Source organism: Rhea pennata, chromosome 3, assembly GCF_028389875.1.
Source record: "Rhea pennata isolate bPtePen1 chromosome 3, bPtePen1.pri, whole genome shotgun sequence".
Lineage (NCBI taxonomy): Eukaryota > Metazoa > Chordata > Aves > Rheiformes > Rheidae > Rhea > Rhea pennata.
Window position 1 is genome coordinate 3,930,822 of NC_084665.1, and position 144,179 is coordinate 4,075,000.

At 41.2% G+C, this 144,179-nt stretch overlaps 1 protein-coding gene and 1 long non-coding RNA gene across 2 annotated transcripts; one reads left to right on the forward strand and one right to left on the reverse strand.

Moving 5' to 3' along the window:
- Positions 1-37,170: 37,170 nt before the first annotated feature.
- LOC134138152 (uncharacterized) lies at positions 37,171-107,253 on the forward strand. The gene is made up of 3 exons (XR_009957809.1): positions 37,171-37,260; positions 104,387-104,601; positions 106,636-107,253. It is a non-coding gene; the product is annotated as an uncharacterized LOC134138152 (long non-coding RNA).
- Positions 99,957-108,395, reverse strand: ETAA1 (ETAA1 activator of ATR kinase). Its single transcript, XM_062571413.1, has 6 exons — positions 108,201-108,395; positions 107,593-107,730; positions 107,217-107,293; positions 105,476-105,594; positions 103,001-105,126; positions 99,957-101,251 (listed from the first exon to the last, which is right to left on the reverse strand). The coding sequence occupies exons 1-6, from the start codon at positions 108,340-108,342 to the stop codon at positions 101,136-101,138; spliced, it is 2,718 nt and encodes a 905-aa protein (XP_062427397.1). The 5' UTR covers positions 108,343-108,395; the 3' UTR covers positions 99,957-101,135.
- Positions 108,396-144,179: the final 35,784 nt, after the last annotated feature.

Genomic DNA, 144,179 nt, shown 5'->3' on the forward strand with positions numbered 1-144,179 from the left:
ACGTATGAAGGCATAAGACAGACCAAAAAATTGAACAAGATACTGTAATAATTATGTTTCTTAGTGTCACTACCTTTTGCAACATCTGGTTTGTTTCTGTTCTTTCCACATCCTGCAGATGTTGCTGAACACATGAAAAACACTGACAGGAGAATATTTTAGCCAAGAAGCAATTCCAGTGAATAATATAAAAGGGTATCCTCTTAACTCTGCAGAAGTCTGGTAAGCAAAGACTTCTAGTTTCATTGCTAGTAAAGATCAGACCAATAAGCAAATGGGCCAGGGGCCCTTTAAAAGTGTCAGAAATAATCTGTTGTGGATGAAATAGAAAAGGATCTGGAGGTATGAAATAATAAATTCAGACTGAGTCTTACTCTGATACCTTTCCTGGGCCTTACTCCTTAAATACTCCCACCGATATCAGACATTCAGATTCAAGTTGTACCTCTGGGATTTCCGTTCTTGTCCATCTCTGATTCATACAGCAGAGGGAAAGGAAGATTAGTGAAATGCAAGAAGCCCATATACATACCATTTTTATACAATGTTTCAATGTGTAGCACGCTGATAGTTTACAGTTTGAATTCTGTCTGTCCATCTATGTCACCAAAGTATGTGCGAATCTGACTAACAGTGGCTCGTCCTGAGAGCACCGTGCTGCGCAGTGCGGGTGCCGGCCGTGTGACATCCTGACTCCTGCTGCAGCAGGAGTAGGGAAGGGAGCTGGGTAGCAGCCGGCAGGTACTTTGCCTTCACCGCAGCAAAGCTGTTGGCAGAAGCTAGCGCTCCGGCTGAAGCCCCATGCGGCGCTTCCCTCCCTGCGTGAGGGGGGGCTGCCTGGGCAGAGGAGCGCAGAGGGAAGTGCTCCCTAGACCAGCGGCCCTCGGACCGGCACCAGCCTGGCAGTGCCTGCAGGACCCTTTGGGAGCCTGCTCCTGGATTTGCAGCTGTGTGACACTGCCGTGCTGCAGAGCATCCGAGTCCGGAGGCTTCCTGTTGTGGAACTAGGACTCCTGTGGCAACTCTTTGCTCAACCCTGAGAAGCTGCAGAAATAAACCTCACAGAGGAAGAAACTGTAATGTAGAGGGAGAAAAAGAGTCATGTAGAAATACCAGAGAGAGACAAAACACTTGTCTCCTTCTGCCTTTTCTTTGCTGCCTGCTTTTGTGCTAGCATTTCTGTTTTCCTGATTCCAGTGCCGCTTTCCACGTCATGGCTTTGTAGAACCAATTGTATATAAAAGTGTCCCACTTTGACATTTCCAGGACAATGTACGATAAACTCTGAAACATACCAGAATTGCATGGAAATGACTATCAAAAACAACAGAGCGTGGATGTAGCTTTAATATGAATGTTTATTGCATCTGGATTTTTTTTTCTCTTTATTTGGTAAAATACTAGTATAAATAATAATAACAATAAAAAGCCAGATAACTTTCATATTCTTTCCTAGAGAAAATCCAAACATCTCTTTTGTGATTGGGTTGCCTTTGAGCTACCATAGGCCTGCTGCCGTCAGTCACAGAAATGGAGGGCCGAATAGTGGCACACCTTGCTCTGCCAACACAGGCAGCTTCTTCAGAAACCACCACTGCTTAGCTAGTGGGTACCCCACTTTGCAGTCTGAGGCTCTGTTTCTGTATACCCAGAGATGAAACTGATGTTATTTCAGACACTTTGTGTGATACCATGGGGAAACAGTGACTTTCACTGAACTTTTCAGAGGAGACTTATTACTGGGAGATGGAGGAGGGATGATGCAGTGCAGAGAGGGACTGGAAGGCTGTGACTGGTGTGGAATGTGAGTGTGTGGGTGGCCAGTCCGTCTCTGGCGCCTTGGATGCTTTTTGTTTTCAGGGTGCCCCACTTCACCATTATGTGAGGAAATGGAGTTGACTGGTTTGGGAACTTGAATACCTAGAGCTCAGGAGAATCAGATTTTGTTTACATGGGCTTTTACTGAACAGGGAGGGTAGCAGGAGGGTGGATTTACATCAGTTGGCCTCCAGTTTGCCACCTTCTCAGTTACATCCGTCAGAAGCAATGGTATCTGAAAGGGTCCCCCGGCTTTGTGCCATGCGCTTTTCCAAGGGGAAGAGTTTGTTCTGTATATTGGGTCTGCTGGGCCCCTGCAGTCCATCTGAGCTGCACAAAAGGAACTTGCAGACTTGTGCAGGGTCCAACAGAAATGCAATAAACTGTGGTCACTGAAAGTGTGACCTTGTGCGCTTTCTGAAAGAAGAGCTAAAAAGGCTGAGCATCAGTGGCCTAGAGAGATACAGCTGGTGGAAAGGCATCTAAAAAGGCAGAGTGCAGTGTCATCGTACATCACAGAGTCCTGGCGTGTGGTAGGCAAGATGCCTGTACAATAAAATGGAGCAATAGAACAACAGAGCAGAGTCTGCTTGGACAGCATCTCCAAAGGCATGTATTGACGTGGCTTTATGTGGCCTCGTCGTGACAGCAGCTGACCTCGCACAGGCCAGGCTTACCAACGTGCTGCAAAACACGTCTGAGAAAGACTGAGGAAGAAAAGGAATACTGTATGTGATAGCAGCTTTTGGGAGAAAACAGGATATTATGAATGAGATACCAGAGAAGTTGTGCTGTGGCTTAGCAGTTGACAGGACAGGACTGAACAGCCTGCCGAAGGTGCATCCAGCATGCCCCCACCGGCGGCGTTACTCTGACCGCCTGCAGGATTACTCAAATGTGAATTTCAAAGGCACCTGGAGGATGGTTAGTGACTGCCCTTGCTACCGTGGAAAAATCTTCTTCAAAGTCTTCTTTTCCTTTTATGCAGATGAGCATAAATCAGTGGTTGTTTTTCATCAAAGGAACAGTGGTAGATGGGAAAATGCACAAACAGGTGCATCATTTCACCCCTCCCTGCTCGAGCACCACATTTTAATATACACCAGTTATTGCTGTGCATAATAATGCACATCTGTCAAACGCTTTCCAGGGTGCGTGAAAATACACCTACAGAGCTACAAACCAGATGAGTCACTTAGTAGCTGTATTGCACACCGTATCTCCGGTGAAACTTCTCCAAGTTGAAATCTCTCATTTCACTCTACTTCAGACCCAAGTTTCCTAGTGAAATATGTTATTCATCTGCACTAAATGTAAGGAGACTCCAGTGGCCAAAATTGTCCCTGATGTCATTCCACAGAAATCCCTGACTCCCCACAAGTCTGAGGCCCTGAACTCCCCAGAGAGCCCAAGTTCCTGAGGTAGACAGATTTCTGCCAGGAAAGAATGAGATCCACTGGGTCAAATTCTGTTTCCAGATAGAGCCATTGCAACTCTAATAAAGGAAATGAGGTTGCCAGGGTGTGGCTGGAGACAGAGTCTGGCCATATTTGAAGCGTATGGAGTGACTCCAGGATGAGATCAAGAATTGGCCTCTTCCCCCTCCCCCAAAACCTTTAATACTACTCCTTTATAAAGTGGCATACATTGCTTCACACTTGCATTCCTGTAGCAGAGGCTGGATCCAAAGCCCCCCGAAGAGGTTAAGAGTTTTTCTTGTGGAAGCTAGATCAAGTTACTAAAGAAGACACATTATCCAACTGCAATAAACCAGTTCCTTAGATGTATTTTGCTTCAGACAAATCTTAGTCATAACACTCACAGCTGAATTTGAAAACTCGTTTTTGCTTTTACTTTGCTCCATTGAGAAGTAAAGAGGAGATGCAGAGAGTATCCCTAAAAGAAAGACCAACCGTCAGCTCTAACAGCCTGCATTTGGTTGATGATACTTTGCAGAGGTCACGGGGATTAATGCAAAACACAATTAGAACAACATCAAGCTGGGGGCCCCAGTTTGGCAGTGAAGGATCCATTTGGGTATATCGCGTTGCATTATGTGATGTAAGAATGTGGGCTAGTGTAATCAAAATGTAACTGCAATCCTTACCAAAAACACCTGTCTAACCTCAGCTAACCCGGGAAGAAAACTCTGTGCTTTTCTACTTCTGAATCTGAGGCATACAGGGAAGTGCAGCGATAATGCAGCTTCTGTTTGTATTCAGCATTCAGAGCTTGCATTCAGTCTTACCCCAAAAGCTATATTATATTTTTTCACTTGTGTACTTAGTTAGCTGTATGCTTATGAAAACTGTCAAAGTAAGGAAAATGGAGACTGAAGATCAAAATATTTTATCTATGTTTTGATAAATTTTGCCTAGGGGTGATGCAAGTGTTTTGTGGCCCACAGAGGATGGTGAGGTACCAAATGCCCTGACTTTTGGAGGCAGGGAAACTTTCGGCATTTTTTGAGGCAAAGCTTATCAGAAAGTGGAAAGCAGGTGATTACTGATGACCAGAGCTTCGAATCTAGATCTGGGTTCAGATTGCCAGTTTTATCACTGTGTACTGAGCCCCTGGAAATCTTCCCTTGATGGTTCAAGTGTCAGTGTGAAAAGTGTGAAAATGGGAAAAAGAGATTTTTTTGTTTCCATTCTGCTGCATGCATTTGTGTGTGTTGTGTGTGTGAGAGAGAGAGATTAGGCAAATTGTTTAGGGTGTGATTATTCCACCTGATTGTAACTGTCTAGAATTTAGTGTCTAGTTCAAGCTGGTCATTGAAACTCCTTCTTTAGTGAGGGATTCTTCCCACTTACTCAGTGGTATTTGAGAAGGGGATCATTTACCTTGTGAAGGCACCTCTGTGCAGCAGTTACGAGAGAGCACAGATGACTACCTGAGATTGATGCTGCGCTTTAAGTAGGCCAGGATGAGGTGAGATGAATCGCATCTTTACTCTTTGCACCCCAGTTGCTTGCTTCTGTAGAGCAGGGATACTAATTCTTCCCTGTTCCATCAGTGTAAGTGTTTGTAAGAATAAATATGCTAAATTTTGAAAGGAGTGCCTTTCAAGAGCACTGACAAAGCGTGATGTTACCTTAGCCAGTAACAGGCAAAGTGTCTTGGGGGTCGTGGGAAACATTCTCTTTACTTTTCCTGTTTCCCAAAGGGGACTGAAAACTCTGCACAAACTCTCCAGAGATTGTTCACCCCCATGTGGACTAGCGTTTTGCTTGCAGTAAGAGCTTGGTGTTGAATTGCTGGTTGTACCTTGAGCATCTTTACCTGCTGTGGTCATACTATTGTGACAAATTTAGGGTACTCACTGACTTATGTAAGATCAGGAGTCCCAAAGGAGATTTCAGATGTCAGACTGTTGACCTAAATGCCCCACTACAGGATTCAGCTATGCAGACCTGCAGTGGAGACTACATCCTTAGCTAGTGATTAGTCAGCAAGCCTTATTGATTCCAGCAGAGTTATTGCCTTTATTCCAGCCTCAAACATCTAGTCTGATGTGCTACTTGGATCCTTCCAAAAGAATCCTGAAAGAAGTGTAATAGCTTTTGCAGGGTAAAAGTTTAGTTTCGGAAAAATGGTCAGTGATGGCAAACGAAAAAGGGTTTTCTGGGACAGTGTCGCACAAGTGGCAGACTTGGGTTATGTGCTTTAAAAATTCAGGGAAGCTTTGCCACATGTGAAATGGTTCATAGAATCATAGAATCGGTAAGATTGGAAGGGATCTCTGGAGATAATCTAGTCCAACCCCGCTGCTCAAGCAGGGTCACCTAGAGCACGTTAGACAGGGTTGCATCCAGGCGGGCTTTGAATATATGCAGAGAAGGAGACTCCACAACCTCTCTGTGCAACCTGTGCCAGTGCTCTGTCACTCTCATAGTGAAGAAATTCCCCCTTATGTTCAGGCAGAACTTCCTGTGCTTCAATTTCTGTCCATTGCCTCTTGTCCTGTCACATGGGACAACTGAAAAGAGTTTGTCCCTGTCCCAATTCCCTTGACACCCTCCCTTCAGGTACTTATAGGCAACGATAAGATCCCCCCTCAGTCTTCTCCTGGCTAAACAGGCCCAGCTCTTGCAGCCGTTCCCCATAGGGCAGGTGCTCCAGCCCTCTGGTCATCTTTGTAGCCCTATACTGGACTCTCTGCAGTAGCTCCATGTCTCTCTTGTACTGGGGAGCCCACAACTGGACGCAGGACTCGAGGTGAGGCCTCCCCAGGGCTGAGTAGAGGGGCAGGATCACCTCCCTCAACCTGCTGGCCAACACTCTTCCTAATGCAGCCCAGGAGACCATTGGCCTTCCTGGCCACAAGGGCACACTGCTGGCTCATGGTCAACTTGTTATCCACCAGCACTCCCAGGTCCTTCTCTGCAGAGCTGCTCTCCAGCAGGTCAGCCCCCAGCTTGTACTGGTGCCCAGGGTTATTTTTCCCTAGGTGCAGGACCCTGCACTTGCCCTTGTTGAACCTCCTGAGGTTCCTCTCTGCCCAACCCTCCAGCCTGTCCAGGTCTCTCTGAATGGAGCACAGCCCTGATGAGCTGAAGGCTACAGAAATCAGTGCAGGGCAGTGAACTCCATAGTGCCAAAACCCCAGTAAGTCATACCCTGATTCTGACTCGTGACCTGCAGAGCTATTTTCTGCTTAAATATATACATGACACCATGAGTCTTTGTACAGAGTAGGATGGGAATGAAAAAGAGTGTTAGGATAAAATGAACAAGCAAAACAATGATCCCTTCACTCCTTGATAGCTCCTCTCCATCACCAGACCATACAGTGGGGGTAGTTCACAGATGCATGTTCTGGCTTTAGTATAGTGGCAAGTTATATGGCCTATAACTATTGTATGGAACAAGACTATCCAGTCCCTATCAGTGCTGAGATGATTTAACCAGCGCTATATAAATCACTTATTCTGATTGGTATTAAATTGCTAATATTCTTTTAAACAGCTTACTTTCATCTTTTTTCTTTCTTTTTTCCTTTTTTTTTTTTTTTTTTTTTTTTGGTCCAAAAAAGGTTAAATAACTTCCCATACTCTGCTGATGTCTTGTTTCTGAGACTGGTTTCTCTGAGACAGACAAGAGCATATCATGTTCTTCATGGGCTTGTCAAGACAAATATTGTCAATGCTCTAAATGCTTTTGTGAATATTGGGGAGTAATCTTGCAACGGGGATAAGAGCACAAGTTCCACCTGACCCCTTCCACTCCTTCCCCAGCCCACAAAAGGTGGAGGGATTAGTTACATTTTGAAACAGATGCCCTTATAATTATGTAGGAAGAAACATGACTGGCTGTTTTGAAAAGATGCCTTTGGGTAACATAATTGGATCTGCAGATACATTACAAAAGTAGATTCTGAGAAAACAGCTTAAAGTCTCAACTCGCTGCTCTTCTTTCATGACGGCAATTCATGTCAGTGAAGATACCTTATAGTCCTTCAGCCGGGGAAGGTTCAGACATGGGAGGGCCCGTGAAAAAATTTACAACAGCCAAAAAGCCCAGTACTGAAACTTCCTTAATCTGATCAGACTTGTTCTTAACCCTGAGACATAAATATCCAGCACATTACATCTTTGATTTACTATTATTCATGTATCAGAGCAACAGTGGTCCTTTTGAATTATGCATTCTCTTAACAGAACATTAAACCTTATGAGGAGATGGAATGGTCCAACACATAACTATTATCCTGACAGAAGGGAGGGTGCGATCAAGAGTAATGCTCGCAAGCTATAGAAACTCTTGAGTTTTTGTTGGATTGCTTGAATGAGCATTACAAATAACAGTTTGTTCCTTCTTGTTAATAAATAGTGTTTAGATTACTCATGGGAGACCTGATAGATAGTTCATCAAGAGAAAGAGAAGGAATTATTGTTTGGCACAAAGAAATAAAAACATCCCTAAGTTCTGAAAGTTGCCCTGAAACTGTTACACAATGTAGCAGAATTGTTCCTGGGCATCTAAGGAGAAAACATACCTTTTAATAACTTGATAATCCATTTGCTATTGGTTCTTCATACCAAGTTATGACCAGAAGTTACTACAGTACTACAGGAAATCAGGTTTGATTTTGTAATACAGTCAAACAAGTACTTTGGAGTGCCATGTCTAAGATCAATAAGGAAGCAGTAACTACATTTGCTGTCATACAATGATATTGATGTAAAAACATAATGGTCAAAATTATAAAATCAATTTCATAATTTAATCAGAATGTTTATTGATACTATTAAAGTTGAATTCAATAGCTTCTGGTATGCAGTTAATTTCTTAGTTGTCAGAAAAATGTATTGAAATGCTCTTTCTTTTAAATGCTTGGAGTTAATTCAGTGATAAAACAGCAGAGATCTGTGGCTGTAATGGGTACAGGACAGTTGCTAGTTTGGGAGACTAGTGGAACTTTTTTAGCATTTTATAGCAAAATGTTTTGTGCTTTGCATGGAGCTCCTGCTTTATCTGCCTATACACATACGTATAATGTGATTTTGGTAATAACAAAGTGGTAGTATCTGTGGTATCATAGTATGAAGTCATGACCCCAATGAAGGCAGTGGAAGCTTTGCCCCTAAGTTCAGCAGAACCAGGAGTGGTCTTTGGATAAAGGTTCAGAGGTTTCCCTCCTATTCCATGACTGCATGCGTGCAGGAAAATAGAAATGAAGTGGTAGGTCCAAGCTGTGTAATCCTCATGTACTGTGAATCCCCTGCACTATGTAGCTGCTTCTCTGTAGTAGGAACTGAGGAGTGAAGCAGAATGAAGATTTAAGAACAAGAAAGAACACTTGCTTTCCATGGCCTTGGCTCCTCTGATCCAGTACAGCTTATGTTCAGGCTAATTTCTGGTGGAGACCTGAACTGTGTTCCTGAGTGTCTTTCCGAAGTTGTATTAAAAAAGTGGCACGGGTTAGGAAGGTCATTGCTGTGCTATAGAATGCAAGGTCTCCATGGAGGCAGTTCTTTGAGAAGAAGAAGAGGCAAAGACTGGCTTCCAGGAAATTAAAAAATAAGAGAAAGAAACAAAAGTTGGGGTTGCTGTGTGGTAACAGTTGACTGACCTAAAGAAGATTTCATTCACCACAGGTGTCTAAGAGCTGGAGAAAACATAGTTAAGACTACCTATTTCTCCATATATTATATGCATAATAAAATAAATTCATTAGTCTCAGGGAATGATGCTAAATACTTACTTCGTTACTGAATAGAAACTGAGCTGACTCCTGGATGGGTTATTTTTATGTATTTTTCCATATGTTGCTTTTGGTGTTCAAATACTTCATTTTAAAGGAGGCTATATGATGTAAAACATTCTCCATTATCAGAAGTTTTTGTCACTGTAAAGCAGTGACTGTTTCTTAAAACAGAGTATTTGTTTACAAGAGGGTCTGGTACATGGGTTTATAGTTGAAATTGCTCATTATAAGTTATTGATACTGATATTGATATTGATAAGTTACAATTTTTTACAGAGCTAGTGAAAGATTAGTACTTCTTCTAGGGCAGGGGAAAGATTTTTATTTTAAGATTTTCTTATTGTGATAAAGGTGTATTTCTCTTCCTTAAAGTGAATGTGAGCAACGTGTGCGTTTGTCGTGTACAGGATCAGATCTACATATGTACAGATTCATCTGTTTTGAGATTTGTACTTCTAGTGACTTTAAGTAGCAATATCAGAATACTTTTAAAAGGCCAATAGTCAACTCATTCCATGTTTCTGGGTTGTATTTATTGGAAAAGATTGGATTGGAAAAGAAATGTGACTGTTAATAATGCCTTGGTGTTCCTTCTGTTCATTTAAAGGCACTCTGCAAAGATGCAGACCTGATTTTACAGCTGGTACAACCAAGCTCTGAGAACTAAAACTATTTGTAGGTGCTGTTTTTTTGTGGATAAAATACAGATCTAGCTAATTGTAAGTCCAGGATGCACACTGAGCTCTGCTATGAGCTTTCTGCAATATATAACCTGCAGAGGGTCCCTTTGAAAACTAGTTGAGACCATCTTGGAAGTCAACAGTGAAGTTGCTATCTGCCATCATGTTTTTTCCCTTATCAGAGCAGAATTCTCCTTCCTAACCTAGACAATTACATGAGGAGGCATAAGAAATCAACACATTTCAAGGTTTGTGGAGTATGTTGCCTTTAATAAGACAGGTGAGAAGACAGATGAACTTTTTAAAGTTGAACCAAAAGTTTCTAAATTACATACACAGAGGAAGAGCCACCTTCTGCAAACATCTCCAGAAATTCCTCAGTGTCCTTGAAATCCTTGAAATGCAACCCCAAAATCTGAGATCGTAAAAAAAAAGGATGTGTGAGAAATCATGTCTCCTAAACCAGAATTACTTGTCTGCAGCTAGTATTTTCCATTCTTGTTCACCGTAGCAAGGGATAACATTTCTTGAGAATGTAGGCTCATTCACTTTGGACTGTGTATGCTGATTGAAGTACTCTGTTGAAGTAACTGTTCTCTACCAAAGCTAACGAAGAAGAACTGTCAGAAGGTGCATTTTACCTCTGACATCCATCGAAGGATGGGATGGACCATCCTATGAAAACTCTTCCTCTTTCCATTATGGAGGGAGTGTTGAGGACTAGATCAGACCCAACTCTGACGTTCAGCTGGTTATGGGAATCCCATGCGACCGTAGATTCTGAAGGTACACAAATTGAAGCATGTCTTAAGTCGGCAATAAATGAACTATGAAGTTCAGAAGATTTTGATATCAGAATGGAACTGTCTCAATGTTTAATGAGATTTAGTTGAGGAGGTACAACGGATTAGTTAAAGATTAAACTGTGGACTAAATAGGGCTAAGGTCTTTTCCCCACTGGACATTGGTTTTTAGAGTGCTAATCACCTGCCTATGTTTTAATTTCCTTTCAGCATAAATAATAATAATATGTACCTCATACTGCTATTCTGTAAGTGAATTCAGATATGATTATTAACTATTCTACTGTCTTGGGTTGGACTGTAGTTGAGAAATAGGAATGAGAGGATTTCTTTTCATAAAACACACAGCTGAGAAATTCCATGTCATCTGATTTGGAAAGTTTATCTATGATATGTATAATTATATATCAATAAAGCAATTTGTACCCAGTTTGTATCTGAGAAACTGGCATATTTTATGGCCAGCATAATTGATTAAGAAATGACTTAACAGGTTGTCCTGTATACAGCACCGAAGAATGAAGCTGCTATGCTTTGCGGGGCATGGGAACAATGGAGACTTTCTCTTGGCAATGTTCAGACATTTTGGAGGAGAATTTGGAGAAGCCACAGGAATGCCACATTTAAGAGACTGACTGCATAATGTAAGCTTAAGGAGATGGTGATGGATTGCTCAGTTCTTTTATTATGACCCCATTCGAAATACTGTGCTATATTTGGGGCAGGTCGCCGTGGTTTCAAAAAGATGCAGTCATAACTGAGGAAGGACAAAAAAGGGCAGTGAGATGAAATTAGGACTAAAATAATAAGCTGCAGAGATTTACTAAAAATCTATTTTCTGTGTGGCTCAACTAAGCTACATAAAATTTTAAACCATATAGTTAAATCTACACATATATCATGAAGTCATAAAGCCTGTAATAAACACTTGGTTCTTTGTCTACCATGAAAATACAGTGCTGATGCGTTTTCCTGTGAAATATGGTAGACTGAAGTCATGGAGATATCAGATATTGTATCACCGTGTGCCCAGGCAAATAAAATGTGAAAATCAGTTCTTAAAACTTCTAAAATGCCACAATGGTTTCAGAGTTTTAAAACTTGACATTGCAGCCCATACTCACTGAAATGTCTTGTACTGCACTGTTAACATCTGTTAGATGGCAGCAAAAGGCCTATTCAGCCCAATCAGAGTGACTTCCTTTGCGTTTGTTTTCACTTTTCAGTAGTCTATGGCAAACTGTGAAATCTGCCATTTTTACCATAGCTGCTCCATTAGATGTCCAGTTTATGTGGAATTCTGAGTGTAGAGCAGTGCCCAGCTGGATGGTGACTCTTGACCTAAGCCAAATGATAGAAACACACCAAAGGAAAGTGCATACGTGACCAGAAAGTACAAACACATTCAGACTAGATAATGAGAAATTTGATCATGTTGAAACATCATACTGAATGGACTGTACGACCAGACAACACAGAGTGGTTGATACGAAACTATTATTTCTGAGAACTGTTCTTACTATGTTAAAAACAATCAAACAAACAAGAACAAGGAATTAAATGGTAAATTGGTTAAAAAAAAAAAAAAAAAAAAAAAAAAAAGATGTCACTTCAGCAGAAGTGAAAGCCAGGATAGGTAAATAGACAAAAGAATGTTTAATGTCACAGTATCACTTGGGAGTGGTAGTAAAGCTTAATTAGCCATATAGTCTGCAAACTTTCCTATAGCTAAACTGATGGTCAAGCCTGAAACAACTGAGGAGGTGAGCTGAGATACATTTGTGAATGCTTATGTGGATATTCTCTCTCCTCCTGAAGAGAGAAAACCATCAAGATGAAAATTTCTCAGGAAAGTCCTGAAACTTTTTTGAAAGTGTTGAAAAACATTGCAAAAATGTTTTGGTGGGCTGTTCAGTTTCTGGACCTGTGACTTGAGTAGGTCTAGCACAAAAATGTTAATGCAAGATTAGTCTGGCAGCTTTGATTCCAGAAGAAAAAAAGGAAAATCTGTCTCAAAAGAGTGGTTCCAATTTGACACTGACTTTGGAATTAGTGGGGAGATTTGTCTCACCTATCATATTAAGCACCTAAAAATTAATTGTCTTTAACTACTTTAATTGTACAGACTCTGTCTATAGTCAGTGAGAGAGAAATAATCACTTTCATAGGACTATCCATCTGTATTGCCTTTGACGGTTATCTTTGGATGGGCTGAAACATGCACGCAGAATACCTGCACCTCTGTTGGCTATCGGTGGAGCCTTGATCACTAGACAAGGCTTGGATACATGCATTTTTGATGGCTACGGTGGATGAGGTGACTCCTCCCTCAGTGATTTTTTAAGTCCCTCTCTGATCCAACACGTCTGCTTTTAATAATCTAAAGTAAAATCTCCCCTTTTTAAATGTTCGTATTTATTAGGTGTGAAAAATTACTTTTTAGATCAATTTACTAGCACTTCAAAATTGTTTAACCTCCTCTAAATGACCTAAGGCATACTGAGAAATACCAAGTACAAAGAGAGAAACAGAAGTACCACTTTTTGAAGAAAGTAAGAATATAACAAAATAGTTCCCTTTTTCTTTTGATTTTAATATTTACTTTTGTTCATCTCCTGAACTTAATCTCATCAAACAATCTGTCAGCACCTTAGCAGAAACAGTGAAAGGAAGCTATCAGTATTTGGTCTTGCTTGTAATTTTAAGTGTATCGTTCAGTCCTCCTATGCCAGTAGGACTTCCTGATAGTTGTTGAACGTGTGCATATGTGCGCAGAGGACTCTTTCCTCCTTAATTATAGCAGTCTGAGGAACCTAGTAGAAAGCAGCCATATCCAGGTGACCTAAATTCCAACTGGATACTCTTTACTTAGACTGTGAAGAGAGCTAGCTAGCTCTGAAGAACAGCTCAGGAAGTCTAAGTCAGGTTTGAGCTTGGAGCTACCTAGACCTAGTCTGTAGGAAACGTTATGTAAAGTATTCAGTCAGCTGGAAGAGCTTTCAAGCAGTAAGGAACAATTCTGACCATGAGCCATTGAGAATAGTGTTTCCAAATAAATTAGAAGAAATAAATTGGTACTGAAGTTGCTAGGATAAACTCTGTCGTTCTAGTCTCTCAGTACAGATCCTGCTGAAGTTAGTCCTGACACTTGATTCAAAGGAGTGAGACCAGGGTGTCTCTGTAGACAGCCAGACTAGTAACACACATGTTCTTCAGTATTTTAAATACAGAAAATCTGTTTTACATTTTGTAAACCTGTGATATTGGAGGGGTTTGGTGAAGTGCTTCCAGGAGATCATTGCAGTAAATCACTGTAGTTTACAAACCAATTCACTGACTGGCAGGAAAAAAACAAAAAAAAAAAAAAAAAGTGGTGTATACTGCCTCTTTCTATGATGCCTGAATATCACAAATCATAACATATTTTAGCAAGATGGCCAATTTTTTTCATTTAACTCTGATTTGCTGAGCCTTTCTAATTTGTGGGGGAGGTCCTTATGATGACATTGTTCCTCTTGCCTGGCAATTTTTGTGGTGTTTTGTTGCTTAATGTGTAGTGCAATCTTCTGGTAGTGCTGAACTGCTCATGCTGTCAATCTGAAAGATATTGATTACACAGGAGAGCAATGTAATGCCAGTTTTGCTTTAAAGGTTAGCTCGGAACTGGTTCCCAGGAGGTGCAGGCAAAGCAAGTGCTTTGATTTGAGGTGGAATTTAGGATCTTGTGGAGGAAAATGACAAAAGACTAGAACATCCAATCCATTCCTCTGCCACAGAACAGAACTGACTGTATCATTCTCCATAAATGCTTGTCAGAATTGTCCAGAGTTAGATACTCAGTTTCATGTGCCTTCATGTGCCTCAAACTTTGTTCATCCTTGGCTCTCACAAATACAAGACTACCCTGTCTGCTTACTTGTTTGTGCAGATTTAGTATTCTCCAGGCACAAAGCAATATCAAGAGCTGATTCTGCTTTTTGCTGGTAAAAAAAAAGAAGTGCAATTATAGAGGTGCAAAGACAGATCTGGGTTTTTCTTGGATTTTTTTTCCTGCTGAAAGACTGCCTGTGCTAGTTTCTGACTGTGGGTGAACCTTTGCCCAGCAGATTGAAGTGCGAGGCTTCTACTCATGCAAATGTGATCCTTTACGAAAAAGAGAAAAATGTGATCTAGTGTTCTGGCTTTGTGCTTTTTCAGTTCTTTTTGATTGGCAAGAAATGGTTACGCACTTAATTACATCTGGCCTTTTTACAACATGACTAAGCTGTCCCGCAGATGTCTGCTACAGGTCCAAATGGCATGAACACATGACAGGGAGGCAAACAATAATCTTAGAGAGTTTCATCCCTCTTGTTTTTCACACAGTTTTGGTGACACTGTATCAAGTGCCTTCGAAAGTCCTTCAGTCTTTTGGAAAGTAACATTGCCAACAAGTAGCTTCTGAATCTGGCCTCCCCTTACGACTTCCTAACTATAAAGCCCTCCGTGTGAAGATATCCTCAGATCGCATCTAATAGCCACTCATAACCTGATGATGTGCGTGGGGATCGGAGCTTTATAGGCCACGCTCCAGCAGAAATCCTTAAGGAGGACTAGGAAATGGATACCATCAGGCCAGATTTGGAGGACTGGAAATAATTTACGCATAACTCTTGATTTAATCTATCTGTCTGTTCAAATTCATCTCTCATCTAATCAATCTGAACAAGAGGATTGAAATTCTGGAAATAGTGTGTTTATTAGTTTAAAAAATAAATAATAAAAACAGTTCTGGAAATATGTGTTTTAACAAGTTGTTGAGTTAGCAATTCTTTCGTACTCTACAGCCCTTCTCTGCCACACATACTGTAACTTTCATCTGCAGCCAGAAAACTTCAAAGTCCTTCTGAGGTCAAGGGCAGTGTGGCAACATGTATTAAATCAAGAGTTCCCAGATCAGTGTACATTCTTGGATGTGGACATGGACTGCAATGTATTGTAGAAACTAGTCTAAGCTAGCCACTTGGAGAGATTAATGATTCAGTGCTGTACCAGCCTGGAGAGCTGAGAGTTTTTTTTTTTTTTTTTTTTTTTTGGTTTTAACTACTGTGATTTAAGGGGCAGAAGGCACGTACGTGACTTCAGTATATTGTACTGCAGCTTTCTTCTTTATTAGATCTACTGATGGGTGGAATTCACATAGTACTGCTGCACAATCCAACCAGTAAGCAATATCTTCTGGAAGCAGGGAAAGAGAACATCCCTTTTTCCAAAGGTAGTGCTATCAGAAGCACACTGAAAGCATCATTTGTGGTGCAAAATAGTCACCCATAATAATACTAAGCTTGCAGTGATGGTCTGAACAGGTTGGTTTTGCTCCCACTTGCAGTTTGTGTTCTACTCGGTGTAATCTCATTTTCTGTTCAGAGCCATCGTGCATTGTCTGTCCTGAAATGAAGTGCAAGCTGCTCCTTGCCTGATGCATTTGTGCTTAGACGAATGTAGTGCGTGGCACTAACCTGTGTGAGGCAGTAATAATGGATGTCACTTCTCCTCCTAACAGGACAGAAAGGAACATAGTAAAAAAATTACCTATCTTGCTCCAACAAACAAAAGCAAAGCCTTGTAGTAGCCGGCAAGAGTTTACATGTTATCAGATGAACGAATATTCTGAAACTAGTTCCTTTCTTGGAATTATCAAAAGTTACTGCAATGCAAAAGAATTTTAGAAAAATGGTGCTGACTTTGCATCCGCATATAGTGCGCGTCTGTCCCTTCAAAATACATGCAGTTAAAGAAGAGTTTAGTTACTGTAGGCACCCTCTACCTTCACTGCAGATAAATCATCAGGGGGCAGTTCGGCTTTTGGGTGCATTGGCTTATTCTTTGGAACTGCCCATCAAAATTAAGCACTCAAGTGTATAAAATACAGAGGGGTGTGTTTTAGCTAAAAAAACACACAACTCCATGTGTACAGAGGATGTGAATACACCTGACTATCTGCTTTGTGTGTGGAACTGCAAATTTTTAATGATTTCACATAAAATTGTAGAAGGGTTAAGGAAAAAGTCTTCACAGTATTTATGTGAATTTGCATGAATTATGCTCACAGTCTTTCTGCAAATACTGTAAGGTGATATTTCCATATAATATGCATATTTAATACTCACTTTGGAAGGCTCTCTTTAAATTCCACTTCGAAATTCACTTAGAAAACGTGATTATCAGGGTATTTTTAGCTAACTAAAGAGAGAATAATAAAATTAACTCATGTGACAGATAACTCAGCTTCAAATTCAAATATGTGATATAATTGCAACGCACTGTCAGGTAACTAAGCTGAAATGTTGATTTCTTAGAAAATATTTTTCCAAATGAATCACCATCTTCACTTTAGGCAGAACTTCAGGTTCTTCAAGTTTCTGTTCAATTCTTGGCTAGTCCTAATTTGATATGGGTACCACTCTGCCATAATTATAGTGGGAATATGAAAACACAATTATAATGAATTTTACTAATATTTAGGAACTTAATCGTTTAGATTTTCAGCCAAGATTCAGGTAGTTTCTATTTTTGCCAAACAAATTACCTCATTGCTGAATAAAATGGCTATCTTGCTTCATCAGCATTGCTCTGTGAAAAAAAGAAATTAATCAGATTTCCTGTCATTCCATTAGCTATTTTTTTGTTTCATTTAATATTTCAGCTGCCTCCAGAATGATTTTTCTAATACCAAAAGGGCTTAGTCAATTTTCAGGACTAACTACTTGCAAAATGTCAGTTTAATAAAGCAGGTTTATTGCTGGAACTTAGCACAAAAAGAAAAGCTGAAGCAATGTAAAAATGTATTTTGATGAACTTAAAAAAAACGAAAAAAACCCACGGGTGTCAATCCTGGTTGTTTTTGAACGTCCTTGATTTCTGTTCAAAAAAAGAGTGAACTGTGGCTACTCAGCATTTTTGGTGTACGCACTCTTCACGTTCAGAAATCGGAAGGAAATGATGGACTGTGTACCACGTCCTCATCCAGCACCTCAGAATATTCAGGTCTCCAAAGTGGATTTTAATCACAGAACGCTAAAAAGCCCATACCACTGCTGTCAGTAGAAACATTTTTGGTTGGCATCTTTGCAGTATTTTACAGCTCCACTTTAAACTTACAAAGTTCAGATTCTATTTGTTGATCAAAGGTTTGGATATAAGGTTTGACATGGAGTTTTCGCATATGTTGCATGTTGATAGATAGAGGACAACGTTTATTGTTCAATCAGTTTATTCACAGGGATGAAAAAGTGCAGTTTCAAAACAACTAATGTTACTTATACAGAAAATTATTGAAAAAAATGTAATGTTTTAAACTTCTCATTTTGAAATAATATTTTGAGTCCCATTTCATCTAAGTTGTGTGTTACAAATATTAAAAAAGCAAAACTGCAATGGAATCAAAGCAAGAAAATACCGCTGATAATGAGACGTGGAAAGAAATGTTAACATTTTAATTATCCCTTTCCCTGATCTTTTTTTTTTTTTTTTTTTTTTTTTTTTTTAATTTATTTTATGGAGAAAGCCCATTTCACTCTGGGTCAGCTCCAAATTATTTTTCTTTGGTTTGTGGACTAAGACCCTGATATACCTATGATGTGGCCTGTATTGGCCACTGGTGCCCTGCTCAAGCACCCGTTATGGCAGGAGCATGGAGATGCCAAACCACAAGGCAGGCAGCAGCCCTTTGGAGCTTTCTCTCTCTTCAGATTTGCACCTCTGCAGCCAATCTGCATGTGTAAGAGTGAATGTTTTAACTTTCCAAAACAGCCTAAGGAGTCCAAACCCCCTTGTCTTGGGCTGCTCTAAAAGCACTCAACGAAGGAAACGGGGATGGAGAACTCAGTTTTGCATGCATGTTGGTTTGGCATGAAAGACTCTCTCACCTGCCATTCATCAGAAATAGTCACCAGCTGCTCCCAGGCTAATGTTACAGTGTCAATGGGAGGTCTTTAGCATGAGAAGGCAAAAAAAGTCTTTGCCAAGATGTTATAAAATGGAGTACAGTGAAACTGGAAACTTCCCATGATAGTGAGCACATTATCTAAGCATCTTATTACAAATTACTGAGAGCACTTTTAGCATATTTTTTAATGTCTCAGGAGGATTTGACTAATTAGGCACGAAGTCTTATGCTCAGGTTTTACTCAGTCGTATTTTTTCACTTAAGATATAGCAAGTCATCTGATTTTTTCATGTTCTGGTGGTCGTTTGTGGACCAGGTCCTGTTACAATTAACGATGTTCGTGGTGCTGAGTGTCCATACTCGCTGTGCGCAAGTGTCTTTTGGAGTCAACTGAAGACCTGTGGTCCTGCAAGTGCGTGGTTTTGGCCTTGCTGCTTGGATTGATGCTGTCACATGGCATCAGTAGGGCTAGAGGATAGATTTAAGCCCGTACCGAGGGCTTTTGAAAATGCTGCGCTTCTTTGAGTGTAGAAGGGTAGCAAGGTTGGGCTGTAAATGCTGATTTTGTTTCCCGCATTTGGAGCAGAGAAACCCCCCAGCTGCCTGATAGCACAGGTTGATAGTCCTAAAAAGCTCTGACACAGAGTGAAATGGAGAAAAAGCAACAACTTGAGGCCTTTGACACTTTAATCTGACTACTCCTGCTGTTCCTGTTGAAACTTATGTGATCTCACAAGCATTTCCACAGCAGCCCATAGTAAAGTCACTGAGATCTGTGTATTCAAGTAGGGTCATACATGATAGGGTAAAGGATATACTACAAAATGCTGTGTGCTTGTAGTCTCTCAAACTTGGGGCAGGATGCAAGAAAGAGCTTCGCAGAATCATATCCAAAGTCACAAAGACTAAATCTTCCTTACTCATGTGTCTGTAGAAATCAGCATGGTGATTTGGGTTGCAGACATGCAGAAATATATTTGATAAATGGAACTGTTCCCCATTAAATTCTTTGCCGTCAAATGTTACTTAGTTTATAAAGATTTCTTAAGTAGCATTTGTTCTTAAAAAGTCAAAAACATTTTGCTGAACTTCCATTTCAGGGGCAGTTAATTCAGTAGTTTTAAAACATTCTAAAAACTGTTATTAGTCAAATCCTTGAGTTATTCTAAATTCATGGCAATTGGTTTCCAATGAAACATGGACTCCTGCATTACGTATGGTCTTTTGAAAATCTTCTCTTGGTTTCCCACTTAGTGATTAACTGAGAACTCCACCATGTTCATCCAAACATTGTGTTATGCAGGTGCAGCAGTGCTTTATCCTGTCACCTGTCAAACTCTGCAGCCTTGGGGGCAACAAGCAGATTTCAGCAGAGCTTCCCATAGGGTGAGGCAAGGGGAGACATTGCTGGTGCACTCATTTAACCCAGTTTTGGTTAATTTAATTCAGAAAAGCAGACTGCAAAAGTGCTAAAATCTCACTACTCTGGACTTCTGCTGAACATGTTACATGATACCTCAAACAACCAGAATTATCAGGCACCAACTACATTTGACTTACTGTCGTACTAAAAGGTGTATAGGAAAAATCAATATCTGTTTTGTTTCACGGTAGAATATCTCAGCATTTTGCAGCCTAACATATATTTTAGTGGTTTCATTGCACCACTAAAGGTCAAGTACCATATCTGCGCCTGTGATTTCCTGTACTGCTTTAAAGCACATCCAGGGCCTGTAACTCTTTAAGCTCTTTAAGGGCACAGTCCTGTTACACTTCTTGATGGCCAAAACAAAATGTAAGAAGTTAGTTAGTATTTGCTTGATGTATTGTAGCTTTTCTTCAATTTTTTTCTCAGTTTCACACTTAATATATAGCTTGATTAGAAAAAGTAAGTGCTTAATATTAAACTCACAGGTAATCACATAGTATAGTTTACTGGACCAGGACTCTGCTACTAGGGATGAGATCTGAAAGTTTCTTCATTATAAATGTTAGTGTCTTTTATGGAATTTCAGATTTTGAGGGTTTTTTTTTACTGTTGTTCCCTGACTCAATTATATTCCATTGTGCAAGTTGCATTATATCTCTAGTTTGTATTATTTGTGTCCTCTACCTCTTTTATTTGTCTTTTTCTCTTGTATTTTCTTACCAGGAACTTACCTGGTAAAATATTTGACACCACAATATCCCTACAGCTAATTCTATTCCTTTAAAAATCAGGTGAAAACCACGTTCGTTTTCAAATCACTTTTGCATTTTATTGACATTTTTGGTTCTGCCTACTTTCATTCTTTATTTGCTGTGACTTAGGTTTTACAATCCCTGATTTATTTGGTGCAGTCCCCTTATACATACAAAAGGTACAATATAAATCAATAAATAATAATAATAAATAAAGTGAAGTTTACATTTCACTTTATGATTTTCTGAGCATCAAAACATGAACTCTCCGTTGGCTGTCAGACATTAAATAAAGCACTATGCAAGCGCACCATCACACACCTCGTGTTACTTACTTGATGCAATTAAACTCCAGGCTTAAGGGTGGCCTCACAGGATTTTATGATATGTCTTTTGTTGGCCCATCTTTTACTTCTAAACTCTATCTTGTAAATCAATTCCTATTATAATTCGCATAAAACAGTGCTTCGTTCAATAACGTTTATGCTATGGAGACATCAGGTAACAGTACTGGCTCCCCTTAGCTTGGCTGTCTGAGCTGTGTAGGACGTGTGTAACTCATAAATTGCTCTCTCTGTTTGATGCTGCATCTATTGTTGTTTGTAGAAAAGTTTGTATTTTTGTTAAGTCAAGAAGCCTGTAATTCTTAGTGTGATCCCTGAACCTTATTTAATGCTGTAAAACACTACAGGAAAGGGGGTTGAACTTTAATGTCTGCAAGGGGGAAAGTAATAACTTTCTCCATCTCTTCCATAAGTGACTTGGGCTATGTGATGAATGCAGAACCTTCACTCACAAGGTTTTCCTGATATTATACACTTGTAGCAAATAAGGTTAGAACCTTTAAAGTATAGCATTTAGTAATGTGCTGGAAATAGCTTCTTCTCGATTCCTTTAAAGGTCACTGCATTTGCTTTTGAGTCGTAATTTCAGTTCAGGCCTCTATAGAGTAGAACAGAGAACCGCTTGCCAGTGTTCTCTCAATTTCCCCAAGAATGAAAATGAAATGGCATGAGACATTCATAGGCAGTGAACAAGTATGTGTGCGTGTGTATGTGTTCATATGTGTGCATACTTTATCAAGTTTGGGAGTAGTTTACTGGACCGAATAATCAAGCATGGACACAAAAAACAAGGAAATAACCACTTTAGTACCCACCGAGTGTTTCACTCATGTCCTCCTCTGCATGACCTCCCTCCCTCCTGTCACCTAGAGCTCACATTTCTCCACCCTCCACAACCAAAACCAGGCTTATTACTGACCTTATAATCACATCTTGCTTAATAATGTTGCCTTGATATTAAAAATGACACATTCATTTCTTTAATTGTTTGGTTAGTGCATCTACCATGAGGAATGACATTGAATTGTAATGAGTGGCTGCAAGATATGTTTTCTGCTCACACCTTGGAGAATACATGGATTAGATGTGGGTTATATAATCAGCCAAAATTTGCCAGTAATGCTTCATTTAAAATCGAAGTTTACTTGTTAAGGACAGAAGTGTGGAGTATCTAGTTAATGCGTTGTGTGTTAGAATAGGATTAGAAGTTGCATTTTAGTTCTCCTGTAGGAACACCTACAAAGTATGGGGTGGAGGAGGCAGCATTTCATCTGGAGTGACACGAAAGAGAAGGAGCAAAGAAAAGGTCAAGCTGAAGGCTTTGGATTCTTTTCACTGGCTATGGAGAAGTCATCTAGGCCCAGATCCAAGTGAATATTTAGGCTCCAGAATCTTAATTTTGGTGCAAAGTCAGGATTTTAAGTGTAGGAGCCATAGTAGCTGGCTGGAAATGGGCCCTGATGCTAGAGATGCTATAGATCCATGTTGCAATACCCAAATTTAAAAGATTCCTCCTAGCAGATGCCATGACCCTGAGTTCATGTGCTTTTGCTCACTGCATGGGGAATGGTTGGCAGCTGAGAAGAGGATATGTGGCCTTTGCTGAAACAGGTCCTGAGCCATATTTTTCACACATGAACTTATATTTTAAGGCTCACTCTAGGCTTATAAAACAAATGCTCTTTTTTTTTTTTTTTTTTTTTTAAACACATAAATCAAAGTTGATGTGAGTTGGATTTTCCCAAGAGAATATTCATATTCAATGACTGGAATGATTTATTTTCTGTTTACATTTATGAGATTTGGCAACTGTTAGTGGGAAGTAGAAAAGTCAGCTATCATCATTTATAGCAGGTAAGCATATCTCTCTGGATGATCAAGATTTACAAACATCTTCCCTGTTGATTTATTCATGTTAACATTACTACTGTTCTATTTTAAAACCCAGAAAAATTATGCCAATTTTTGTTTTTGTAAATGAAGGGGAAGAACTGTTTTTGTCAACTACCAGCTCATAACTTTCCAGATAGCATGTTTGGAGGGTTTCATTGGACCATTTGGAAGATATTTGGCCTGTTTTGTATTAACCAAGGGACTTAGAGCTGTATTTTCTGAAGTGACTACTGAGAATACCTGATAGCTTAGATGTCCAGCTGAGACATCTGGTTCTCAGCACACAGGTGCTCGGTATGTGGAAATCTACCCTCATTCAAGTGTCTCTGCTTAAGCTCATGATTGAAATATTTTGATCAGTAGTTATTCTTCCTACCATGTCCACTCTCTCTTCAGATGTTCTCCCTGCTCTGAGAGAGCACCTGCTGGACCACCTGAAACAAAACATTTACTATAGGTGCGATTTCTAATGCAGTTGTTAGGCCCTTGTGGCTGGTACTAAGCTGGGTCAGGTTGCCTGTTTCAAAACCACTTGATGCCAGCAGCAGGACAAATTGCTGTCTGAACTGACAGACAAGCCATGCCGGAGAGTAGTTCAGAAGAAGCTATATTCTGAAAGCTGTGACACCCCATGAAAAGCTTTTATTTTTCTTGTGCTTGTGGCAGTGCAGGAAGGTGGTGGTTTCTAACTATTTTGGATCACTGTCAGCTCTTGCTCTTTCTTGTGGAATGACATGACATGACATCCCCATCTGCATGAAAACACTGGGCATTTCACTGTCTAATGTGTTTCTGTGGACCAGCTGCGGAGTATTTTAGGAGGCCTTGTAGACCACAAGTGGTCCAAGACCGCACTGAAGGGGAGACCACTGATTAAGCCTCATTAGGCTTTCCTGACTGAGCTACTCTTCTAAGCTCTGCCTTGGCTTATGCGCTGTGCATTCAAACCTGGCTACAAATTTACCTGAATATGCCTCAGTGTATGTGTTGAGCGAGACGCCTCACAAGTGTGCCGAAGATACAATTTCCGCTTTAGGAAAGCCCTAAACAATTGGTCCTGTCCTTCTTAAAAACACCCTGCGTCACAACTAGAGCACAAGCCACTCTGGGGATTGAAATACTGTCATATATTCTCCTTTGCATCTCTAAAGGACTTACAAGCACAAGACAAACGTCTTGGCTGCCTTGTAGACTTGCCGAGCTAACCTTGCTTACCATCCCTCATAGTGCATAGAGCTGCCTGCCTCCTAGCACAGAGGGGCCCTAGAATATATTATTCCATTAACACTTGTCTGCGTTCTGTACTCTGCATATTAAAGCAACTGAGGAGATCAGTTATCTTCACCTGGGGATACTAAGCCTTATTACGTCTTTTTTTTAATGTTTATCCAGAGCACTATGAACTTTCATTCTCCAAAGGTAGCAATCAACAAAGATCAATCGAGTGGCAGAAAGCAGCTACGTAAATAACCGCTTTCTCTGCTTGGAGTGGGAGTCTGAATTCAGCCGAGGTGAAGCTCTAAAGTGAAGGCAAAAGGATGGGATGGGAAGCAAAAACCAGCCAATTGAGATCACAGAGAGAGAGATGTTAATGACAAAGATCACACGCAAGAAAACCAAACAAAATGAAGCAGCTAAAGACAGTGATTATATAGATCTGAACAGACTGTTGACTATGTGGAATTGCAATTATCTCGCAGGCTCTTGGGACTTTGCTCAGGGAATCATTACTACAAAACTAGGAAGATTGTTCTCAGGTGCAGAACATATTGATTTTGCCGTTCACCAGCATCCTGCAAAGCAACTGACCATGTCATTTAAGTGTTTGTTAACCAAACACATCAATAAACATAAAACTTTCAAAAAAATAAAAATCACCTCATAAATAATTATAAAGGAGTGAATTATTACCTAGGAGCAAGTGTAATTGATGTCATTATAAATAAACCACAAAATATATCCTGTCCCAAACTTAAAAATGTATGAAGGCATCCGTCTACCTTGTTAAAAAATGATAGTTTATCTTGCCAAGAGGACAGCTTTCATAGCTGCCTCATTGGAAGAGGTGTGTGCAGAGAAGAGATTACATTGTAAATATTTTTTATTTGCTTTATTTTTCTCTCTCTTTTTTTTTAATGTGAATTCAAGGCTTATGAAAGTGAGAGGGACATTTGTTACAGCCAAGCAGCAGCGAGGGCAAGAAGAGTTTCCGGGCGCAGTTCACAGCGGCCCTGACCTGCGGAGCTCCAACTATTGTAATCCCTGGCCTTTGAAGAGCAGCTGTCAGCAACAACAGGCTTTTTTCCCCCTACTTTTTATTTATTTATTTAATCTGACCCAAGGACTACGGGGACAAGGGAATTTGTTCTCAGCATCTGATGTGAGGCAATCAGTAATGGCAGGGCACTGGCGTCCGCTCTGCTCCGGGATTGCCTATTCAGTCCTAGCTGCAATTAACCCTAGCGAGATGCTCGCGCGGGAGGAAATGAGACCCTTCGCTCTGCTGACCAACGTCCCCACGTAGCTCCTAATCAGGGGCCGCTTCTTCTCCAGCCCGTGAGACAGAGACGAACCCACAGGGTGGGTCAAAGGGGTGAAGACGAAGGCTTTAGACTGGCACTGACTAATGAGCGAAAGGGACAGATGAACCCGTTTGGTAACGGTGGTCTCCGAGGTCTTTCGTACATGAAAGAAAACAGTTGAATACTTCCTTTGTGTGCACGCTCATTTAAACGAGAGCCGGTCCGGGGCTGACCGACTCCTGGATGACTCTGCGGCTGGGAGATAGGGCCCGCGTAGGAGGACTTTTAACAAACTCAGAAACGTGCCCGGTTTCATCCCACGTGGCCGGGAGAACCCAGCATGTGCTTGCGCAGCCGCACGGCGTCCTGGGCCTGAGCTGTGTGTAAAACGGAGGCGTGACTCCCCGTTGTGCCGTAGGTGAACTAGAAGTGTAGGCGCTGAGGGATTGGGGGAGAAGTGCCTGCGGCTGATACTTATTTTTTGTCCGAGCGGGCTGATGTGTTGGAAAACAAAACAGTCGTCTTCTCCATTTTAGAGGTCTCAGGGAAAAACCAGAAAAGGAACATTTTTTGTTTTAATCTTTTGATAAATCTGGTGCCATCTTTCTTTTCAGGTCAGATTTATATGAGCCTATGTGCTTGAACCAGTGCACATCCTTACAGACTTCAGAGTCAAAAAGGGCTGTTGCTTGCTCTGACTTCCTGGCACTTGTGGCTTTGCGTTACTCACGTTTCCCCTCTCTGCTGCGTTGTCTCCCCCAGCCTCCTGGGAGGGGGGCTCTCTTTGCAGCTGTATTTTCCCAGAGAATCTCAAGCCTCCTGTTAATAACAGAATGTGATTTTTTTTCTGAAAAGCTATGCTGATTTTTTTTCTCCCTAATTCAAGAATAAGGCCAGTATCAATATATCAGATGTACACATGGGGATTTAGGCATATATGGAATCCCATTTTGCCAGTTCTGGGCAAGCTCTGGAGCACACAGGCACTGCCGTGGGGAGAAGCAGCGTGGGAAGGCTCACCTGGTAGCTCCATGGGCTTCTTGTTTCCTTTTCTTACTCATACTCTTTTTTATTTATTCATTTACTTTATTCATATAAGAATAAATATTTTTCAGAGTGTCTAGGTTTGAAGAAACATTTTGGTTTTGGCAAATAAGTTCTGAGATACTGTTTGTTCAAGAGAATTATTGGCGAAGGAGGAGAGGATACTATGAGCACAGGAAGAAGGAGATGGAGAGAGGCAGAAAAGGAATGAGGAAAGGGGAAATAAATACAGACTAGGTGGGGAGCAAGGCTGGGGAAAGCTGACAAGTTGCTTCTTTAAAATGAGACTCACTTTTCTGTTATGAAAAGAGGAAAATTACAGGTTGCTATCCCAAAGTTTATCCTCTCGATGTGCTTGAGCCTTAGTTGCTTATGTATCTGGCAGTGCATTCCCAGCTAATGCTGAGCAATCAGTCTAGCAGCGCTACCAGAGGAGCTCCTAACTCAAAAAGAAGGAGCAGGAGAAGTCTCCTTGGAGATACATCTGACCTGGTGGTTCACCCACTCACCTTACGTATTTATGTTTTCCTCTGGAAGTGCCTTTCCATTTTCATAGACTGTTCTGGGAGTCTAGATTACCGGTGCAGCTTGCCTTATTTTTAGACTGCTAATTTTTAAGTGGCTAACGTCAAATCTATTCTAAAAGCCATATTCTTTTCATAGAGGTCACAACCATGACAAGCTTTAAGTTTTCCCTTCATGGCCCCGTATAGCTTAATTAATAGAGCTGGCTGATGCAAGGTCTCAGGGGTCTCACTCCTACTGGATTTGCGTTATTGTAACTAATAATTTAAGTGCATTTGAAATCTGCAAAAGAGGAGGAGGGTACAGAACACAGCTGTCAAAAAGTGTATTCAGTTCATTAAAAAAACTGTGATCCGATCAGCCAACTGATTTATCCGTTAACTTGAAAAGAGAGACAGTGTTAGATTGCAGCTAATTTCTTTGAGCAGAAAAAGGCTGAGCTCTGAAAAAAGCATTGCTGGTGTTAACTGATGGAACTTAATACTTTCATATTGCAAGTCTGAAGTTAAACATCGGATTATGCCATTGAAAAAACAGGGAGTTGACTTGGATCTGTAAAGCTTCAGTTTTGAATTTGAAGCTTTTTTCTTTGCTTTTCTAGACCGTCCAGCACTCCCTCCAGCTCCCACAACATTTCCTGGCACCATTTCCATAACCCTGGTTGGAGCAGCTTATCTAAAGCTCTCCATTGGGGCCTGGAAATAGAACATATAGTGCAAGTTCTTTGGCTCATCGTTGACTCTGACAACAACCACAGCAACAACAAGAAGCTGGACTTATTTTTACAACTTGGCAGTGGAACAGCTTTGCGAAGAAAACATTTCTGAAATTACATTTTCATTAAAATTTGAAAAAACATTCAAGGGGGAACATGAAGAGGTATATTTTATGGTAAATTAAGAGACCTAATTTCAGTTAAGCAGAGGCATGCTTGGGAATAAAACATGCCCTTGGACAAATCCACAGTGCAACAAACTCAAATTGAACCTGCAACTGAACTCCATATCCATAACGGCTGTTAGCAAATCATGCCAACAAAGAGGGGAGGGTAGCCCTTGAAAAATGAACCAGAAGAAGTCTCCATTTTTGTTACAACATCTCTGTAAATAAGTCATCATCTTTTAGCTTCTAGTTGTCCAGAAATCTTTAATACTTTTTGTATCTTTTATATGATAATGGGAAGTTCTGTATTAAGGAGTGCTACCATTCTCACTCACAGGTTAGATATTTTTGACTGACTAATTTTCTAGATGATAGGAATAGTCCCCACACTTGGACGAAGAAGAAGAAAAAGGAGCAAATTAACATTTAAGTGCATTTCAAAAATAATTGTCATTCAGCACTTTTTGTGGTTAGGACTGTATTAATTAGATCTCCGTAGTTCATTTGCTCGGTCACACCTAATGAAGACAGCTGCTTCTTGAAACAAAATCTATGTCTGTTCAGAGCTATTGGAGGAATTCTAAAATTCATTCATTTAATTCTACCTGAACTTGTTCTGAAAAGTTTGTTAGGCTATAGGATGAAATTCCTTTTTATTCCAGATTTACAGTGCTTTTAAATGAGAGCAGATTCTGATGCATAAGTTTTGGGGATTTCTTTTATGTGGTGGAACATTTTGGTTCTGCACAAAACAAAAGTTGGCTGGTTCCCACATTCCTAATGTTGACGTGTACGAAGAAGTTTAGCATGTTGGCTGTTGATTTGTCAATAGCTTAATTCTCCATGACAACCTCCCCAGAGGAGTGAGAAAGTCAATAGCACGAAGTTCACATCACCTTCGATAGCTGATGGGAGGCAAAACACAATAAAGAAGATAGAGGCCATAAACCGTGATAGGCAATGATTAACCCATTAGGCAGGAGAAATACAAAGCATTATTAAAATGACAAAATACGATGAGTAATACAGTGCTGATCTAATTAAATAATACTCTAGTGTAAATCAGTGAGTTATAATCTGAGAGCCAGGGAAAAAAGGCATTTGGGCTAACTAATGATTTCTGAAAAGTCCCTATATTAAGTAAGTTCCTCTGCTTGGCATGGTTGTCATCTACCTGTAGCTCATTTCTTTGAATTTGGTTTTGGTCAGGAAGAGCTTGATCCAAAGCCCATCAAAGGCAAGGGGAAGCCTCAGACTGATTTCAGTACACATTCTGGTGCGATATGACACATATAGGCTCAACTTGACAGAACGAATGTCTATTCCAGTTGGGGAGGAAGCTTAGATCTACCTGGAGCATGTGGTTGAGTTTCATTCTCATTTAGCAGTGGACATGCTCTTTCTTTTAACAGTAGTGATGGAGGCTATTGTAAAACGTGGATGTTTTTAGATTTTGAAAGAAATTGAGATCAGGCAAGTGATACGGTTCTCAGAGCTATTTGACCCCAGCCCTGGGATTCTGGATTTCCTTTCTTTAGTAGGAAAAACAGGAAAGTTTTATTTTTGCCATTTTGCCATACTTTGGCTTTGTAACAGCAAAACTGATTGGGATGGATCAGGGTTAGGTTCCATTTTATCAGACTTTTTCCAAGTCTGAGGGTGAAAATTCTTAAGCCTTTTCTAATTCTTTTCTTGACTTTAATAAAAACTTGTGTTTGTGAGCTTATTTCTTTGGATGAAGCTGGAAGACCACCAGTGATGTAGACATTTTATTTCCAGCTTCTTCCTTGAGCGCTGTTACTCTTGCAGTTCTGTTTTTCCATCCCTGTTACTCCCATATGTAGCTTGTAGCAAATCTGCCGCACGGGGCTGCCTTATTAGCTCTCTGTGAGTTTATAATTTGACTAGTACAGTATGAAAATAGATTCTCCTAGTTTGATTTCATGCAGCAAGCCAACACTTCTGATTTTACTGGTTTCATGGTTTGCATCCAGGCCAGATATTGTTAGGTAGCCGTGAAACAGGATCAAGAAGACTGATGACCAGCTCTTAAGGGTGTTTTTAAAAATGTCCGGTTTTAATGCAGTTGGCCATATTGTTCACAGCCTGTGGTATAGTTTCACATGAGTTCATGTCACTATGTTGTTCTCACCAATTTATTATTCATCTGCCATGGCTAAAATATTTATAGCCTGTAAGGTCTGTTTCTTCCCAAGCACCTGTAGTGCTTATGCACAACAGTAACTTGGGCATCTGTCACAGCAGGCGTATTTGGTGGGTTGGGCTGCTGTGCCACCGTCAGTGACCCAAATGGCTCCCCTGATGACCTACTTAGGAAATGATGCTGACCTAGTGGCATGTTTACATCACTCTGTTCCTGGCATTATTTTTTAGTGTAACTCTTTCGCTTACAACCCTTCTGATCAATTAACCATGCCGGTGTCTGCTGTAATAAACGTAAGGTCCCCATCAAATAAACCTCTCTTACCCATTAGTAATTATTGGCCATGGCCTTCATCAAAAGAGTGAGCTGAAAGTAAATGTTCAAATGGTGTTATTTGACTAATGTGCCACTTGAATCTGACCTCTCCTTCATTGTGCAGTATAGGCTGATAAGGAGTCTTTGAGAGACTTTGCTCCTTTCTACTGAAACATAATCTCCTTCATTAAAGTCTGAGTTATTTAATCACATCTTTTCAATGAGGCTGGCTTTTGCTGAAGTCTAGGAAAAGATAGCCATTGTCAGATGCTTGTTCAGTCGCACTGAACCCTCTTTTTCCTTCTTGTTGCTTTGTTTGCCATACACACTCCTCGCAGTTTTGGTTTTGCTATTTTCAGGCAACTTTTTAGTTCAATGAGGCTTTTCCTCGTTTCACCTTCCTTGCACCTTTCAGCTATTGTCAGTCTTCAGTAAGGCAGAAGGCCTTCCTGATGGTGCTGAATTTCAGTGTTGATAAGATGGGAAATGTTTCACAGGCAGCTGTGGGAAATCACAAAAGTTATGTTGCTCCAAAGACGAGTATGGCTTAAGGTCATCCAACTTCACAAACAGATAATCTCTCCACACTTCTCTCTTTGTGTAATAGTTTTTACTTCGGAGAGAGAAGTGTATTTGCTAAGAGAATAATTGTTTGCTTTTACATTGCATGTAATAGAACAAGTTTTCAATTAAAAAATAAAGTTCAAAAAGCTGCAAGTGGCCCTAAGCATTGCTAACTATTACACCTATTTTTAATGTGTAAATTACTCTTTTTCTTCAAAAGAGTTCATTTCCTCTGAAAACATCTCACTTTCAGCTGTGGGTCTTTTGAATTGTTTCCCCACATTTTCCAGGGATCTTCCTCTATATGGCTGTTTTTTACTTTTCAGTGATATTGGAAAACACATACTGAATTTTTTCCATATTGTGGCCATTTTACCATACCTTCTTGTCTTTTTATCCCTGGTGCTGTTGCCTGGTAGATAACTTTTCTGAATATCCAGTTCTGTGTTAGAAATCAAAGCCTGTCTGATCTGACACAAGGAAGTTAATTATGTTATGATTTAGAAGGCTTTCTTATTTTAAAATGCGTTATCTGAGAATGACTAGCTGTTTGCAACAAACCCAAGACTGACATGGCCAGTTCCCATTCAGAGCAGACATGATCTTGGTCTGTTCAAGGGTAGTGTTTAGTAATCAGGTATTTTAGAGGCTATACTTAACTATCTTCTAAAGCATACTTCCCAGAGCAGACGACCTTGATTGGCTGGAAATTAGCTGAGCTTACAGCTGGTGAGTTAGTCTGTTTTATCTTGGGAGGCAGGACTTAACTGTTCATGAGTTAATCTCCACAAGCTTTTACTCCTATTGAGAATTTGGCTCCTGTTTTGAACCCTTCAATCCCTGTCACTACTTTTTACCCTGTAGAATAGGCACGTAGAAGGAGTTCAACTTCTTCTTTGAGTCTCCCCTCCTTGATAATACTGCTGATGGCTGCTTCTTTGGAGACATGTCCAGCTTAGCCTCCAACACACTGGGAAAGGAGAAACTGGAATGCAGTTATGAACTCAAGCTTGCACAGCGTTTAAGCCTTGATTCAACACTCTCAAGGACTAGCTGAACTTTAAAATGACTACCAGTAGGACAGTTTCACGTGCATCACATTAGACATGTGCATTAAGGCTTTGCTAAATGAATACGTAAAAACTTACATCTTTGCTTACTTAGAGGTAAGTCTTTTTCTGAGCAGTGTACCTCTTCCTCTGGAGCCAATCGAGTCATACTGGAAAGCAGCTCAGCAGAAGACGGCCTTATTATAAGCCCAGAATTTATTCCTAATGTGAAAATTGCAATGAATGACTGGCATTGAAACTCTCAGTATTTTTCCTTTTTCACCAGTGACCAGTCAATATTAAGACCAAAGGCTTTTTAGAGACCTAAAACTTGTAAACATTTGTAGCAGTCGTTTTGTGCAGCAGGGCTGCCTGTATTGTTGTGGTATCTAATTCCAACCTAGACAATTTTTCCCTCTGTAATGGAAAGGAGTTGAGAATCAGAGAGTGATTTAGGGCTAGTGGGAGGGACAGATGCAGGAGAGTAGCAGTTCTGGCTCTAACACTGCACAGCCTGTTGTGTAAGATTAATGACTGTGGACTACTCTCTATTTTTCTCTCTCTACAACTGTGAGCAATCGCCTCCAAAATCAGCCTGCTGCTGGCTAGCCAGCAAATAGATAATAAGATCCCTGTGTGTTAAATATGCACAGCTGCATGTCTGACATTGCTGATCCATCTGCATGCCGAGATACCACGTGCCAGCTGCCTAGCTTGGGGTGAACAAGGAAGGGATCCATTAAAGAAAGTCCGCAATGTAATTACGGTGCTCATCACTTTCCATCACTGCGCTCGGCTGCTCTGAATTCCTGGAGTTTCTCTCCCCTCCCCATCTCTCTCTTGGCTACGGAGTTTGAAAGCACCAGACACTTGTACTTTACCATTTAAAAAGTGAGCTGGGTTTCCAGGTGGGTTTTCCCTGAGCTCCTGCAGTGCTAATTTTCACCTCACCAAGGTGGTGATTCAGGAGGAGCTTGGCCAGTCAAGTGAGTCACGGAGCTTTCCTACATCCCTGCTTTACTGGCTGATACTTTCCCTCAGTAACGAACTGAACAGCCTTTTCCATGACTTCTTTCTGTCTCTCCCCCTCTCCGTCCTCTACCACTTTAAGCAGTTTCTGGCATTCTTCTTCTGTGGCTGGGAGAGCAGAAACCCAGCATATTCCTGACACGCTGTTTGCTGATGCCTGCACCAGCCATAAGGGCCTAATAGCAACTGGATGAAGCAACAGGCATCATAGCCAAGAGTTTCAAAACTAGGAGCCTTCAGCACTGCTCTTGGGTCCATGTTCAGGGACTGGGGTCAGCATGGGCTGTTCTTGCTCTAGTCTTTTCTGAAAATCAAGATGCCTCGACTTAGGTGGCAAGGTGGAGATAGTTGCCCCTTCCCACAGCTCCTTTGCCCTCCTCTTGCTCCTGGTGCTGCAAATCTCAGCCACTGAGGGAGGGAAGAGGAATGCCGAAACCTGGGTGGAAGCCGCTGGCTTCAATAAGGAGTGTCTAGAGGTGCTTATGGGCCTAGTGCTGTGCTAAACACCACTCCCTGGTTTCTGTTGCTGCATGAACTAGCTCACATCTGGTCATTCTGGATGGCAAGAGGAGCACGTAAGTTATGTCTGCATCCAGAAGGCTGTGTCGTCTCGCCCTAAAACACATCAGCAGCAAAGCGCCCTTCTGGATCCTTGCTGGAAGAGGGAATGGGGTAAAACACACAAGTTATTTATAGGGGCTCTTATTCGGCCTTATCTTTAATCTTTGACTTGCAGCTGAAGCTGTGTGCCATGCTTACAAATGAGGAATGTCATCACTGTTCTACTGACAGATGTATAAATCCTTTAAACTATGATTTTATTATGTAAACTTTCTTGCCACTGGCATCCTGTCAGGACTCTAGTGGGAGGGCTTTCCTCCCCAGGTGTAACTGTGCAAACATCATGGTTATGGCACAAAGTCCAACTGGGTTAGATTCTGTCACATAAATATACATTGAGTTAAATCAAACACAGCTTGCGTGCAGTTGGAAAAGCCCATTTATAAGCAGTTGTTTGAGATCCGTGAGATAACCCACTGTGTCAAGATAGCTAGTTCCTCTATAGTGTTGTTCTTGGGAAAATGTACAAGTGAAGAGCAGGAATTAAGCTAAAGCTAATAGGTGAACAATGTCCTTGGATTTTATATGCCTGGATTTGCATGACCCCTCTTCCCCGTTTCTTTATCTCTGTTTTTGTGGTGAGAACCAGCTCTGTAACTGAAGGAATACCCAGAATCTAGGAGGGAGCCCTTCCAAAATAGCATGTTACAGACGGTCACTGTCTGGGAAAAAAGGAAATGGTAATACTTTGGAACATAATGACATTTTGTATATAAAATAACGGAATTGGCAAAAGTATCATAAAAGTGCACATGCTTCAACTTACTGCTGAGTGAATGTGGGAGTGAGTCCCCTCCCCCTAGTCACGCCTGTGCTTTAAAGTGCAATAGCATTAGCAATGTCTCAGCTCCAACTGTACGAAAAGGCTTAGCAGAATAAGCTACAATGGATATAAATAATTGCTGGGGAAACTGAGTTTCTCACAGTCTTTTGGAGAACTCGATTTGCTATGACTACAATATGTACAATACTGCCCCAAAATACAAACAAACAAACAAACAAACAAACAAAAAAGCCCCCCACACCCCCCATTCGTGCTTGAAATATTTTGGAATCTGTGGTGAGTAAGACATTTGTGTTCCCCTGATAATAAAGAAGGCCAAATAATGTATCAACTATACTTACAAGGATGTGTTATCATATTTAAATATTTTCTTCGTGCTTTTCAGTGTACTCTGTTAGTTGTACGTACTGGGTGTCTTCCCGATCTCAAACAGTTTTTAAATGGGTATAAGTACACTGCCTCCTGATTATCGTTGTTGTAAGTGAGAATGGAGTCAAGGTGATACCTAGAAGTGACTTGGAACCAAACTTTGGAATCCGCTTGGTTTTTAAGGCCCCTTGGAAAAGCAGCACCCTCTTCAAGGAGCAGACCAAGAGTCTGGGTGCAACAGATTTGAAAACATTTAAGACTACCTTTTCAACGGATATCTCATGAAGTGAAAGGCACCTTGATCCAAATCCTTAGATATGTTTAAGCATCAGTATCCCACTAAATTACATCTGAGATTCTCTTAGGCATAGATTCATGCTGACTGACTGAGCACTTCCAAGGTGTGCTTAAATCCCAGTCGCCCCAGGCGCAGGAATAGAGAGGGCATCTCAAGGAGACTAAATCACCCTCTGGCACAGACTGCCACTCTTCACTGATCCTAGAGACAGTTTAAGATGATTTGGGCTTCTGATGTGGGTGCTGCAATTAAGTGACAAATGTTAGTTACATCTATGGCCTTTTCCGAGGCATTTTGAACCCCTGGTCTCTGCGGTTCCTAGCGTATCTACACGGTGCTTACCAACTCAAACAGATGAAAAAGCCTGCCTTGGACAAGCATGTTTGGCCCCTGTTTGCACACAACAGAGGGAGACACTGCTTAGAATGAAGGACATCATGATGATTATTTTATGTATCAAGTTTTGTCATCTGTATCTATACACAAGATACTGAAAAGTGTGTGCATAAATTAGATTGTTGAATGCGAACGTGGCTAAGTAGATAACTAAATGGTTATCTGACAGGCATAACTCCAGACTGATTTATGCCTGCAGTCATTATAATGGAATGTACAGTTGCTTGGAGGCCAGGAAAGTCAGAGAGTTTCCTTTTGACTTCAGTCAAATTTAGGCTAAGCCCTCTGTAAGTAGTTGTGCATTCACAATATAAAAAGTCTGGCTTCTCTGTTCTTTACAGAATTCCCATTAAGATATAGATGAAGAGGATATAAGCCATCTCAGCGTTCAGTGCTAAGGAAAATGGGAGCACTGGAAGTAGGAAAATACCTTTCAAAGATAGGAAACCATCAAATGTTTGCAAAAAGCCAGAGAACATATGAAAAGAGCCTGGTCTGGAGGGTTAACATCCATTGATAAAAATAATTGAGACTCAGCCAAGGTTCATTTGCTCAGTGAATAAGGCAACTTGCAGAAGCAGAAGTCCATTTATCTTCCAGGAATTTTTGCTTGTCTATGGGACTTGTGCTCCTAAATCTTTCAGCTATGCCCTAAAATCCAAATAGTAAATGTGTCTGGGTCTTGCACAAACCCAGAAGCTAGATCACAATCCAGATTTCAGTGCAGCTCTAAATATGACTTGTTTTCGCAGATCTGCTCTTCTTTTCTGGGTTCCATTACTAGCTGAAATCAAGGACCAGATCTTGTTCTTGTTTCAGTCTGTGTAAATCTAAAGTAGTATCTTTTGACACAGTGAAATTATACTGGGATAAATGAAATTTGAATCTGTCCTTAGAAGCAGTGCGTTTTAAAAAGCCAAGAGAAAGGTTAAATCTAGATGTTGATGTGCCAGTATACCATAGGAAAATTATTTTTCTGGATGTATTTCTGTACAGTCTGAATTTCTCATCAGAGTTCTTGTCCAGTTTTGTAGGTTTATGAAGGCAGAACATAAAAGTTTCAAATTAGCGGGACACCTCAGAGGTAGCTGGCTGGATATTTGAAACATACTTTAAGAGGTGTGTCCCCTCACTGGTAATGACAAAATCAGCTCTGTGTATCTTAGTACATAAAGAAAAATACGCACCCTAGTGAATACTGCTTTAGGCTTTTGTTTCATCTTTGTGTTATGCATTTATAAAAAAATCTTTCACATGTAGAAGGAACAATCCTGGTACATGTTTACCAGATTAAAAAAAAAAATCACCGGCCATTAAAATTAGCAAGTTGATGAAATAGTGTAAATCCTACCTGATGTCTGCTTTTAGGAGAAAGACTACTTTCAAGTCATCTCTAATGAATGATGACATTCCATATTCAAGGAACAAATGTGATCGTTTTCCTGCTAGCCAGCACTCTCTTGCTTTCTCTTTCTGTGTCTTCTCTTTGGGTATGTATAAAGGAAGCTTGCTGGAGAGGAAACCAACCTTAAACGAATTGCAAAGCCTAGGTGTTTCTTTTAGAAATGTTGTGAGTGCATAACATTGTGGTAGTGAATTAGAAGGTGAAAAAATTGTAAGGATGTGAATGGTGTAGTCAGCTCCCTCTGTACAATGAGGAGCAACAGTAAGCATTCCCTGGAGCCACAGCTGCAGGGAGGAATACCGCAAAAACAGTATTAACAGCAAAAGGTTTCTTTTTTGTATCTTCCAGATTATTCCTGGTAATCTTTCTGAAATAAAGAGCAGCAGGTGGAATGATGTGCACGAAACAGTGAAGGCATGGCTGAATCAGCCTGTAAGGTAGGCTTTGGGGACAGCTACTGAACCTTGCAAATTCTTGCTGCTGAATTGATCCCCAAGCAGGTGATCCGCTCGTGTCCCTTGCAGACGCCTTTGGCTCTGGTCACAGGCAGGGCTAGGAGAAGAGGGCTCTGCTTGGTTTGCCAAGTCGGGACAGAGAATGAAAGCGGTGTCTTCCTGCCTTTCCCTCCTCCAGTCTTGTTCTCCCCTAGGAGTGTGTGCAGACTTGACACAGTGTCCTCACGTACTGATGGGAAATGCCTTTGCGTGTTTGTTTTTAATGGGAGAGGCCCATGGATTCCACACCTTTTCTAAAATGCCAGCCTTCTCACTAATTTTAAAGTGGGAACACAAACATGAAAAGTGCTGTATTTTAATTATGAAGTGGGGTAGGAATGGGAAGGAAGGAAGAAAGTGCAATCCAACAAAGCTAAGATTTAGGGTGACATCACTTTCTGTATAATTGCAATGCCAGCAGACACTCAATAAACATATCAGCATTGTTAAAATGATTTATGACCTGAATAGTTGAATATAAAATATTATCAATAGATGTGTCATCATTGATCTTTCCTGGGGCTAGCAGCTGAAGGATGAACAGGGAGATGATTTTAACAAACAAACCTTGACAGGAATCCAAAGGAAACAATGTGCAGGGACAGACAGCTGACAAATTCAGTATGGGGCCATTAAAACATGTGATGAATTTGCTGGGAAAGTATATATTTGTGGAAGAGGTGAGCTCATATCTACCATAAATTTGTCAGCCGGTGACACAGTGTTCTCAGGCCTGGCATGAATAATGCCTAGCTATTTACGGGCTTTGTCTGGCAAAAGCTCTATCAGTCACTCCAGGGTTATTTACAAAGAAAAGTGTCTATCAGTTACAAGGACATGACTTTGCCACTAAAAAATAACAGAAGAGGAAATCAGCCAGTGGCCTCTTCGTGCAAGATGCATCTTCTCCAGAGAAGCTTTGGCCTGGAATGAATCAGATGGACTGCAGTAGGACCTCCTGGCAGAGTGCCTGGCATAGGCTGCAATCGTACATTTATCCGCACTGATTAGATTAGAATTATTAATAGGGGTCTATGGAGTGGAGCAAAGGGTCATTTAGAGTTTAATTCTGTTCTCAGATAACTTCGTTTCAGCTGATGGGATTGTTATTGTAGGGGTTTTATATGTTTATAGGAAACAATATACTCAATAATGAAGTCATGCATCCTTCTGCAAGATTAGGAGAGCTATTGTGTTGCTAGAGTGAAGTCTTCACGATTGTGTTAATTAAGTAATAGTGATTTGACTTTGTGTCCTCATAAAATGCATTTAAGAAGTGACTAAAAGCTGCTGAGAAAGTGTTCCCTCAATATAAATATATAGCAAAACAAGCAAGAAATGAAAGCAGCCTTAGATTAAGTAAACAGAATTGCTGACACAATGTTTTTACTTAAGAAAGATGACAACTTGCCCCGGAGTTTCAGCTTCCTGCTATGTTCATATAAATGCCTTATCGATTTAATATTCAGTGTAACAGGTTCTTTTTTCCGTGTTCTCAGTTCTGATGAAAGTGGAAAGCAGGATTATGCAATGTGGTATTTAGGGCGTGTTTACATTCATTCATCATTTGGTTTAGGCTTTAGACCAGAAGTAGTAAATTGGTTTACAGTTTGAGATCTCTGATCAGCTTTTTCAAAGCTGGCACCTGAAGTTAGACATTGAAATCTGCGTTTAAGACAACAGGTTGAAATGGCCTGATATTCGAATAAAACGAATAGGGCTGGTGGAAATTTTCATGATACTGTCTTAGGGAAAGTAATCCTTTCTCCGATCTTCTTAACATTCACAGCCCTTGAAAATTTTGGGGTTTTCATTTAAAAACCTACTGAAAATGTGAACCATCCTTCTCTTTTACTCGTCCCCTAAGTTTTGACAGTTGACTTAAGAAAACTTGTACTTTAAAATCAGATTTGTTTGTTTTATGCTTGGCTACCTAAATAAGAAGTACTTTTTGTTTCAGTTTGTTTTGAAGATGATTATGTATAAAATTGCCAACAACTTGGCAATAAATAGACTTTTAATGCCGGAATTCCAATTTATGACAGAACAGCTCCAGTTCCTGCTTTATTTGTTGCTTATTGCCAGTAGGATTTGCACATGTTCATGAATACTGAAAATTAAGCTACCTTCTGAAGGAAGTCAAGAAGTCAGTCTAGTATCACACATTATGCTCTGAAGCCTAAAATGTTGACCCAGGTTCTTTGAAATGTTGTTGTCCTAATTTCACACAGTGTGTCATGCTGTTACTAATAACACTCTTACGGTTTTGTCACTAGGTACGTTATCTTCAAGGGCTTCCAGTGTGGTGATAAAATTTTTCTGAGAAGTTTAATTTTGTCTGTTTTTCAGTGGCAGGGAGCCAGCTTCTTATATGGTGTAAATTGGACTCTTTCCATTCATTTCAGTGGAACTGTAGTAACATACACCATTTGAAATCAAATTAAGCAGTAAGCTTGGAATGTGAAAATGCAGCATGTCAATGCTTCAGGATAGGATTTCAGTTGCAAGTGAAGGAAGCCTCTCGTTCATGACCCCAAGATGTGACCACAGAATAAATAATAAAAACTGACAACAGACAACACTTTTTTTTATCCTTTAAAAGACAGTATTTTGTGTCTTTAAAAGACAAAAAGAAAGGCAACTTTATCTTATTTTTGCAGAGAGAACAGTGCAGTTAGTTTGTTAGGCAGATGCTTAACATGGTAATTGTGGCAGTGAAGAGAATGAACAACTACAGCATTTCCAGGGTGGCCACTGAGCTCGTACAGTAAAGGATTTCTACAACCTGAGTGTTTATCTTACGGGCTTTGCAAGCATGTAAGACAACCCAATTGATGTGATAAACTGCAAATGCTCCAAAGGAGCTATCATGGCCAGTTGTGCCATTGATACATTGGCTCGGTATGATTTACTGTACATGATACAAAGCATAACTCAAAGGAGTTGCTATTGCCTGTTGATCAAATCTGTACTAAAAGAACTCCAGAAAAGTAGCTAGATAAATTGATCTAGAGCCAATCTAGATATGACAGTTTTTGTAGACAGTTACCCACATGGTTAAAACTTTGATGTGAAGCAATGTATTTCCATATTTTGAAGTGGCCATGAAATTTATTTGGGGTCACTCTAGTGCATCAATTCATTTTTCATCATATTTCTTCTATCATTGAGAAAATGAAAATAAAATCTTAAAGGCATTTAATTAATTCTTTTCTGCTTTGTGCTTAATCCGCAGAGAAGCATGCTGGTTCGGAACTGGAAGATGCAGATATTAAAGAATAATTGTATTTAAAGGGTAGCTTGTTTTGCACAGGCCAGGTGTTCATTTTCCCTAGGAGATGAGTGCTCTGAGAGTTCGAGAACTTTTGTTGTGAGAACTTGCACCATCTACTCTCGGAGTGAAGAGATGGGAGATGTAGTTCTGGCTCTGTCATGCGTCTGGTGGGAGTATTCCGACAACTCTGGTATTCATTTGGATTTCATCCACTCTATCTGTGTGTCCAAGGATTTATACCTTTTTTTCCTGGCTGCGTCCCCCATGACTTCAAGAATTTGCCAGCCGGTGCTGAGATTGCTTTAATGAAAGTCTTGTTCAAAATGCAGTTTCCATTACAGGGGCTCAACCTCAAACCTTTTCAGTTCCCACTGATGCTAGTAGAAGTCAAAGGAAAACAGTACTTTGAAGGGACAGCTTTAGCAGCCAGTTCAAAGCCTTGTAAAAATGACAATTATCTTCCTTCAGTAAACTTTACATCACATTTTCAGAAAGGTGTAATCCTGGATATTGTTTCAGTAGGAAAATCTGTGTGTTGGTCTGGAAACTTCGCATACGCTTCATTTTTATTAGAGTTATATCCAGCCAGCTGTTCCATTGAGTTTCTTATTTTCTTCTAAGAACCTAGTTGAACGTGTTTCATCTGATTTTATCTAAGCTTTGCATTTATGAAGGTAATGTTAAGGCAATGGCAGACTTGCACACCTTTAGGTGGAATTTTAGGACACTTCATCTCCTTTGGAAACATCAGTGGCAGGTCATAGAACTTGGGGTACTTACGTGCAGCCCGATGTCTTTGTTCCTGCATCACAGGCGGCAAATGAAACTGCGTGGGGCAAAATTGTTCCTTTAGGTGGCAGGACTCAGGCACCCAGCCTGGTGCTCTGGTCACAGGGCTCTGTTGGCCCTGGGAAGGTACACCAGCACCCAATACACACTAAGAGAGAGAGCAGCCAGGGAGAAGTGAATTTGGGCTGGCCAGCTTTGCCTCTAGCGCTTGCCAGCTGTGGACTTGGGAGCTCATCAGCCTGTTCATGCAGCTCAGCTGGCAGGAGAGGGAGACAGAGCACCACACTGGGTGCTGTGGGTGGAACAGGTCTGCGGACCCAGTAGTCCCATGCTATGAAGGTGTTTGCTCTGGCTGCTTGTGCTGGTGGGTTACAGGGCTGGCTTGCATTTTGAAACCTGCTCAAAGTTGTGGTTTTCTGTTTTCTTGACTAAATATAATTTGAGTATAAAAAATCAAAACTTTAAAAGCTCCTAAGTGGCCAAAAGGATTCATTCCCCTGACAAGTAACTTTAAAAACATGTCTGCAATTGAGTCCATGTGTCTGCTTTAGACATTTCTACTGGAAATGCATTCACAAGTAGAGGCATTGCTGTAAATAATCAGATTTCAAACACTACAACTCCTAGTCATTTTGAGTATAGTCCTGGAGTAGGAATAACAAACACAAAACTGGCTGCCCTAATACAGAAGAAAGAACTGTAAAGCCATCAGCAAAATCCAAACCAGGAAATGCTGCCAACTTAAGGCAAAGTAAACTGAGAGTAATAAATCAAACGGAAACACATATTTTACTGTGGACTGAACAATACAGGGCCTGATGTTTCCACAGGCAAGGCACAAATATCCTTTTACTATCAAAAACAAAAGCTTTTAAGGCTTCAAAAGGAGCTGCAGGCAAAGGAGCAAATCATAAATGACAGGCAGAGCTAGTCTGACAGGGCTTTGGGTTGTGTTATGTAGGTCTTAGAAGATTCACAGATGTCAACTTACCCTCCAAGCGTCACTGCTGACCGTGTCATCCCCTGCTGCTAACACTTGCAGCAATTTTGGGCAGGTGAATTAAAACAGCTTAACAAGTTACATCCCTGCAGCTGAGCTGCTGTGAGTGTCTGTGTATGTGCTCATAGCCTGCTTCCACTGCAAGGCGAAATGCAGTAGATTGTATTTCTTTTGCTGAAGATGCTAAAGATCAACCTTCTAATAAAGATTTAAGCTGACACATTTTGAACTTGCAGTGGGGACTGCTGGCAGGGACAGCTCAGCTGAGAGGAGGTACCTCCTCAAGCTGTTCTGGCTTGGTTGCATTTAGTTGTGAGCTGGTGCCCAGGCTGTAGCTACGATCTCTAATTCTGTAGCTACCATACACGTAGGGGTGCAGTGGAGCCCAGTTAACAATGTTAGATTTTGCTTTTCATTGAATTTTGCTTTGTAGTTTACTGTTTTAATTTTCCTGAAACCATATGCACTGAGCAAATAATCCTTCAACTGCTGCAGAACCAAGCTTTCCCATCCAAAGGCAGGCAAGCTGCTTTTAAGAATTTGGAAAGAAGATCCTAGATGCTATCATCTTCTGAACAGAGAAACAGTGGAGAAAGCAGTAGAGTTTCTAGCATGTTATGGACACATCTGAGCAGCCTAAGCACTTTATCATCCTTTGGAAACTTTATTATGGTAGTTGAGTATTACTAGTTCCCTCTGCAGCTAACTTGGGGAAGCAAATGAAAGCTGGAGCGAGGAAGGCAGTCCCAGCCGGCAGAGTCCTCTGCTAGCCTTTTCAGTGCCTCCTCTCCGTAGGACACATACACCGACCGCTGTGAGGGGCTTTTGGCCCACACAGGAAGATAAGAATTAAGACTGAAAGGAACTTCCTAAGTCATCAAGTCCTGTCCCCTGCTGCTGAAGGCGACCACATCATATGATGTCGTTCAAATACTTATCTAGTTCCATCTTGAAACCATTTAGGTTTCGTGCCCTCACTGCTCCTATTGAGAGGCTGTCTTTCTTCTGGTGGCTGTAAGCATTCTTCTAATTTCCAGCCTAAATGTGTCCAGAGCAGTTTATGTTGTGTTTAATAGATACTGAGAAAATAAATGAGTCACAACCTGCTTTTGATACACATGTATAAGCACCCTCTGCTGCCTAGTGCTAGGTGTTGTACCTAAGGGAATGAATAAATGAGGGGGGAAAGGGAGATCATGCCTACAGGGTGCAGGCTTCACATCTGTGATTTGGAGAGGAGAGTAAAGGCTCGAGGAGTGAAAAGGGCAGCTGAGAGCAAGGGGGCAGAGAAGTGAAGTGAGGAATGGGGAGGGAGGAGACAGTTGAGCTGGACCAAGGGGCAGGACCTAGGTGTTAGAGGAAGGGCGCCCATAGTGAGCACAGGAGAAATTCTGAGGTTGAATGTGGGGGGAAAATCACTTCTAAGAAAAATAGATACTGATACAAGTTAAAAATTATATTTAGGTAGGAGGCAAGCAGATGGGAAAGGAAATAAAGTGAAAAGGAGAGGTTAGAGCAGGGAAAAGAGCAATTTCGAGACTGATAACAAAACTGTTTGAAGTGTGGAGATGGCCTGTTGGTTGGGCAAACTCAGACTTTCATGCACAAGCTGGCTGGAAGCTAAGCTCTCATACCTGCTGCAGATCCCCAGAAAGAAGAGAACAACCAATACAAACAAACAAGCAAATCTTTAGAGAGACAAAACTGTGTTTCCTGAGAAAATTTTAATGTTATTTCCGTAGCTGAAGGGAACACAAAGAAGGAATGAAGAGTGTAGCATTGGTAGTTCATGGTTGCTGGTACTCAGAGCCAAGACCTCGCTCCACTGGTCTCTGAGAAATTGTCATCATTAACATGGCAAATGTGACTATTAAAGAAGAAGTCATCCCTCTTCATCAAAGTATGCTTTAAATGGAGACAATTTTTAACAAAGTAGATAATTTTAAAGCAGGTTGAGATTTGAGATTTCTACCCTACCTGCCTCTCCCCCTCCCCCCCGCCCCAAATCTAACATCCTTTGCCACCATTATATGCAAAAGATGCACAGGGTCGGAAAGATGAAGGAAGAAACGTGTGGGTAGCCAGGCATATACACAGATGATAACATAGACCTCTGTCCTGAGATAGCTTTAAAAATTCTGCAAGCAGCAGGATTTACTCACAGTTCATGCCAAGCAGTATATTACAAGTTAGGAGAAAGCTCCGTCTGGCAGACGGGCAGTAGCTGTAAGGTAACATGGTGCCGCTTTGTAAGACTGAGTTAACAGCTACGGAAAATCTCATCATGCTACACTTCCCTTCTGCAGAGCAAGTGTGTACACAGCAGCCTGCACAGCCCGACAGCATGCGCTGGGCAGGGACTGAGGCAGCTCAGCAGGGCAGGCATCAGCCCCGTCTGAACCTCTGAAGGCGTAAGCGTGTGTGCCTGTCTTCGAGATGGCCTGGGGGCAAGAGAGCTGCTTATGTGAGGTGCATGCGTGGAGGACTTTGCAGAGTTGAGAGCTTTATGTGTTTTCTGCATGCGGTGCTGATAGGACATTAAATAGTGGGAATATAGCCAGTGATCAGGGTGAGAATGGCTCTGGCTTTGGACTTGCTGGTATTTATTATAAACAGTAAATGTAAATGGAATTTCAGTCTTCAGCTGGATATTGGGGTGGTGATAATCTTGGCTCTCCTGTGAGTTCTCCTTCTTTCCTTAAGAGAGAATTTGGAAGCTTTATTTTCTTTACCTTATGCTGGAATTAAGTGAGCAAAGATTTCTGGTACCAATTCCTGTATATCAAAATCAGAACTTGAGACATGTTCCTCTCTAGTTAAAGAGAAGCAAAGCCACAAAGTGTTTACGTCTTTTAGATGAGAATGGTGTTTGTGAATCCAATCCTGATCTGCAAATTCGCCAGAATTCATTCAGAAGCATTAATCTTGCAGTACTGTGCATTTTTTAGAAGGCTGTAAGTTGTTCTTTTCCCTTTCTTTCCTCAAATGCAAACATATGAAATAAATAGATGTCTTCTGTCCTTATGGCAACAGAGCTAGCTTCCATCAAGCCAATTAATGAGCGGGAGGCAATGTTCAGTGTGTATACCAGGGACTGCCGTCTGATCGGTGAGCTGGGGGCCTTGCCTGGATCTTAGTACAAGTCATCAGGTGGCAAATTCACCAAGGAGTCTGCCAGCTGTTTAACTTCATTACAGTTTATCATTATGTCTGCCTCCTTTTTTATTTCTACGTTTAATCACCTAATATCATTTTTATCGGCTTGTCAGGGCGTGGGAGAGAGCAGTGGGGAATTCGTTTCACTTCTTCATAGCGTGTCTATTTTGGTAAAATATTATGGCAAGTTTATATCTGTCCTACTCTGAAAAATAAGATACAAATGAACTAATAAAGCCTGTAAGTGAGTACCAGAACATCTAATTAGTATTAACTCTTTCACGTAAAGCCATGATAGGAGCCTTCAGTACCAAATAGATTTTTGTATTGTTTAAAATGCAAAATGAAACAGTAACTGGTAGAAAAAAGGTTGCCTATAGCCAAGCAATTGCTTTAAAAAAGCGCCTTTGCAGCTCAAAGCATTCACTTTATTTTGACTGAAGCATGTTTTTGTCAGTGTGACAGGATCTGTCACATACTATCAGGGAGCTGATCACCAATTCCAACAGTGTCTTCATCCCCCGTTAGATCACACATCAAGTCAAACTGCTCTTCAGGCTTCCTACCTGGCCACCAGAAAGGGAGAAATCTTTCCTGTGCACCGCACTTGTATTCTGGATATGGAAATCCGCTGTGATTTTGTTGGAGGGCTAACGATAAACTTTTAGAAGATTTTAAGTGAGCGATTAGTAGCAAGCTTTTTAACGTTTTCTATATATACCATACAGTCCTAACTAAACACACTGTACTTGCAGTGGAAGTACAGTCATGCTCATACATCACTCTAGAAATAGGCGTTGTTAAAAAAAAACCAACCAAAAAAACCAGTCAGCTTCAAAAATATCCGTGCATCAAAGTACACTCTACAGTTCTGAATTTATGGTGATGCCATGCACACTGTTTTGCTCATCTTTGGATTCAGGAAGGGGAGTTTGGCGCATACCAGCGTGATACTAAGCAGTCATCACAGTGCCTTGTTCAAAAAGTTATTTCAGAGCAGTGATCTGAGTTCCACTGAAGATTACAGTTTGTGAATAGACCACATTAATTACACTTTCCCCACCTTTCCTCTGCCGGCTCTTCCTTCTAGTGGCTGCATTCAGAAAATTACCTCTATCCAAGAAGGTCAGCAAGCGTACTCCCAGCAGTGAGAACCTTTCCATGGCATCTCCGGGACAGGTCCCTGAGGGGCTGGAGCCCTGTGGGGGGATCTCCAAATCACTGCATCTCTCCAAAAGGCTTTAGTGTCTCAAAATTTCGCTCTGTGCCTGACCTTCTCCGATCACTCAGCTGGCCGTATTCCGCTGCGCCATCAAACTGGATGCTGTAACCTTTAAAAAAATGTTGTTAACGTAGGTTAAAATCACAGGTGCATTTTAGGTTTGATTTCTCTTTCAGAAATTCCAAATTACGCCGCATATTGGAAAGGCCTGGTTTGGCTCGGAGCCATTCTGATAGATGTCATATTGCTAAACAAGATGGGCTTAGAAATATGCCTAGATGTTTCCTTTTATATTTCAAACAAATACAAGCAGTAGATTAACATTTGGCTGACCCTGGCGGCAATTGCTGAATGTAATGTTTAGAGCAATCTAATGCTCTGATACTCTGCGGTCCTCCACAATGGAACATTGTTTTCAAACAGCTTTCCAACTTGTACAAATAGTGGGCATTTCTACAACAGGAGCCTGACCTACTGACCAGTAGATTAATGGTATCCAAACCACGCAGCCAGCTGGCATTGGGGATTTTTCTTTCAACCAAGCTGTGTGGGCGATGGCAAGGTGTTCCTATAGCTGGCCATTTGCTTGCAAGTAGTTGATTAAAAATAATACTTTTGTATCATTTATAAAGTTTGTGTGATACACTGCCCAAAAAAACTTCCAGTGAGCAAGAGAAGTCAATGCCAAAAAACGTGTAAGCAGGCAGTAGAGTCAAATCATGTGAGAGAAAATTAAATTTTCATGTATCATAAATGAAATATACATTAGGGACTCTCTCCAGCGACCTCCAGATTCTGTAATTTTTGGATTGGAGCTAAAGACCTAAATCATGTAGCCACAATGGCCTATAACACATATATAGAGGGTATTGCCTTGCTATGGCTTGCAACAGTAAACAAATGGAACTAGTTTTGGAGAAGTGCTATTGACAGTAAAATTCTAATTTTGCTCCAGCTCCCAGAACAGATGTACCTCAGAGTCCATAGACTGCAATACTTAACTGCAGCTACTCAGCTGTGACCTTCAGCCTCAGGCTCACTGCAATAAAATTTTCATGCAACCATATGGAAGAATATTTTAATAGAGATTTACTGTCAGTAACTGTCCCAAAGGAGCAAATAAGGAAGCTGTAACATATTGCGTACAGTAAATCAAGGGGACTTCAATGGAAAAACGAAACCTCCCTGAGGCAAGCATCTTTAAAATTACAGGCAACACTTTGTACAAATATGTGTACAAAGGACTAGATATGCACTCAGTTAAGCAACTCAAAATGGTTTTGATTTGAAGATATATTTATTAGAATTTATTTATTGTATTTTGTAACCAGTAATGGAGGAGGGGGATCATCTTGCCCGGCTCACCAGCAAATGCTGTGTAAGTTTGGATTCATTCTATATGATGCAAAACAGGCAAAAGTGGAGGCTGGGGGGAGAGACAGAGAGAGACTGAGAGCACTGAATAGGTCTGTTCACATGGCAAATTGCATCTCCCAACAAACAGAACTGCAACCATGCTATCGTAGCCTCTCTGACCATGTTGAAATATTTTTGCTGAGAGCAATTACCTTTGCAATTGCCTGGCCACTTCCTGTAGCCTAGTGGAACTGGCAGGGAGTGAAGGGGAAAATTCCTGCTGGAGTACTCAGTAGGAAGCTGGAAACCAAAATATAATAGCTTTGGAAGCATGTCAGAGCTGTTCCCTGTTGGCAGTCCTCTGGGGATGTTCGTGTGGGTAGACCCGAATCTGAGAAACAGCACACAAGTGGGCAGAGGTCTGTCCATTTGGAGGTATTTAGAGACTTGAGAGTTCACACATTAGAGCTTCGTTCTCTTACCTTTCTCTTTGATGGTGTTTTTCCAGCATTTTCGGCAACTGCGTAAAGGCAAACAGGAATCTGAATTCACCCTGTACTCACACACTGCACACACACATACTCATTTCATTCCTCTAGTAAAGCTAATAACATGACAAGGCAATAAATCAGGAACAAATTGATTAAATGCTCATAAAGGTAAGACTTGAGTTATCCTTTATAGTATTCAATATTAAGTGTAATGTAAGGAACAGCCTATCTGAAAACATACAGGTGTATGTTGAGCACACTGGATCATGAAATATATGATGGAAGAAAGATATAGCAAAAAACAGAGAAGACAAAGCAGCCAAGTAGTGGGATACATGTCTGCCTTTCTGAAAGGAAGGTGGACTCTTGCGTATGAGGGACACCGGCAAACCACAGCGATGACACAATTGTCAGATACGATTAATGCATTGCGGGGATTTCATTTGGTAGGTGAAGCAGTGGTGGTTGCCATGATAACCAGGTAGCACACATATGCACATGCAAATTCACATGGGGTTGTGTTACAAGCAATCAAAATGCATCCTTTATATGGTTCCTTGGCTCACAGTCTGTGGTAAACTCCGGTTACAGGGAGGAGATCACAGCTGTTAAAGGCAAGAGTAGTGCAGGGTCCCACTTGGCTTCTTACTGCCATTTCCTACAGCTCCTAGTTCACCCTTTGAGATTTCTGAATCTGGATGGATGGAAGGAGGAGACTGTAGTCAGCCTAAATTCTCACCTACTGATGGCTCCAGAACCAGATACACAAACCTCTCCTCTTCCCATACCTTTATTTTGGAGAGACGTGGACCCAAACACCAGTTTGCACTGGCCCTTCTCTATTCTAAAATAGAACACTAAGATACATTGTTTTGTGGTTGAGTGTAATAGTCTCATCTAGGACAGGGGACTAAAGGACTGTCCTTTGCTCAGGACTGCTCTGGGGACCTGAAGGTCTTGACATAATGGTGCTCTTCAAACTCTGAGCGTGCGGTGCAGAGGAACGATAATGCTTCAGGAGAGTGAGCAGGAGAATAGTGGGAGCACATCTAAATGTAAAACCATGAAGATTGTCTTAGACATGCCTATATCTAGGCAAACATTAGGAAACAGAATGAGGAAAAGCAAAGCAAAATAAGACTTTCTCTATTTTTTCAAATAAACAAATGGCATAGAAGAAACTAGACTCCCTCTATTCTCTTAACTCAAGTACTCTGCCAGACCCTGAATTTTGACCTTGCTGGGTCCTGGAGTGTAAAAGCACTTTGAAAGATAGTAGAATCTCCGTGTTGGAAGAAAATGATCTTTTAAGTCCCGACTCTGGAAACTTTGCCTCTCCAAGCCTTGCGTCTTGGAGGCTGCTATGATATCAACAACCTAATTCCAGAAGAAATTTATCATTTCCTACAGCTATTTTGAATGAAGGACAGGTCTCAGCTTTAAAATATCTCATGCCTACTCTGGATAGTGATTAGAGATGGTAAAAAAATCATTTTCACAATAAACCTTTTTAAGTAGCGGGTCTTAACCATATCTTTCTTTGTATTTTGAACATCATTCATTTTCCTTTTCTAGAATTGGATAGGAAGTAATAGGAAACAGTCTATGACCTTTCCTTTGCTCCTTGCACGTTTTGTCTCCTCATCTGCAAGAAGGCCTTCCTTCCCCTGCGTGCAAGCACTGTCATTTCACGTAGCTCTTGCCCTGCTGGGCTCTGAAACAGCCACTCGCCCAGCTGTGGGCATGTTTGGAAGGGCAGGCAGGAGGTAGCTGTTAACAAACGAAAGCTCTCTCTATCGTTTTTGTTTTGAGTCTGTTGACGGTGCGGTTTTTTGTTCTGTTTTGTTAGCTCTAGGCTCAGATTTGGATTAACCTACAGAATCTCTTCAGGGTTTTTTACCCTCTGTTTCTGTGTTTGTGTATCCATCTTGAAATGATCTGTTGAAGCAGTGCCCAGATGAGGGGTTTGTAAAAGTTTTGTTTTGCTGATGCGCTGTTGACAGAGGCTTTTGAGGAGAGACAAATCACTGACAGTCTCTGAGCTTCACAAAGATTTTCTCTTCTTAATTCAGTACCATTTAATCACCTGCAGGCATCCCAATTACCATAAGCAGAATTACTACCCCAATTAAGCAGCAGTCCTTGCTACTTGGTGTCATTAGGCTTAATTTGGTTCCTTGGGAAGTGTCCTGATTAAGTTGATTACCTGATTAAGTGGGTGTACTCTATATGATGGGCCTGATGCATCAGTGCTTTATGCCAATTCTGCTTGTTGATTAAAGTGCTATTATGGCAGTGTGGAAATAGAGCAATGCCAAGGTGAATCTGGCCCATTGCTTTTAGCAATCACTGTCCAAGCTTGCAAAACATGTTGCACTTTTTTAGCAGCTGGTCACTGGACAAAAATCGCCCCAGGGATTATTCAGCAGTCTTAGAGGAGCTGAAATTGGGGTGAAATTGGACAGCTGTTTTTTGCTAGGAACAAAAAAGTGAAATAGGCTGTTTGCAGGAGGGGTTGCAGACACAGTGAAAAGGGACTTTAGAAATACAGGTTATAAATATTTAGAGTTTAAGGGGAAAAAGGTATCTAGCAGCCTGAGTGGCTATTGGTTTGTCCTGGCTTTTCATGCCTAGAAAATGTTGGTGTAACACATCAACCCATTTCAATCCTGAGCCAGAAAAATGCCTTCTGAGAATATAGTCACTATTATGTTTTAAATATCTTCTATATCATTTTGTATTTCTTGGCTACCTCTGGGTATAATATGAAATGTGAAAATATTAGGGACCATATTCATTCTCTGGCTGACATCATCAAAAGCAGTGATGTCATGGTAGATTAATTAGGCACCATGAGAAAAAACTATTTTTAATATTCTTTCTAGCCAGCCAGAAGGAAGAGGGAACAGAAGTGTAACTAGTAAAGAAAAGTGTGGAAAGATTTTCTTGTTGATTTCTATTCTATAAATAAAAATTTGGGATACTTTTTCGGGTGCTAATTCTTTTGAGTCAGTTGTGACAAATTGCAGTATTCAAAATTAGCAAGTGAATCTTTGAGCATTAACTCCATACCTAAGCAGCATCTGCAGTAGGGTCCATTTTGCCTACCTTTAGACATGTTTGCTGTAGAAGTCTACGTAGACTATGAAAGACTTCTTCCATAGCCAAGGAAGAGAAACAGGAACTTCTAAGGTTGATCCAACCTTATGTAGATGTCATGGATTAGGGTTAGATGTCCTGTCATTATAAAATGAGTCTGTCCAACTAGCTCAGAGGTTCGTATCTGCATTGCAGACTGCCAGATTTTAAAGCAGGATGAATCAGACCCCTGCTCTTCACTGAGGTTGTGCTACTGGGCTGCAGACATGCCTGTTCCTTTCAACAGAACATGTTGAGGGAAGGATCTATTCATCTGGCCTGAGATGGAGAGGTAATATCTCTGCTCACTTTTATCTCTTGTCCCTTTCATCCAGAACATATTGCTGCAACTGAAGTTAATTCAGCTATTGGCAATGATATGAACATACTCTATTTTTTTCCTCCCATTAGATTTTCTTGGAGGACAGGAAGCAATTTTCCCTTCTGTCATGCCATTTATCTAAGGATAAAGGAGGACGGATGCAAACCTGCATTAAACTATCTTTGCTAACAGAAATCAGTTGTCCTGTGATATCTGTTTGATCTGTCCAGCTGATGGAAGAGATACAGAGCTAACTGAGCTGATGCCATATTTTCCAGGCTGTTAGCCAGCTTTTATCCATTTTTTGGTGCAGTAGGGAGTCTATACAGTAAAAGGAGAGAGAGAAAAAGGCTTGTCCAAAGGACTGATCTGAGTGAGAACCTAGTTCAGGTGCTTTGAAAGCCTAAATCTGATGGCTATGGAAGTGGTGGATGCTCTCCACTGTAAATGTTTTTTAAAATACTGCACAACCATCATAATACCTCCTCTGCCTTCCCTTCTTGCCCATCTCTCTCTAAATTTGTCCCTCCCTAAGTAGTACTCCACAAAGATTCAAGAGTCCTTGTGGAGGGCTATATAGGGAATGAAGAGGTACCTGTCTTTATTTCTGAGATGATTCCAGGGCATCTCCTTGTGGCCACCATAGTCTAGCTGAGTTCTCAGACTGAGCTAATATGCACTGGGAGGCTGGCTGGATGCCACCAAACAAACCTTTTCCTAGATATTTTCGTCTATGTTTACTGTGCTTGTTCAAAGAAGATATTCTAGCCCAGACCACAAGAAGTAAAAATGCTTCAATGGACAGCAGTCTCCAGAAATGCTTTTTGATGTATATGAACCTCAGGGGTAGAGGTATATATAATGAGCTGAAGAATATTTAATTTTTCTTTTTGTCTTGTTAAATCAACACTCCCTACCCCCCACCAACAGGAAGGTAAATAGTCTGAGCTGAGGAATTTATGCTGAGCCTTTCTTGTAAATGCTAGTGGGCTAAATACAAAACTAGGGAACCCCGTTATGGAGTTAGGCTGATACACAACAGCTGGATATTCTGGCCCTTTATACTGAAATCCCGTAAGCATGTACATTCAGCTGTTGTGACTGGAGCATGTGCAGTACATTGTTTCCTCTAACTTCACAATCTGGCAAGAGACTAGTGTCCTGAAAGTTTACAGATGTGGCGATAAAGTTTTCATGGATACTTGCTTAGATGCATGTGTCACAGCTACATGAATTTGACTCCTCCTTGGAGTCATGTAAAGGAGGGCTGGGACTTTTTATCAGTGAATGCACCTTTAAATCGGAAGTATAAAGACCCATCTCTGGCTAGAAATCCCCCTAGGCTGGAATCTGGGCTAATATGCCACAAAGATGCATATGGGAGGGTTAGCTGCTAGCATATCCAGCTGTCTAGGGCTGCTCAGCCTGAACGAGGAGGCGCTTGGTTCAGTGGCCTCAGCATTCAGTGCAAACCCACAATGTGGCTCTAACTATGATGGCTTTGCTGCCCATGCCACAGCTTGGCTTTGCTAAGTATTTGGCATAAGCCATCTCTTCATTTTGCCTCTTTGTGTCCTGCTCCTGAAGGTATGAGCCTTCTTCCACTAATGTAAGTCAGCATTGATACTCCCATTTTCATTAGTATGGCAGGGTCAGGCAAAAGTTGTCCACAAGGCTCTTCTGGAGTAATGCCCAATCCATGCATAGCTCCTTGCACGTGCTGCATATTCAAGGTCTGTTGTTTTATTTTGAATGGCCAGACAGGGTGCGAAGCATCACTTCTCTTCTCTGACTGGGTAAACATAGCATTTAGGAGCAGGCTTCTAGTTTGAATATTCATATCAAATATTCATATTTTAGCACTTCCTAAGACTGTTCTTCAGTATTTCCTCAGGGGTCACTCATTCTGAAAACAGTTCTGCCAGCAGATTTGTTCACTGTAACATTGACAGAAAGAAAACACAAAAAAGGTGAAAACATAATTGAATCCAATTCCTTTAAAACTGGAATGAATGAATATTGCTGTAAAGTATGTGCAGTAACCTCCCAGATGTCTCTCTTATACTTTGGATGAACTTGGCTTGAAAGTGCATGGGTTTTTTTTAGATTTTGCTTTTTATTAAGTTTTTGAACAACATTTTACAACCAATAATAAAAAAGAATATTAAATCTGATACAATCTTTCATGGCCAATAAAGAAGAAAGTATGCCATATCCTACTAATATATCATGATCTCCAAGAAAGTTTTGGTACCTTAGAGCTGGAAATGGGCCTGACCCCCAAAATCCAGTACTTCCCTGAATTTTATAGGGTAGGCCTTTCAGGTTTGTAGATGTGTATTCATAGAGCCTTCAGTGAGAGAACCAGAATCATCAGTGCTCTATCACACGTTTATAACATGGCATAAAATGTCAGGCTGTGTCTTGGGAGATTTCCAGCATTCCAGACCTTGGAAACCTGCCTCACGAGAGGAACTCATCTCCCAGAGTTCTGTTCTTGCTGAGGTTAAAATCTTGCAAGAATGGCTGTTCAGAAAAATTCAGTGTGAACTCTGTGTTGGCACTGATTTAATCTTACTCATAAACTTCAAGCTGTAGCCCAAACCTCTCTGCATGCAGATAGCAGGAATGACAGCTTGAGGGATCTGAAACTTTAACCACTGTGTACAACTGGGATTGCTAAGCAGTACAAGAGGTATGTAGAACTGCAGATGATCCTTTAAGGATATATAAGCCCTTCATAGGCTTCTCAAGTGAAGAGCAACTATGGATTTATGTATTAGGATGAAGGAAACAGGAATATTCCTACCACAGAAGCGAAGAAGGTGAGGAAACCTCTTACATTTTCTGCAATGAATTCCATACCAGTTAAGTCAAAGGGGTTAAAATCAGTGATGTTCTGCATGCCAGAAGACATAGTCTTCAGTGTGTGAATGTAGTTCTGGAAGATCTCCGGAAAGAAGAATTGAAACCTTCAGGTAACAAAATGTATTATTAGAGGTTTTTTCCTGTTTGGCTAGGACTGGGGATTTTTACATTTAAAGGGAATTGAACCAAAGCCCTAGCTAGATGTATTATCGCGGATTAGTCTGTGCTAATTATCGCTATTAATAGAACTGTGAGCATTCAGGGTCCCAAGCATGCAAAGGCTTGTACAGGTATTTAAAATGCCTATCGAATCCAAACTGTCAAATGGCTGCCTATAAAGTTAAAGGTACGTGTCTTTACAGGATTTGGGCATGAGAAGGGATTTGGAAATACTGTTATTTTTAAGAGACCAAGCAAAACAATGACTGTTGGAAAAGATAAAAGTAATCCTCTTCATTCAGACACAATTCCTAATCAACTGCTATCACAGAGAATCTCTAGCTAAGACTTGTAAAGGAGAAAGTATTAAGAAATCACGACTGAATGGCAAGATCAATCAGACAGGAAGAAAAAAGAACCACCTTGTTTATGATAAGTATCAGTTCTGTTTCCTCTGTACTTGTGCTATCCAAAGCCCACTGCAATCAATAATATCTTTCCTCTTGACTTCAAAGCACTCTGGGGAAAGCCTGTTGCAGCACGTGGCTGTTTTCGGCTGTGTGTCCCCGGGCACATCTGTGCCATGCAACGAACCGCTGTACAGCGATCCTAGATCACCTGCTGGACACCGTGCTTGCGATAATCTTAACTCAGGTTTGCAGCCGGCATAGCCACATGATCCCAGTGTGCTGCCGAAGCTGGTGAGTGCTGCTCTTCAGCCTTCGGGTTTCAGGAACAGCCGTATGCTCCCTTCTGCAGAAACACCTTCTAAGGCCATTCCTCTTGGCCCTGCTTCTAGCTCGAAGAGAAAATGGACAGTGAAAGGTATCTCAGGAAACATCAATACCAGCCTCTTAATAAGCTACAGTTTAAGGTTGTTATGAAAAAGTGAGCTTATCTACGTTACAGTTTGATTTTGTCTAAACAGTCCTAGCCAAGGTGATTGAGAAATTATTTACCTTCCCCCCTTTCTTTTTTAAAAGTTCATTCCAGTCCTGCGCCCCTAACATGCACAAGAACACGCAATTTGTCATGAAAGCCTTGTGAGCTTATGATAGAAAAAGCAAGAAAACGTGTTTGTTTTTGGTAGATACTTTTTTCCTGTTTCAGAAGGAAACATGGCAGTTTTAAGTTACTGCAAACAAAAAGAGTCTTTTTAAAGGGAACGGAGCAGTTAAAATGTTAATAAAAATACAAACATTTTGGAAAGAAAATGGAAGCATTTTAGGGGAAAAAATCCTACTGCATTTCCTTGCAGTATTTTGCTGTATCTCTAACTGCTGGAAGGAGAGACAGGCCACTCTAGACAGTGGTTCATCCTGGCTATTTTACATACATACACATGGAATGAATCTCTCGTAAGTCACTATTTAGTCTTAAATAAGGTGCATCAAAACTTCTAGATAGCGGACACCAGAGGGACAAACGTGATAGTTAGGCAACTGTCAGGTTTTTGAAGAGTCAGAATTTTGAACTTTCTCCTAAATGTTTAGGTCAAATATGAAACTGGACTTAGGTTCTTACACTCTACACAGTCACCTTGGGCGCTTTGAAACAGATTCTAGGCTGGCCTTTCAGATCGAGTCCATGTTTGCTAGATGCCCAACCTCACTTAAAATTCCCTTTGAAAACTCACGGCTAGTGGATGATGATACGGGTCAAAGCACGACGGTGTCTGTGGTTTTAATGATACTATGGAAAGGTAGGCGGGAAGCACACAGTGTTATTCCAAACGGAAACTTGAGCTGCCGGTGACTTTGACTGAAGATTACAATATGAGCTCTTCTCGAAGGAGCTCGTATCCTGAAAGAGCTCCTGCTCTAAAACTGAACCCATGAAGCAGGGGTTCACCAGGTGCAGCGTGCTTCGTGCATCTTGGAGCCCAATATTTTAGTGATCGGCTTCAAATATAGGTGTGGTCTAGTTAAATTCAAGGCTAATCTCGGTCTAGTCTCATCCTGTTTGTTGTCTGCTGGAACCGGATGGAAAGCAGGCAGGGGGATTTTCAAAAGGAGTATAGGACCTAACTCAGAGTTTTAAAATCCTTTCTCTAGAATTGAAAGCAGTTCTAACAAAACTTTTAAGAATATTTCGTAGTAAATTCAAATACCGTTCAGGCATGGTTAGTCCTCAGATACAGCTCTCATGCCACATCATTGTTATTTATGTGAGACCAGGCTATCCTGATTAAGAGAATTATAGTATTATTACAAAAGAAGAACAGAGACTTGAAAAGAATATTGAGGCTGTATCACAGAGCTGTTCTTCTGAAACATAAATTTGCATTAAAAATACAATGCTTTCTTTGCAAGGAATCTTAGAGCGCTTTAAAAGGCTAATGACATTATTGGTAGGTGATACATTTTGCAAATTGAAGACAAGGTAGAGAAAACTTGATTTCCTCTAAATTTAGCATAAATTCTATTACCTCTGTTATTGTCCCATAGGCCACTGGTACAGATTTCCTAAAGCATCTGTTTCCTAGATTATATCATACAGTTCATTCTTTTGAAACTCTGTATTGTTTCTATGGAGATCAGAGCAAATGCTTAGCTTTTACTGGGTATGTAGGGACTTTGATTTAAAAATAGGGGCAGGGAGTGGAAATCTGAAGTTAGGCATCTAAATATGTACTTAGGTACCACTAACTTGGAATCCACTGGTGGAACCGCAACTGTTGGTAGGAAAATCATGCTGCATATTTAGATTCAGGGAGATAAGTACAAGGCTGCTATGTTTTGAAAATCTCAGACAGAGTCTATAATTTGTCTACTACTAAGGCATCTTTGATCACAGTTACTGCTCTGTATTCCCTTTTAGTTAAGAGAACTATTGCTATTTAGACATTAACTAAGATGAGGAGTCCACTGTGCTGTGCCCTTACTGTAAAAAACTTTTCCTTTGTTATTACACAGATATTGTAAAAAAAGCATGTTAGTAGTAGGAAGTGGTTGTATCCTCAAACTGCAGAAAGCAAACAAAGGTACGAAGAAGTTAGGTGGCATTTCATCACCAGTCTGTCACAACTGGAAAGCAAATTCAGACCCTGCTTTGTTCTGTTTGAGTGTAACCCCAGAACAGCTTTTGCACCTTTGTCTTCCTCACTGATTTTACTAGAATGAGACTGGACCTTGGGGACCAGCTCACCGTTGGTAGTTATTCAGCGACATCTCAGAGGTTTTGGGTGCTAGAAATATTAGATCCATTCTGCATAATTCATTTAATTTACTCTTGAAAGTCAGTAGGGAAAAGGAACCCCTAAGTTTGGATTAGACACTAAATTAATTATTTCACATTAGAATTGCCTTCACCGGAGGACCAAGGATACTTATTTGATTCAGTAATGAGAGCTCCAAAGGGTTCTAATTTAGGAAGACTATTGACTGTTCATTACTCTGATGTTGCTCAAATAGCTGAGAGCATGTGTGGTGTTTAATGTGATCTTAAACATTACTATCTACGGTAAATCAGAAACAGGGCACAAGTGCTATAGCTGCTGTTTAATGATGTATGAAAAAGCTGCCTGGTAAAGTGCACCATTAAGAAAAGCTAAAACCAGTGCTGAACAAAGACCTGATGAAATATTGATACCTTTGCAGCCAATACCATTTCTTCTTACTTGGAAAGTGACTGAAGTCTGAGTCTCTGAAAAATCACACTTAATTTAAGCAAAGCAGTGCAATCAGATGGATGGGAGCAAGTTTTTCATTGAAAAAAAAACAATGAAAAATAATACAGTTAAATTCTGTGAATAAACAAGTCTTGCTGTTATTACTTTTCCATTGAAATAATGGCCTTCCCCTTGATCCCCAACTCTGTTTTCTTTCTGGGAGGAAGAATCTAATTAAAAAAGAAATTAGTAAGATAATCCTTCTGAAAAGCTATTGGAAGGCTTTCAAAAGGTAAATGATGTAAACTTCATCCAACCTGTCAAAAGTGTAAAAGCAGTGACGTTTAGGGAAGCCCTCCTGAGCCAGATGCCACCCCTGCTGGATCTTCCCACAGAGAGAAGTGCTCTTGGGAAGAGTATTGCTTGCTCTGCAGAAGACTTGAGTGTGCTGAGTAGGGAGGATGCTCTTTTTCTCTGTGTGTGTATATGTGAGAGAATGACCTTGTTTAGCCCTTCATTAACACCGGTGTTGCTTGACTCCAGACCAGTAACTTACATCCACATTTTATAGTATTTCAACATGAAACTTAAGTCTTAAGTTCATACTTGTGGCTCTGACCCCAGAAACAGCAGCTTCAGTTTTTTTCAAGCAGAGGAAGTACCTTTTCAGATCACTGTTATTTGGGGTGCAAATGTCTATGCAAATTAGTCTAATTTTATTTTAACGATTGCTGTCGTAATTTCCCCTTGTTTGTATCATTGTTTGTCTTTGATACGAAGCTCAGGCATTTTCTTGTGTGGTTGGGCTATACCTCACCTGCTGCATTGCTCTATTAAGCTGCTGTGAGGTTCTTGTACAGGGACATGATGTCTAGGGCAGTTCTCAGACGTCAGGGTCCTGTCTTAATTGCTGAAGATGGCAGGGAGCGCTGTACCTGTGCATAATAGCTAGGACATCTCACTCACACCAGCATCTTCCTTAGCTTTTGTTGGGGAAGTTCTGAGTTTTTTTCTGTATGACCACTGCATGTGGGCTTTGCCATTCCCGTAGACCCTGTGTCTCATGCTGCCTTGAAACAAACAAATACAAAACTCTCCCAAATCATCAAAACAGCCAAGTTTAAAAAAAAAAAAAAAAAAAAGAAGAAGCACTTTTTCACATGGTGCCTGATTGCATTGTGGAACTCATTGATATAGGATGTTGGAAGAGGCCAGAAGAATAAATTGATTCAAAATAAATAAAATAATGGCATTAGGCAACATTATTAGGAGAGGTCCGTTGGAGATTATTGATGAGCTGAGTGGGACCTCCAGTTCGGGAAGCCCTGGAGCTGTTGCTTGCAGGAAGCAGGCCTGTGTGGCAGGAGAAGATCATTCTTTCTTCACCCTGTTTATAACTGTTTCTCCAGGTTTCCATGCCTGGTGCCTGCCAGAGGCAGCTACGACTTTTTAGGGACCTCAGTCTGAAGCAGACTGGCCCTTCGTGTGTAAAAGGCCTGAAACAGTGAGGCGGATTCAGGCCAGCTGAAAGCTACAGGTCAGGGCTCTGAGAGGGAGGTTATCCACATAAAGGACAAGAAATGAGGTCATTGCTCAGTATTTCACATTTATCTACAGGCTTCCTTGCAGGGTGAGTAGTTCTTGCACTGCTTATGCTCCAAGAAGACTGGAAACCAGTATAGCCCAGGTCTATGTCTGAGCAGTGTTTGCATCCTTGTGCTTTGTATCATAACTAGCATGGCCAGCTGCTCCTACTCTGGAAAACAGCAAAGTTCACCTACTCCTCCCTGCAAGAGACCATGCAGGGTGTCTGGGGTTCCTTACTTCCCCCAGCACCCACCCTGGGTGTTTGTTGTAACATCCAAAAATCTGCTGCAGTCCAGTTGGAAACGCCCGCTCCCCCAGGCACAGCTCTGCAGTGGAGGCTGCGCAGTTGCAGTCGTAGCCCCGAACTCGTGCTGGAGCACTAAGGGACAGCTGTATCGTTAGGAACACGCAGCGTGGGCTCCCTCTGCTTTGTCAATGCAGAGGATGCTCCATGCGTTTTTTTGAAGACATTTCTGCTGTAGGAGAATCCTGTCACGCTTTGCCTGTGTGATACAACTGGCAAGGAAGATTTCTTGTGTGATTTTCTATGATGTGCCTGCTTAGGGTTAGCTACAGGCTTCTGCTATCACACAGGTCTTACCAAGGCTTTGCCACAGAGTCTGGATGAAGTCCAAGGCCATGTATAGATCTGCCCACTCCAATATAAACCATAAATGTAAATTCATATGTGTTTACATTTATAAACATAAACACATGCAAATGCATATGGTGACACTGAGAGGTGAGTAAAAAAAAAAAACACAATTATGTGCTAGTTCTGTACTTCCAAGGCATTTCAAGTTATTTGGGGCTGCAGTGTAACTTTCATCCAGGTGGGTATTTTAAAGCTAAGTAATAAACGGGATTACTGAGATAATTGATGCAGATCAGTGGCATTGTGCAAGAAACTGCCCTGAAGAAAGACCCTGGGACAGCTGGCTCATTCCGACCATAATTAACTCACAAAGAGCAGGTGAGGGGAGGGACAAGCCTCTAGCCTTTCCACTCCTCTCCTTAAACAAAGAAGACCTATACAAATACATGTGTATTAGAGCCTCTGGTCTGCAAATTTCTCTTTCACTCACACCATCATTAAAGATTCAGAGGGCTGTATCTTTTTTTGATTACTAATTTATGCTGTTTACAGACTAAGGGGGAAAGCAAAAGAAAAAAAAAAAAGAAAGAAAAAAGAAAACTCTGAAAACTCGTCGTGCTTTACTGTTAGGAGAAACTGGCATTTGTCAAACGTTACTCAGCCTGATCTGGGATTTTGTTTTGCTGAAGAGGAAGGGCCTGCGAACAGGATGTTCTCTGTCGAGGGCCCAGCTCAACAAAGCCGTTTCTCATGGGATGAGTAAGGTGGGAACAGGAGCAGGAAAGACCCCGTGTTTGGGGAACATGCACTGAACAAGCCCCTTCACAGCGAAGAGCCTGTGGCCAAGGCTTGCAGAGATGCTGATACTGCCCCGTGCTGTGAGCAAAGCTTGTATTCTTAGCTTCATCCATCTTCTTCCCATCTGCTGCCTTAGACCAGCCTGAGGTTGACGAGGCACAAAATACCCGTCTATCCCCAAATATGTGGCAGCCATGATGTCCTGCTTGCATTTCCCATCTCGAGAAATGTTTTCTCTACTTGTGTCTTCCAGTGCATTGAAGCATGGCAGCATTTTGCTATTGCCCTGTTGTGAGGCTGTAGGTATGATACAGCTCTTGTCATCTGCTCTGGGCTGCTTCTCCCGACTTCCCACTTTCAAGCCCTGATTTTCTTTCGTGGAAGTCATCAGTGGGCAAGGAAAGTAGTGATGGACCTACCCCATCCGTGAGACCTTTCTAGGATCTCTGCAACTTCATTGTCGTCCTTATTGCTGCTTTTTTTTCCCCTTCCGTTAGCCAATTTACTTCATCCACAGAATTGAGATCGGTACAGTGAATGTCTGCACATCATTATAATCCTTTCTATTCATATCTTTTTGCTGTATTTCTTAAGCTCATTGCTTTATCTACATATAACAAAGCTTTCTGCCCCCTTAACTCAACTCCAGAATGGACTCAGACACCCTTAGATTAAAATAAAAATTGGCATTGGAGTTCTGTCACTACCTGAGAAAAGCCAGAGGAATCGAATTAAGGCAGTCACCATCCCTAATTCACACATTTGTGGAAAGGAAAATTGAAAGTTCAGCACCATGACTGAAAGATGGAGTCCCAGTTTGTCATGTTCTCTTCTTAAAAAACACATCTGGGTGGTTTGATAGATCACAGGCGTCTGTTCCTATGAAACAAAGAAATGGGAGGTGGTCTTTTACTGGTCATGTGAAATAAGAGGCGCAGGCAGCCGCTTGAGCTTGCATTTTTCTTTAAGCACAGAAATAGCTGCACTGAGATCACTTGCTTAAGGTTAAGCATGAGTTTAAGAATCTGGCTAAACTGGGGCCTAGGGAAAGTATTGTGGGGAAGATGTTTCCCTGAGAACAAGAAAGGTTGAATAATATCAGGTCATATAGTTTAAAATATTGGTGCCTAGATGACAAACAGAATTTAGCGTGCAAAACATAGATCTGTGTTAGCATGTAAACGGACACAGCTGCTCTTTCCTTCTGTAGTTTTGTTCAGTAATAGAAGCATAGTCTGCAGATGCTTTTCTTTTAAAATATATCTGAGGAGCTGTTTTCTCTAACCTGTAAGGACTTTCATTTGCTTTTAAAATGTTTAACGTGGACATGCCTGAAAACTTGCACAAGTGTTTTTAAAACATACTAGGCACAGACACACGCACACACAAAAATGCACCCATAACGCCAACACATGCTTCTCTAGTTCAGAATAACCTTCTTCTGTGACGGGCCACGTGCATAAAGTGCCAGTACGTAATGGCTCATGTAACTGAATTTTAAACTTCTGAAAATAGCAGCTTAGATTGGAAGTGCTGACATAGGCTTAGTGACAGCGATGCCAGTTTAACAGTTGTATGCACGGTGGAGTGTTCTTGCAACATTCCTCATTTGAAAGACAATCTGTGCATGGGTATAGACTAGTATGGTTAAAAAAAAAAGACAGAAAAAAGAAAAAAAATCCTGTGGTCTTGGCTGACAAACTCCGCCAACCAATGCAATCTGTGCTCCTGATGTTTACTGCTTGAAGCTAAATGGGATATTTAGCCAAATTTCAATTCCTGCTACAAATAAAGCTCAATTTGTGTGTGTGCGCACGCACGTGTGTGTATCTGAGAGAGAGAGATGATTGCTCATTTAAATGACAACTTTATATATGATAATTACAGTCATTAATGAAGACACACTTACTTTACCATAGATTATGAGGATAAAGGAAGATCGCCCAAGAGTCACGTTCTGGTATAGACTAGAGTCAATAAGAAAATTAGTCCAAATACTATGCGGAAAATTGTTCTTAAATAATGCCCTAAGGTTAAAGGAACAATGGGTGTAAAAGCGACGGAAGAAATTTAGAAGACACACTAGAGGTCACTGTTGCTACTTGAGCAAAAGCTTTTTCTGCTTCCTTTTAGTTTTAAGACACTAAAGATCAAACATTTCAGCAGAAGAAGTACTTCTGTTTCTGTATATTTCAGAGCATGTACAGTTTGATATCCAGAAAAAATAAACAATGTATTGATACGGAATGGACGGTCAAGTTTCAGCTGTAGAAATGGAAGGTACTGTACACAGGAAGAACTCGGAGTCATAGTACAATGCAGTTTTCTTTTGTGCAGCATCTTTCATACAAATGGCATCCCAAAACACTTTATAGCTTGTAGCATTAAATAATATAGCTCTAAATTACAGAGATAAATAATCAGTGGGAGAGGAATTAAATGTTAGAAGCAAGGGACAAAAGAGATGTTAGATATCTGAAAGCTGTGCAAAGGCATAAATTACAAATCAGAGCCAAAGATAAATGAGGAAGCCAAACAATTAAGTCTTGCTATGCAGGAGAAAATACCTCAGTCTTCACAAATTATTCATGAGCTGGGTATAAAAAAGGAAGCAATAGTTTTATATCATAAATGCAGTCCTATGCCTGAATATATTTATAAATGTATACGTGTGTGTGTGATGTGTGTGTCTGTGTATATATATTTATGTCTGAAGAAGATATCCCTCGGAATGCCCAAGGGCATAGACACTCAGTATATATGCAGGACTAGATCATGGCATGTTGCATTTGTTACAGCTTTCAGAAATTAAGGAGGGTTGGATTTAGAGGAATGTTTTTGCTCATTGATATGGTGAGCAAAAAGATACAATTACAAAATCATAAAATAGGAATATTACCACTGAGTTCAAAAGCAGAGTGTGAAACGTTCCTGCATAATACAGTTCATCTTCTCTGAGGTCTTGGTTACCTCTCAAGTGCTGTTAATTGCAGCAGACAGCAGGTTTTTCTAATAGCTCAAGGAACTGAGCCACCAGTGTCAATACTTATAATAAAAAGCACTATAAATGAGTGAGAGGACAGATAGATATACTGAATATTTTTGAAGGACGTTGTTTTCTGCTCTGTCTTCAAGCTCAGATTAATCACTGCAACTTTCACAGACGTCAGTGGTGATGGATACGTGTTTAGGAGGTGCCCAAAGAGAGGTGGTTTATCTGTCTAGTCTCTTACCTGCTAAAGTCATTGGGATCGGAATCCAGCTCATGTGAGAGTTTCTGAGATACTTTTTCAGCTTTCAATCAGGTTTCAGCCTTCTGAAACCATGTGGATTTTACTTCCATAGCTCAGTTGCCCCTTCAGGCAAGGAACTCGAGGAATATCTCATACCTGCTGGTTCTTTTGCAGCTTATCTGCCATCTTATTGTCTATTTTGGACATAGGTCTGGGATTTTCTGATACCTGACAGTGCAGACAACAACTGTATTGACTGGGTACAGGACATCTGGAGCTTCGGCCACTGCGGATGCACAGACTCACTCAGTATCTTCTCTGCACTGGTGCCCTGGAATCCTCCTTTTCTGGGATCTTCAAGTGTTAGCAGCTCAGGATTATCCCCACAGTGAATCACAGGACTCAGAAAACAGCAGGAAGAATGTATATGCCTGGGTGTGCATATGTATACATTATCAATTTATAGTAGATATACTGCAAGTCTGTGCCACGTTAAAGCCTAACAGGCTGTTCTTTTTTTTCCCCAGGGCTGTAATATTTTTTTTTCCCCCTCAAGACAATTTATTCTTAAAGCAGTAGGCATGGCCGTATCTTTTCATGTGACTCCACCTAGACCTGCACTATGTACTGTTTAAACATCTAAAGCCTTCTGTGGTAAAAGTCAGCTTTATGATTATAAAACAGAAGTTCCTTGGGGTGAGGAGAGAACTGCAGCTGCTGAGAGACATTAGACCAAGATGGTCGGTTTTCGCCAGTGGTGTTTGCAAGGCTGTAGTTTCCCCTTTGGCCATCTTTGGACTGAGGCTGCACACAAAGCAATGCTAATGAGCATGGCTGGGTGGAAGCTCTTTGGGAAGTTGAGGAAGTCATCCAAAAGAGTACGTGTGGGCGCAGACGTTCAAAACTAAGCTTGGACGAGGCACCTTAGAGAGGTGTCACTTCTAGAGAACTGCCTAACCGCTTTGTGAAGCCCAGCGCCAGTAGCTTTCTGAGGTTGTGAGCTTAAACTCGGCATGGCCTGAGAGCAAGGTCTGAGGGGAGGAGAGAAGAGCATGACCTACAAATGCTGGCAGAGAAGTTCAGTTCTCTGCTCCTGATCTGCCTGTTCATATTGTTTTTCACTGACCTTTTTGCATTGCTCTTTAACTGGCCTGGAATCCTTTTATTTGCTCGTTACTTGAACAAATCTCTTCTCACCAAAGCCAGGGAGGAATAAAGAAGTCAAAGGCATATATTACTGCAGAAGAAAATACAGCGCAAATGGAGTGCTTCGTCGTTTTGAGTAAGAATGAGGGATTCTGCAGAGTGCGAGGGGCTCGGTGAACATCCTGCCATTTCTCTCTGAGAGAAAATACAGGCCTAAGGATAAGACGCTTTGCCATTAGCTCCCACACATACTTTATCTTCTCCAAGTTTAGCAGCAAAGCCCTGGCCCTCCTTCCTTTCAAGTCTCCTTTCAAATTCCATTCGTACCATGCAGTCTTCAGTGAATCTTACAGCTTGAGATAGGAAATCCTACATGCTCTTTCCCTTCTGTCATTTGTCTTCTTAGATCTCTGTATAAGGACTGTGGAAATGTTCTGTGCAGACACCATCTCCCCTTATGTATCTAAAAGGAGACCAAGATACTGGGGTTGCCAGTGAATTACTCTGTACAGCCTGCAGCTTGGCTTATGAATCTGCCCGTGTAAGAGCTGGTGAATTGTTGGCTCTGCCGCCAAGCTGGGCAAGTCTTTTCCTCTTTCTGTTTTCTCTCCTATCTTATTTTTCTACTATAAATTCTTTAGAACAGGGATTATCTGTTACTCTGTGAATATTCAGCACCTGACGTAATAGCTGCCAGACATTACTGCAATTGTATTTTAAATAGTTGGAAGGTAATTTAGCATTTTTAGGGAGTACAGTATTTATTTCCATGTCAGCCTTTTCTTACGCTGTTTTTTCCCTTTGTCTATTCAGTGATCGCTTCCTCTGAATAAGAGCAGAATTTTACTTTATGAAGCACCCAGTGAAAATGTGAAAAATTTAGGTTCTGCCTCAATATTACTGAGGAGCAATAAAAACATATCCTAGAGTCTAGCAATGCCTTCGTGTGCGAGAGAGAGGCAGGAAATAAGGGAATCATGTTGCAAGCCCTTATTGAACAGATATTAGCTCTTCGGGGTACTGTATGATCACAAAGCACTTCTTAAGGAATCCAAATTATTAGAACAGTCTGAACAAAATTCACTCAGTCACTTCCCTGTCGCACAGGCTCGGCTACTAATGCTATTTTAATTAAAGATTTGATCAACAGTATTAGGCAGATAGTAGAGGAAAATTAACACATGAACTTCTTGCTAGGGAAGAGATGATTATTTTTAAATCTGCATTTAGTTTCTTCTGTAGCCAGAGTGATTTCTTTAGAAATAAGCATGTCAGCCCAAATATAACGTGCTCTAGCAGGGAGTTGGTAGGAAGAAGAGTCCCCGCACGGAGGAGCTTGCTGCAGAGCAGAGATCTGCCTGCGGTCTGTGGCACTGGCAGGCAGCGATACGGGGAGCGAGCGGCGTCGAAAGCCAGCAATCTGTATTGCTTTTAGTTTGAAGAGCCGGAGAAGTTTTGCACTTCCCAGCTTCAGGTCTCGCTGGACTAAGCCTGTTTCTCTTGCAGTTGAGTTCAGTATGGAAATTGTATTGAATGCAGCCTAGGCAAAGAAAAATGAAAGCAGTCATTTGGGGGCTAGGAAACCACAGGCTCGGCTAGACCCGCTTTCCTCTCCTCACAGGGTAACTCAGCAGGGCAGCGGTGTTTGCCAGCAGCGAAAGGGCGACTGCAGGTCTGCGGAGGCCCGTGGCCTGCCCAGGCGAAGCCAGGCCAGGAGGCGAGGAGCTGCTTCGCTTTCCCAGCCTCCGTTTCTCCAGCCCCGGTGCCTGGGGCAGCCCCCGTAGCAGAGCGGGCGACAGCCGCTGCCCACGCTCTGGAGAGCTGTTTCCACCCCCAGTGCCGCTGCGGCGGCGGTGGCCGAGCCCAGTGGTGCTGGAGCTGGGTCTGAAATCTCAGTTCCTTCCAACGGCTCGGGGCAGGCGCCTTTAATCACAGCGGTGCATTCACGTGTGAGCAGAGCAGGTTGTGGGGTCCAGAATCCACTAACGGAGCTGAAACGTGATGGCACGAGACGTTTACCCCATGTCAAATTTAAGTCCTTATTAAAAAGAAGTGTTCTGCAGTCTGCACCAGGCCATCCATCCTGGTAATCCCCTTCCATATTTCTTTTATTATTGAAAGAAGTGGGAGATTAATGACAGAATGACTCCCAGTAGAAAGAAGGCGCTCCTTTTAAGGCATGCTTGGGGGAGAGACGGTGAAAATCGTAACATAGGATGACTTTGTTGCCAGAGAAAGTTGCATTTGTACCATTTATATTTGAAAATCCGTAACACAGGCCAGCACAGTTCAGCCAAATTAACTCCATCTGGAGAACCGAAGCTGAGGATTACCTGCGAGAAAAAGACCTCGAGTGGCGAACTGCGACTCAGTGCCAACGTTTGAAAAGCCTCTCGGCGATCGCGGTGGATCCCCACAGACCGGGGGGGGGGGGGTGGCGTGGGAGGCGTCCGGCGCGCCCCGGCCCCAAGAAGTCGGAACAAAGCCTGTTTGTTTAAACCTCCCGGCCGGGCCGGGCCAGGCCGGGCCGGGCCGGCAGCCCCGAGTCCTTGCAGCTTTCAGAGGCACACGGCCATGACTCTGCACCGTCTTGAGTTAATACACAGCCTTGCTGGGCGACTGCATGTTTGCTATTTGCACTGCTGTCAACATGTGATGTTTGGGGAGATTCCTGCAATAATTCCTGAAGCCTCCAGCTCCGGAGTCATATGAATATAGACTCATCTCTAGCTTCTCGTACCAAAAAATAAAAGATAAAAAAGAAAAAGAAAGAGAAGCGAGTAAGAAAAATGCTTTGCTGTAAGAAAAGCATGGAAGTGCAGTGCCAGCTCACCTGATAGATTAAACCAATAGATGGCAAATGAAAATAAGCAAAGACGTATTTTTATAAAGCTCACAATTTTAAAACTAATGTCATGTTGGGGAAAGAGGGCTGACCCGGGCCGGTCTCCAGAGCACAGCAAAGCCACGTCTCGCCGCAGGGAGGGCCCTGATGGGAGTTTCTGGTGGTGCAGTCGCTTGCAGGGATTTAGGCTGTGGCGCTGCACATGGCACTGCAGTCCGCACAGCACAGCAGCGCTCACAAAACAGCCCCCCCCCGGCAAAAACCTGGGCTCCCTTGCGGCCCCCCAAAACACGAGTGAATATTTGAAACCGGGATTTTACAGCTGGTGGATTCCTCATGGCCAGTGAAGAAGACTGTGTGGCCGGACAGTGGGCTGAGCCCTCCCGCCGCCCGCGGAACCTCGTGGCCTGGTGTTCAAAGCATTCCCGAGGGAATAGGAGGCTGCCGAGGAGGAGCACGTACAGGGAGTGTGGCGGAGGTGCTGACAGTCGGGAAGGGGAAGGACGTGATCACCTCCTTGTCCTGTTTTGAGCGGGGTGTTTAATCTGGCTGTATTTTTTCTTTTATCTTTTCTGCCTTTTTTTCTTTCTTCTTCTTTTTTTTTTTTTTTTTTTTTTTTTTTGACTCGAGAGTGGAGATGTTACATTACGTTTCGGGTCAGGCGGAGCCTTCTATTACCTTTACAAGAAAATGTTTTGGATTTTGATGGAGGAAGAGGAGGAAGGAAGAATATTTTGGATCAACCTGAACAGATTTTATTTTTCTATTTCAGCTTCTGAACTTAAAGAAAGAAAGAAAGAAAGAAAAAGATTAGTACAGCCCTAACTAGAGATGTATATTTTAGGGATTACATTATGCTGAATATGTGCATTACGTAGGCAGAGTAAAAATCCATGCCACTATTATGCCTGTTCAGTAGCCACTTTTCAAATTGAAATATCTCAGCCATTTTAAATGACGTTTTTATTTTTGCAAAGACACTAAAAGCAATTAGAGGGCAATATTGACTGTTCACTTGCCAAATTCCACTGTTCCAATGAAAGCTGCTTTACAATTACTGTATACAAGTGCAAAAAGCATCCCAAATCATTTTACATACATTACAAGCAAAACCAAAAAGAAATCACCATTTAAAAAGAAAAGAAAAAGCCATTTATAAAAGCAGTGCTTACTCCCAAGTTGAAACCATGTGTCAGCCTAGAGCAATCTGTTAAACTTGAATTATGAACCTCTGGAAAAAAAATAGTTGTTTGCAGTGCAGATGCTGAGACTCATAACTAGAGCAGAAGCACTGAGGCAGGGTCTGCATCACTGCATAGGGAAAGTTCTCAAAATACCTTAGGTGGGAGAAGTGATATATTTGGTGTCTTCTCTGTCAGTAATCTTTGTTAGTTATTTGTTTCAGTTGTCTCTTTCTTAAGAAAAAGTAAAAAAAAAAAATGAAACTCTTCTTCATGGGACTGTACACAGATGACGAGAATGGGTTGTGTGAAATTTATAAAAAATCCTGGTAAACTCATCTTTCCAAAATTCAAGGCTATCATCAGTTCACCTGAAGGGATATTAATTTCTGCACAGCATAAGTTTATGCAGAAGGATCATTCTTAAAAAGTCGAGTGCAGGCACAGATATGCAAAAAAATCAGAGATGGGAAACCAAAAAAATTGCGGTCAAATTCTCTGGGTATATCGCCGTATTAAAATAAGTAGAGCTACGCTGATAGGTTCTACTCCGTTATCTGCCATTGATTTATCTTTGGGCCACAAGCCAACATCTGTCTTCTCTGCCTTATGGCTTGATTCTCATTAATGTTGAGGCCTCCTTACACCTTCTTGGTGGGGAAAAATGGCCTTGCAGCAGAGTTTTATTCACACCCGTTTGGTGGCGCCTTTTCTCTTCTGACGCTCTCTCTTGCCTTTTCAAGAACTTGCTGGTGTTTTGCTCTTGTACCTGTGGTTTTGTTACGGTGTTGTCTGCCCTTACGCATGGAAAACAGAGACTGCCAGAAATGAATGTTTTTTTATCATAATGATCCAAGCAAATGTCATGATTCAGAGTCTAAGAGGATCAACTGCACGGATGATTGCACAATAAGTCTGTGTAAGCAGAAGTCAGGATGGGAGGAGAGGAGAATGGCTTGCTTTCTTTTCAAGAAAAGTGTTATCCTGGAATCAAACCAGGATCTCCAATCACGATTACCACAGATTTTCCTTAGTTTAAGGGGCTGAGTCATATATCTACAAATGTCATCTCTTCTTCTCTTCTCTTCTCTTCTCTTCTCTTCTCTTCTCTTCTCTTCTCTTCTCTTCTCTTCTCTTCTCTTCTCTTCTCTTCTCTTCTCTTCTCTTCTCTTCTCTTCTCTTTTTTTTTCCTCCCCTCAGGGGAGTTGGGGGTTTTACTGGGATATCCCAACTGGAGTTGAGATTTCCCTGCTATTTTCCAGTATCTGAGAAAACAATTTTCTCCTTCGTTTCAAAATAACAATTAAGTGCTACACTACGTGTCTTTGAGATAGGACAGAGGGTTACCCTGTTAAGAATTCAACTACAGCAATTCAGAAAAGGGAAGGGGGTTGTTTTGTTGGAGTGACACAATGATGATGGTTAGTAGGCTGCACCGAGACATTGTTTGTGGGAACATAGTCCTTATTTATAAATTACAAATAAAGATCTGCTAACTGCCCAACTGAGGACACTTACTGGTCTGTGCACTTCAGTCCAAGTGCAGTAAATATAGATCAAATGTGCACTATCCATATAATAACAAGGATCTGATCCAAAGCACATGTTTATTTCTGCAGGGTTACCTTGGATCATATTGTGTTTTATTGTGCTACATATTGATGCATCATTATTTAAAGGAAGATAAGGGACAGAGCTGAAAACGATTGAAATTGCCAGTTGGAATTTTTGTTTCAACTGGAGACACTGTCTGAAAAGTAGCCCCTTAGCCAATACCTATTAATATGTTTTTTGCACAATTTACAGTGCCATTTATTTTATGTGATTTTATACTGTTTTCAGTTAGTTATTGAAGTTCTGAAACAATTAAAATGGAAAAATATAAAAAAAACCCTATTGTCTAGGACTTAAAATAAATACCCAAAGCTTCTACTGACTTAAGTGGAAATTATAGGTGCTCTTTGGCTCTGGAAATGTAGCATTTATATATTTTGCTAGGTAATCATAAAGAAACATATTGTGTAGGACTTCATGCCAGATTCCCCATTATGCTAAAGCTATGTTTTGGTTGCAAAATGAAGAGCTCAGAAATCAGGAGGCAGCGCAGTGAATGCGGCAGCGCGGCCGTTACCCTTCTCCCTTCCACAACACACATTTTGGTTTGATCTTCTATTGAGTAATCATATTCTGTTTTTGTGCAGAATCCATGCCTTAACTGAGAGCAGCAGATGCGTGATGTATAGCCAAAAAGCAGTTTGTTGAACTCTCTTTTTACATGTTTGCTGTTGAATACAACTTCAGTTTCTTACACATCATTCGTATCTGTGGAAAATAAGGCTTTCTTTTTTAAAAAAATAAACTTCACCGTGATGCCCATTTTTGCAGATTCTGAGTGTATCAAAAATGCTGAAGATTTTATCTTCAGAGGTAGCCCTGGGGAGTGTGTTTGTCCCAAATTCACATGCGTAGATTTAGGGGCTTAATTTTAAGCACAAAAAATTCCTCTGGCTAGCATATATTCTGTGTAGGAAAGTTGATGCCTCTGGAGGGAAATTCAAAGTAGGTAATAATTAGCAGTATAACTTGAGTCCTTGGTATCTGCTGGTGGATGCATCTGTCTCTCTGCCCAATATCCTAGGGGCATAAGGGACATTTGGGGACAGGAATACAGTGGAGTCACAAAACCAAAATACCTAATGCTATGGTAAGACATTCTCTCAAGGAGCTAGTTACAGTCATAGCAAATATTACTATTACAGGCTATTCTTCATCCATCATGTCCCAGAGATTATTGCTCTCGGGAGCTCCATGAGCAGTCCAGGAGTGCGTGCTCCCCAGTCTGCTTCGGTGCAAGGCCAGCACGATGTTAGCTCTTGCTGCCTTCAGGGCTGGCGCATGTCAAAGCTGTGTGTCAAAGCACAGTGAAGGCAACGTGTCCTATTCAATGGCAGGACTTGGGCAGTACTTCTTCCACCCGCAAGTTCATCTTTTTCTGGCTGGACATGCCTTTCTCAGTCATTACAGACCACACTGCAACATCCCCAGGCTTCATTCGCCATGTAACTATAAGGCAGAAGCAGAAATCCTCCCAATACATTTTAATGCATATATTCTCCTGTTTGATCTCTCTCCTACCTGAAGACTGATGAAGTAGGATCATACAGGAAAAAAAAAAAAAACAATCTATAGACATGTAAAGCCTCCCCTCATGGAACATGAGAAGGTTCCTCCTTTACAGATTTTATTTGTTTTATTATGGATGGGATGCATCTCATGTCATTTTAGCTGGCACTGAATTAGATGTCTATGTCTAAGCCGGTCAGTTGAACATTATATCCAGTCGATGGTAGAAAACAGGCACTTCCAGAACACAACTGGTCTGACCTGTTTTCAACATCTACCATAAGAGATGAATCATACCCTGAGAGTGCTTATTTCTGTCCACTTATTATTGAGAAAGCCCAGATGACTAGCTCAGGGTTGGATGCTTGCATCTGAACATCCAAATCTGGAGTGGAATGCCATTCTTGATGACTTTTGGGTGCAACTGTGACATTTTTGGGCCCCTGCTTAACAAAGCACCAGGGCTTATGTTTTACTATAAGGTGAGGCTACCAGAGCTTGCTGCAGGAAGGTGGCACTGAACATCCACCTCAGTGCTATGCTGAGTAACTCCTTTTAGTATGCCTTTTGGGGGATATTTTACCAGACTACAAAAACTTTTTGCAATTTCAGGGCAATTTCCTACAAAACTTCTGTACTGCTATCTATCACCATCAATGATTACACACAAGAGCAGGTACACAAAAAACACGGGTGTTTTCTTTACAGAGAGCTTCACTGTTTCTAAAATGAGGTAGAAATGGAAGCTTTTCACAATTTCAGTTTTTGAAAATGGCTTTGAGTTAAACTGGACTTTTATTTTTCTGGAGTAGATCTTCCAAATTTCACATAGAAAGGAAAAAAGACAGCTGTAAATTCTGTTTTAGTACTTGCACAGCATTAATTCTAGAGTATCTATATGATCATCTTTAATTTCTTTAAACAATCAGAATAAAGAAATCACTGAATTTTTACAACAAGGACTGCATTAAATTATATATGACATTTGAAGCAGTGGCTTAAATATACGAAGCTAGTTGAAAAATGGAAGGAATGGATTTGGCTCAGCAAGTTTGAGATGAAACAGAGCTGGTTTTGGAAAGACATTACAATATTAGTTTGGAAAATGGTTATCTCTGCACCTGCTGAAGAACTGCGCTGACACCGGTTTCTGCTGTGCTGTATTGTGGTTGTAAGGATGTGAACAAGAGTAACAAAATTAGGTTTCAGAAGCCCCTATTGATGTTAAGGTGGGAGAGGGTGAAGCTACACTGACTTCAGAGAAGTGAAAGGAGGTTATAGCAGCTGAGGAATGGGCTCATCACATGTTTAGGGAGTCCTGAAAGCTTGCGCAGGACTTACATACAGTCACAGGCTGATAAAAAAATTAAGAACGTCTCTTTGAAACTCTTAAGACTTCTGAGAGCCACCGTAAGACTACTGGTCACCTGTCTGCTTTCAGACCTTGCTACAGCATCTGTCCAAAACAAGTGCATCCACGGGAAATGCTCTGTGAGAAGGCACTGTAAACATCGCCAAGTCAGCTTGGAAAGCAAAGGCTGATGTTTATTGCAAGATCTAATAATAGGGGAAAAAGTAAGTGAGCACAGTGCACTTCTTCGTTAGCTGAGCTGCACAATTCAGCTGCATCAATCCCTTACTCACTTGGATGAGTTGTTGTACCTGTTTTTCACACAGCTTCTTTCTTTCTTTCCTCCTTTAAGGCTAGGTTATGACTGTTTGCTTACATGGAATAGGTGGTTATGACTGTTTACTAGGCCGCAGCTGTTTACTCATACCGGAAGGGGTTTTACTTGAGGAGTGGCCCTTCAGGTTTCTTGGCACTCCTCAAAGAGTCAATAGCTGTGTAGGGTGAATAACACCGCTTTGCACTGTTCCTGTGCTGATGTCCACACAACTGCAAACGAAAGAGGCTCCAAGCCTTAGCCCTAGACCTGAAAGTAGATCTGAATTTTAGCTGCGGCTCTTCCTTTAACAGTGAACCAATTGCAAAGCCTGCATCTGAGCATCTCCAGACTTTCTGGGGTTTCAAAACAAAATTCGGATCTGATATTTGGCCCAGCTTCTTAATGAAAATGGAAAATTGCATTTTGGGCCTGAGCCTTCCTGAAGAACAGCCTGTGCCAAACCTGATGAGCTAGAGATAAAAACAAGGATTTGCAGGACGCCGTGTCCCATCTCAGGCAGAGGTCGTGGGGAGTTTTGAGCAAAACGAGACTGGCCCCTTAACTGGAAAATTTTTTATTTACTTGAGCTCTACAGCCACTGTGGTTTGAGACATATGCAGGTGTGTGGCGGGGAGTGAACCATTTGTTTTGCTCAGAAGAGGATATCTGTGATTAGGGAAATCATGGATTTTATGTCCTCACATTTTTTGTTTCCTTATTAAGCAAAAAGGGAACCTTTAGAATGCCAAAATCTTGTCTTAATATTTCACGAAAGTTAGTATTTTATAAACGTACATTGCAAATGGCATTATAAATTCTCCACTATGGAAAATTGCTATCTGGTTTGAAACTAGGCAGGATAAATACAACTATAAAAGGTTACCTGGAGTAAACAGATAGGGTTTCCAAAATGTACCACATGAGATGGATCGGAGCTCATAGTAATCTATTTTCCATGTTTAACATACGCTCAGCATCAGCTGAACTCAGTAACTGAGCTGCCATCTGTATCAATCCTGTTCCTAGATGTCATGGCCCTGTTAATGAAATCTGGAAGTGAAATTGTAAATGGATTCGGTGAATGGTAGATGTCAGCCATTGCGTGATGGGCAATCATCAATCATCCACTGTCAGTTATTTCTGTCTCAGTGAGTAAGCCTTTATTTAAAGCATAAAGTAAGAATGTTGCCAGACCACAGGAACAAGCCCTGAGCTGTTTGCAGGTGCTGCTATTCACAGCTGCCAATTAAACCCCTGACATTTCCATAATGGCCAAGAGGCAAAGCGTATGCACTTGATATAAACATTTTTGTAAAAATTAATCTCAGTTTATCAATACTTCACTTTCTTTCCGAGGCTACATACAACATCCTACTTGGCCTATTGTTTGTTTGCTGCAGAAAGAGAGAAATACGAGTTGGAAAGAAGCCAGGGCGTTCGTTTCCCCAGGATATACAGTAGATTCCAGTGGTTCAACCCTTAATTGGGGAGGGACAACACAGTAGTGAGGAATCTCACCTTCGGAAAATGTTGTGTGTGCTCCTTGGTCCCCAGCCCTGCACGCACGCTCGTCACCATCGTTTCAAATCGTAAGTCGGTCCTCACTTGGGCAGCGGTGTAACACTTAATTTGGTAAATGCTGTCCCTGAGGTTACCCTGCCTGTTGTGGTTCTTTGCTGCTATGCCAAAGGCTGGTGGCATCCGAATCTGTGGAATTTGGCCCGTTACTGCTGTCTACTCCTTTTTATTACTTCTCCATCATCTGGGGGGGAAAAAGGCCTAAAAATGCGAGCACTTTTTAATATACACATTATTTTCTTTTGGGCAGGACAAAAAATGGTCACCTCAACCTATTAAAGACATTCATCAGTACCTGCTGCAAATTTATATGTTTATTTCATAAAATTGCTAATGACGAGCTGGCTTTTTTTTCAGAGAAAATATTTTCATGGAAAAAAAATTATATATTCCTACAGAAAAATAAACTGCCTAGTATTGCCACCTGACATTTATAGTTTGAAGGACATAAAAATTTTCTGAGGTCCCTTTATTTTTTGCTCTCAGCTGTTTATAGTTCTTCAGGGGTACATGGATCTGTAAGTAAATACATAAAAAGAAAGGGCTGCATTCACATTTTCAGGGAGATTTCATCACACATTGATCGCTCTACTCAGTTTTGCTGCAAAGTCCAGACAAGGCAGAACACAAAAAGAGAAACTAGATAGATAGGACTCAGACATTTTAAGGTTGTCTTCTCCACTCTTCTTGATTCTGATGAAGATCACATAAGTCAAACTGAGTGATCTGAAGTGTATTTATTGTATTGCACTACCTGGTTGTAAAATCATGCACTATTGGGTGAAATAAATCTTGAAGCCTATAGAATTCTGTTAATATGATATATTTGGAGTTGGTGTTAGGAGTCTTGCTGGCATATGTGTATTAAAGTTAGCGCAATTGTCAGATGCAGATATCCTGGTGCACCTTTTATTAGCATAGCTTATTTTATTTCACCTAACTGAAATAAACCATCCTGCCTTAAGCAGTAGCAGAAGTGTGTCTATATTGAGGAATTTGATACTCAACAGTGTAGTTAAAAGTTTTAAGTATAGGTAAGGCACTGATCTTAGCTCAGTTTTCCATTTCTTTTGCCTGTATAGCTGCCTAGTGATGTTCTACATCCCTCCAGATTTTAAGTATAGCAGTTGCTTCACATACCCAGGACCCCTTTTGAGTTGAGCTGATTCAGGTAAATCTAACATATTTCTTTTTTTTTTCTTTTTTTTTTTTTTTCATTCAAAACCATTCAGTGTTTGAGACTGATGAAAAATAAGTTGTTAGGTATTAAAAAAGAATGTTTTAATCTAAGTAATGTTACTGTAGATGAGGTCTTTTAGAACATGAAGGACCAAACTAATGTGAGTTATCCAGGACAAACCAGAAAATCCTACATATCTCACTCACCTGTTTCTTTTATCTTAATCAGTAAGTGTTACAAAAGGCTGACTTAAAAAAATGAAACAGCAAAAAAACCATCCCAGAAGTCTCAGCGTCAAATGTGTCTTTTGTGGACAAAAAATAATTTCTTGGGTTCAGGATGCCTCAGTTTTTGTAATCATCAAAGATGACTATCTCATCTTACGTATCTTCTTGTAAGGAGAAATAACTGCACTGAATTCAATGAAGTCATGCAGTGCTGCTGTCACACCAGAATCAGCCCATCTCTACTGAACTAAAAGGCAAAGGTAAAAAGTAACTAAATTGCGTTAGGCTCAGTTCTTGTGTTCTCGTTGATGCTACTGCAACAATAACGATACTACTACTCTGGGTATGTCCACATGACAATGCAGAAATACCCAAGCTAGCTGTAAACGAACCATCGTGCATACTGGTCGCAGTCTAGATGAGACAGCAGAGGACACTGTGAGGGCTTATTTACCCTGTTTTTTGGCAGTGTTAGCGCCATATGGGCTAATTTATTGTGCCAGAAAGCAGGCTCATTTATGGCTACCTCATTTATTGCTAGTCTGAGTGCTTCTTTGCTACACTGCAATATGCAATGTAGACATACCTTCTAATAAGGTGACAAGTGTGTGACTGTATTAAGTAAAAATATGGAGGTTGGGATTTTGAAAGCAGCTAAGGGCTTCTTACCGAGACAGTTTAAGAGGTTACCACCTCCAGCAATCTGCTTCATGGCTTGTGCCGAAAATAACTTTCCCCATCTCTGAATCAGCAGGTGAGAGCACATGCCCACCCTAGAGCCTCTGGAGTTTACAGTACAATACTTTAGCTTAAATCACTGAAGAAGATGTGCTTGGATTGAGACACTAAACTATGAACTGAAGCAGAGCAGATTTGTTTATAGGTATTGCAGAAGCAGCGTATACTATGGGTAATAACATTCAATATTGCTCATTCTTCGCAGCCCGAAGAGAACTGGGAGCTATATCGCGTGGAAATGTCTTTCAACTTTTAGAGTGCAGTAGGTGCTTTTTTCCTTCAAATCCTTGGACAAGCTGTCAGCGTGATCTCTCTTTTTAGGCTTTCATATTTCCAAGTGTTGCTATCCAGTCACTCACTTTAAAGTCTGATTAGCTACCTGGTCCGACAGAGACCCTAAAGCACGGACCTAACTTTCTTGCCTGCTGGTCCTCTTTCTGACATCAGTGAGATTTCTCAGGTGCTTAAAGCTAAATGTATTTTTAAATGGAGTTTTGTTTGTTCAAGCTCTACCTCCATTTATTTCAAGGTAGTTAATACATGTTAACACTTCTGGTGCAAAGGGAGACAGACTAGCATTTAGAAAAGAATTTGGCATTCAAGGAGGAAAACGGATACCAGCAGTCATTTTTGCTTCTACTGATGCAGTCACGTATGGTGAACTCCAGGCTTGTCTTGCTTCCCTGCTTTTTGGGCTACCCAGTTATGATCTAGTGTGCTGACCTTACAAGCCAAGTAATGACTTTCATGCTGCTGAGTCCCATCAGGAACTTCATGTCTCTTGTGGTTGTCTTCATCCATGGCTAACTTATATTATCATTGGCACGCTTAAAATTGTGATGTTATGTTTCAAATGTTTTTAAAGCTGAAACACACAAGCTCTTTCATTTCTCTTCTGCCTAGGAGGATTATTTCAGCTCCACACATGCAAAACCTCATATTATGCAAGGAATTAATCATATCAGGGTAAAGTAGCTACTGAAAAATTGCCAAACACCATAAACATTGGTCAAAATGCAGGCCAACCATTTGCACAGCAAGTAATTGAAGCTAGAGGTTCATTGGAGCGATGCGTAACTTTTCATTATGAATTAGAAAGCTTTTCAAACATAAAATGATATCTGAGAAGGCTGCACTACCTAAAAGGTTTCAGTAAACACTGAAAAAAGTGTTAAAATATGCTGGAGAGCTCAATCATGCTTTATGGTTACTTGCTCCACGTAGTTTCACACACATTCTCTGATAAACAATGTCTCCCATGCTCTGCCCAGACCCATTATTTTCTTCAGCACCAAAGCGTCGAGGGCCAGATCCTCATTTGGTTTAAGTCAGCAGAGCTCTGCTGAGGTTGACTGCTTGCCATTGATCTATGCCAGCTGAAGATCTGGCCTGAAGAGTGACAAAAATGTAATTTTATGTTTTATTTATGGGTATAAAACAATAGTCCTAAAGGGAGCAGATGTTCCATGTCAAGGGAGGAGGCTTATGAAATGCAATTCCAGACACAAAAGCTAATCTCTGTGGTCAGGGAAGGCATGAGGCCTGTTTTACATGATGAACTTTAATTGAAATTTTGCTCTTTTGTGTTCATTTATATTTTTTCTATTTGGGAGCTGACAAGCATCGTTTAAATTACTTACCAGCTGCCGGGTACCTTAAAAAAAGGAATAAATAGTTGTCTTGGACCACTGGAGAAGGTTGGACAGCTTTCAGTTGTCCTCCCAATACCTGCTGAAATGGTATTAATTTAGTATCACATACTTTTAATGAAGTGGTCACTTCACTGAAGAAATTTCCATCTGTTTCAAATGGAGCTGTGGAGAGAAAGATCTTCAGTTTTATGGAGGATTTTGCAATTGTAAAATGTGTGTTCCTTCCAATTTGGACTGAAAAACTAAAGCATGTTGAAATTCTCTACCAAAGAGAAGGGAGCGTCTGTCTCAAAGTCTCAGGCTGCAGACTTCTTATTGTGCCCAGCACTGCAACTGTTCTCTCTGCGGACTGTCTTGCCTCTGTAGATCCTAAAGCGGGAGTTCCTTGGCTACTCTAAATCAGTTGCCAAGAATTGAGTGAAGGGAGCTGAAAAGAAATCAGTGGTAACCCAGTCTGCTTGCAGGAGTGCCACTGATTTTGAAGTAGCTCTTCACAACGTTTTGCTTTCAGTGAGTTGGTATTTTTGAAACCCTCTAACCGCACTCACCCCAGAAAAGGGAAAGCATTCAGTGGTGTTGACCTTGACTATATGCAGCACGTCACATGGTGAGATCTGAGCTCTTCAAAAACACAAAGCAGTAGAAATTATCAAAGCAGCCAGCAGCACAATACTGACTTACATTAGATGAATTTTGGACCAACAAATCTAAGGATCAGATTCTTTCCCTTACCTTCCATGTTCCTCCCCACACCCATGGGGCCAAGTACAGTAGAGAGAGAGCTGGAGAACAAACTGAGCTTATCAGAGGCTGCTAGAGCCATCTAAATGGCAGCTTCAGAGAAAGAGGACAACTGAAGCAAAACTGAAAGAGCGTATTACCATATTCTATTTAGAATAAAAGAGAGAAACAAGAATACAGACTAAGGATGGCTGTGCGCAAAGAACAGAGTGGAACAACAGCTAACTGTTTTATCTCAATTTAACTGGAAATCCCAAATGTAAAGTGTGATTTTGTTCTGAAGCAGGCTGAACATAATAAGTTTGAAATTCCCTATGAGCCAAAATTAGAAAAAGAAACCTAAGGCTAAACATAAAATTGGATTGCAGGAAACACTGAAACATTTCACTCATGTTTCAGCATAATTTTTTTGTTAATTCATTTTGGAAATCTGGTACTTTTTAATTGGACCACTTTTCAACACACAGCGGCAACAACCACAACTTCTCATTTTGAAACTTTCAAAACAGGAGCTTCTAGGGTTATAAAAATGCTTAATTTTTGTTCACTTCCCTCAACCAATTTTTCAGAACAGTTTAATTATTAGACATGGTGCTTAGAATCATAGAATCAGTAAGGTTGGAATGGACCTCTGGAGATCATCTAGTCCCAACCTCCCTGCTCAAGCAGAGTCACCTAGAGCGTGTTAGACAGGGTTGCATCCAGGCAGGTTCTGAATGTCTGCAGAGAAGGAGACTCCACAACCTCTCTGGGCAACCTGTGCCAGTGCTCCGTCACTCTCGCAGGGAAGAAATTCCCCCTCATGGTCAGGCAGAACTTCCTGTGCTTTAATTTCTGCCCATTACCTCTTGTGCTGTCACATGAGACAACTGAAAAGAGTTTAGCCCTCCCTGCAGGTACTTGTACACATTGATCAGATCCCCCCTCAGTCTCCTCTCCCCCAGGCTGAACAGGCCCAGCTCTCACAGCCGTTCCTCATAGGACAGATGCTCCAGCCCTCTGATCATCTTCGTAGCCCTACGCTGGACTCTCTGCAGTAGCTCCATGTCTCTCTTGTACTGGGGAGCCCACAACTGGACGCAGGACTCGAGATGAGGCCTCCCCAGGGCTGAGTAGAGGGGCAGGCTCACCTCCCTCAACCTGCTGGCAACACTCTTCCTGATTCCCCCCAGGAGACCATTGGCCTTCCTGGCCACACTTCCCCTGCAAAGCCACTTTAACCAATGTTTCCAGTTACACATTTCCAAGGATGTGATTCACATCATGTAACCTGAAATGTCCATGGGATAGTCTTCACAGTCACACAGGTCATTACAGAGTCCCTTTAAAGTCTCCCAGTAGAGAAATAGGTACTCCTAGGATAGAGTCTGACCTGTTTTGAACCTCTACTTCAGGATTATACAAATTATGCCCTACAACTGCCTTTTTCTTCCCATCAGCTAAAGGTAGACTAGGATGACTAGCTCCAAGGATCAAATGAAGCCCATGCAAAATGTTCTTGTCTAATAGGTGCTGTGTTACATAGTGATAAAACAGTTCACATCTCTGTACATTGTATGAAGGCAACTGAGAGAAAGAAGGTTTATGTAATGAGTGAAGACACAGAAGAGCAGTAAAATATTCAAAAAATTGGAAGAACATAGTAAGAAGGAGGTAGGAAAAGAGCTACATATGTACAACTGAATGAAATTCAAAGTGCAGGGAGAGTATGTTAGATCCCTAATTATCACTTGAAATGTGAAAACACAACTGAAGGAGAATAAAAATGAAGGCTTTCCAAGGAAACGTAGTAAAGAGGGTGGGTTGTGATAGGGAGGCATTTTTTTTTCTTTTTTTTTTTTTAATCAGATGATCTGTTTAGACTGGGAGACAGTTTTCAAGAGAAGCAGTAGCCTCAGACATTGAGTCACTCCATAGCAGAGCCTGAAAATGCACAATAGAGATCACTGCTGTCTAGGCAGGGAATGAAAAAATAGGGTCTACTGATCCTATCCAGCCCTCACTTCATTCAGCAGGAATCTTTTCCACTGACTCAAGTGGGATTTGGATCAGACCCTTTTTTACCTCCTCTGTTGATGACTGTCTGAAAAGACGTAGGAAAAGACACAAACTAGAGCCCAAGTATGACACCAGGAATGGCATTTTTGGGCTTCTATAAGGAAAAATGAAAGTCTCAAAAATATGAAAAAAAAGAAGCCTGGCAAATTAGAGGGACTTTTATAGCTGGGAGCTGAGTCAAGCTCTAAAATGTATTTACAGAATTAGACGACATTAAACTTGTGTGTTGCTAATTCCCTTAAAACCATAAGGAAAGACTTCTCGAACAGCAGCTATAAGGGCAGCACCACTACTTGGCAAGTTTTACTTTTGCCACAGCAGGGGACAGCTCTGCATATCCAGCTTATTTTATTTATGTGCCCAGCATTTGAGAGTTGTTATGTTGTGGGTAATAAAACGTAGCTACGTTTTGTATCTGATTCAAAAGGAAATAATAACACTAGAAGTGGGGTAACATTTTTGTATATGCCTGAGCGATTCCCTTTGCATGTTTTCAGCCTACCTAACGGCAAACCTCTCTTCATTCTGCACTGGTCTAATTAATTTGACAGGACTGGAAACTTGCTCTTCCTGTTCACACTTATTATTCATCTCTTCAGAATGCCCTGTGGGGAGTATGAAGCACAATAAAGCAGTATTTACCAAATCCCTCAATGCTAAATACACCTTTTAAGCTGACTCTGCACAATGCCAGCAGTGAGAAGATCTGACTAAAGGGCAGCCCAAGAAAAACAACATTTTCCAGAGCATCGTCTCTTCAAACAGGACTAGCAAGTCTTAAGCAAGGAAACTATGTCTTTTCTCTCCCCTTCAAATTCTCTAGTAGGCTCTGGGGATCCCAATTTATTCCTACTGTATCTGAAATCTTTGCTGCAGCCAAAGCAAATGACAGAGTGATCATACTCAATAAGATATGATGTTAGTTCACAAGAGCCACTGGGTAATTTCATACAGGCGTATCTTTTAACCTTTCATCACCCAAATTAGAAACATCATAACACAACATAAAACACATCTGAAAAATCCATCGGAGACAGGAACTCAGAAACATGCACTGTAGAAGTAAGCGTTTTGAGAATTAGAAAGTATTTTGAGAAAACACTGAAATTGAATGTTAGATTTCCTTTTTTAAAATTCTCAATGCAGGAAGGGACCTTTTACAAACATATGAGGTGATTAAGGAATTTAAAAAGTGAAACACGCTTCTTGGCGCACGTTTGGAAGTAACTTAGTCATTTCATATTTTTAAAGCAAAGGATCTATATAAGAAATTTCCAGCAGCCTAGTTACCAGTTGGATCCTCGATTCTAATCACCAGCTCCCTTTACACCTTTATGCCTCTGTAAATATCACCTTATGCAATGTTAAAGGGTAGGTTTTCAAAGTATCTGGGAAAAATTCTGCACAGCATAGGGCAGCGCTGTGCAAATATACCCAAATCAATCCTAAATGAACTGACTCAAATACTGAAATGCATAGAATGCCATTAGTGGGGCACTTTTTCCAGCTCTTTGCACTAACTTACAGATGTTGCTTTGCATGGCATCCAGCCAGAGTTAGATGCCTCGGTATGCAAGTCATTTTTGAAAATGAGACTTAGAGCCAATTTTCAAAGTCATGTAACAAAAAGGATAGACATTCAGATGGATTTTTAAAGGCACCTGCGAAAATGGAAACTTAGTAACTGGATAGGTGTTTCTGGTAAGTGCTTAAAACTTTTGAAAAATCTGAGAATTAGATTCCTAACATGCTTCTGAAAATTTCATGTTACGTCATTTTTCCTAGATTCTCAGCCTCCTTATTCAAGTTGGATCGTACCAAATCCCAACATGTTTTATGAAAAAGGATGTACGCATAGACACACAAAGAGTCTTCCCCATTCTCCTTCTGTCTCTTAGTCTTTATTTATCCACTTGTTGACCTATAGAAAATCTTGATTCTCATCTCAGTCACAGAGATCCCACACTGATGTAAAATTGTGTGTTTCCATCGAGGTCTTTGGGATTTTCAGTGGTGCACATTTGTGGCCTGGATGCAAAGCCTAATGAAGACAAACAGGAGACTCGCACCAATTCAGTTTGGGTTTATATCAGCCCCAAATAAAGAAGAGAATTCGGCTCGTTAAATTTTAGATAGAATAACAGCTCGATGCCTTTAGGCATAGTTCCTCTCTTGAGTTGCTGTAGAATGAAACCCGCTCTCAGCAGACTGAATATGGAATAAAACCTTGGATAATTGGGAGTAGAATGGGTCCATTGACTTCAAGGGGAACTACAGCATGAAAAAAAAGGTGTTCTGGCATTGGCCTTTGCTGTGTTACATAAGAAAGATGGTTCTTGAAACTAATTAATCCTTGAAAAGATCAGCTGACCCATCTCATTGTTAGCAATACATTTTTAATTATTCATTTTAGTCAAGCATCATTTGAACACAAGTCAATTTGCAATTTCATTAGAGTACAGAAAAGGCCTGGGGTCTATTCCTGGTAAAAAGGAAAAAATCTCTGGCAAAATTTCATAAAGGATGTTAATCCTCTAATTAATTTTATGTATCAAGCAAGAATTAATGTGTCCTGCTATTTAAGCAGAAGTCATCTTGCCAAGAAGTGCATTTTGTCATACCTTCCCCTCCAGGAAAACCTCTTTACAAGCTTTGTGGCAAAATACCCTGGCAACTAATGACTAGCTTTGAAGCAACATTCACAGACCATTTGCTTTGATGACATTTGGAGCTTCTCTCCCTCCCTCCCCCCCCCCCACTCTTTCCAAAGTCTATTGTAAGTGGAGTGCTCTCACTGCACTGTCTTTGAAAACTAATCAATAAAGTAAGATTTGTCAGGTTGCATCTGAGGAATATCACATCTTTTAACTCCTTTCTTGGTTGACTTGCTGTACACATTTTTAAGCTAAACCTTATGAACAGATTTGAGTATGTTAGAGTATTCACAGGCACACAAGTGTGACGCCTTTCTCTTCCCATATTAATTTCAAAAGCTCTAAACCTATGTTAACCTTCCATAAAACTAATGTTACATGGTCATCGTGCATAATCAAATGATGGATTGCATGTCAAAAAGTCACAAATAATGAATGTTTACCCCTGTTGCAACTATGAGAATTATGGTATTGCAAAAATGAAAAAAAGTGACTTCACCCCACCCCAAAGAACTTCAAAGAGAAGACATCCATGTTAACAAATACTGAAAAAAATCACCTAACTGACTAGAATCTGTAAAAATCCTGGAGTGAAACAACCTGTACTTACAGCGATGGATAGGAGATCAGAATACGAGCCACAGAGTTTCATCTTTATTGTAACTTTTGATTTTCTTTAATCAATGCTAAAATCTTTAGGTCTGATTTCCCATTTCAATGGCTTTGTGTAATGTGTCTCAACCATACCTCATCTAATTTAATAAGATGCAAGCTAAGGAAGTACTTAAGTTACTTATCAAGGGTTTTAGATGACACATTATTATTGTACTCAAAAGTCAATATTTGCTAATCACGTTAGTACAGGAACTGATCCAGGACTACAGTTCTTGAATGGCAAAGGCATTTAAGATTAATTAAACCTATCGCCTCCTTACTTGACACATACACACATAGTACCCCCACAATGCCGCGTCTGCAACGGTCAAATCAGTGTCTTCATAAGAAAGGCCTGACGAGTCCACAGCTCTATGAGGAGAAGATGTTAAAACTCTCTGCCTTCTCCCCCTGCCATTTCTCTGGTCATTCAGAGCCTGATTTCAAGCAGTGGGAGCAGCTAGTGTTCAGGATCTCGGGATTATACCCATTGCCTTTACACTGGTGCAGTATCAAACCAGTCAGTTTTATTCTGCCTTTGATCTTTGCACGAGACTGCAGTAGAAACTGGGAGAGCTGCATGCTGAGCAGAAGCAGAACAGATCTGTGCACTGTATGATGCAGGATGAGCAAGCCTGATTAGTCATTTCGTTTCGGCTGGGATTGCTCCTGTAACAGGTTCAGACTTCAGAAGGTACAGAGGTGTTGAGCAAGCCTTGCTCCACACAGTGGCAGAAGAGCAGTGAGTTCTGATAGTGTATTATGCATTCTAATTTTTCTTTTATTATACATAATAGGAACAGTTAAAAGTATGATCTAGGTCTCTCTCTGTTCTAAAGCTGTTGATGAATTTGGCACATGTAATAAGAAAGATAAACTGCTTTTCCTAGGGCTAAGTACATTGTGAGCAGGTGATGTGCAGACTTCCACTTGCTGCATTGCCAGGGCACTTTCGGGCTGGATTTGCAGCCCTTCTGCTGTGCCGGTCTCAGTCTCCTCTGAGCACACTGTGAGCTGCTCCGAAGGGGATGTGAGTGTGTGTGCACGCACGTATGATACTAGAGCGGAGCGAAGATTTGAGCTCAGTAATATTTGGAGAGATTCTGATCTACGTGACTAGTGAAACACAACAGTGAGGTTATCTGCAGTGAATTAGTGCAGATTTGCACACGTAACTGGAAGAATGGAAGAATTGGAAACCATAAGTCTGATTCACCGTAGTTATCTGTAAAGTTGGTGTAACGCAATGGCTTATAAAATGGGAGGGGCAATGTGAGGAGATTGAATTGATACTGTGTGTTGGATCATACAGTCATTGCATCAGGTTTGATGTAGGCATGTAGAACATCAACATGCAAATTAAAAAAAAATATTACTATTTTGTGTACTGCAGTATCCAGTCTACTTACATATCTCTTAGATCAACCCAGATATTAAGAAAAATACTCAGATGCGTATTTTACAAAATGAAAATGACAGATACTGTTTAATATTCCAATTACAGTTGAACTATTCATCTGAATGTGCTAATAGTGGCTGTCACATAAGTCTAGCATCTGAAAGCCTCTAAGCAGTAATCTGTTATCCTCAGGTCATTTTGTTTGTATTCATTCAATTTAATATACGAGACAATTTACCCTTTAAAGTTTTTTTTAATTAAATATTATTTTATGCATGGCTTTTAACATACTAATTGATTCATTTAGACCTGCCACACAGATGGAATTACTAATTCCTTTTATTTATTTATTTATTTATTTATTACTTATTTTATTTATTTATTTATTTATTTTTCTTTGTATCAGTGATCATGCCATTTGTAGCATGCTTTGGAAATATTAAAGAACCCAACTATTTCCATGTGCATTTATCTGTTTGCTTTAGTTGATTGTTAGGACAAGGAATGTCACACTTACCTTTCCTGGCCTATGCAAACTGCATTTGATAACCTTAGCTCATCTCTCAGTGGGAGTGAGTTTCTGTGTCACGAATGTCACCTTTGAAACTGGCACTAATTGGCATTCAAGTTGGAAGTCTCAGTGGAATGTCCGTAGAGACAAGGTGAAATTTTGGCTCTGCTGAAGGCAACAGGAGTTTTGTCATTGACTTTAATAGGGTCAGGACTTCTTCCAGAGACTGAACTGCCTCTCATACAGATGTTCATACGGGGTTGGGAGCTTCAAACCTTCTGTGTTTGCTCGTGGCTAGTTAAAATAGGTTTTGCTACCAAACTTCAACCCCCTGCCAGGATCTAATCCTGTTGTTTAAGAACAGAATGAGTCAGCTCGGACAAGACCTCCAGCTTCGTCTTGTACTACTTGCACTGCTGTTCCTCCCCAAAATCCCAGCTCCTGTCCTTCACTTTCTACTTGATCATGATGTCAAGTTGTCTGTCTTCTGTTATTTCTCAAGTCCTTTCTTGTCTATCCTTGACTGCTCTCTGTTTTCAAGGTTGCACTCTCCGCCTTCAAGCATGCTCTTGCTCTTCCATCTTGAAAAGGTGAAACAAAAAATCGTTTAATTTAATCTGCTTTTTTAACAACCTACTGATTTCCCCATGCCCTTTGTCTCCAGAAGCTTGTCTGAAGCTGCGGTTTGTTCCTACAGCCCTATCTACCTTCTCTTTTCTTTGATATTTCCATTATAGAATAAACAGGCTTCTTGGGCTTCTGTGCTTGGCTGCATCAGAAGACAATCTTTGCCCTTATCTTTCCTGATCTCTCTCCCCCCAACACCTGGCTTCTGTAATTCTGTTTTTGCTTTGGAAATACCCCCTTGATTTTTTCTTCCTCCCTTTTCTGTCTAGTTCCTCACTGCCTCTCAGAATCTGTGCTTCAGTCCCCGATATGCCTGTCTCTGGGTCTGTTACTACTGTTTTTGTACAGCCTTTCATAACCAGCTACTGATACACATCCAGCTGCTACTTCAAAATTGACTTGAATTCCTGAGGTCGATTATTTACCCCTGCTTCCTGATTTTTCATCCCCCTGCCTCCTTTATCATTGCTGCTCCCTGTCTCCTAGGCTGTCTCCTAGACCATCTTTTCTCCCATGTTTCTGCTTCTCATCCTGCCACTGAGTCTATCTTCCCTACTATCCTGACCATCATGATTTTTTCATTATTAACAAAGGCTAAAAACCTTCCATTCCTCTCTGTTCTTGACTGACAATGTCTGTGAGCTCTCCCCGCTTCCTCCCTCCCACTAAAATGCTGCTTGCAGTACCATCTTGTCTCCTCTGGTCAGCCCCTGCCTTGTTTTTCTCTTTCCTGCTATAACAAATTCAAGCCATTAAAAAACCCTGTGAAATCTATTGCTTCAAGTTCTGTTTCCATTTATCTTCCACTCCATTTAGCTGCCGACTTCTCCCGTCTTTCTCTTTCACCAGTTTTCTCCATGTCCTTTTTCCTCTCTTTGCGTGTTCTGCCATACCACTCCGTAGACAAGGAAGCATTTTTTGATGTCATCCATGAGAAATTTTTTCTTCTCCTTCCTGAAATCTTTCAGTAAAACTCATCTCCAACCTTTCAACAGTTCCTTTCTCTCAGTCAAGCAGAGGCTTTGACAGCCCAGAAGACAAAGTATGATACTGGTCAGAGCCCTCCCTGTTAGTGCAATCTCTTCTCTCATGCCCAACTAAGTCCATCGATGTTCACCCTGTGGCATGGCAGGGAGCATGGATTGGGACCTCTATTTGTAACGCGTGGAGGGTGTTCGCAGTGCTACGATATGTTGTTCCTAAGTGTGTGGAATAATCATGGTACTGAGAAATGAAATGATTGCATTTAGAAGAAAGTTACAATTTTGAAGAAACAAGTGAGTACCGTGAACACTTAGGTGTGTGAACCATTAAGTAAGATTATTAGCAATAATCCTTCTGATATAGGTGTATGATACAAGTATATAAAGCCACAGAGTGCTTTTACTAAAATAAAAGTCCATATTTTAGGAGCATCGCTTGGAGGCTGTCTAGGCCTTGACTCAAAAGTCTGGATGTGTTGTAGATAAGCTAGTCATATTCCAGTTCATGCAGGGCTGCCCTTGACTTTAGAGACATCAGGTTGGACCAGTATGTCCTGTGTCGTGTGAATGACTCATTGTATCAGGATCAGGATCATTCGGGCAAAGCGTGGAGCTCACAGATTGAAATGGTGAGAGCTACAGAAGAATAAAAAAAGAAGGATACAGATCCTAGTCTCCAGCCTGTTTTCATGTATCCATGTGCCAAAACCTGGATGTTCAGCATCCCCCACACTCCCTCCAAAGCCATGGTGATCCGGCTGGCAAAGGGCAGAGCTGGAGTGGAGAGCTGGGACTGCTGCTTGGGGATGCGGAGAGCTGGGGGCTGTTCAGATACCCCAGCCCCAGTGGCAGCAACCGGCCTCTGTAGCTTTCCAGAGTTTTCACGCAGGCAAAGCTGTGATTTCGTGGCTGTTTTGCTCCCCGCATCAGGCTGCTGCCCTAGATGAATACCTGTTTTGCCTGTGTCTGTAGCAGAATGGCACAAAGTTTTATCTTCTTCCCAAAGCTGTCTGTGCGCTGACAGCAAGTCCAGCTGGCTGTCACTTGGCTGCTAGGGCTTGTTCCTGCTTTCTCCATCACAGAAATGATTTGGTTGTGATTCTGTTTAAGTGCTGCTTAATTACCTTGAACTCCTGGCCTCTGAGGCCATCAGGACTAATCAAGGCTCATGTCCCTTCCATAGCAGCAGAGGATGGCTGTGCCATACTGTATGTAGCTAAGAACACTGATAATCTTTGTAGCTTGCCCAGTGCAATTCCAGCTACAAGAAAATATTTCCAGACACATTCAGAATATGCCTTAGAAAGAGACCTTTAAAACATCTCTGTGTTACCCAGTGGACCATTGCAAATACCCATCTTGACCAATAAAAGGTGAAGCACACCTGTGGGGCAGGAATGAAAAATCACAAGTTTCCCACTGAGCTCGAAGAGAGTCTGCACGTTCGTGCTGTGCAAGGGCATTTCACATACCCGGGATCGTCCTTCTGTGCATTCAGAGGAAGAAATCCTCAGGTCATGTAAAGTGTCCCCAGCTCCACAGTGGAGCTATGACAATTTATACCAGCTGAGGTTCTGCTCAGCGTTTTTGGTTATGGGCCTTATTTACTCCTGGCTAGTAAGAGTTCCTCTGGAGCTGTTATGGCACTGTGTGGGGCATAAATCTTGCTTTAGATGCCTTTGGAGCAGGTAGGAGATAGCACTCTTGTCTATAAAATGGAGACATTCTTAAGCATATGCCTGGCATAACCTTACAGTGGAATAGTGTCTTAACAGTCTCCAATATAGCTATTTTTACCAAAATTAAGATCTGGAAATACAAATAAGTAATACGCACTTAGAAGTTGTCACACAAGATAATTGGATAATGAAAAATCACTTCTTATTTTTGTATAGTGCATTTTATTGATGTCTACATCTTTAAGCACTTAAGCCCCCAAATAAGCCTGCCTCCTCATCTACCCAGGAGTGTTGTACTGACATATCTATTTTTTCTTCTGGAAATTGTTTAGTCAGGGAATGGTATCAGTCACGCTTTTATTGAGTTAAGTTTTTTAAACAGCTGGCTGAGTAAGTCTCATATAGACAAGGCCTAAGATAGTGTCACAGAATAACAGTTCTTACTTATTACAGTAAAATAGGATCAGTGTAAATAAGAATTTAGTCCTGTGTTTACACTGGTAAGCACAACTATTTTTTGTGTATTCACAGAGCCAATTGACGTCTCCCTTTGCTGGAACCCAGCTCACTGCAAAGGCTGCATGGTATTTTCACAGTCAGGCCGTACAAATGCTGCCAGTGGTACTGGCATAAATGAGGGTAATGTTGAACAAGAAAAACTTTAGTGACGTTTTTAAACCTCCTTGAGATCAGCCTGCACAAAGCAAAACCTGGTCTCCTGAGTCTGTTGTCTGCTCCTCAGGACAGACTAGTTCGACCAAGCACAATGTGACACTTCAGTGTATTTTCTGGACTTGGTATGTGAATTGCAAGGAATACAGAACTGTCCTTTAAAAAGATTTATTTCTAAGTAACATTATGCGGAAAAGATAGGTCCCAGTGAAAAAAAAAAAAATCCCTAGCAGTTTTTAGCTTGAAAAATACTAGATTACACTGCAGCTTCTGCAGACTGTTCTTGCAAGTCATTTATAGTATAACATAAAATTACAGTAAGCCTCCATTAATACTATGGCTACTTTTGTAATCAGTTTTGAAGAATGTGCTTCCTCAGTGGAAATATTTTGATTTAAGCTCATATTGAGGCACAGTCTAAAAGTTATACTTTAAATTACATTTTAAAATAAGTCCCATGGTACATCCATACAATATATATGGCATGCTGACTCTGTGTAATTAAATTCTTGTCTAAAGCTGTCATTAAGTTGCAGTAAATATTGAAGCTAACTTCATTTTTAAATTAGATTTACTTCTTGATTTTAGCTGATAAATATTCTCCTTGTATAGAAAATTAATTAAAATATGCATACCTATATATAATATGTGTAACAGGGCAGGGGTAGTGATTCCAGCTCTTATGAGCAAGCAGACTGACAGCTTTAAAGACTAGTGGCCTTTATCAGCAGCAAAGTTGTGGCCAGTAATAACATGGAAGACAGCACAAGGGCCCTTACAAGGCTTGTCAAAACATTCCTCCTTCCTCTCTTGGGAGAACTCATCTCAGGAATGAAAGTCCTCCTGCTCACGCTGGGAAGCTGGTGTCAGTGCTTGCTTGGGCTGTCAGCCCTGCCCTGGCAGTGCTTAAACCTGAGACAGTCCCCTGATTTGGCCTATGCCAACAATCAACCCCGTCACTATTTTCAAATCAGTGAAATAAGTTGGAGGTTAATCAGTTTTCCTCTGAAATCTTTTTTTTTTTTTTTTTTTTTTTTTTGCAGACACTGTTTGGGGTTCCTCTACATGTCTTCTGGGTTCCCACTGCACAAACAGAGCAGTCCCAGCATTGTTAGCCCAGCTGCAAACAGAAATGAAGTTTTGGACCCCCTAAGAGCAAATATGTGAGAAATAGGTGACTTTCTGAGTGCTGTCCTTGCATGTTGATGCTGGAAACAGGCACTATTTGGGGGAGCAGGGCAGAGGAATTGGGGGTTTGTCCTACCATGAGTAGTGTGGCAGGGATGGCACAGGTTCCCGTTGCAGGTGATGAGGAAAGGCCACTGAGGCTCCGCAAAGCCCCAGTCCCACTCCCACTCCCACCTCCTCTCATTCCTAGGTCAAAAATAACACCAAATGACTTACTAATTAGTGAACTACAAGACTTACTATGAATAGCAAAAGAGAGGCAGGTTTGGAGGGTAGAAGTAATCTTTTTTGCAGGTATTCAGGCCATCATGACTATGACACCATTATTAAATGAAATGATTGGGAAAATTTCAGTCGTGTGAAATAACGGTGTTTTTCAGATGTTTCCTGAGATTGAGTGGGAAGATGGAGGAGAAGGTCTCAAAAAGTCTCCATATCTTGAGAAAAGCTCAGGTGTGCATTCATTCTTCTGAGACAGCAGTGTATCCGTGCTGGAGACGCTCTGTAAATGACTCAGCCAAAGTTCCAACCTTCAGTTGGAACTTGCATCTTTTAGAAACTAAATTAACCTGTGTGTACGAAATTATAATACTTTAAGTGCTCACAAAGCTACTTGTGTTTTTCTGAAACATAGGCAAATTGCTGAGATGACAAATATGTCTGATATGTCTTCCAAGAATCCCTCTCACCCTTTTGTCTGTTTCCCAAATGTATGTTTGTTTGACATTTTTATAGCTAACAGGTGTTTTATGCAGGTGCTTCATACTTCCTCAGAAAAATGAGAAAGGGTCTTTCTTTATCAGGTCTGTGCTGATTGACATTATCTTAACATATCTTCAAATTTCTTTCCATTCACCTCCATAACTCTTGCTGCAGGTTACAAAACTCAGTTGGGCAGGATCTTTTTAATGGGTTATATTGTCAAGATTTGACGTTCTAATGCAGTGTATTCAAGCTTTTTCGATCTCTAGGAATTGTTCATTGGAGATGTGAAACCTGTCAGAAATCTCACGTACATGGATTGCTCTATACCGTAGATGAACTCGGGGTTCTCAGTCACTTCACATGCCTCCTTGAGGAGCAGTCCAGGTATCCCCCGCACGCATCCACACATTACAGCTTGAACAGCTTTACCACACTGAACTGTGGATCCTTAACTGTCAGGAGTAGAGGACTTATGCCTAAAGGAAAGTATCTGAGCTTGAGTTCTCGCTAAATCTGAAACCTAGGAGGTAGCTCCAATGTTCTGAAAAGGCACGGGAGCCCGATAGTTGTATGAGCCTTAACAGGGCATGATTCCCAGTTTGATCGACTGTTAGAGCGCACGTAAGGACCACATCAGACAGTGAGGGATAGTCGCTGAGGGACAGAGAGGCAAAAAGCCCTGAGGAGCTTGAAAAGCTTATGTGACAGTATCTTTGTGAGACTTCCACTTCAGCCTTCGTTACTGGCGAGAAAATCAGCCTGAAAGGCTTAGGCCATCTGCGTGGGCACAGGCGTAGCATTCTTTTCCCTTCTTGCTGCTGGTTGGGAAGCTGGCATTTAAAGGGGAAAAAGAAATCTTCTGGCATCTTCTGATCTTTCGTATTGGAAATGGAAGCCTGGTTTGCATTGAAGTCACAGGTCAGCTGTGTGCTGAGCGTTGAGCAACTGATGTGGAAAAACATTTTTAGGCAATGTATGAAATTCAGATTCATTTACACATTTTTTTTTATACCTACTCAGGTTCAATAATAAAGTAGTTACTGGAATTAATATCATCTTTGCCTCTTCGTACACAGCATTAGAGCTTACAAAACGTCTGGCCCTATCCAAGTACATTTTAACCTATAAGAGACAACAAGAAAGGAAGATGGCAATTCAGATTTATATTTCTATGCACATATTTAATTTTTTTGCTGGAGAGCATGAGAGCTAATTAAAGAAGGCCTTTGCCAGGCATTATTGGTGAGGGAAATCTTATCACTTTATCTACTAAAATGTTGCCAAACTATTATGCAACTCTTGAAGAACACATTTTTTTTCCTCGTGTTATATGCGTATTTTTATAGTTGAGGTTCAACATTCTGCAGGTTTGTAACTCCCAAAGCTAAGTATCTAATGACTTATTCAAAAAGAAACATTCATCAAGCTATTTTTAATACCACTGTGAGTTACCAGTGTTGAAAAAAACTTTTCACCAGGAGAAACTTGCCCAGGTACCTAAGTATCCTTCCCCTAAAGCTATGATTCTGCAGAACATGCCACAATATGCTCAGCTTCGGCCTGTAAAGGAATCTCATCCTTCTTAGCCCCTTCCTCCACTCCCCCCCCCCCCAAAAAAAAAAAAAAAAAAGGTGCTGAATTGCTGTGCTGAGTTAGACCATAATATCTTATTTGGAGCCATCCGTCTTGTGTTCATAGACCTGGAGTGTGCAGAGTGTCATTCCCAAGCCTGCAAGGGTCCTAATTTTCCAGGGTTAAAACCCAAACCAAGCTTTTCCCTTAAAGAGGCCAACCTGCAAAGAGCAGGCAACGGCATGAGAAAGGAACTCTATAAATCCTGTATTCCCATCCTCACCTCTTCTAGCTACACTGTTCTAGGTGAAAGCTGTTAACTATGGCCTTTGAACAGCTATGCATAAATGCAACCTTTTTTCTCCTTAAAGAATGCAATGCATGGGCTTGATTCTCTGTTTGCCCGAGTCACTCCGTGACCTCCAGAGCTTTAAGGAAATTGCTGCCAGAGTCGAATCAGGCCCTTAGCGGTTTGCCCACCTATCGCGCTGACATCGCATACAGACAGGCGTCAAAGAAATTTGTATTCCGTTGCATGAGACCGGTACGTTAGATATTCCTAAGCGTTTCATGAGGCAGGACGTCGCTGGCTATTCTAAGAAAAATGCTTGTGCGCTTGGTAACCAGAGCTTTGAACAAATATTGCGGATTGGATTTACAGCACGATTGCCAGAGTATTTCTAGCATCATCTTTGATGGCTACCTACTCAGGCTGTCACTTTTAGCTCTACAGGTTATATCTGCCTTGGCCTCTTCCACAAATGCTGCCTTTGCTGGAGGGTGGAACGCACAACGCTGCTCGCAAGCAGGGAGGTGGCTGTGTTCATTTGCTTCTATTTTATCTTGGAAATTCTACTATTTAGGTCACTATCTGTTGCTTCCAGCCATTCTTTCCCAACAAATTGTAGCTCTTTTTGGGGCTTAAAAAGATACAATCAATGAATTCATCTATGTTATTCCTCTGGATATAAAGGTCTAGATGCAATAAGTGCTACATATATAGTATAAGATTAGATTGCCATTCCTAAACTGCAGCCCCAAGATGAATTATACATTATAGGCCAAAATTTGAAGAGCTGCTGGGTGCTGGCCTCTTTGAAAATCTCATACAACTAACTCAATAAAAAACAATATTAGTAAATTTCTGAGATACTTTAGACTTGATCCCTCACCAGCATGAACTGGAAGGGTGTGAATATAGGTATGTTGTTTCACAATACACAATTTTAGATACAGATTGGCAGAATAATGATGGATCATTTATCTGATGGTATCTGTCTTCCTAAAAGGAAAAAAAAAGCCACCAGTTCTTAGCTGAAAAATCTAATCCTTGGATTTTAGCAAGTAACATCACTCCTAGTGAGATACTTAAGTATCTATAGAACAAAAATAATATTGCAGGTATGGGGACATACAGGAGTTTCATTTACATTTAAACTAAAGCTCACTGATTGCTTTGCTCATGTAAAAAATTACTGTGCTCTGAATGAAACGAAGATGAGTGCTTAAGCAAACAGTAATAAATTAATTTATAATGAAACATGACATTCATAATTTAATTTGGAATGTATTTAAGATTGTAGTTACTATTGGTATAGGTCTTTTTTGCCTGGAGGAGCCTGGAAGATGTGCCGTCATAGTGAAATGTCAGCTATTGAAATACCAAACTTCTTATGCGTACATGTGTATTAATTAATTAAAATGATGTAGATACTTTCCTAATGAAGAACTGTTGTCTACTGAAAACAGTCAGACAAAAGCTTGCACAAGTCAAGCTGGCATATGATGAATCGGGCAACACAAGAACATAAGGCTAAGCACGAGCATTACCTGTAAAACCTGGGGGTAGTGAGCCTGCGGAGTAACTCCCTTCCCCAGTGGCCAGGAGAGGGGACATCATAGCGTGAGAGCCAGCAGCACGACTGCAGCTTTTGCACATCTCTCCTGCCCTGCCAAGCTGCTCGCTGCCCACATGCAAGCTCTATGTTGTATCCTTAATATTTTTTTAATTTTTATATTATTATATATTATATATCTTATTTTTATGTGTTTATATGTATGTATATCTATATATAATGAGGCAATTTATTTTTCATCAGCTTTCTTCTCAACCTTTCAGACCTTTCTGAAAGTATCCTCTCAGCCAACATGAACATGTTCCTTTTTTACGGTAGGGAGCAATTTTTGAAAGACAAAAATTCATAGCTTTTGGAATTTTACTCTCAATATTGTAGAAGTTGCTCTTTTTTGTAACTATTTCTCACCCTAATAACTCTTACTTCTGCCTGCACTGACTTCACCAGGGAAACCGTACTCAATTATAGTATTTTTCTAAGCTTTTCACTTTTATCAAATCTGCATAGTGAAGACAGTATAGAGGATTTTAATTTGCTGCAATAAATGATTATTCTGTTTCTCATAGGAACAAGTCACAAAAAGAGGAAATTCTATTTAATTTGTTAATTGGAACATAGTCAGTGAGGGTGTGACCAGGAAAAATCTTAATAGTTTATGTCTTGACATCACTTAAGAAACGATGTTCCCACATACTTGTGATTTCTGTTTAGCAAGCAGTGGTTGAGAAAGACCAAGTTACAGGCCTTGACGCTTATCTACGCTAAAAATAGGTATTTATGAAAAGTAAAATAAAAACCAAAGCTCCTCTGTTACAATTAACTGAATGGAGGGGCGGGTAGATGCGTTACCCCTAAATTGTCAAAAGTCATTTGTTTCACACTGATCAGCAAGTGCATTCTTGAAATATGCCTAAGTACTTAAGCAAGTAAAATGACGACCTGTAGGCAGAGGGTAGAGGCGACTTGCAGCTGCGTCCTTTGTCAAAGAGTAGGCTGTGTCTTCCTGCAGTTACAAAGTTAGCACGGGCTCCTTTCCGTGCCTCACGGCAACAGGCGGCCTCTTGCTGTACAGCTGGGTCTATTTTACAAGGCGAAGAGAAGCGGGTTGGTTAGGCTTCGCTGTCGAAGGATGAGCCAGCGTATCCTTGCCCGCTACAGCTAACGTGCGCTGCTGGGGAAGGGTCGACCTTTAATCCACTCGAGGATACGTGGTGGCGGATACTCCGGATGTAGCATTTTGTGTGATGACCTTGGGTAGCCATAATGTGCTTAGCCTGTGTTTCGTGTCAGCTGTTTATCCCTGTTTCAGATCTGATCAGAAGTTAGTGCTTTTGCATCAGGGAATAAAATCTTCCTAAAAACTACTGCCCAGGTGATGCTCCTTCCCTTCCAGTTAGCTTCTCTTCGCAAATGAGTATTATTAACCATATTACGCTTGAAACAAAAAATGTTTCTTTTATATAGATCTTTTTGCTAGAGAAATATCCTGGGGAGGGAAGATAAACTGAATGCTGTCCTAGCAAAAGCCTTTTATTTTTCCCAATAAGATTTATCATTCTTGTGTATCAGGATTTAAAAAGCCAGGTTTAGAACTCTTGTATTAAATACTGATAATAGAAGCCTTTTCTCATAGCCGCTTCTGTGGCCAACAGCACATCTGGCAAGTTACTTGATAGTTTAGATTTTTCTAGAATACAGTGAAGACAAACATATCCTTCATGTGCAGATCAAACCACATTCTCAGCATAAATTCAAGTTATGTCAACCACCACAACTTGGGTTTACATTTTTTTGTCGTATGGACGTGCAGATCCTGCACCTTTAAACAGTTTGAACGCTGTCAGCAGAGACTTGACAACAACAAAGATCTTTGCTACTTCATGTTATATTAAGTGCATTATTACGGTGACATTTTTTAAAAAGCTGAAAACCTTTTTTCGTGGTTAATTTTTAGTCAGATCAGCAAGCTGATCCCCCTCATCTGCTGCACAACAGATAGAGCTGGCACAAGGACAAGGAGCAGCAGCCAGAGCCTGCAAGTAACACTTTAAGCACCAGCCTCATCTGCAGTGGACTTAGAGATTCGATTTCGTCATCAGCTAGCCAGCACCTAGAGTTGTGGGCAAGACAAAAGGACCTTTGCTGGCTTGAAAAAACATCTTTAGTATTTCAGGACTGCATTGCAGGCAGTTTAGAACCAGCTTCCTCAAGGTGCAAGGATTTTGGTTTAAATGGATCAAAGGAAGCACTTTGCCACCACTACAGGGAGAAATCTGAGGCATGGATTACCTGGGTGTCTTCGCAAGAGAGAAAATTCAGATAAAGCCAGTATGGAATGCCTGTTTGACCCTCTTTCACCTACTTCTGTATGTCTACCAAGTACAGGATTTTCCAAAAAAACTAGAAAACATTAAAAGAAGTTTAATGATGATTTACAAATATACAGTATTTACAATTGCAAGAGTTACAAAAAAGGCACATCCCATAGCAACCAAAGGCTTCCTCTAACCTTTTGGTACATCTCAAAGTTATTTATTTACAAAGCTAAATTACAGTCACTTTTCATAATGTCACATGTTTACATAGAAGCGTTCATCAGTTGTGAAATAGCTTCCAGCTTACCCACAGGCAGTTTTTACAGTTTGAGCTCTTCTACCAACTATTGCATCAAAAATTCTACTTTAGCAGCTGCAGTTAAACTGACATCACATTGCATTTTTGTTTTAACGGACCTTTGTTTGAAAGGTACATATAACTTACAAGGCTAAACTGATTGATAGCTGTTGAGAATTTCCCCTAGTATATTTGCTTATGATTTGGTAAAGTGACATAGCCTGCCCTTTTAGTAAGCCTGGTAATAGCATTTAGGAAAAGGTTGTCCAAATTTGTTAGCTATAGTATTTCCAACTCTTTCTGGAGATTAAAAAAAAAATAAAAAATAAAAAAAGTTCTTTTCCTGATGCTCTTTCACTTTATAATGCTTTTGTATGAAGTTCCTCCTTCATCACGTATAATTCTTTCCCTAAATAACGAACACAAATTAAGCAAGCTTTCCATGTCCTGTGTATTTCCATTATTTTTTCTGATGTCGGATGTTTTTTTGGTTGTACCTTTTTTCAAACTTTATACTTTTGTCTACTTGAGAGCAAAACTTAGCATTTCTTAGTCTAATCTTTTATATTAAGCTATTTACGTGTGCTTAAGAGTCTTTGTCTAGATTAAAGGACTCCCAGAAAGAGAAATACAACCAAAACACATGTAATCCAATTTTGAAGTCTACTTCTGTGTATATACAAATACTTTCTTGCTCTGAGGATGTTTTAACTGTACAGCTTCAATGCATAATGGTATGCGAACTGAATGCAATCTTAAACTTCATTGCACTGAGGATAGCTTGGAACTATGTTTTTAATAGAGACTAAAAATCACTGAAGTATTAGTTATCATTCAGGATGGAGATTTTTTACTTCAGCTTAGGAAAAGCTTGCTGTGAGTAGCTGGGAACAGTTTAAGGAATGTCTTCCAGTATTGCAATGGTTGACTCCTCAAAACTTATTCCACAGGCAGAATATACTCTAGTGAATTCAAGCATCTTTTAAGGATGCCTGCATTCTGGATTTTCTTCGTGCAAGAGCTTCTTGTTTCTTCCTTTCAATTTCTTCTTGAGAACATTTTCTGTTTTTCTGTTCTACCACAGACACTGTAAATGAAAAATAAGCATTAGAAGCCTTCAAGTTTGTTCAATATGTATTTTAACTTAACTTCTTTCATTGTCTGAAGATATATGGCAAAAGCACACAGTTCTGACATATGAGGCACCCAAGTTAAAAATGGCTCATCTATTCTGTCCTCGAGGCAGGAAGGGGGATAAGACGCATGACCTTTGTAGTGCTACTCATTACTACCTCCCAATGAAAGTACTGGGATGCAGACATTTGCTTCAAGGAAAAATTTTACTTGGCTGCCCTTCAAGTGAACCTTGTGACATCAGGAGTCAACATTGAAGATGGCAATGGGTTAAGAAAATTAAGGCTATCAGAGTGAAAAGGGCTCTACAATTTAGTGAGTTAGGCAGAGATATGGGCATTGAGATGGTATAGACACAGAGGTCAGATATAGTACAGGTGTCACACAAATAAAGCCAGAAAGGTTGAAAAAAGGTCAAAAGCAGCAATAAAAATCTGCAAAGGAGACAAGAGCATGATAGCTAAGCGTAATATTTTATATGTTGTGTTACAGAACTATAAATTCCCATACAATAAAATCCTGACCTCACTGGAACCAGCAGGAAGACTCCCATCATTCTGAAAATGTCAAGATTTTTACCATTTATGTGCCATTTTCCAATTAATCTATTTTTAATACGTAGTCTCTCAAACTAGATAAGCAAAACAAAGTTTTTTTTAAAAAAAATCAGATGATCATTTCTAGAATGTTCCACAGAATATCTGATTATCTTCCCCCCATAGTAACATCTAAAATTGCTACTTTCCATTTTTATGCTTCTTGCCCAGATATGAAACAGAGATGAAACAATGATTCTTCAAATAATAATGGGTGATAGTTTGGAGGAGTTAATTTGGGGGCATTTGTACTTTTTCTTTTTAACAGTGCTTTCTGAAAATTGAGATATAACACATTCTGAAGGCAGGTTTCATCAGGATTAACATTTATTAAAACTTAACAAAGCCGTGAGGTAAGTAAAAACAAGACGTAACTGACACCTGACTGATTCTACATTTCTCTAGTAAGCAACACCAGTGTATGGAATATTACGTTTCCTTTATCAAGTGATTGTAAAAACTGACTAGCAGGCTAAACAAAAGGATTTAGACTGACTACGAAGAATATTTCACTGGCAACTTTGGCCACTGAGCAAGACAACATAGGCCAATGTTTCAGAAACACCTAATGATCTAAGGCCAATTTCCAAGGGTACAATAAGATTGTAAATATAGCATTCCAGGTTTCCTGCTACCTTCTTTTCCTCCCCCACTATTTTTTATGAATCAGGGTGAAGTAAATAATTTTAAACTTTTTTCAAAATGAGCTGTGAATCAAATCAGACTTAGGCTAGCACCCAAGCTCCAAAACAGCAACATATTTAGGCAAGTCAGAATATGGCATGCTGAGTGCTGCCATCACAATACAGTTGATCTTAGTGAACCTGAGCATCTGTGGAGGGTATTAGTTCTGAGAAGTGGAGTGAAAGTGGGAAACAGAAGTCTTTAACTTATTAGGAATTCAAAAGATACATCAGGACAGTTTTATTTGGCAGGAAAAAAAAAGATTCCAAGTTCTAGATGGAGCATTTACTAATGCCTAATCTGAATGGATGAATACCAAAGTCTATTATAAGTTGAAATATAAATCTCTCCTTTGACATTATAATTACAGTAAAAAAAAATGAACAAGAACAGTTTAACAGGGTTAGTATAAAGACACGTACCTGATGTAGGCAGTGCAAAAGATTCTGAGAGGTGTCTCTTGAAAGGCAGTTTCTTGTTTTCAAGCTTGCTGTGCAAAGTCATGTTCAACTGATTCTTGCACTCTTCCACACCCTGCAGTGTAATTCCAATGCCAGAATGGCTCTCTGGATTTTCAGACGCTATGTGAAGAGTGACTTCAGAACTGTTAGTCTTTCGGAACTTAAACTTTGAAGGCATAAGTGACGTTTTGTTACCAGAACTGTTATGTAGCATCTTTCCCACGTTACACGAAAGGCCCTGGTTGTCTAATGTTTTGCTACTAAAAGCGTTTATTGCATTAACAGGACTTTCTTCAGAACCAGTCTTTCCTGCTGGCACAGAATTTGATCTGTACCACTTTCCTGAAATGGTCTTTGTACCATCTTCAGAAGCAGCTTGATGACAGTTTTTAGAGAGTGTGTATTTACACTCCACAGGAGTGCCTGAGATCACAGTTATTGGACCTGAGCCATTTTTGCAGTTCACTGTGTGACCTGTTGTAGTCAATCCCTGTGTAACCTTTGAGGAGTTTCTACAAGAGAGGTTTACTGAAAGTGTGTCCTGCATTACATTCATTTTTTGAGCAAAGAGGCAATGGGATGGCCCTTGTTTATATGCTGTGAAGCTGTTATCAGCATTTGACCGGGAATTAATACTGGCTCCTTGTGTAGTTTTAGCTCTTTCATTTCCTTGTTTAACATCCTGGCTCTGAGTCTGCTTTTCTATATCATCACATACCTGATACAACAATTCATCATCCTCACAGTTTGCATCCCAAAGACTATCAGAGTCACAAAACATATCTAGAACTTCATCGGAAAACTTCGGTTCATTCCAGTCAAACGATAGAGGACCTTTCTTTGGTATTTCAGCTTGGTTTAAGTAACCTGTATTAGCCTGGCTGACCAATTTAGTCAGATCATTAGGTTTCGTATTGGTAGAAACACTGGACGATTGACAGGAAATACTAAGTGCGCTATTCCCAGGTTTTTCAGTCTGTGGTCTATGAGTATTAGATCTTGAAGGAAAAAGAGGAACAGAGTTACTTTTAGGTTGAATAGTTTCACTTCCATTCTTCATGTGAGATTGTCTTGGAACAAGATTATAGTTATTATCATTGTTTTGGGCACCTTTCCAAGTAGCATTTATTTTGTCTGGCTTAATGTCACATTTGCTATGGAAGGAAATGGCCTGTGTCTTTGACTTTTCTGTCCTATTATATGGCTTTTGTAAAGAAAGAGATTGTGTAACATTTTCTGTGTTTTTACTAGACTGTTTTAAAGGTGAATACTGCAAATTGTTAGGTTTGTGTAAACTCCCCAAACACATTGCTGAATTGCAACTACTTTTTTCCTTTGTTCTGTTAGCGTCACTGAAACCCTGCACAGATGGATTTGTAGGAATTGGTGAAGACTCTTCAGTATTTATCAGTTCGGGATTTTGGGTTATTTGCATCACAAAAGAGTCATCTGCCAAAAAATCTGTATCCCAGTCATCAAAATCATCAGTAACTACATCAGCAAGCTTACTGCAGACCACCAGTTTTTTCTTCAAAGAAGGACTTTGTTTTGTCAACATAAAGGTATGAGTTTTTGGAAAAGTCTGGTTTGTGCTTCCTAGTAAACATGGAGTATCTTTTTGACATGTCTCAGAAGTAACACATTGCATGTTTTTAATTGGCTCAGGAAGGTGCTCCTCCTCCAAGGTGCTTTTGTTTTCCTGGAAACCATTATTTAAAGAAATACCTGACAATCCTTGGCTGCATTTCTGGGTAGAGCAATCAAAAAGAGCATGAAGGGCTATTTCAGCTTCAAGGTCTATCGACTTTTGACTAGATTGACAGTGCTCTGCAGCAGGGATGCCAGTGCTCTCTCCCAGTGGTTTCAGGGACAGAGCAGCATCTGTTTCAGAAACTTCATCAAGGACTGATTTCAGGTTCTTCATCTGTACTTCATCTTCACAATTACTTAAAGTCTCTGAGGCAGTCTGGATAAAGTCTTGACAAAGCTTCTCTTGTTCTTGAACAGCATCTAACTCCACTAGATTTTTATCAAATTCCTTAGCCAATTTCATGAGCTCCTCTTCAGGATTTTTTATTTTAAGATCTCTAGATTAAAAAAAAGTAATTAAAAAATTTATATATATATAAAAATCAGAACTACCGAGAAAAGTTTGCCAAGTTCAGTTATGCTACCTGCGAGCTGTTTATTCTCTTAATTTAGCAACTACAGAGAGTATGACTGAATCCTGTCTTCAGTGCACAATCAGCATGCATTACTTTTGATAATTCCCAATGATATCTCTTATTAACAGAGGAGTTAACAACCCCAAAGTTAGAAGCATTCTTTATGCTAATGTTTATGTCTACTCAGTAATGTACATAATGAAATACTACAGCCCCTTTCCTCAAAGTCTAGCTGTGTAGCTGTGATAGGCAGGACAAAACAGGAACTCACCTTGTACAACTTAACTTTGTCCTAGCTCGCAGCTTGACTACTCCAGGTGTACAGGGAATGGCATCCTCACCAATCCATGTCCCTAAAAGGGATCCTCCACTGTAAGCCGCTTTTTCATCCTGTATTATTAGATTTATAATGCTTAGCAATTTGATTTCAGATAAAGATTGAACTAGACATACACCTTGCATTAGTTTAACTTGCTAAAACAATTAAACTGGAACAATTGTGTGGAAAGCCACTGACAGGAGCTAAACCAATACAAACCAAGCAAGATTATTGCAACAGTGTCTACAGATAGTTTTATCAGTTTAATTATATCAATTTAAAGCAGCAACTTCAATTAAAATAATTGAATTCTATTTTGGCACGCTAATCTAATACTGTATTTACTTCCTCAATCAGGTTTACACATCATCTGCAATTTTCACCTTGCAAGCTATATTTTAGGTTACTAAGTAAGCAGCTACTTGAGATATATTGTCTTTATCCACTTACAGCAGCATTAATAGACCAGAGAATTTCAGAAAATCATATCCTGTATGCTTCCCGATAAAAAAAATCTGATTTCTTCAATTACAACTCTGTCATACAAAGAGCCTTTAAAGAAAAATAAATGAAGTTTAAACACTGAATGGGGTTGTTTCAGAGCTTCAAAGTGCAGGCTTGGATCTAAACTCTCAAATCTAAGAGACAATATTATAGCAGTAATATTAGAAGTGGGTCAGAGCCAAAATGGAACATTAAGAAACATTCCAATTAGCCAGAAGAATATAATTTGAACTTTGCTAACTACCAGGGTGGCTTGGGGGGGGGGGGGAGTTTTTTTTTTTTTTAATTAGGAAAAAAAGGATGTGAGTAACTGATAGTCTCAAACCCAGTCCAATTTCTAAATAACTTAATCATGATAGTATTGTAACTATCAGGAGGAGGGAAAGAGGCATTTCTTATCAATGATTTTGAAATTTTTAAGTATTATTTCTCACAAATATTCTAAATAGTGAAGACAGCTGAAATGGCCCTGTCAAACAAACAAGCATATTTTGCATGTTAAATACTACAAAACTGTCTTAGGAATGACAATTCTCTTCTTGCATTTAATAAAAAGCAAACAATAAGCCAGCCCACTATTGTAACAGTATCTTGTTTTCACTTTCCAGGCTGTGGAGTGGACATCAGTTTCACATCTAGGGAGATATCAAAGAGCATGGAAGAGGGTAAAAAAGGCAAACAAACCAGAATTACAGTAACATCATTATATCTACATCATTGTCTCTCCTTCATCTGCAGTGCTGTCCTTGCAGTACCACAGCCTGTATTTCAAGATCATTCAGAATGCTTAAAATAACTGTCAGGTAAATACAGTATGTGAAGAAACTACCTTTTAACAGACAAGTGATTCAGGGTGACTATATACCACAACTGTTTTCCAAAGAACAAGGACAGTAACTTGCGTTCTGAAAGTAAAACTTTCTAAAGTGGAGATGCCACAGGTTCACTTTTCTTAATGAATCCTTTTTTTATAGCACCTATGACTGAAGAACAGCTAGTCAAATGCTATGGCTGTGATTTTAACTCGATCCTCTTTTATGAGCATTATTACTTTTCTGCACAGTTCCTTGTTGTCATTCTAAAGAAACTACTGTACCTAAAATTACATCTTCACTAAAACTGAATACTGTAACACAAATTTGTTTGATTACTGCTTATAGAGAGCATTGTTTTAGAAAGTAATAATTACCTGAGGAGCAATACGATTAACAATTTCTGAAATTTCTACAGCGCATCTACTGGTAATCTGTTTCTTTTTTTCATTACCTAAAAAAACAAAACCTTTTTAAAAACTGCAAAACATTACAAAACTCCCAATGTCTCAAATCATTCAATTATACCTGGTAAAATCAGAAGTTGATAAGTTGAGTCAGCACTACACTGAAGAATTTATTGGACTAGAATAAAAACAAAACAACCAAACGAACTGATCACTCCTCAACTCCACCGCTGCCATGGTGGTAACAGGCAGGGGGCTTTTGGGGTAACTCAGATTTGAAAACGTGCAGTGTATTCTGACATATACCTCAAATAAGCAACAGAGGTATGAATTTTAGTAGTATTACCGAGTCTGCATGCAATTGGTGAATGAGGATCCCAAAAGATTTCTTGCTGTATATCAGTGTCATTAACAGGAGAGCTGAAAGTAGGCATCTGCGATTTCCTACTCAGTGATCTCTTTGGAGTCTTATGCAAGCATGGCTCTGTGTAAACAGAAGAATGATTCTTATTAAACAGTAACACATAAAAGGCTGAAGAAACTCAGAACATACAACAGGGTAAGGCACAAAAATCAGGGTGTACAAACCGTAGGAGTGAAGGTTCACACGGAGGTCACACTCACCAGGATTCCTTTACACACCAGTGGTTTGCACAGCTATACATTTAACCCTAAACACGATTCTTACCCTCGCGAGCTACGCGCTGCCAGAGGGATGACATGACGGCGCGCTGCGGGATGCCCCTGCAGGCACAGGCGAGAAGCGCCTCTCCGCCCCCAGGAGCGGCGCCTCCGGCTTGCTTCAAGGCGGAACCCGACAGAGCTGCACGGCGGCCGCTCTGCGTCCCGCCGCGCCTCTGCCCGCCGCCTGCGCGCAGCGCTGGGTCACAGCCCCCTCGCGGCCCCGGCCTGCCGCGGCCCGGCCCGGCCCGGCCCGGCCCGGCCCGGCCCTACCTGCCGCGCCGCCCGCCGCGTCCTCCTCTTCCTCCTCCGCGGGCCGCCCCTCGGGCCGCCGCCGCCCTTGCTTCTCCTCGCCGCCGCCGCCGCCCCTCCGCCTCCGCAGGGCGGCGGGCGCCTGCCGCCGGGTACCGGGCATGGCGGCGGCGCCGCACGCCCGCCCGCCACCGCGCTCCCTCACCGCGCCGCCATCTTGCCGGCGAACCCGCCGCGCCGCGCCGCCGCCCATTGGCCGGCGCCGCGCCGGCCTCGAGCGGCCATTGGCCCCCGAGCGGCGGAGGCGGGCTTGCGGACGCGGCAGAGGACTGCCTGCCGCGGCACGCGCCCCGCGGCGGCCGGCCCCGCCCCCTCCCTCGCGCCTCCCTCCCGCGTCGCGGCGGCGGCGGCGGCGTCGCCGTCGCCGTCGCCGCGGGGGGCCCCGAGCCCGCGGGGCGGCCGCAGGGCCGGAGGGGATTTCTGGGTTTGATTTCTCGGTTTAAAGGGAAAAAGAAAAGAAAAAAGGTGGGGGCAGGCCGCCTGCTGGCGTGGGGCGCTGGCGGCCTGCGGCCTTGCCCCCGCGAGAGACCGTGGCGCGGTGGCCGCCGAGGCAGGCGGTTCCGCGGGGCGCGCGGCCCGAGCGGCGCGGAGGGACTTGGCAGAAGCCAGGCGTGGTAGGTGAGAAGTTACCGCGGTGTCCCTAGGGGTACATACAAGCGCACGTACACACCGCGTCCCCAGGTGGACGTTTCCTCCCCCAGCAGTTACACGTAGACATGTACATCCCTCTGCCAAACACCCGGGTCAGGCAGCGTTGTCAGGTGCGTTGGTTGCCTGTTTGGTGTTCATTTAATCAATTTGGAGTAGTTTGGGAGCACGCTTCATTTCCAAGATGTGAGCAGTGGACTGCAGTCTAGGATCCGGAGTACGAAAAGTTTTCAAATTACCAAAATTGATTCCCTGAGTTGTGAAACCCCTTTCTGCCCAAGGCCGCGGGCAAACAATATGTTTTTTCAGTTCTCCACTCTCATGAACATAATTAAAGCCGATGGAAGATTTTCTAACAAGGAAAAATTAAGTACTGTGTGTTAAGCAGAGAAGCTGTTATGCATATGGGTAAAGTATCACAGTTAATAACAGAAGGTTGTAACATTTGAATGATCAATTCTTTTATGTTGTATATTTCAAATATAAATTGGAGACAAGACTGAAGAAATGAGTCTAAAGGTGGCTACCAGAAATCATCACTAAGCATGAGTGTAGCTATTGTCTTGTAATCATATCAGCATGGGTAGATCTTTGTATTAATTGTCCAGATCAGTACAAAGATGTGGCAAAGCTGTGCATAACAGCTGTGATTACTGGTTTGTAATATAACATTTAAAAGCTGTGCTTCATTGCACAGGTACAGGAATGGCTTGCATGGACCCTTTATGCCATAGATGCAATGCGATGTGTTGACAGATACCAAGAATATTAAGAATCTGTGTCTGTTTACAGTAGTAGTAGATACAACTTGCAAGATAACAAAACATATTTAAATTAGCAGACTTATTGGAAAGTGTTGCTAAAGTCCTTGCTGTCTCCTACTATTTGCTAGTGGCCACTTAGCAGCTGGGTTTTATAAAGTGGTGTCCTTTCATACTCCCCCATGTTAACAAGTGTATTCTGAAATACTGTCATAAATAATTAAGTGACACCTGTCGCATTCATTGAGTGCCGTGAATTTTGCAGAGCTGTCTCTTTGATTTCTGATTTTCTCATAGCTCATTGTGTACTAACCTTGTTCATAAAATGCAAGTATTCGCCCCAGGTCTTTCACACGTTAGTGAGATTTTACTCTTACAGTAAAAGAATTTTGAAAAAGAACATTTTTAATGTGTATCTAGTTCTGCATGAGAGATCTTGTTACATCAGTTTCAGCATATGCAACATAACAAAACTGGGCAAAAAAAATGAATATCTGCACGTATAGAGAAGTCAAACAGGTCCATGATGAAAAAGATCCCATATCCTAATGAATAAAAATGTGAGTATCTCATCGCAGCTTAAGAACTTAGCTTTGAGCTGATGCTGTTTATTAAGTTAAGAAATGTAGTGGTGGAAGACTGTGATGTTGAAGGGTTTCTCTGTGGAGCTATAGCCTCAAGGAGGAGGGAGTTTGTGTTCCCTTGTCATGGTACTAGCAGCTGGATCAATGGCTAATTGTGGTGAGGCTCCGTTCCAGGGATTCGCAGCAAACTCTTAGTGCTGTGGTTTGGAGTCCTACTTTCAAATCAAGAGGGATAAATAATGGAACAGGCTGACTGAATAATAAAGTTAGTCTTAGTTTTAATAGCATCATAAACTGCCTGAGACTTTTTGACTGTATTTTATGAGACAAGGATCTAAAATGAAATGAAATAAATGAGGAAGATCTGAGAAATTTCCTAACGAATGTCCAACAGTGTAATGAGAACATTGAAAATATGCGTGCAAAAACCCTCCTCTCTGAAATCCTTTGAGTACAGAACTTTAAAGAGAACATTTTTATTTTGGAAAGAGTATGTATCATTAGTGAAATCTAAAAGATCACATCAATTTAATTAACAAAGAGAAGTGACTTCATGTTATAGTTCATCTTTCATACTTACTAGGGTAGAAGAAAAGGAAAATCGATGATAATAATTTTACTGAAAATATGAAGATTTGTGAGGGGATAGGAATTATTATAAATAATAAATTTAATTTGAGAAATACTGTCTTTTTCCAGAATGTTTTTAAATGTCTATGACATTTTCAAAGTGAACTATCTTGGTATTTTTTGTTTCCAAACTACAGTTTCATTTCAAAAGTATGTTTTCCTTAAATGCTGAAAAAGAAGTAAAAAATTCACACACACACACTCATACCTTGCCTCAAATGAAAACGTACAGGTGCATTTTGAACATCTGATACTAGGTGAAAAGAAAAATTCTCCAAGTCTAATATTTCTTGGATAACTTGGAAAAAAACCGATCTGGGTACAAACTCTGCAAGTCAGTGCAGTTATATGGTTCTTTAAACATGTAACTGTTTGTTCCTGCAGAAAGAACTGTTAAATGAAGAGTTTATATAGGTGAGTTGCCATGTATACTGTGTACCTAAGGAAGTTTGATAAATGGGTCACAGTTTTACCTTCACTTCCTCTACAGTTAGACTTCTGGCAAGGCAGAAATCAAGGAAAGCCACAGGCTCTTGGGACCTGTAAGATCCTGTTTGTTTCTTTGATTGTCTACAAAAGCAAATGTCTAAAAAAGCAAAATATGTACTTGTTTTTAGCACTAGTGCATTAGGTCTGTAGTTCTGCAGGAGCCCTCAAGAGATTTCGATGGTCCCGAGAGCAAGAGTCTGCGGCCGTGCTTCGCTGTGTGGTGCAGACTGCCCTCGGTCATTCCACGTATTTCTGCAGGCATGGCTCGGAGATGCTCGGACATCTGTGTAGGAGCGTTGGATGAGGTAGCTTTCGCACCTGAAATCTTCTAGCCAGCTCTTTCATGTTTCTGCGCAGCACTGCCCTTGTGCCTTGTGGCTGTGTCCTAGTAGTCTGGCTCCACATCTCTTGCAAGGAGATAATAGTGCTTCTGAAACCTCTGATTATCCAGCGGATAACCACAAAGCCATCAGCTGTTAGGGTGAGGGGAACTGTATAAACAGAGAAGTGGATTTAGATGCTTAACATAAGACACATTTATAAATACATCCCTGTGGACCAAAACAGGAGTAAACTAGGACACCTGTATAAAACTTAGTATGGGAGTAGAATACTCTAGCCACCGTCTTTAGCCTTTTTTTTTTTTTTTTTTTTTTTTTTGGCAAAAATCCTTCTCATCCATATATCCCCTTCAGAAGCCTTGGAGCGCTTACTAAATTATACCAGTATATGGTAACAGTTCATACAAGTTAACTGCAAGAGATAAATATATTGTGTTGCCTTCATTGGGACCGCGGGAAAAACGGTGAGGGTACCTGAAATGTTAGCTTAATGGACAATATTTTTTTCCATCCATAGGGATACCTAGGCATCGTTCATGTATTTTTGCTTTTATTAATAGCACTTTGATAGCCCAGTTATAAAGCTTGCCCTTGACTTGCGTTGAAATAGTATACTGAGTTCACTTATTACAGAATGTTACTTTAATTTTCCAGGGTGAAATATTCACAGTGCAGAAACTGGTGAGGAAAATACGGCCCAAACAGTTACATATACCTTTATTTTTAAAGTGCTGTCCGGAAGGGTTTGCAGCACTCTCTGCTGAGGTGTAAATTGACCTAGACAGTAAATGATACATGACCTTAAAAATATCCAAAAAACCTTGCTTGAGAATTTTTAGTAGAGAGTTATTAAATGTCACAGTAACTTACACAAGCATAGCCTGATTTATACTTCTGCGTTTTCTCTTTCTGTCCTCTCACCACCATGCTATCCAAGAACCTTAGAAGCTTTAAAAATTTTTACATATATCTCATTTTTTTCTCTTTTTTTAATCACAGAGGTTCATTTTATTGTATTTATCACACTCTGAAAATCAAGTCAAATGTGAAACTATAATGTAGCTCACAAAGGCCTGATCCAGCAGAGTACTTAAATACCTGCATAACTTCATCATGATGACATTTTCCATTGCTCATTAACTGGCATTTAAAGGAAATTTTCCATTGCTTGGTGTCTGGGCATTTAAGGGAAATTATCAGCCAAAACGGGTCAGTCATTTAGAAGAATTAGGTCAGGCAGTGAACATGCTACAAGTTGCAGAGGTCTGTAGTGAGTCCTACACCTCCGCCCCCTCGCAGAAAGCAGGGGATTGCCACCAGGAGGGCGTTCTTTTCGATATGTATTATAATGTAGGCTTAATTCCCCAGCTGTCTTCTGCTCTCCAGTGCACAGGGTGAACTGCATTCCAGAGGTGAATCCCAGTTGTGTAAGGCCGTGGTGGTTGTAGGATTTCTGCTTTAAATCCTAACTGGAGTGGTTAGCCTGAGTACTCTGATGCATGGGGGCAGCTCGCAGGCGTCCTGTTCTGGCAGAGGTCCTGGGTCTGGAAGAGGTCTGGGCACTTGCGGACTGCGCTGGCTTGCGCGCGGGAGGCTTGCGCTGAGAGCGGGAGGGCTCTTGAAGCAGCCCCGCCTCGTCTGCACATCCATTCGCACAGCGGCTGCATCCAAGCCACAGAGCTTTTCTCTATTTTTTCACTGTCCTAAGGGAGACACACGTCTTGGGCGATCCTCGCAGCTCAGATGTACCCTCTGCTACCTCACTGTTTATACATGGAGAAAAGATATAAATGAGGATAGAATGAGAAACAGCTCTTAAAAATTAGAGCAGCCGCATTTTCTTTTCTCTTCTTCTTTTTCTTAATCTATCAATTCTGCTGTATTACAGCTCCAGGCTATCAAGGAGTGAGAAATAGGTTTTCTGTTCTGCTCTCTTAGTTTCTGGAATTTTTTTTGTCCTTTATGAGAAAACAAGTTATAAGGCTCTTTAAAGAACAGGAAAGAATAGGTTTTCGGATTGTTTTGAAAGTCTGACAAATATTAATCTACTATATATCCGGTAGATGATTATTTCTTTCGTCAGGGACGAAAACTGACCTGCGTTTGAAGATCTAGAGTTGCTAGAACTCTCACATGCTACGGTGTAAATTAGTAAAGTATTCTGTCAGTTACCAAAAACAAAGCAGCCGATGGTTAGCGAAGACAGCCTTTTGATCAGGCGTTCTGGAGAAGGAAAATCCTCGCTGCTTATTTATTTAAAGTAGGCTTAGCTTTTGGTTGATACATCTGTTCTAGGAGAGTGTTTGGCCTGCAGTGCTAAATAGGTTACTGAAGAATCAATGATCAAACTAGTATGAAGTTCTCCAAGTGCAGTCATTCGCTGTTTTTCTCCAACATACTCAGTGATTGCTGGATGGACTGTTTTTATGTCAAGTGTTCATAGCTTGCAGTTGAAAAAACAGTTTCTGTTACCAAAGTGATTTTTTTGAGACTTTCATTTTATAAATTCTGTACATTATCCCTTGAGTCTGTATGCCATTAACTATAAGCCACAGTTTACATGGAAATGCATAACAATGGAGTTTCTCTGTTCCATATGTGTGTGTGACTCCCATTAGGCAGTACATGCTGTTGCTGGTTTTAATGTTGGGGCGATGGGGGTTATTCTCCCCTGACAGCAGTTTTGTCATCTATGCAGAACGATATAAGGCTTCAGTCCATTACCGGATGCCCACATTACAGGACCGCTGCCTTGTATGAACTGACTAGTTGTTTCAGGGACAAGACCACGCGTGGAGTGGATATGAAGGTTTGGCCCAAATTGTGGTGCCCTGGTTTCAGGAATGAAGTGAAATGAGTGTTATGCCTCCCTTGTTCTATGGTGAAATCACTTTTTTCTCCAGCGTAGTCAGTTCTGGCAGCTTCCTCAAGAAGTACTGAATTTTGGACCCAGGGTTCCTTCCAGTTTTACGTGGCCTGGCCTGATGGTCCTAATTCACAGAGTGAGCAAACAAGTGCCCGGATAAGAATTAGACACCCTTTTGATTATTAATTTTTTCATTTATTTTCAGATGGCTTTTCCTTTTGTCATATTGTTCACACATAACACGTCTGACTCTTCCTATGTCACACTACATCTTTGCAGTAATTTGCTGCGCTGTTCTGTCCCTCTGGATTTTACAGCAGTGGATCAGAAAGGAAGTGCAAGCTCTAGCAGAAATAATAAATCCACTGCAGGTCTTGAAGGTACTCATTTCTGCAAAACAAAATACTGCCTCAATTCTGTTATGGGCTAGAAGGGGTGATCAAAGTGAAATACATTCATTGCAGAATTGGTTTGCAAAGCCCGCTTCTGAACCATTACATACTCTTCCTACAAATATATATTTTTTTTTTCCAGAAGTAAGTAATGCAGTTGTGTCTGGCCTGCCCTGTAAGATGCGAGTCCCTTGCAGCTCTCAAGGAAGTTCAGAGACTGCCCCAAAACCGCACCAGTGTCACCAGATGGGCAGGAGAGCTGTGTTGGCCTGGGGAAAACTGGGAGGCGGGAGGAGGCCTGTCACTGGATAACGCAAATCTAGGTAATTTATAGGAGATCCATGAGGGGCTGCAAAACGAGGTACTTCTGGGCTGCTCTGAGACTTGTCCATACAGCTGCCACACTGCTGTGATGGGAATCATGGTCATTTCCCAGCTGCTGACTCCCTTGGAGCGCTCAGAAGCCTGTGGCATAAGTTCTGTGACTCCCAACCGGAAGGTCAGGGTTGTTGGTCATCTCTGGAGTAATCTGACATTTGAAAAAATATTTTAGGAACTCTCCTATAATTACAGATATTTCTAATCTATGCAATCTATCCAATTAGGTTCAACCATGCCCAATTCCTTGTCTGATTGCCTGAGTCTTTCCGCTTAACCAGTCAGGTTTATTCAATAAGGTGTCCTATAATGTTATTTCCTTCCTTGAGAGTATATGTTATCATCCCTGACACAGACTTAAGAATCCCTCTACTTTTTTTCTTATTTTAACATCCTCTGTCTCTACAGTAAAGCTTTGTGCTTTAGTTAGGAATCACCTAGCTGAGGAGAAGTCTAGATGGGAGTTTGGATCTCATTAGTTTTAATTTTAATTACCTAGAAAATTCTTAAGAAATACAGCAAGTATAGAGCAGGTACAATATAGGTAGAATCTCTTTCAATATAATGCAAGTTAGTTAGCTTGTAGATTCAAATAATTAACAAGATTAGAAACAATAAGAAATGAATACAGTTGCACCGGTGGTTGACTCACTGTTACTGTCATTTCCTTTTGGCTTTGGTCATGGGGATAACAAGGTAAGAAATAACTGTTTGTTTCCTTTTATTGATTTGTTTGGTATTTGAAATAAAGATGATCTTTTTTTTTGTCTGAACAAGTCTTTTGTAAGTTAATATTATGTTAATTGGAATGGATGTCTTCCTGAACCTTATTTTCTCATTCATTTGATCTAATTAGCTGATTAATTTTTAATTGCCTACTGAGAGATCTTTACCCTATTGTGATTTGTGTTTTACCTTTACATTTGGAAAACAGTGAAATGCCTGAAATGATTCTAAAGTATTGTATTGAGGTATTTCTGCAAGGGATAATTGCAAATTATGATTTCTTCCTGCTTCCTAATTTTAGTGCAATCTACTTTGAGTCAGTGCTCATTAATCAAAAAGGTTTGCATAGTGTGCAGTAGTAGGAAGGTGTTTTAGCTAAGGGAAGCTTCACAGAAGAAGGTCTATGACTTGGTAATCAAATGGAAACCAAATCTCTTGGCTGTGTGTGAATACTACAATGAATGCTACCCAACTTAAAACATTTATTCTTTTACCCCGCAATAATTTTCAAAATGAATGTATTAATAAGCTTAGAAGTAGAAGTATAAACTTAGAACAAGGCCAAGTGTTGATTAAAACATGCTTTCCAGTGGTAGAAGATAAATCACAGTTCTTGACAAGTTATTTCAAGTTATTCCCTGAGAGTTTAAAATTTGCACCTTATTTTTAGACTGAATTTGTCTTGCTGTAACTTCCAGCCCTTGGATCTTGTTCAGCCTTTGCCTGCTAGATTGATGAGCCCTCTGTTATCAAATTTTTGTTCCCTGTGGTTAGCACTTCTAGACTGTGATCAAATCATTCTTTAACTTACTCTTTGCTACGTTAATTGATTGAGCGCCATGAGTCACTTGCAATAAGACATGTTTCCTAAAACCGTAATTTTTTCCCCCGGCTTCCACAGAATCTATGGGATTTTTCATAATCTTTCTCAAAATGTGACCACAAACCCAGTGAAACTAGTAGTTGTTTCACTGATGCCAAATAAGATAACAGAGCCGCCCTGCTCGTTTTTGGTATTGTTTGTACATCTGATGAACATAGTAGCTTTTTTGTTACTGCAGTACACTAGAAATTCGTAATGATCTGGGCACTTGTCGTGGCCTTTGTTTGCAGGTCCTTGACTCCGCTTAGGATCTCTTTTCGGATCTCTCTCTTGTTAAGTCTGCCTCATTATACTTGCTTCTAGATGCATGGCCTTCCTGCTGGCTGTACTGAAGTACATGATATCTGGTTAAACTCACCTAACCCTGCTGTCTCCATTATTAACCACTTCCTAGTCATGCAAATTTTGTGAAAAAAAGATTTTTTTAAAACAAAAAAAAATCTAGGAGCCAATAACCAATACTTGTAGTTCCACAGCTACTTAATGATGGCTTAGGCATATTTGCTATGCAGTTTTAAAGTCATTTAAGATGCTATTCTGATTCTAGGAGTGGATTTATCACATCTAATTCTGGTCGTCCAAATGTTAGCTTCTAATATTTGGTAATTTTCTAAGCTCTTAATAGGCGAAGAAGAGAGGGGAAGCTCCACAGAAAGATGCAGCTGACTTTCCTGAAAGATTTTTCAGATAAGCACTTTCTGACAATACCTTTATCTCTCCATTGACTGTAATGGAACACAGAGAAGTAATTGAAGTCTAGATGCCTAACTTTTCGACAGCTGTGATTACTGTCCCATCTTTTATGCTTTTTATTTTTTTGGTCAAAATAGATGTGGTATGAAGTCAGTTCTCTAACAAGTGTCCATCAGTATGGTTGCCTTTAGCAGTCCCATTTGTAATCACATCAAAAAAATGATATCAAGTTAGCTTGACAAGATCTGTTTTCCAGAAACCTATGTGGATCAGCTTTAATTAGATTATCCCTTTTAGTTCTTTATCAAGTTAGTTATCACTCATATGCCTCTTTTACTTTTCTATCAGCTCTTTCTATCAAATTCCAACTTTTTCCACTTTAAAATTGACATGCATCCAAATTGTGAAGAATGTGAGGCACTGGTTTCAGGATTTTTTTTAGTTGTTTCCATCCCATTTAAATCAGATAGATTTTTATCTGAGGTGCTTCTGCACTCCTAAGCCAGTTAGCAACAGATATAAGTATGACTTAGAGCCGTCTTGTATAAGAAGATACTCAGAAATTTCTGCCTTGCAGCCAGCTGAGATGGTTGCTTCCAGGGCAGTTGTCACAGGGGAGGGTGATTTTTTTTTGTTGTTATTTATTTATTTTTGCCAGGACTTATATGAAGAGTTTCATAAATACTTTATATTGGGTGTTTTTATGTTCCAAACTAGCATATTTTAGAAGATTTTTATATATCTGGAGAAAAAAAGCCACATTTTTGGTTCTCCTTTTCCTTCGTTCCTTTTTCTCTGTAAAAGAGACTGCCAGAGGTAAACAAAGAGACCAGAGTGTCCCATTGTTCTCTGTTTCCAGCGAGGGAAAACCATGACCATGTGCTATCCATGCGGAAAGAAATGCTAACCAACATTCTTCTTTGGATGTAGTCTGTAGTCTTTTTGCATCAGGAGGATGCTGGCATAAAGACTTCTGCCTTCCACTTGCAAAGATGATTTACAGAACATAAGTGATAGGAGAGAATATACACAATGTGGTCTTCCTGAAGAAGGAAAGAGCCTGAAAGCTTGAAACTTGATCTGACGGATAAGAGATGCTTAGCTCAACATATAACTCAGAAATTCACTGCTGGCAGTTTAAGTATCAACACAACTAGGCTAACGGGTAGCAAAGTGGTGAACTGTAAAGGCAGATTCTGTCCAGCTTGATCCTTCTACTAGACTTTGAGCAGCACTCTACAAGACAGAAGAGTTCATGTGTTACACCAGCGGTTTTGTTTGTCTGTTGGAGGGATGTGTTAGCCATTGTAGAAGTGGATCAGTTCAGAAGATACGTAAGGATTTCTTGTACCTAAACAACGGTGGACTGCAACGTCACCAGTGATAGGAGTTACTTGTTTTCGGTAAAGATGGGTTAGAGCGATAATTCACTGACGTCTTCTTCATTCTAGGTAATCTAAAGACATTTTCTGGGAAGGGAACTTGTGTTACTTGAAAATGGTACTTTGTACTGACTAGCTCTGACTGTCTTAATAACCAAATATGAAGCAAGCAGTTAGCATCTAGTGTGACCACCCACTGTTGAGGATTAGTTTTCCTCATTTGGAGATGTGTGGAATTTTCTTTCTTCTCTTTTCTTGGTCTCGCTACAGCTTTTATTTTTTGCTGTTGTCTACTATTTCTGCCTCTGCATTAGCAGTCTAGGTAATAGTTTTACAGTGGCCAGGCCACCAGGTGGGCCAGTTGGAGGATTTAAGTTTGTTAAGGGGATTGGGGATATTGTGTTTTTTTAGGTTCTTGCTTTGCCAGACTAGTGTCATATGAGATGTTTTGAGAGAATACTGCCCAAAATGCAGTTTTATAGTTTAGAACTAATACCTTGAAACACAGCAAGCTCTTCATAAGCACATTATACAGTTACCAGTACAAGAGCTCCTACATGAGCTTAACAGAATATTTGCACTGAAGCCATTTCAGATCTTTGGGACAGATCACACTTAGGCTCATTATAGGAGTTACCTAATCAGCAGTGAGTTGCATCTCTAATGTGTAGGTATTTATGTGATTACATCTTGTGAGGTGTTCATCCAAGTGTAAATTACTCTGCCTCTGAACAGATTTTAGCTGGTGCCGACAGCTTGGATGACTGGCACATTGTCATTTTCATAACACACCTAAAAGAAAAGTGCAAAAAAATGTAAGTGGCATTAGTGCAGTGAAGAGATTCCCAGTAAAAAACTGTGTTAAGGTGTATCGGCAGAAATAGGTTGGTTGCAGTTAATGTCTGAGATGAGGCACGATTAAAAATTGCTGTTTTTCTTCCACTCTGTGAGGGGATCTCAAGTCATGTCAAAACAGTGCATGATGATACTGCTGTGATGACCCGAAATTGTCACCAAATTTATGTCACCCAAAATTATGACCAAAATTATGCTGCTTCTGGTGCTCTTCCTTTTCGGTTGTCCCTGGACTACCCTTCCCCAGCTGGGCTGGTGTCAGGAAGACAGTTTGCTTTCTTTCCTAACCGTTCAGTCAGAGGTTGCATGGAGGGGATCCTCTGTGCTCTTCCGGCTGTTTCGCCCTGGTTTCCTAGAGAAACGGGGGGTTTGCAGTCGCTCTGCGTGTCTGCTGGCCAGCTGTGTGCCTCCCTTGCTATTTTACCATTACGGCGACATTTGACAGGAGGACTGAGGTCTTTCTGAACCTGAATTCCTAGTAGTATTGTGGAAATTGGTGGTTAGGAAGAGCAGACAGACCCAATTTATCACTCTCAGTCTGGTGGGTGAGCAGGGGATCGCCACACTGCAGTAACGCTGCCTATGCGCCAGAGTTCACACATCACCACACACGTCTCACATGTACTTTATTAGACGGGGTTTAGTCCAGTCATGGGATGCAAAATCAAAGCAAACCACACTTTGTAAGTTTACAGCTCAGGAAATGGAGAGAAGCTGCTTTCCTTCTGCTCGCTAGAACAGAAATCCTTTCGAAAAGACGGTCCCAACCTCTGCTTTGGTACCGCGCTGCCTGTGATTTCATCCCATCAGCCGTGATGGTCACCGTTCAGTCCTCCAGGTGACGATGTGGTGTTCTGGGGGAGAGGGTTGTTTCCAGTGTGACCGGGATAAATCTTTTAGGAATATTTGACCAAGAGCACACGTTTTGCAAGTATGTCTGTTTAAAGAAACCCGCCATTTCCCCACAGTACTGTAGAATCTTCTTTTCTGCCAAGAGATGTGAAGAATTTGCAATTTCTGTATTTTGTAATGGATTTTAATGCAGAAGTGGTTCGTGTCCCAGTTTGTAGTACAGCGGACGTGTATGCCACGCTTTCTGTTTCCTTCATTTATTTAGCATGGCACGACTAGGGCCTGGAACTGGCTTATACGAGGTCATTACCCTATTGATTAAATAGTGTGATGAAAAGGGCATGATAATACACTGCTGAGAGATTATCGCCAGGCACTTTGCAAACAAAGCTGCTGAGAGGAGCCGCAGTTGTGAGACCTTCAGCGTGGTGGGTAATTAGCGAGCAAGTAGAAATTAAAATAAAGGATACATGGCATGATATAGTGATTATGTGCAGATAACTGATGTTTTGAATACTCCCTTTTGGTAACTCTAATGAGAATACATCTTAGTACAGGAAATGTCTGTTGGGACTACACCATCCAGAATCCTTAAACAAGCTGTGCTGTATGTTGTCCCTGACAGTGAAAGGAAAGCGTGGAACAGCGCTGCAGATCTGTCTCTTCTCTTCAAATCTTTCTCTCTAGCTCTTTTCTTCCAAAAATCTCATACTGGTATAAGAAATCTCAGAGGAAAAAATTATTTGGCATGGAGTGTCATTTCTTTAAAGGAAAAAAAAAACGTTCAGGGTCCAACAATTGGTCTGAACAAATCGCTTTTTGGATGGGAAGCATCAGCTTCCATTGCAAGAAGCAGAGCAATACATTTGGGCAGTGCAGGCAGTAGTAAACATGTGTCTGTTGCCTTTAGGCTCACCCCCCCACACCTAGGAGCACAAAGACGCACATGCTGCTGAAATACCAGACAGCGGAGGGTATCCAAGGCATTCTGTGGCATAAATTTCATCTCATGACCCTTTCAGGTCTCAGGTCGGCAAAAGCCAAGAGATTAGAGAACTTTTCAGATGCCACCTCAGCTGCCTAAAGGGGAATAAAATGAAAAATTTTGGACCGTGGCGTGAGCCAGCTACGGGTAGACATGGGGGGAGATGCAGAAAGACCTCGTGCTGGCTGTGTGTTATTTCTTTGTCCAGTTTCAAGCTCCTCCCAACCATGCGTTTCGTGACAAGGTGCTGAGGGTTGTGTACATTTTATTGGTTAATACCAATTCAGATTGATATTCAGAACCCTTACCCACAGCCTTTTAGACCATCATTTGAGACCTCCCGTCTTAGAAAAAGTGTCGTCTTTCACAAGGCTCAGAGCTTCGTACTGAATACACCGAGGGAAAGTTAAACTGCCACTGCAACAGTAACAGCAGGAGGGAAGAAGGCATGAGGGAGAAAAAATGGGAGGGAAGGGAGAAGGGAGGAAAAGGGAGAACCTGCTGTTGTGGGGGAAAACATCTACTCCAGGAGGAAGGGGGAAGCTGCTGTGGTGAGGGGGAAGTAAATGGGGAATACTCTGTCCAGCTCCATTAACCTTAATTTTAGTTCTTCTTTTCCATTTTTCAGCTTAAGCAAGCAAGCATATAGCCATGTTTATATAATAGCTGGAGTAATGAAGATGGAATATACCAATTTGGGGCTAATTCTTGCCCTCAGGAGAGCACAGGGACTGCAGCTGTGGCCAGCCCCTACAGTAAGTGGTGAGGAGAACAGCTCCTTGTATCTGACTTCCCATTACATCCTCACCGGGGACCACCATAGTCTGGCCTTTAAAATAAATAGATGAGGTTAATTTTTCCAGCAATAGAGGGTTTAGCAGCCTTCAGCACTGGTTCAGTTTTGTTCTCGCTCATGCTAATAAAGTGGTTTCCCTGAGAACAGTGGGACCCACTGTAAACTTTTAGAAAAGCCCATTTATAGTCATTAGCAGTCACGGGGTTTGGAGATTTGGGACCGTCTTTATTCTTTTCCTCTTTGATATCTTCACCTTCCAGACCTTAACAGGCAGGGTTTTTATCAGCCTTCGCCACAATGCCGTTAAATACTTATAGCCATAATGTCCTTTGATTAGAGAGCATGGGAGAAGCAAGTGCCATGGCACATTTGACCACATCCTCTGAAGCTGAGGTTGTGGCCGAGTTAATTATTCTCGTGACTGGAAGAGAGCAGGCAGTGCTGCCTAAAGAGTGGGAAGATACGTGCACGTGTGAGTGTGTGTTTGTGTGGTTATACTGTTTGGGAAGAACAGGTCCAGATACCCTTTCCCTTGGCATTGCGTATGTGCAAGTCCTCAGTAAAGGTGTAGCCTGAGAAGTCTTGGTTTTCTGCCTCAAGTCCTGCATTTGCCTGAGGTTTCGCATGCCTGCAGCCGTATCTCGCTGCAGAATCCCTGGCCCTCTTGAGTTCCTGTTCTGCCATTCCCCAGCTGAAGCCCTTTGCTGCTGTGGGCAGGGGGGAAGTTGCCCTTCCTCTGCATTGCTTCGTTTTTTTATAGTAGCAGTATGAGGTACCCTTTATTTATAATCTGAACGTTAGGGATGTTGGGCCAATCTGGTGCTTCCAGCTGGCTGAACACTTCCTAGCGCTTTGGATGCCAGATATAACATAATTTATTGTGGAAAACAGTAGGGGTAATACACTTCTCACTATCAAAGGTTAATGTACAGTATCAGCAGCTCTTCAGCAAGGGTACATGCATTGTTGGATGGTGTGTGATTTTATATCTCAAATTAAAACAGAAAAACAAACTTCTTTCCTTTTTATTGCTGCTTTTCTCCCCTTTTTTTCTTTCCTTCTCTCCCCCAGTTTTTTTTAACTCCTTCATTGCATTATGCAGTTTTCAAGCCTTTCCCCACAAGGGATAAAAGCAATTTTACTTTGTTTCACTGCCATGAAACTGAGCAAACTAGGGGGATTTTTTTTTTTTTGCTTTGTTTTAACTAAAACATTCATGTCTGTGCCAAGACGGAGGGAAACTGCTGAGTAGGCCAAGGCTGTAAATTGAACTGGTCCTTTTACCTCTAGAAAATATTAAAGCATCCTTCTGCCACTGAGCTGGCACCCATTGCTGGATCAAGTGCTACTATTAACGGGAAATCAGGAAAGTACATTATCACTCCAGTGCTGTCATTACCAGAGGGTTTCACTGAACTGTAGCGTTCAGGAAAGTGAGGCTGCAAAGACGAGAGAAAAATGGAACACTTAGGGTAAGAGGAAAAAAGCTTCAGACAAAAAACTTGGGGATACATTAAGAGTTTGTGAAAGTACCCAGCCTGGGAGGCAAGTGGCTGCTTTTCTAAAAAGAGATAGGATAGGTAAAACCTCCCGTTATTCTTCAAGAACAGGTCTAGATAGGAACTGATGTAGACTCTTCTAATGTGCTTGTCTAATCAATTCTAGAAGATCTAAAACTTGTCAAGGCAAGATTGTGTCCGCCAGAATTATAATTAGGTATATTCTGTATCAAGGAAAACCCCAAAAAGAGGTTTTTGTCGTGAACTTTTTTCCTTTCCGGAAGAGTCAGCTATATCTCTATTATTCTTTTGTTAGAGAGGTATTTTTTAAGATCATTAGAAATAGATATTAAAATGCATTGGTGTTTCAATTAAAGAATATAATGGAAATTATAGAATAATCAGTTAGTAAATGTTGTGGCTATTTAAGACGTTAGCTTAAGCTGGGTGTTGCATGGTCAGCAAGTGAGGAGCTGCCTTCCTCCTGCAGAGCCACGCCGAGTCCACCAGCTGCTGCAGCATCGGAGTGCTGGGGTGAGCGTTTCATTGTAGTTCACAGTCTGCGCTGGATCTGTATGCGATAAAAAGAAATGACAAATAATACATAAATACAGTTTCTTTTGCTTCTCCTTTTCAAAGTTCTTTACAGACTTGAAATAATCTTCCTGACACCCATGCAAAGTAATCATTGCTATTGAGTTTTATAGTTATAGAAACGGAGGCATATATGGGTTAAATAACGACTTTTGAAAATATGGGCACCTAAAATTAGGCAGCTTAAGCCCAGAACCTCAAGAGGTCCTGAACTCCTGATTTCACCCAAAAATAGAAGCCCAGCATGTTGTTGAGGCTGTGCCCAAATTTGAGGGCTGCAGAAGTCTGTCCCCAGTATGGTCCCCCAGCTCATGATCAGATCACATAGCAGTCCCAAATGATTTCCAGGACCTACACGTTGTTTCTAGCCCTGCCTAGGACTTGGGACTCCAGAGATGTTACTGACTCTTACTTCCAGCTTCTCTGGTCTTGATCAGGTCCCTTAAACTCTACACCTGTTTCTTCATTTGCAAAAGGTGTACCTTACAGGCATCATCGTCTTCCTAAGAAGATCTCTGTAGGAATATAAAACTGATTTTTGTTTTTGTTTCCAGGGATAGGCTGCTCTCTGAGAATTACTCCTCAGGCTTTGCCCAGATTTGCTTTGCTCAGTGCTATTCTAACAGAAGTATTTCCTGTGTGTTTAGTCTTGCACCCTGATCTGACATGCCCTGGTTGCTAAAACGCGCTCAGTCGAGAGCTCGGGGAATTCATGATGACGGCCCAAAAGTGCAGAAAACGAGCACTGATCTTGAGCGTGTATCATTCAGGGCTGTGGTCAGAGCATCAGCGTGTCCTGAGCTCCTGGGGGACACCCTGAGGTCACGTAGGGCCGAGGCTCTTCTGGGTGCCTGGAAGGCAGCTGCCCCTGCAGTTGCAAATGAACATCCCGGATCTGAGGCTCCCAAGGAGCAGATGTATCTTTGACAGTGTTTGTTTTGACTGAGCACTTACTAGTTAATGCGATTCCTGCCAATTCATAGTAAGTCAAACAATATTGAGCTACTATTTCACAATTCTTAGAAAATCATCCATTTCCCAAGTTACAACAGAAAGGAATATTCTCCCCCCCCCCCCCGCCCCCAGCCTCAAGTTGTTTTCAAAGAGGTTTCAAAAATCATTCAGATAATCAGACTTTAGTGCTGTGAAATTTTATCAAAGGGCACCCTTTCCCTGGACTCAGATATGAACCTATTTTGCCAATCAGATAAAACTTCCCAAGCTTTCTCCTAGCAGCATCAGTGGTTAACTTGATCTTATTGCACTGTAAAGGATTTTGTGTTACAAATCATTTTTCATAGAGTTTCTTTGTTATGTTGGGTGAACTCTGGACAAATTATTTGTAAGAACGTTTCCAGGAACAGTTGGAACAGTTCACTGTGCTGAACAGCACAGTGTAGTCTAGAAATAAATGAAAATGACTTGAAACAGGATTCCTGTTAGATTAATAAAAGAAAAAATGTATAATGAAAAAGGCTGATAAGGGGAATGTTTAAGTTTATTAACAGGCAGAAGGAATGCCTATTAAGCAGTATAATATCTGTATACCAACCCCCCTTCCATTTTAAAATGTGTGTGTTATTTTAGCTGTTGGGATTCCTTCCTTCCACCTTGTGAAAGCTGACAATTTTTGCTTACAGCCTGGAGCTAAATATTGCAGTGTCTCGAAATGGAAGATGAAACAGGCCAACAGGTTTTCTTTGTCTTTTGAAAAAAATGGAGTGTCATTTCTTCGCCCTCCCCCTGGTGTGTTCCTCCGCCCTCCCCACACACTGCACCCCTACTCGTGGAAGCAGCTTTTCCTCCAAAAAAGCACTAGATGGTGCCCCTTTTCTTTGAGTGTGACAGAGCTGGATTTCCCAAGAGAGGTGCTGTTGCCCTGCAGTGAAGATCATCAGGCACAAAAACTTGTAGGGTCTCCTTGTCCTTTAATATTATTAAGAGCACAAGGTAAGGCTTTTTGCTTCTTTCAAAGCTTCAGACGTAAACTAGCTCCATCTCCAGGAGACCGTCTTGTTAAGGACTGAGAAGGCATCATGGCTTCAAAGATTCCTGAGTGGTAAAATGAAAAATGTGATTTCGAACCAAAAAGGAGAAAAAGCAGGCTGTCTGTCTCCCTTCCTGTGTTCGTCCCTTCCAGCGCCCCAGCGCTCCAGTGTCAAAGAGCATTTGCAATATTCTTTGCTACAAAGAAAACTTCTCCAGTCAGGGATTTTTAATTAGATGCTTGCTGGGCAGTCTGATTGATATAGTTAGCTCATTAATTTTATTATTATCCATGGCCCATAACTGACCAAGCAGCATTCTGTAAACAGGATGTATGTTACATAGTTCAACTGTATGTTATAGTTCCATTTTTAGCTCTTAAAATAAAGTGCCAAACAGGAAATATGGCCTCACCTTGTATTCTGCATGTTCTGTTAACTTACATTTTATCTGTATTAAAAAAAATCTTATTAGTCATGCTTAGCAGATTGCTACTCAGCCTTTGAAAATGGCACGAATAATTGGTTAAAAGGATATTATCTATCTGTATCTGTATTTCTTTCTGCATGGGAATAACTGTTTACCTGGTTTATGTCATCACTTGTATTTAGCAGGTTAATATATTTTAGTCCCCCAACAGCAGAAGCAGATAATGTGACATCGAAACAAATCAAAAATCAACAACAAATGAAATGATGTCTGCTTGCTGAGAATGAAAGCTGAGGCAGATATCAAACCTCCTCATTATGAAATCCCTAAAATTTAACTGAAAGCAATCATTTCCTGCAATGTTTATTTATGCACTTGAAATGGCATAAAAATAAACATTCTTTGAAGTGACCCAAGATAGATTAGTCCAGGTTTGTCATTTCTTACTATTTTTGTAAATGGTCCTTAGAAAATTAGGTCTGTTGGCATCTGGGAACAAAAACTCAACTGGGAAAAGAAGCTTTAATATGAAACAGAAAGAATTATTCCCATGCTCTGGCTGCCCTGTCATATGTCATGACATGTGGCAGGTTGACTGCTCATTAATTCTATTTATATCAGTATGATAATACACCCCACTGAGTACACATGTGTTAAAATATTCATAAATTATGTTTAGTGCAAGCAGATATACATTACATGCCAAAAGAAGACTATTATTTAAAGACAAAACTGGTAAACAGTCGAACACGGAAAAGTCTTTTTAATGCTGGTCCAGTACATTGTGTGTTATCAAACTCACATTTAATTGCCTTTACTTGCAGACTCTCTCTCCAGTAATGCACCACACAATGCACCTTTACACTTTTTAACAACTTTTAAAAGAAGCAGCTTTTACTGAAAGAAATAGGAATTTCAGAAATTACTGTAAATGTCATATTATCTCCAAGCAATAAGCATACCGATTTAAAATATTTAAAATGAAGGCTTTCTTTGACATTCAGATGTTTAAAGCACTCTTTAAACAGCTGAAATCTTGAGTCTAAGTATTAAACAAATCCAGTGTGAACAGTTTTCTATGGGATGTGCAGTCTAGCTGAAAAATAGTTAGTCATACATTGTTCAGGGTGTTTTACACTCTGCATATATATTTCATAAACTTACTAAAAACTTTTTAAAATAATTTAAAAATAATTTTTAGAAGTAATTGAATTTGTATGGAATGTGAAAATAATCTCAGAATATCTAAAATGATTCTCTCTCTCTCCTACAATCTCTTTGTTTAAAATCAAAATACTCCTTAAGTGCAGTGGATTTTGAATGTGTTCGTAACATTGCGTTAGAATTAAGAAGACTATTTAGACCTATGCTTTTTAACCAACAGGACATCATTACTAATTGTGTTGAATTCCTTAACCTAAAAATACTTAGAAAATGACCATTTACTTTTGAAAATGTATTTCAAAGCTTCAGAAATCATCACAAATGTCACGAACTAATGTTGCAGGTGTTAAAATCACCGGGAGTTTCCAAGCCGTTGGCCGAAGGCACGGTACGGTGCGCGTGCATCTGTAGTTACTGTGGTAGCAGCTATCCTCCTGCATAAGTACAGCCCACGCTGGTGTAGCTGCGCTGGTCTTGCTTCGTAGTTGGCAAATATTTTCAAAACTTTTAAAAACGTCCAATGCCATAATGAGGACAGGGAGAAGGGAGGAAGGGTTTGCTTCGTGGTGAAATTTTAAAAAGACGCGTGATGAGGCTCCGAGTTTACGCAGTCTGTAAAGGGCAAGTAGCTGCCCTATTTCTACTCACTCCTAAGGAATCTGAAACGGAGCAGAATAAAGTGGCTGACTGTAAAGCGAATATAACCTTTCTAAGCCCCAAACCGTGCAAACGTTTCTAGCAGCAGTGAAGCACGTTGGCTTCTGAGGAGGGACGAAGAAGGGGCACAGCGGCGCGGTGTTACCCGCCAGCCGCCGGCCGGCCCTGCAGGAGTGGCGGCTCGCCCGGCTGCTCGCGGGCGGAAAGGTTGCCTCTTTTTTTCAGCCGTATTGTCAGATGCGCCAGCCAAGGTGACTGCTCGGGAATTTTCTCTTTCTTTGATTGAAAATGCTGGTTTGGAGAAACTGAAACTTTTTTTTTTGCAGGCAGGTATCAATTTCAAAGAAACTGTCGTCAGCAAAGGTTTGTCAGCCGTCGGCTGGAATTTCTGGTCCCAACCAGAAGGAGATGGAGAGGTTGGAATATCAGGTAGCAGGGCAGTCAGGGCACTCACCTGGAATGTGGAAAATCAAGGTTCAGGCCTAGGGCCTTGAACGTGAGATTTACAAAGCGAGCGCCCTAAACGCAAGGCCTCGGCGTTGCTCTCTAGATGAGCATTTAACTATTTATACAAAGTGGAGCAGCTCTGACAGGAGGCCTTGAGACATAACCTAGCCTGAAGCGTGGTGGCTGAGGCGCACACGTGGAAGGGGAGAGAGTGGCAAAGCAGGCGGTAGGTGAATGCTTTAACTACCCAGCTTTTAAGGGCTGGTGTCAGTCTTTCTGTCTGTCTCTCATTTGAGTGCATAAACTTGCACAAGTCTTGGTCCCAGAGAGGAACGGGAACATTTCTGAAATCTCATAAAAACCTTGCAGAATGAGAAAACTGCTTCTCTGTCCCTCTGCTGATCCTCTTTGCCATAGAAACAAATTGCAAAAATCCACTGAATTCCTAGGAGCAAGCTGTGACTCATATAATACAATTTGTAAATAGCTAGAGAATTTACTGGCTGTAAGGTTCCTTGTAAGTATAAAAAGATGCTATCCCTTAACAATACAGCTTTTTTACAATAAAATGCTTTCTGAATTTTAAGAAACTCTGTAATAATATAAGCAAGGCTTTTAATCTTGGCAATGCTAAAAGCAAATTATATACACCATCTAATTTTATCAGATGATAACAGTTGTAGTTTTTATCTTCAAAAACAGGTTGTGAGTGCTAGGGGGGAATAACTCTTCATAACAAAAGCTAAGTTAATTTTATGTTGTCTTACGTTGCCAGTGAGGAAGCCTCTTTTTTTTTTTTTTTTTTTTAGTTCATCCCTTTTTCTTATTTTTCTGGAAAAAAAGGAGTCATATCATACAACAGTTATTTCAATACAAAAAAAAAAATCCTGTTAAAAAGGTCTCTCATTATAAGCTTTCTGAAAGTTTGCTATGCACTTTCATGTAAAACTTGGCCTCAGTACAGAACTGCTGTACAATCATTTTCATCTGAGATTTGAACATATTGGAAGAACTAGAGCAGTCCTTTCTTCTATCCTGTCATTTTTTTCCCTTGGAAATGATGAGCATATGGCAACCACCCTCACTGGATTCTCAAACAACAGGAGGGACCTTATTTCGATTCCTACATCCTGTCATCAGTGAATCCCATGATATTTTGTTCTTGCAAGGCTAAAGATGTGATTCGCATTTGCCATAAGGACAGAGCTTAATGTGATGCCATTTTACCACAGGAGCCCTCAATCAGTTAATTAAACATGATATAAATCACTGCATGTATTTGTAAAGTAAGATTAATATGGCAAAGTCAGCGTAATGAGGAATCCTCACCATTGTCTGAGTGTGAATCACTGATATGAAATTACCCTTTTTGAAACTGGATATCTTTGAGTGGGTTTTGTTGGTTTAATCCCTCAGACTGCTTTGTGCAACTTGAAACCCAGAGCTGTCATCTTTAGCCAAAATTTCAGCCATAACTTCCTCAGCTTTCACCCAATCATTTAAATCAGCATTCAGCATTCTAATGCTTAGCAAGATCAAGCCTTTCAGCATACCACAAGGCTTCTTCATCCCACCTGGGACATTGGCAACATGTTTAATAAATATTTCATTTCATTTCATCCTGAAGATTCTTCTTTTTTCTTTTTCTTTTTTTCCTTTTTTTTTTTTTGTTGTTTTTTCTTTTCCTGGGGGATTTACGGGGTACCCATAGCAGCACATTCCATTGCTGCGGTCACTTAGGTTTACGGCCTTAATAAAAGTTTTTTTTTCTTTCTTTCTTTCTTGAAGTGCTGTGGAGCCTTGTTAAACTAGAGCAATTACAGACACACAAGATAGGTGCTCTGGAAAGATCAAAGCCCCCCTAAAGACAGCTCTGTAGGATTCTGGAGCTCTCTTTGAAAAGCGCTGAGTTTACAAAGTAGAGCTATATTAAACCACACATTAAAAACTGCATGTTCAAGTAACACCAAAGGCCTGCCGTTAGTTAATATGGAATCCAGTTTAGCCCCTCTCCTCTCGCATCAAACTTTGAACTGCTCCAGAGGAGCTCTCCTGGTGCAGCGGCACGCTGTGACACTCCATGTGTACCGTGACAGGGTTCCTTGCCTGCAAAACCAGCCCTGTGTTGGAAAGCCCTGTCTGGTACGTTGTTATTCAAAACACTGGAAATACACTACATGTATGGAAGGCAGTCTTGGCCCTCAGTATGTCAGTTAGTTAGCAGTGAGGTGGATGGGAAAGGAAAGGAAAACAAACGAGGCTATCCTTGTTCTTGAACTGAATCCCGTGCCCATCAGCCCAGTGGAGACTGGGATTAGGGAAGAGGCAGGATGATAACGGCTAGATCCAGTGAAAGGACAAGGTGTCACAGCACCTGCCTCTACAAATGGGATGCAGTGCTGGATGCCTGTGCAGTGACTGGAGAATGTCTCAGAAGTGTAATCCTAATTTACAAAGGAGATAGCAAGAGGATATGGTATAGTCCAAAGTCTTAAGCACTTTCCGGTATTCGTGGGCACTACTCAGAAGGTGCTTCCATCAGCCCCATCAGGACAGTGCTTTGAAAATGTCAGTCATTGCCCCAGTTGGGGCTGGGACGCCTGGGGAATGATTCAGTGTCAAAGGATTAAACTTACATCTCTGAGCTTGCAGGAGAACACCTCTACCACCACGCAGCCTGATCTCTCGGCAGAGAAAAGAGGAAAGGAAGAAAGGATATGGGTGCGTTCTGCTCCCTCCAATGAGCTTGTGCAACTGGACAGCAAAGGTTGTGAGCAAAGAGCACAGTACTGACTCTAGAGCCTAATGGGCAAAGGAATGTCGCAGAGTCCCTTTCCAGGTCCCTTTGCCCATATATCCAATGGACAGTTGTCAGAGCTGACTCAGCAGTGCCACATGTGTTCGGAGACCATCCAATGTGCACCGATGGAGTCTGTCTACCGCCAGACTCCTGTGAAGGGGTCTTTCGAGTCGCTCTTCCCTGCTTGGGTGCCTCCACTGTGTCCGAGGCCTTTTGTGGGATGGAGCACTTCAGGCTCTGCGAGCCCAAAATCAGGAGCCTGTGATTTCAGTGTGCGCAGAGCCAAGCCCCAAGGACTTGCGTGGCTGCTGAGGAAGACCCTCTGGCTGACCTTCTCGTCTATCCCAGTGGCCTTCAGAGAACTCGTGGTTCCTGTACAGCTGGAAGGCCTGTCATTGCCGTCGGAGCTTTGAAAGGTCTGTGTCTGAGAGTGCATGAGTGATGAAAGTAAAAGGGTAACAGGACTCCTGGAAAATCCCTGGTGTCCTCACAACTTTCTTAAGCTGCAGGTGCATAAACATAAACATTGGAGATGTGATGATCCCTTTCTGTGTTCTACGGTAAGCTAAAATAGTCCAAATCGGAACTGAGGCCAAAAGCTCTATCGCAGGGCTGAAACTCTTATTTCATTGGTGATAGGTGTTTCTGTAATTCATATTCTTTTTTAAGTTCCTGAATTCACAAGATCTGTTTTGGATGCAGCAGTTAATAAACATCATTGTGATACTAATTCATGGATAACTATTTAAGTTTTAGTTTAAAACTATGCAGAAATTACCTTGCAATACTTTGAAAAATGGAGTGGTTAAAGTACTTTTCTATGATTACTGTCAATAAAATTTTCGTAATAAATTCATAGATTGTCATTGTACCAAAATAGTATAGTCCTGAAAGGCCATCATAGAACACTTGCTCTTCTTCGGAGTCTTACCAAGATTCCTAAATCTATTATGATTCAGGATTTTTATCATAAATGTGTTGGTAAGAAAGAATGGAAACAAAAAGAAAACAACAGAAATAAATATAATGAGGAAAAGCTTAGAAAGGAAGCTGTATGCTGCATAACGAGAATCTGTAGACTCAGGCTGCATCTGTAGGTAGGCGCTGAGTGAAGTCGATATGGGAGCATTTGCCACCATCGTTCGGGAGCGTTGCCGTTGGGAGCGTCTCAGAGGCTGTGGGATTTTCCCATTTGTTTGTATCACACTGAGCTCCACTCAGCAGGTGCTTGAAAGCAGTTGTCATTTCTGTCCACTCAGATGTCCTAGAGCAGGACTGAACTGGCCCAGGTTTTACACCTAGTCTTCTGTTCAGAGTTCCTTCCTCCCCTGCTCAGGGAACCCATCACTCTCATAAAACCCTAGTTACAGCTGCATTTACTTACTGTGTGGCTTGCTTTTACAGCTCTTCCAGACCTGTATTATCTTTTACAGAACCGGCAACGTATATATATCCCCATGTTCATGCTTGTTCTTATTTTTGCACTATGGGTCATATTGCTTACTTATCCAGTGCTGTCAGAGTGAATAGTTTTTTTTTATTTATTCCATTCTTACATTGTTGTGTTTTGGGTTATCTCTAACCTAAAATTCCTTGTCATTTGCAATGAAACCTTGCAAAATGAAAACAGTTTACTTAGAGGATTAGGGCTGATGTGAAGGATTAATGCAGAGCTAAGGAATCTCCCTGCAAGATATTTGGATCAAATCCAGCCCGCACAGGTTACCGCAAGTTGTAGTGAGCAGGGAGAATACATGTTTTCATTGGTTTGGGGCATCTTTGTGCATAATCAGTCAACTCTTGAAATGGCTTTGCCTCAGTCAAGTTTGTAAGCTTCTAGGGCTGCAGCAATAAAGCCATGTTGTTTTGGCGTGAGCATTTGCACCAAGTGAATTTCATAGTTGGTGCCTGCGCATTCATGGAAAAGGCACCTGGAAGAAGTGACTTCTGAAGTAGGAATGTCTGTGTGCGTGTCCCGCCAAGCTGCGGAAACAAAGCCACGGGACTTACGTGTACTCTTGCAATTGGCACAGCTCAGCAGGCAAGTAGAGACCTTGTTTCTGATCCATTCCCAGAACTAAACTAGTTCTTTCCCAACCTTCTTGAATATTATTTGAAACACAGTAGTCAAGGCCATCATATACTATTTATAGATTCGCCACAGAAAAAGTTACCTGGACTGAATAGCCATTCAAGACATGTGTAAGCTTATTGCCTGTACTTTATCCTCTTGTATACAGTAGTGCTGACTGGAGAGGTGACAAATCCAATGTTTAACTGAGCAAGAACTAGCTCACAAGCACCTAAGAAACCTCCAGGGGGTTGGGAAGGCTGAAATAGTGTGGGAAGAGCTACCTTAAAACCACTTTTGCAGGTGAAAAGGTCCTGGCCTCAAGTTCTTTGTGTTAAGCAGTTGCTTCCTCCAGCCGCTAGAATGAAACAGTAAATTTAATACCAAATATTGAGTTGCAGATGTCAGGCAGGGTAGTTTCAGATGGGCTATTCCAAGGATTAGAGATCACGGATTAAACCCTCTTGCTGGGCCAGTTGTAGAACAGCCTATAGTGCCAATATGCTTCTCTATTGATCCAAATCTTTGATATAAAAGTGGAAAAAATAAAGATGAGCTTGAAAAGATCTCTGCCTATATGCTTTACATTAAATCTGTGTTCTAATTTCCTATCAAGTGGATTTTTTGTAGCTTTGTAATCCTCCTTATTGTAAGATTAGGGCAGGATTATGGGGCTGTGTTACAGAGGCATCTACCTGAGTTTGCCTTGAAGAGAGTTGATGGATACGGTCATGACTGCTCTGAAACACTGGCTGGAGTGTGTTGAGGATCTGACCCAACTTTTGTATTTGGCGGTAATGCTCAAGTAGGCTTTAGTGGCTTTTGCTCTGCCTTGTAATTTCTTTGCAGCATAATAAAAAGCTCTTTAGAACATTGCTACATAGATTAATATAGAAAGTGCTTGTGATACTTCTATGCACAGGGACTTTAATACTTGGATGCAAGAGCAAATTGATTGGAGGCAATTCTGTGCTTCAGTACCCAGGAGTGAAAGGAATGATTACAACCACCTCTGGGATTTCTTCTCAGAAGTGAATCCTGAAAACACCCACACCCACGAAGTGTTGGGCACAGCAGAGTATTGTTCCCTTCTGACGTGGAATCACAGAAACTTACTTCACTTGGGGAGGTGGAAGGGACTGGGGGGGAAAAGAGAAAACTCAAGAGACATTAATGCTTAATGTTTTTAATTCTGTAAAATGAACAACAACAAAAGGATATGGTTATGTGAGTGCCTCTGAGATTGTTTAAACCCTGGCATCTTGCTGTCAGACGAGATGCTAAAAGCCGGAGAAAGAAGAAACCGAGGGGCGTATTGGGTAAACTACTGCTGCTTCGCCTTTTAGCACCCCAGTGTGACTGAAGAGCGAAACAAATTTGGCATGCATTGCTGTGGTCTCAGGGAAATGACTTGAGCCACCTTGAGCTGTTCGAGATGGGACCCTGCCTTGCAGCCAGGCAGGTATACGTCTCTTGTTTGTGGAGGGTTCTAGCTCCTGGGTAAGGGATGCATGACTTGCACCTTTGCTTCACTTAGCCTTTCCAGATTGCCCTCTTCTGCCCTGACGGAGAGTATGTCCCTGGCTGAGGGCTCTCGGGCAGACAGTTCAGCATCTCTCAGGGGTGGGGAGTATTTCCCGGAGGACCTCAACACCTGTTCAGCCTAGCAGGGGTGAGTTAACCCCATGTGAATGCTGAGGAGTATCATACTTGTTATACAGATGAGAGCAGTGTCTGCATATGTACTTCGCAAAGGCACTCAGGGAGCACCACTGCTTCTCTGCGGCAGAAACTTTGGGGCAGGAAAGTGTGACAGGATAATTTCAAGAGGAAAAAAAAAATCAGAAAAAAATCAGCTTGGAATCTTATGATTAGTTTGTTTCTATAAAATGTTTAAATTCAGGCTTCTGGTATTTTAAAATAGTAAATAGATAATATTGATATACATACCATAAAATAAAAGCAAAACAGGAAAATTGAAATGAAAATTCCTGATCTTAACAAAATTAAACAATTTCACCTTTTCAGAGCATGGCGTTGAAGCTTTTGTTGAAGCCGGTGTGCTTTGTTTATGTGAAGCTGCATTTCCAGCAGAAAAAAATTCTGCCGCTGTTTTTTGCCCTTCTTCGAGGCTGACGGATTGCTTTAATTTGCAGGGGGTTTGTGCTTAAAGTGCTCAGGTTGGTAGTATGTATCTGGTGGATACAGCTGTCAGTGGTCAGGGCAGTACAGTGCTGAGCCTCTGTGGCGGTTTTCCTGGAAGGGGACACAGGAGTAGCAGCTCCAGCAGAGCTCCAGCACCGGCGAGGCAGTGGCAAAGGAACAGATGTTACCGTAGGTGAATGATAATGTGCTGTTCCAGGGGGTGGTGGTGAGCGTGCTACAGATGAACCGCGCTGAGCTCACTTAGGTGTGTGCTGGTTTGTACTGCTCCTTCCGTTGTGCCATCTCTTCCAGGAGCTGCCCGTGTTGTTTCTCTTGTGGTAGAGCCCAGAACTAAGATCGGAGCTTCCTGCAAGTCTTTAAAAGCTGCAGGAGGCTTGGGAGGGAAGGAGCTTGTTGATTTATGGGTAACTGCTATGTGGAGAGGACCAGGTTTGCCAGTAAAGAATCTTCTGCGGGGTTAAGGTCTGCAGCTTGGCAAGCCCCTGGCCCATTTACTCCCCAGAACTTCATGTCATTCACCTGGCAAGAGCCCTGGACATACAGAAGATAAAGCGATGCTGGTACTTGTTTTACAGTGAGCTAAAGATGGAGAGACTCAGCCTGTGGCCTAGAATGAGGTAGGGAATATTCAGTGTGAAGAACTGCTGATAGTTCTCTTCTCAGGGTTATTCCCTCTGTTTTTTTCTCCGTGAGTAAATGCAGAAGCACTAGTACTTGCATCACTCCGGTGCCCGACCCTGGAAAAGCACTCTCCCTAGCTGAGCCAAAAGCACCTTGCAGGAATAAAGGCATTTCTTTGGCCTCCTCACGCAAATTCTGCCATACCAGTACTTCAGTCTTTTTGTATTTGATGACTGTTGCAGCCATTTTAAATTATTTGAATGATGTAGGAGCCATACAGTGACAGATGCTTACCGCGGTGTTGCTGAAGAGCTACTGTACGCTAGGGCAGGCCCTAATGGATAGGTGTGCGTGTGTAGCAGGCAACGGGAGAATAGTGGACTTTTAAAAAATGTGCCATGCTGCTATGAATCAGCTTGATTCCAACTAGTTTAATTTAGAAAAAAGCCTCTTCAGCAAATGTAATTTTATGGCACTTCTCCCAGTTGGTCTCACTTGCCATTCAGATTTTGAAAGGCAGTGCAGGTCAGAAGTAGACCTGAACTTCTCAATATGAGGGTGGCTGTGATTCAGCTGTTGCAGTATCAGGCATCTTAGATGGAAACGATAGAACAAATTAGAAATCCAGAGCTGGGTTTTGGTTCCAGACTGTATGTCAAGTACCTTTCAAACTATATTTTAAAGTAAAGCAAAAGATGAGATCAAAAGGAACTCACTGCCAGCAACTCTTTAGGCCTAAAATTAAACCTGGTGGTCTGTTTAATTTGCAGTTGTGCACAAGCATGCCGGACTGCTGCTGTGCACTGAACCTCTGCTGTCACAAGCAGGCAGAATATTAAAATACAGCAATCCTGTATCGACTTCTGTGGCCACTTTGCTGCTGAAGTTTTTAAGTTCTTTACAGCCTGAAACTCATCAAGCCTCTCACCATTCCTGCAGCATAAACTCCAGATATTGAGCACTGCAAAACCCACTGCATACATACAGCTGCACCTCCTCAATAAGCAGTGGCTGTTTAATGATTGTTCATAGCATGACCAAAAATACGTAGAGGGTAAACTTTGGCAAGTCCAGCTCATTGCCCAGCACTTTCCCTGCTGAGCTGACAGCTCTGAAGGGAGGTGTGGACAGTGAAAACCTGTAGCACTGACTCTTTTTGAGGAGGGTGACAAGCTGAAAAAGTTTGGAGCTGAGTGACAGCAGAGCTCTCCAGGAGGAAGGAGCTCTTGCTCAGGCTGAAGAAGCTGGTTCTGTCACTCCTGTATTTTCCAGGTGACGTTATGAGGCTTGTCAACTTGAATAGTTCCCATTTAGGAACACAGTTTTGTTTCCTTGCTTTGGATTTGGGCATTGCCTTTCCTCAGTGAAAATCCACCACTGAAATGCTTGGACCTACAGGTCTTCCCCAAAGGACCCTCCAGGCACTCCTGATCTGTCCTCCCCTGGTTCCCCTTGCTGCAATAAGCCATTGAGATCTTCAGAGCGAATCTCATAATACAAAGCTGGGTTAAGGCACAGATACTTTCTGTTGAATTAAAGAGCCTCTCTGTGTTACTCCCAGCTTAATCATGCTGTTTTGATGAGTTTACCTTGCAAGGGGCCGTATGTCGTGTTTCCATTGTGGCCAGCTAAGCTTGCTTTGCTTTCCACTGATATTGTCCTATATTTAGTGTTTTGACTTCACGTGACCCTGACATTGTGTAGGGGGAGGAGGAGGAAAAAATGTATTACTGAAGGCTAATCCTATGCATAGTGCAGAGCCTGTGTCCACTCTAGCCATCTTTTTTCATGGTAATACATTTTGTTAGCAATAAAAGGATTAATTCTAGAAATCAAGCTCTCTGATTATGATAAGCATAATAAATATCTTAGACAAATTGCTATCCTTTTAAGAATATTAGTAAACAAAGACCTTTGCTCTCCTTGGCTAGGCTTGAGTCTGCTGGTACATGCATTCATACCATCTGCACTGTGTGCTAATACAGCTCCTTGTTGTCTGGTCTTCCTGGGAATGCATTATATAGATTGCAGCTGGTTCAGAATGCAGCTGCCAGGGTCACGACTCACACTAAGATTAATCATTACGCCTGGGTTAGCTTCATTACTTTGACTACCCATTACATTTAGCAGAGATTATGAGATGTTGCTTTTAACTTACAAGGCTTGGGCTAACACCTACTAACCTCAGCGACATGCTTTTATGGTATGTTTCTCTTGGTAAGTCTCCTAGAGCACTAGGGAGTCTCCCTAGATGCTGTGCTTTCAGCTTTAGGCGAAAACCTTCCAGTGTTATGTGTATAAAGTGGCATAGTGTAGGATGCTTTCAAGTCTCTGTGTTCAGTTCTCTGATGTGGAATGATTTCCTCCCAGTATGTGCTGTCAATGCAGAACTTGTTGCTAGAGAAAAAAGTGTGATGAAGAGGAGGATGAAAACATCACCACACCATACATAATTAACGTTGTAATCTACCTAGTTCTCTGGATTTATGGCCATATAATTTGAGTGGTAGCCATCCAAAGACGTGTGGTTTCCTAGGAAGGAAATAGAGCTAGTGTGAGTACTTCCACTGCACATGAAACTAAGATCATGAAACAACATGACATTTCCCAACAGAAGTCTAAACATAAATTTAGCCAGCGGAAATGAACAAAAAAAAGTCTATCTCTACCACATTCCCTGAAGCTGAGCCTATGAGGTCTTCTCAAGCATAAAGGGGAAAAAAGCCAAATGTATAAAAGACGTTTGAAGGACAAATGACTAGATGTGCCTGTGGTATTCCACAGCAGAGCTATGAAAAGGAAAGTTGAGGTTACCTTTTTATGTATGTATGGTTTGGGTTCCTGCCCCTAGGGTCATAACGAAGGCTGTTGTTGCTGAAGAAAAATGACTGCTCATGTATAGGGTAGAAAGTATGAATTTATTTACTTTATTTTGGGTGCTATAATTACATTATAATGTTATATAGGCTCCTACTTCACCAACTGCTCAGTCCTAACTATAGTGAGAAAATATGTAACAATAGCAGAAAGCCAGCGGATCTGACAGCTACTGATTTAAGAAAACCTCTCTTTATAAGGAGGGACATAAATTTTCCAGAGTTTTGTTTTGCACAGTATGGAGGATAGGGCTTGTTTCTCTGGTGAACAAGTTCTGCATTCTGATGGGCATTGCAGCCAGAGGTTAGCTGCGTGCCAATCTGGGAGAAGGTCAAACTTCTTTAAAAGTTTCCTGTAGCAATGGCCTGGATTTATCTCTCATTGAAATTAAGCACTTAGCTGAGGTGCTTGAGCTCGGGGTCTGCTCACTCTTGGCAGCTTCTTTGGTCAGTGATAGGAAGGACCCATCCTAGTGCCAGCAGCGGTGCTGCTTGGAGGCTACCAGGTCTCGTCTGCTGGTGTAACAGTGCAGAGAGCCCGGAATGGGTGGAAGAGCAGTGCTTTGGACCCCAGAAGCAAGCATGTGTGCTCGGTGCAAAACGAAGAGATCTGTGTGAAGCCCTGTTTGAAAGGAGTAGTTTGTTAAGCCCCCCTATCCTCTCACTGAAGACAGCGGGAGTCCTTTAGGCAGACTAAGAGATCTCTCTGGGCTCACTTGTGGGGCTGCAGGGCCGCTCGGGGCTCAGAGCTCAGCTGTGAAACCAGAGGCGAGCAGCATTTTAAGTGGCTGAGATCTTGCCTGGTTGGGGACTGATGTTCCTGCTGTGCCTCTGGGTTAACCCGAATGTGGAGCCCTGCGTGAAGCAGAGGAAGGAACGTCTCTGGGAGGTGAGGGTGTAGCAGAGCTATGCCCTCCCATGTTTTCTCAAGTGGTTGCTGCCAACTGAGAGAGCGTTTTTGAGAGAAAAGGGTCAAAAATAGTACCACCAACCTGCTTGTTGAAGACTGCTAAATTCAGGAAGCTCAGCAGCCAGCTAAGGTGTGGGGCTTTAGTTGCAGGATAGGACTGCATGGACTCAATGACTTGGGGTCATTTCCATCCTGCATCCTATTATCTTATGTTTGATCTGTGTGTGTGTGGTTTTTTTAATGGTCTCAAAATGACTTTGTGCATGACTAACAGTCATTTCCGGATTAGGATTATGTGGTAATCCTAAAAACTTGGAGAGTTCTTTGATAGCAACTTTGAAAATGCCATAGGCAACCTTTTTTCATGCAATATGTCTGATCTTTTTATTTTTTATTTATTTATTTTTAACAAATACAATATTCTCTTCAATTGCAGTCCTTCAATGCTTGCTGTATTTCTGGGTGCCCAATATTTCCTGTTTCCCTGTACTGACCACTGGGTTTTATGTAGTAATATAAAAGGGCCTTCTAATTTGAAAGGGAAGCTGTCCTCATTTAGGAGCTACATCCTTATTTCCCAGTGTCTCACTCCAGCTTTAACCTCCAGAAGCCTGCGTTGCTCTCTCCGTGTTTGGTAGAAGATGCTTCAGTTGAACCCCTCCTTCCTGAAGAAATAGTAGTGGGGAGCATTCATACCAGTCATTTTTTGAGCTATCTTACATATATAGGAGGCTTACAGGTGGGTTTGTGTGCGGTTATTAATCTCCATGGAAATATGTGCTTAGTGTCAAGTCTAAACACAGAGGTAAGAAACAACCTAGACTGTTGCCTAAGGGATGCGTGGCGGAAGGCCATGCTGCAGCTCTGTCGTCTGTCAGCAGATTTCCATGGGGTGAATCTTACGCTACTGCCAGTTCTTCTGATATCTGCCTGTAAACTTGAGATTTATGGAGTTGTGTGTTTCTGGGGTGATTTACAAGCCTCTGAACCTGAGAAATATGTTGGCAATAACTTGGGCTCCTTCTGTATGCTTGAACCTCCTTGTTGCTCTTTTGTAGGAGAGGAAGTTGCTTTTTCTTATTTGGCTGCACGTTAGTTTTGTTTTTAGCTCAGGTTCTTTACCCTCCTTCCCGTTGTGCAGTCATAAATTAATAAAGCAATGGCTTTGCACAGCCAAGAAGCTGTGCACTTTGGCATGTTTTAATATGATAATTTTGAAGTAGGAAGAAAGGATGCTGTTTATTAGATGATGTTTCTTTAAATCTCTGAAGATTCGGATTTTCAGCTTAATCCTCACCGGACTTCTTTGTAGGTCACTTATGTGTGCTACCCTGATTGCACCCATGATTTGGAGATGTCTGTGTTCAAGTGACCTGAATTGTAATGGGGGAGGGAGGGAAAGGGGGAGGCAAGGAAGGACTGGGGGAATGGTGGGAACCAGTCTGTCTGAAAACTCAACAAAATACAGTGTGGCTTTCTGGAGAAATCAGTTCAGCCATTGGACCTGTTTAATAACTATTCAGAATATAAACGAATAGATCAATTTAGGCAGGAAATACAGGTCATGCATCAGCTATCTAAGACTGTGGGCAGAGGTGAAAATGCAATTAGAGGCATGGCTCTGGAGGTAAAAGAGGCTTGACAATGCAATGTCTGGCATGGTACGATCCAGTAAATGAACTTAAATTGGCTGCATTGATGCAAAGTTTTTCCAAGAGTGAAGGAATGTTCTGGAAGTGAAGGTCCCATTAGAGAAGTGCTATGCCTTTATTAACATTATGCAGCTGCAATAATCTTAATAGAGCAATCCAGTGTTCTTCCCAAAGGAAGATCTTAGCTCATTTATTAATTGCCTTTCTAGTAGTTACGAGTCCATCGGATCTTGGATATGTCTGCAGAGTGAAGATTTTGATACTGCAGTTTTAATACAACATACTGGTAGCTGGGTCCTCTGCAAGGGTCTGTGCTCAGTGACTCACCTGTTGCTTCACTATTAGCTTCACTCTTGACTGTGTAGATACTCAGACCAAACTGGAGCCTGAATTAGTCACCTGTTACAGTGTGCAAAGCAAGCGGTGGATTCTTTCGAATGCCGCTGTTTTCGAAGTGGCGTTTGAGTGTACCAGCATGGGGATGCGTGAGACATTAGCATGTTGTTTGCATCTCTGGTGCTTCATCTGCTTAGAGAGTGAGGCAGTGATGAGCAGGGTGAGACAGCAAAGCAGGCATGGTTGTGGAAAGCTTCCTTCCTGGACCCTGAGAGGTGCGAGGGCTGGCTGCGGTACTGAACGCCGCTCTGTACGCTCTTCTCTCACCTCTGCTACCTTGCTAGGCTCTTAGCAGGAAAAAGTGTGATTTCCCCCAGACTCCTTGGTTAGGAAAAAAAAAAAAAGAAAAAAGAAAAGAAAGCAAAAAAGCCTAAAGATGAAATATGAAACATAGATTGTTTTACTAATTCTAAGTGATGCTTGTTGGGGAAGATCTAGCTTTTCAGTTGGTGCAAAGTAGTACATAGTAAAACTACACTAGTTTCTTTACTGTATGGAGATGCCGTGGTGGGAACACGGTTGTGTTGCCTGGGGGCTGGTTCCAGGAGAAGTCCTCATGTTCCTGCGCCAATCGGTGGAGGGCCAAGACGCGCAGGAGGTGTGAGTGGAGGACGTTCGTACCTTGTGCACAGACAGACAAGCTGCCTCTCCTTGTTGGTACACCAATAACTCCCTTATCGCAGTCGAGTGAGGTACCTTAGGGGTGAAGTGACTTGAGATCTGTAGGATTGCATGCTCTGGATTGATGTCTAGGGTGCTCTGTGCCAGGCATGAAGCTTTTTGGCTTCTAATCTCAGTCTCCTCTGTATTTTCCCCCTGCCCCCTTCCACTTCAGCAGGAAATTTGGATACCCATAGCAGAGGATACAATACCACCCAGCTAATTCTCTGGAGCATAGCTATTGCACAGCTTCCTGCTCGGGAGCTGAATGTATGGCTTATGCCCTGAAGCAAACTGTATAATGCTCAGAGAACAGAGACTGCTTCTCTTCTCCCCCCCCCTTTTTTTTTCTTGTATGTGTCTCTTTTTTTCTTTGCTGCTGGAATAAATTACCGTGTCCGAGTGCCATGATTTGGACTTATCCCTAGATGGGCATCACCAGTAACATGCATTGAGCAAATAACATTGACTTGAAAAGATGCCTCTTGCAGATTCTGTGGCTTTGCTACAGATGGAAAAATAACAGCATTTGGGGACTTGCAATGTATTATTTTTTTCTAAGATTAACCCCACCGATGCTTGCTTCTCTGCGTCCTTCAGCATGATTTTTGTAGATCATGCGATGCTGCCCTTTAGTCATATGGCCCCATTAAAAGGTCTACGAAGCCTAATAATGGCCTACGAAGTCAGTGTACACAGGGTGAATAATTCAAAAGAAAAATAAAATGGTTTCATCTCTAATATTCCTTTA

What these genes read in the sequence shown, in the direction of transcription:
- ETAA1 (XM_062571413.1), bottom strand. Translation starts at nt 108,342, where the DNA reads ATGCCCGGTACCCGGCGGCAGGCGCCCGCCGCCCTGCGGAGGCGGAGG. An exon ending in TTAATCGTATTGCTCCTCAG is followed by an intron (nt 105,595 to 107,216) that starts GTAATTATTACT and finishes CTAATAATACAG; the next exon opens with GATGAAAAAGCGGCTTACAG. An exon ending in TTTTGCACTGCCTACATCAG is followed by an intron (nt 101,252 to 103,000) that starts GTACGTGTCTTT and finishes TTTCATTTACAG; the next exon opens with TGTCTGTGGTAGAACAGAAA.